Source organism: Erithacus rubecula (genome assembly GCF_903797595.1).
Source record: "Erithacus rubecula genome assembly, chromosome: 3".
Taxonomy (NCBI): Eukaryota; Metazoa; Chordata; class Aves; order Passeriformes; family Muscicapidae; genus Erithacus; species Erithacus rubecula.
Genome location: NC_136689.1, coordinates 102,535,041 through 102,638,329, shown reverse-complemented (window position 1 = coordinate 102,638,329; position 103,289 = coordinate 102,535,041). Strand labels below are relative to the sequence as shown.

Genomic DNA, 103,289 nt, shown 5'->3' with positions numbered 1-103,289 from the left:
TTCACAATTAGAAAAGAGCACCATAAGGGCAGACAACCATAAGACTCACTGCAGCTGTGTACTCCTCATCCATACTAGAGCACTAAATAGACTGAACAGCACTAGAACTACTGAAGTAGCTGTCTCAGGTCGGCATGAGCTGATTAGCCAGCCAAGCAGCTGGATTTGCTGGTCAATGCAGATGTCCATGCTGGCACAGCAGAGCTGCTGGTGGGATCTCAGTTCACACCACAGTGCAGGATTTAGTCAAGACCAGAAATGATTGCAGCAACATAAAGAGTCCAAGGATTGGGAAAGACGCAAAAATTTTAGAGCTGCTCGCTTACTGTGTGCTGGTATTGAATCTTGCTGACAAAAACTGATGTGCAAAAATCTTAAGCTGATGATTTCAAAAGTAGTCTTTGTCTTGGTGTCATTATTTTGAGTTACAAGGCAAAAGAACATAAGACAGCCAAACTGAGAGGTTAGTTTTAAAAATTTTGGCACAAAAGGCTTGCCCAAAGCCTGCACAGGAGGTCACAGGCAGGAACATTCACAATCATGTAAGAGGCAATGATTCAAGACTTTGAAATCGTGTAGAGAGAACTAGAGTAGCAAAGAGGATTTATACCTTTGGCAAAACAGCAATAGAATTTGCTATTCTTGGTAGCCAGGCTTATTACTGTTGTTGTCTGGTTAAAATCAGGCTTCAAAACTTGTAACTAAAACTGCCGAAGATTGCTCCATTTTACATTTTAAGTTGCCCTTTTTTCATACTTTGGATAAAGTAATTTATTTCTAGAAAAACATAAAAAATCTATTTACATTTTTATAATATTTAAGTAACTAAATGTTAATGGAAGCAAATGTTCAAAGAAAGAAGACAATGCAGATACACCCGAAATCAATAACATTACATTAAGGTCTCCATAATTTGCAAAGCTTCAGATAAAAAAGTAAGTTACAATCAGAGAATAAACGTCACGGACCTTCATCAATGATCTTTATACAGGTGATATTGAAAGCAAAAGCATTGACATTGTTGACATACAGCCATATGGGAACTTACAAAAGCTATTGCAGAAGTCTATTTGTCAATGCAATATTTTCTGAGTTACGCAGATGCAGTTGTGTGGCACACCCTGCAGTAATGAGCTCTGGAGCCTGGAAGGTGGCAGGCAAATTTAACAACAGGTTTTTGAGATAGGGGCAGAATCCCATGACAGAGTTCACTGAAGTTACAAACACATTGACCATCTTGTCTCGTGAAATATATTTATCCATTTCCATACACAGCAGGCAAACATACTGCTCTATATTCACATTTATAAATGGGTATTTGTTTGTTTCTTGCTGGTTTTTAAAGCAGATAGAAATTAATGTCGTCTTTGCATAAAAAAAATATAGAGATTTAGATCATGGTCTCTGAAGGAATGTTTTGTCTAATCCAAAAATCTTGCTACTTCTATTAATTATCCATGTATAGGTGTGCTTGAACTGTTCTGGTTTAGGTAAGGTTTTTCTGTGACTTACACAGAATGGTTGGATCAGCTCTTAAATGCATTTAATTTGTTCCTTCAATTCATTTTAGGTAGCCTTCAGATCTGAACAAAACAACATGACTCAGGATATTTGAAATAATCATTGTGGTGAAATATTAGGTGAGAGGAATGCAGCCTGCTGCCCTGCAGATGAATTCTGCCAAGCAGCTAACAAATCCCAACCAGTCCAAGTATCTTGCAATCTTAAATATTCTGCCAAGACTAAAGAATAGGGAAGATGTGTAGCCCTAAAATACAGTATTCTCATGATAGTAACGGGAATTGAGTTTGCAGGGCCTCAGGACTGAGGCTTGCCAGGTTTGCTCTCTTTAAACTTTTCTTGACCTCCCTCAATTTGGTTTTACATGGCTTATCTCTAACAGCAGCTTTTCTAATTGAAATGAGAATTAGTTTGGTTGTAATAAGGAGCTGCAGACCAGTGAAAAAAGAGTCAGAGGTAAAAGCATGTTAGAAAATGTATAAAACGGAATTATGCAGATCCCAGAGGGAAGAAGAAGAAGAAGAAGCCATTAACATGAACATCATAGTCCCTGCATTGGCCAATACCAGATGCTACAGCTCACAATAACATCCCAAACCACCACCACCATCACCAGAATGAAACCACCAACTCTGGGACCTAACAGAGCAGGGGAAAAGTGAGGATAACATCCAGAAAAGGGGTAAAAACTAGGAAGTGTATGTGAGTTTTAACTTTAATTTTATTAATACTGATGCTTTTTTATCTGTATACATTTCTTATTTTTTTTTCTGCTATAATTACATCTGCTTTAGTAATGGTTCTTATATTAGATCATTAAGATTCAGTTATATAATAATGATAAGGATTATAAATTCTGGCTTTTAGATAGGTATATGAGGTGCATATCCTCTTTGCCCATAAGCAAATGTAACAATAGGCAGAGGTCTACATCAAAACACATTGTTTCTACATTCTTTCTGGGATAAACTTTCAAAGGATCACAAAAAAGGAACATACTTTGTATATGTATTTCTGTATTCAACTGTTCTGACAAAGTATGGTACCTAAATATGAAAACAGAAAAGTGACAGGAGACCATGTGCAACTGAAAATAAGTGCAATTTCAGATTTTTCAGGGGTATTAAGAAAAGCACTTTATTTTTTTCCCGTGATACAAAAGATAAATAGAGACCTCAAAAAAAACTTTATTGCTTTCTTCTTCTTTTTTTGTTGTTCATTCAGAGAATTCTTCGGGGTTTTTTGGTCATAAAATTTAATATTTGGGCTGATGAATGTGAAAAGTTTGGCATGTTATTCACAATAGATTGAATAAACACAGGGATTTTCCAGGGGTGAGGTAGGGAGTGTGTACAGATCAGTAATATTTTCCTCTTTCAGTGGACAATCTTCACTGGGCAGCTGGATCAGAGCAAGGATGACTCTCAGCTATGCAATCTGCTGGATTTATTCCATGTTTTTAAGAAGAAATCTGAGTGATCATCCAGGATTGTATGGTCTCAGTAATTAAGGTTCACACCAGGCCATGCATTCTGAGATGAGCTGGTGCTGTTAGCAGCTTTCATCTGCTTGTCTACCATTTGTTTTACTGTATGCACAGATGCACAGATGAACATCGCCTCAGGAAAAAGATCTGCAGAAACCTCTTCACTTGCAGATTTGTAGAATAAGCTATTTGGATCTCAGCACAAGTATTTTCTCTCCATGCACACGCATAATTTTCTCGTGAATGGGATTTATGGGTGCACATCAAAAGAGGAAAATCCCTAAGGGCTCAGTTTAAACCAACAATAGCAAAGAAATTCAGGAATCTCTCACCAGAGCATGCCCTGCTTTGCCTACTTTATATCACGAAGACTTTGAATGAAATCTGTGGCATCCAGGCAAAACAGGACATGAACTGGCTTTCTGGTTGTTCATTTTTAGAGGCTTAAAATTAAGCCCTTAAGAACTTACTGGCTTCCTAATGAGACCACATCAGCCCTGGGACATAGTGTTGGTGACAGCTGGATGCAGGCAAGGTGAAGGAGCGCTCACCCCCACCAAAGGTCTGGGTGGCAGCACCGTGGGTGTACTCACAAGAGTGTCTCTTCACAGGTTTTTCCTGGATATGAGGGGAAGAGGCTGTGAAATGCAAAAGAGGTGCCATGCAGGTGGCACTAGCACCGTGATGAGGCTAGGGCTGGGGTCTGGTGCTTGGGGTTTGCACCATTTCAGTGCTATTCCTGAGCTGCAGAGGCTTGATCTGTAGGTGTAACCAGAGGCTGAGTGGTGTGGGTCCCTCACCCAGCGGGCTGGCTTCTCAGGATGCTGCTGGAGCAGGGACCCATTTTAAATAATACTAATACTAATACTAACTACAACAGTAGAAGAGTAATAATCGGAAGCAACACAAATAACAATAACATAAAATTTCCTGTAATTATATAAAGTACGCTGATACAATTAACATGTGTCCGAATATAATAAATTATATTCGGCTAAGCAATAACAAAATAAAAAATGACAAGAACGATAACAGTAGCGATAATAATGAAAATGACAATGATAATGATGCTAATAATGATAATAAAATACTGAATAAAATTAATGATAATAGTACTAATCGTGATAATAATAATTTTAAAAATTAGATATTATTATTAATAATAATAAAATTATTATTATTGTTATTACTATTATTATTATTAATAATAATAATAATAATACTTCTATAGCAAATACTCCCTCCCCGCCCCAGAAAGCACCTTTAGAGAGCCCTAGCAGCCCGAACCCCCCGAGCAGGAGGTGCTGCGGGAGGCAGGCAGGAGGGAGGGAGGCGGCGGCCCCGCCCCGGCGCGGCCCCGCAGCGGGGCGCGGAGCGGGGAGCGGAGCGGGGAGCGGAGCGGAGCGGGGCGGAGCGCAGCGCTGCGATGTGCACCATGTCGTTCAAGGTGAGCCGGGCGCCTCAAGGGGAGAGGGGCGGAGGGATGCGCGTTTGGGTTCCCGCTTTGCGCTTGTTGGTGCCGGCAGCCCGTGGAGTGCGCTGGCGTATGAGTGCGTTTGGGGATTGATTGGTTTTATTTTTTTAGGAAAAATGAGGGTAGTGTTGAGCGGAAGGAAAGAAAACTGTAAGGTCCTTCCCGAGCTTTGGGGTGCCCCGGGCGAGCTGCGGCAGCTGATGGATGGAGCTGGTGCTTTTACAGCTATTAGCCCCAGAAGGGTGCGTGCCTTGTGTTACATAAACTGCGAGCCTCCGCGGAGATTCCCGCTGGCTCTGGGGTGGCCGGGCTCCGTGCTGTGGGTTTTGGTGCAGTCAGGAGCCTCCTCATCACTTTTACGACCATCTCTGCTGGTTGTGTAATAGTTAGGAGGCAGTCTTTATCCGTGCTCTTCCTTTCGGGCTGTGCTGGCCGCTGAAGCCAGACTGGTTCGTTCCCTTTGCCAGCTGTGATTCCTGTCACTTTTTGTACTTCTTCCATCCAAACTTATGCAAGAGCAGTCATTTCACAAGATTGCCTTAAAGAAGATTTTTAATCTAAGGACAGGATTAATAAAATTATTTGGCAGAGAGAGAAGCAAGCAGCAATTTACTAATGATGTTAACAGATAATATTTGTGATGGATGTACATCTTCTCTGTTATGCACTTTCTGGATGCTGTGCTTGCCCTTCTCTTATTGATCAGCAGCTCAGTGCCAGTCCTTTGCCATATTGCTTGTGTTGCATTTTTTGATTAGATGGATTATTCGCTGTGCTTGCCTCACTCCTGTCAGGGTATCTCCCCCCTGGAATGCTGGTGTTTCAGTGGCACAGTGTCATTGCAGTGGTGGCACAGCAGGTGGTTCCCACCTGCAGTTAAAGCTCTCCTGTGGCAGGCAGCAGAGAACCTTTGCTCCAAGGGCAGCTCAGTCTTAGACTTGGTGGTGAAATCATAAAATGCCTTGAGGTGAAAGGGGCCTTAAAGATCACCATGTTCCAGCTCCCTGCCATAAGCAGGGACACCTTCTACTAAACCAGGTTGCTCAAAGTCCACCTGTTCTCTTGGCAACCTGTTCTGGTGCCTCACCACCTTCACAGTAAAGAATGTCTTCCTAATATCCACTCTAAACCCACCCCATTCCAGTTTAAAGCCATTTTCCTTGTCCTATCACTACACGCCCTTGTAAAAAGTCCCTCTCCATCTCTCTTTCAAGTCTCTTTTAGCCATGGGAAGGCTGCTGTAAGGTCTCCTTGGAGCCCTCTCTTCTTCAGGCTGAACAACCTCAATTCCCTCAGCCTGTCTTCATAGGAGAGGTGCTCTAGCCCTCTGATCATCTTCATGGCCCTCTTCTGGATTTGCTCCAGCATGTCCACATCCTTATGCTGGGGGCCCCAGGCCTGAACGTAGTACTAAACGTGTGGTCTTACCAGAGCAGAATTGAGTGAGAGAATCACTTTCCTCAACCTGCTGGTCTTGCTTCTTTTGATATAGCCCAGGATACTCTTGGCTTTCTGGACTGCAGTCTCTGTGGTCATCCTCTTTTTGGTCCTGCGTTAGTCTCACACCTTGTTTCTTTTATTTCTTAGTTCTTCTGTCCCTTCATTCTGTCATTTTCCCACCTTCATTACTCACAAGCATCTACCCTAACAGCCCATGTTCCTGGTGATGCCAGCTTCTTCTTGCTTTCTTATCCTTCTTTGGCCTCCTTGTTTATTTAACTTGCTCTTCAGGTCTTATTTTCTGTTCTATCCCATCAGGTGCTTTTCTGTGCCCCATTTCTCACACTGTATTCCCTCAAGTACTCCTGTTCAGAGGAGCTCACTGCTTTCCCTTCCCTCTGAAGAATTTCAGACCATACCTCCCTCTCTTCTTTTCTCTCCCTTTTCTGTGACATTTTGTTTGGCATTTTCTCTTTCTCTCAGAAGATCATGAACTTAACTTGGATTCTTACTACCTGTTTGCCACTGGCTGCTCACATTTTCTATGGCACAGTATTTATCTTTCTTTCTCACACCAATATCCTCTCTTCTACCACAATTTGCCTGACTAAACAATATTTATATATTGAACCACCTTTCCTTTTTATCAAGATCCTTCATGCAGGATATCTAATAAAGAACTCAGATCCTAAGCTGCACGAGCCTTTTCCATCATGCTTGATCCTGATTTTCAGTTCTTCTTCTTCTTCTTAAAACTTTTTACTCAGTTCTTCCTTCCCATTAGGACTGGTTTGGAAGCTAAGAAAGAAAAGGGAATTTTCTTCTTTTCTTTTCAGCATAAGGAACAACCCAGTGGGTGAACCAGCATTCTCTTTCTCCTTGATTTTCTTTCTCATTGTCTATTACCCCTTTTTTTTCATCTGCAAGATCCCTGTTTAAGAACTGCACTCTTCATCCTCAGTGGCCACCCACTGTCACCTGCCCTTTCTCTGCAAAGGTAGGGCAGGGAGCAGGAGTTGGTGGTTACAGCATTTAAATTATACTTTCCCCCTCAGTATTCCTAAAATGACACAAATACATTAGCACAATTAATTTTCTCTGTGTCCCTGCAGAGAAACATTTTATATATATATATATTTATAATATATATTTTCTTCAAGGCCAATTTATAATTTTTTTTTTCTTTTTCTAATGTCAATACAGCATTAATATAATGCCAGCTTTTCACCTTTGGGCTCTCATAAAAGCATACAAACAACCAAAATTATTTATCTCTCTCTGGCAGAGCCAGATTTTAAAATAAAACTTTAGAGAACTTGATGAAGTGAAGGAACTTTTATCCTGAAAGTTGCTGATGCTGGCACAAGTGACATAATGAAACAAGCAATTTTTATGAAAGCTATTAGGTAATAATTTTCAAATGTTTATTACTTTCTGCTCCCAGACTGTCAGTGCTGAGGATCAGTTGTTTGCTTTGAGGATGCTTTGGGAGCAGACTAGCTTTATGATAAAAAATACATTAAAATTTTGTCCAATTAATCTCTTGAAATTCAACATTGCCTCTCCCTAAGAAGTATTTGATGAGACAAGACCGAGTTAATAACCAAACCACAGCAGTCACATCCTGCAGTTATAAATCCATTTATTGCTCAAAAATAATTCAATTAATCAGATTATTAACCCCAAAGTGCTGTCTTACATTTTGCCAGTGATGTCAGTATTGCTGATTAAAGTGAAGAGTACAGAGATATAGATCCAGGGATATAAATTGCCACATGGTACACAATGAGTCTGTTCTTGTAAGGTGCCCAGATCATCTTAATGATTTTGCACTTTCATTCACTTTTGCAGCTAAAATAGCTCAGATTTGCATCTGATTTTTTAATCTAGTTATTGGTTGATGGTCTGAGTGTGCTGTATGTTGTACTTTTATATAAGGAGTCCCAAGCAATGCAGGGACACAAGGGGAAATGAAAATGCTTAATAGGAGTCAGTACAAATGGGAAAAAACTTTTTTTATGTCCTTGGTGCACTGAAGAATTCTTCAATTCATTGGGTCTGATCCAAAGTATAAGGACAACTCTGCTGGAGAGCTACTGTAGGGTTTACAGGGGAGAAAACAGAGGTAGGAACTTATGACTCATAAGGCCAAAGACTTTGAACTTCTACTTCCCATCCAGGGTCACACTGGACATTTAGTTCTTTTCTCTTCCCACATGAATTGGTGAAAGCAGGTATGAATATGGATTTCAGTTTCTGTCTACCTGACCAGTGAAAGTGGTGGTATATGATGAACCATAATAAAATTCAGTCTGCCACTGCACCCTTGTAGTGAAAACTGGGATGGATTAAATAAATCTTTCCCTTTTTGGGTGTATTGTCATCTGAACTTTCTAAAACTTTAAGGTATAATTTGGGACAATAAAAGATAAAGAATTTGATTGTCCATTCTGTGAGGTCTAAACATAATTTTTGCAACAGCTTTCCAGTGAATATCATAATAACAAAGCCAATAAGACAATATTCCTAACTTCCAGCTCTATAAATAAATATCTATCTAATAAAGCAGAGCAGAAAGGGCAACATGTGCCTCTGTGTGTTTAGGTCAATTGTTTGCTTTTACATAAAATTTTAGTGGTTCTAAAGGTAAAGATAGGAAGACACTACAGTGTTGCCAGCAAGGAGGGTGTAAACTGCTGTCTCTGCTTTAATCAACATCATCCACAGATTCTCCAGGGAAATGCAATAGCTGTGAAAAGAAGATCAGAATTTAGCTTATTGTGCTTGCTAAAATTTTCAGACTCCTGTCTCTCTGTATGCTGGTACAAGAAATACCACTATCAATTTATAGGAATGACTTATAATTTATTGAATGGTTGGAACACCTCTCATCTGAAACAGCTGCCAATTTTCCAGCCTGTTAATATTAAAAATGCAACCCATGGAAACTGCTCAGTGTGACAGACCTGAGACATGCAGATTCATGATTCTTGTGTCTGCTGGTTTCTGCAAAGTTTATTGTCTTCATGTCAGTGAAGGAAGCAATTTAAACTGTGCTGTATATGTGCATTTTAATTATAGAGCATAAAACTATTGAATCCTGATTCCATGCCACATTACATTTATGCATTGACATTTAGACAAGAAGTGCCTATGTCATTTCTGAAGCTGAATGATTGACTTTTTTATCCACTCTGCACTCTCTTTGGGTTGTCCTGAAGGCAGGGTGTGCTGGACAGCAATGCCTCTGGGTATTTTTGACTCTGCTTTGGTGTGACTATTGGTGAAATGATGCTTTACTCCTCTGAAAGTGGTTTGGGCCCTTATTAAAAAATCAGCAGCATGAACCTGCTCTAGGATAAGTATCATTGCCAGTGTTTCCCTCTCCCCTTCATCCTGGACAGTGCTTAACTGTCAAGGCAGAATATTGGCAGCTGTCTGCATCAATTAGATAAAGAGGGTTGGAGCAAAGTCCATGTATTTTTTCTGTCTTTCCCTATGCTGGAGCAGTCATCATTCACTCCTACTTCACATGTCCACAGTCAGAGGGTGTTAATTCCAGGAGGTAGAACAAGCAGTCTGGGAGAGGCATGAACAATACTTTTCTTGTATTGTAACTTTGAGTGCAGAAAAGGAGAAGACAGAGAGCTAATCTGAAACCCAAGAGGATGCCCTGCAGCAGGACATGTCAGCAGGATGCTTCTGCCTGACTGTGGCCAGCCCCACCACAGGAGCAGGCAATACAGGCATCACTGAGCTTGTTGCTTTCTGTGATGTTTCCCTGTGGATCTGGCCTAGCATCATCATTTCTCATTACAGAACAATCTAAGGGATATAGACTGCCATGGACACAAGGAAGACTCAAAATAACATAAGGAAGTACAGGAAGACTGGTTTCTTTAATTGCAAAGAGAAATGAAATTAGCTTCCTTTCCATGCTCTGGGTTGAAAGAATAGCACACTAAGCTGAAACGTGCCTGGCTTGGATGCAGAATGCATGCCCAATGTATTTTCCAAAGTGATTTATTTCTGCTTTCTTTTTTCTCTTTTTTTTTTCCCCTTCCTTTTCCTTTTTTCCACTAGAAAGAAACACCACTTGCCAATGCTGCATTTTGGGCTGCAAGAAAAGGAAACCTGGCTCTCCTCCAGCTGCTGCTGAACAGTGGGCGAGTAGACGTGGACTGCAAAGACAGCGTATGCACACAATGCACCTACAGCCACAGCACTCACTTTGCATCACTCTCCACAGCCCACCATGCAGAGGGTGTGGTAGAGATCTAACATGAAACATATGAATGTCTTATGGTACATCAGGATGATTTAAAACCTTCTCCTGTCAGTAATCAAGCTTGAAATGTAAGATAAAGTAGTATGATGATTTACATCAGTGGCAAGGGGTTAAGAATTTGCCAGCACTAAAAAATGTGTCTTACACAGTTATTTGTGGTGCTGACATTAAAAACACAGATCCTAGCACCTCGGGCTTCTCTTTGCAAAGAAGAGTCATTGTAGTAATAGATCACAGTGCAGAGTTGGCTCAGTTGAGCCCAAGTGTCAATGATTCTGTCAGCTATCAGAACTTCTCATAATTAGAACTGCTGGCCTTCTAAATTCTTCCTCCTACACCCAATCTCTGGACTGGGAACCCACAGTGCCAGTGAAGGCACAAGATTGCCAAGCAAGACGAGTCCAGACACATGACAGATTTCATGGGAACTTCTTTACTGTGATTGACATTGGTTGAAATTAGTTTTGAGATTAGAAATGTGATGATAACATAGATAATGAGTAGATCTTTCTATTCTGCCTACAACACATGGTGAGATACTTGATTGTGCCAAACAGCAAGGGGAAAAGGAGGTTGAGAAGTTCCAGGTTTCCTCTGTTTGGCATTGGGACTGACTGACACGGAGTCATGCTGGTTTGGCAAGGATAAATGCCACCTCCAGCCCCAAACATGAACTTGCCACAGCTTCTCTCACTTTGAATACCTTCAAAGTGTAAGAGATTTTCTAAGCCCATTGACTTTAACCTATCTTTTCATTTTCATTTCATTTTTGCTCTGTAGGCAAATATTTGTCCTACAGTACTTCTGGAGCTGGTGCTATGACTGTCCTTCTGACAAGGGAGGGAACGTTGTTCAAATGGAGGCTTGTAGTAAACAGGGCAGAGATCAGTGTGAAAAAATAAAGTCACTACTGTTCATTTTTTCTCAAAAGAAGGGTAGTTTTGGACAAGAACTTTCACACTGTGCTGCATTAATAATTGTATTAGACATACACATTTTCTAGGCTAAATTGGTTTTGTACAATTAAGACCACAATTAAGACCTTTTTTGTAATGCCACCCATTCCTTCTTTAAATTGAGCTGCTGTATGTGAATGATTTTGAAGGATGTGTTTTATCCTTATGCATGGGGTTTCTGCATTGTCCATACACTGCATACATATAAATCCTACTTCATTCACTGGAAGTGACCTTATAGTGTACTGAGGGAGTTGAACACAGATTTCTGTACAGAAAGTTCTCTCTTACAATGTGAAGAGTCACTGAGTGAGTTTGCTCTTATTATTTGGATAGGGAATTAATGTTCAAATCAGCCAGCCCCTTCTGACTATGACTCAGAATTCTAAGTGACTCAGCTGAGTCACTCAGCTCCTGTGTCTGAGGTTATTCTTCTGGAAATGATGCAAAGAACTTTGGGATTCTCTGATTTAAAAGAGAAACAAAAGCTGTTTAGAAACAAAACCCATTCTTTTTTAATACTTGTTGCACTTATTTTGGGACAATAAGGTATCATAAGCTCCCTCCAGCCCTTAGGCAGAGATGCTGTCTCATCCAGACAGGCTGATTCATTGCTGTAGGTGTCTGTTGAAGATACTGACTTGTTTTTCCTTACTCCCAGCTTGGCACAACAGCTCTGATGGTAGCATCTTACTATGGCCACATAGATTGTGTACGGGAATTGGTGTTGCAAGGAGCAGATATCAATCTGCAGAGAGAGGTAGGATTCAACAGGGCTTGATTAAGTGACTGTTGATTTGTTACAAATAATGAGAGTGTTGTCTGCTGCTTGTTGCCAATTGTTTCTTTGTCAGTTGCTGTATAGTGTATTTATAACACATATAACAGACTCTGTTCTGAGGACATCAGGGAATGAGATATCTGGAGTTTACAATAGATAATCAGATGCCAGAGGTACATTTATAACTCATCAAACATTTCCAGCACATCTGGTTGGTGAGGCTCAGTTACATCTGTGATGTAACCTCCCAGGCATATGCCATTTATGTATTTGCAGTTTTACTTCTTGGCACAACAATTTACAGATCCCTGGATAGGATAAATAATGAAAACACCTTTACCTTTTGATTTGCAGCCTGGTCATTAAAATAGAGTAGGTGCCATTGCTAGCACAGGGATTATTTTTACTCTGCATGTTTTGGAGTTTCTGCCTTTTAGTCTGAGCCAACTCATCTCTAGCAGTCACAGAGCTTTATCACCCATATCCTTCCCTACATCTCTGCTTGGCATTCAAGGCATGTCTTGCACCATGACATCAGCACAGAAGGGACATCAGCAACTGATTTTCTTGGGAAATTGCCTTTCACTCATACTCCATGCAGACAGTTGTAAGGATTACAGTTGCTTTGGTCTGCGTGTTGGCTGCACAAAAATCAGAATTGCTCTGGGACAGCCACTGGTTTTAAGAGAAGAGCAGTTTAAGGAGGGCATGAATGGTGGCAGGTTGTGCAGGATAGCAGTGTGCTCGTTGCTCCAACAGTACAAACCAATGTTTCTTACTTTCCTTGGTAACCTGGAACCAGAGCATTAATCTCATGCTGACATCTGCAAGTTACTGAGTCAGTGAGTGCCATGTTTGATGGTGTAGGTGTCTTTGCATTTACTGGCCTAAACTTGCTCTAGCCATGATTGTCAGTGTCTTTCAGTGGGGTCCTGTTCTAACAAAACACGTACTTAAATATGTCCCTTTCCTTAGGTAAACATTGCTTGGAAAGAAGCACCAAAAGGAAAAGTTAAGAACAGTTTTATGGAACTGCTCTTGATTACCACTCAGGAAATATTGATTCAACAAGCCAACAAAAAGAAAACACTGAAAGCCTCCAAAACCACTCTGTTGCAGAAAGGAAGCAAAACAGGAAAAGTTTAAACACTAAAGACCAATGGCACTATTCTGCAGCTAAATGCATTTATTCCAACTAGTGCTCTTGTGCTCTGAAGTTGTTGTGAACTTGGGGAAGTGAGAGTCCCATAAATGTGCCCAGGAAAGCGAGCTCTGAAATGGTCTAAATGGGGCCACATAGTATTGTAAAGGCTTTGGGCACTGGAGTGAATTTCACATGTAGCTCCCATTTCTTGTACTTTCTACATAGAGTGAGAGAGCCCAAAGTCAGGGAAGCCTGCATCTTCCTTCCTTCCTTCCTTCCTTCCTTCCTTCCTTCCTTCCTTCCTTCCTTCCTTCCTTCCTTCCTTCCTTCCTTCCTTCCTTCCTTCCTTCCTTCCTTCCTTCCTTCCTTCCTTCCTTCCTTCCTTCCTTCCTTCCTTCCTTCCTTCCCTTCCCTTCCCTTCCCTTCCCTTCCCTTCCCTTCCCTTCCCTTCCCTTCCCTTCCCTTCCCTTCCCTTCCCTTCCCTTCCCTTCCCTTCCCTTCCCTTCCCTTCCCTTCCCTTCCCTTCCCTTCCCTTCCCTTCCCTTCCCTTCCCTTCCCTTCCCTTCCCTTCCCTTCCCTTCCCTTCCCTTCCCTTCCCTTCCCTTCCCTTCCCTTCCCTTCCCTTCCCTTCCCTTCCCTTCCCTTCCCTTCCCTTCCCTTCCCCTTCCCTTCCCTTCCCTTCCCTTCCCTTCCCTTCCCTTCCCTTCCCTTCCCTTCCTTCCCTTCCCTTCCCTTCCCTTCCCTTCCCTTCCCTTCCCTTCCCTTCCCTTCCCTTCCCTTCCCTTCCCTTCCCTTCCCTTCCTTCCCTTCCGACTGAGTTAAGATACCTGGTGTCCTCTAGAGTCTTCAAACTTGTCATGTTTTTTTCAGCTGATATTTAAGTGATTGAACTCAATACTTTTTAATTTGAAGCATCTATACTTCAGTCAAGTGTGTTATGTGTTTGTTATTATTTTAATCCATTTTTCCTTTACAGTCAGGTGCAACTTCTCTGTTCTTTGCTGCACAGCAAGGCCACAACGATGTAGTGAAGTATCTCTTTTCATTTGGAGCCTCCACTGAATTTAAGAATAAAGTAAGATGATGGGTCTATTTTTGCATGCTAATACATTCTGACAGCCAAGGCTGGGGATTTTGTACTCACGTGAAACATGACAGGGCAGTGTTAAGATGATGAAATTTTCTCACATGAACATTTTTTGAGTAATATGAGTAATGCAACACATTGTGAAACATTAACTTTGGACTAGCTTTTCCTACCTAGATAGTGGCAGAAGTTCATCAAGGTCCCTTGATAGTGATATCAGTCTTTCCTCATAAGCCATCCTCCAATACAAGATCAAAGGGTCTTTTTTTTTACATACCAGGTAGGACCCTGATTCGGGTGTTTATGTACTCCAGTTGCATAAAACTTACATTTCATCAGCATTGGGATATCTCTGCATGCCACCATAGGATACATAAGAGCATAATGCCTTCAATCCTCTCTAAATTCCCACTTTCCCATCTAGGACAAGAAGATGAATATGCATCTCAAAGCTTTTATTTCTTTGTTCAGGCAGACCTTTTCCAAAATCTTCTTAGAACAGCCAAAAGCATGGGTGGCAGGGCTTGGGTTCCTCACCCCCGGTGGGGTCAACAGCAGCAAGATCAGCAGTTCATCACCGACAGCAGTGCATTAACCCAGTTTCTTTGCCCAAGGCAGTATTAGCACCTCTGCTTTCAGAAAACAGTGGGGGAAAGCAACATATTTTCATTAAATATACTTGTCCTTGACATGCTGGATACATTTTGCAGCATTCCCTTAATCTGGGGAGAAGGACACTTGCCAATCACTTACCCTAGGATCCCTAGTGGTGTCTTTGGACAAGCAATAGTTCTTTATATCACAGTAATCAATTTCTCAACATATTTTAGTCTGTGATTTGAATTATTCTCTCAATCTCTACTTGCTTTCTGGAGTCCCTGGAAATACAGGCTCTAAAGGAGTTGATGGAACGTCAGAAACCCAGCTGCTCATGCTCCAGGGGCTAAAAATCCTGATGTTTTGTGGCCAGAGTTCACACAATGCCCATAGAGTAGGATTCATACATCCCAGGGAGCTGTGCTTGTGGTGAGCAGCTCTCTGACCACAGCAGCAGTCAGTAATAAAAGCATGAATGAAACTGTGGCTGTTTAACACAACATGCAGAGCAGCTGTGAAAGTTGGCAATGCAGGAGCTTGCAGTGTTAGATTCAACAGCTGTATCTTGAACTCCTGAAAATCTCATGTGGGACAATTAAGGTTGCACATTCAAATAAATGTTGTCTCTCTGACTTTTATTTCAGGGTATGGTGGGGGTTAGCAAGATTCAGAGGGGTCATCTTCCCTTGCATTCAGCTGGCAAGTCAGAGGCTCAGTACCTTGTTCTGTCTAGAGGGACAGATGCATCTTCACTCAATCTTTCCACAGCTTGTGAGATAGGAGTTTGTGAAGAGATCAAGATTTGATCCAGGAGGTGAACAGCAGGCTTGAAATTGTCTGATCCTTCATGATGTGTGCAAAATAAATTGATGTGAAACACCGGGACAGATAAAAGAGAGCAAAGATCTAAATTATAAAATAATATTCCTGTGTTCAGCTGCTCCAAATGGCTTCCATCTTCGGACAAATGCAACTTTGGGTTCCACTGTTGCTCACTTTGAAACTTTAATTCCAGCCTCTTCTCTTGCCCGCCTCTGCTTCTGAACCCAGACCTGCCTTGCCTATGTCCCAAGTATCTTTTAAGCTGTTGGTTGCTCTTCCTCTCCAGGCCACAGATTTCTGCTGTGTTCAGACAAGCTGGTTGAAAGATAACACCAGCTCCCAATGGATGTAACATGGGAAACTGGTGTTTGATGTGCCTGTGACATGATTTTCCAGCAGCACCACCCAGCATGGGCCTGAGCAGAGGCACCAGTCAGGTGTAGTTCATGGACAGCCCACATCTTCCACTGGCTCACTAGTGTGGCTTTGTATCAGTTCTATCTTCTGATTTAATAATGTGGGATTTAATAATGTGTAATTTAATAATTTAATAGCTTGGAATAATTCCATCGTTCTGTTAGCAGGTGACCAAGATGACAGGCTCCTCCATCCCTCCCAAACCCCAGAAACAGTAGAATTGATAAAACTTTTCAGGTCAGGGGCAAGGCATTTTCTCACTAGGACACTCATCTAGGAGCAGCACTGGAGAATATATGGCTGATCCTGTTTTTAAAGGACAGTGCAAAATTATTCCATTTGCAAAGGATATATATATTTATATTATAAGTTATGACATGGATTTGGAATAAGCACACAAATTGAATGTATGCTAAAAAACAGGTACTTTAACTAAGGAAATGCAAAGCCCAATATCTTTTTCATGCACTTATCTGTAAATTGTGATTACAACATTTGTTACTCATATATGAGGATTCTGGAGAACTATCTTAATACAGGCATGCAATTCTTGTTAAGCCTTGCTATGGCAAGTGAAATAAAACTACTCCAAAATAGTGTAATAAAGTAATTAGCAATAAATACTAATGTTCTAAAGAGCATTAATAGTGCTATTGAAGGTTGACTATTGTATAACTATTACATATAATATTAGTGTGCATTGTCCCAGTCTGACATCCATAGAAATATTCAGCATAGGTTGAAACTTTTTTCTTTTATTCTGATAGATGTGATAAGCATGTGAGTTCTTAGAAAACATGGTGGCACATTTTCTGCTCTGTACTGCAGGTTGAGCAGTGTCAGAGGCTGTTTTTCAGCAGGCAGTGACTGCAGAAGATCAGTTCTCCTCCTTTGTGTCATATTAAGTAAGAGATGGTAAAACAATGTATAATTCTAAGCTACTTTCAGGCGATGATAACAGCAGAAAGGGGTAGGCAAATAGAGAGGGAAGTCTACACCTCTTAGTATAGTCTTACCCAGCACTGCTGTTTAAAGTACTTTCCCTGCACATCAGCAGCTGCTGCTATGTGCTGGCAGTGAGGAGCACAGGCTCTGGGGAGAGCAGAAAAATGTTTTTTCAGGGAGAGAATTGCAGAGGTAGCTGAGAAAAGCCCAGCTCCTATCTGAGATGGAAACATTTGCCATGCAGGATTAATAGAAGCTCCATTGTGTCAGGAAAACAGGATATGAGCAAGAAGTGAGCCCAAGGCAATGTGCTGTCTCTAAAGGTTGCTCAGTGGCCTCCTGCCCACTGCAGAAGGGGTGGCAGCCCCAGGAGTGCCTCAGTGCTGGCTCACGTGTCCAGCTCCCACTTGCTGCCCTGCTCAGAGTTTCCAAGAGGCTTGCCAGGACCAAAGATGCTGCTTCAGCTTTTTACTTATCTCAGCTGAAGCCAAAAAGGAAAGGGGTAATCACATGGCTGAAAGGGATGTTAAAACTCTTTCATTTACTTTTTTTCATGCCCCACAACTTATCTGCTTTTCCTGTGGTCTGTAAGACATTGGGGTCTTCAGCTAGAGGTTGCTGGAGTAAAGAATAAGAGAAAACCAGATGGAAGCTCAATAGAGGCAAGAGGGGGAGTGAGTTTTTTCCTACTAAAAAACTGCACTTTTGCAGTTTGACAATTCTTTGATTTAACTAAGTGCTGTCTTATCACATGGTCAGTGGAAAAGTTTCCTGCTGCCAGTTTCCCTTTCTTACAGAAAGATATGCATCTGATTTTTCACAGTGGTACCCCCAACTCAGAGCACGCAGAGAAATCCCAATCTCTTCTCTTGAATGTATTCAGCTTTATATAGCAGCCAGACAGTAGAGCAGCTCTTACAGCTTGTTGTCTTCCTGATCAGGAACCAGATCTTTGAGCCCAGGAATAGTTACCCAGTTCTCTCTGCCACAGTAAATATTTGATCCAGAGTGGACAGATGGAATTGGGGATTATCAATGCTCCTCTTCTAATCCTTGGACTCTGATCAGACTGATCTAGGAAAATTTAGTCACTTTAGTCTGAAAGATCCAAATGGTGTCTTTTGGAATTGTGTTACTCTTAAAAAAAAAAGTATCCATCTAAAACTGTTTGCTGGGTTGAACCAAACACTTGGTCAGGAGCTCCTTTTTGAATTAATTAGATGTGTCTTGAGAGAGTGTTGCCATTCTTAAACCCCAAGCTGTTGCATCTCCCAAGGTGGGATCACACATTGGGATTCCAAGTGTTGAGCTTCAGCTCTGGTGTGCCAACTGCAGTTAGCTTTGCAGGCCTGCCTTTTATTTGGGACCTGTCACTTTGTTCCCTACAGAAATTATAACCAAACAATCTTCTAAAAATAACAGGAATTCGTGGAGAACACAAGAATTGTAGAAGATAAGAGCCAAACCATAAAGCAATAAACAAACTTTTCCCATATGCAGCCAACTGAGCATGTCGATTTACCTTCCATACAGGAAACTTTTAATATTTTTAAGCTTCCTAAAATTTTCCTTTCCTGTCTAGCATAGTTTCTCTTCTTAATTCACTAACCTTTCTTTTTCAATATTGTTCAGGGAAAAAATCTTGAAAAATTTCTCTGGTTTTTTTTTTTCCATTGTTTTGGGGGTTTTGTTGTTGTTGTTGTTGTTGTTGGTTTTGGTTTTTTGTTTTGTTTTGTTTTGTTTATAGCCCTTTGATCTGGTAAATTAGCGCTTGACCAAAGTGGCTTTCACCTGGTTGGGAAGAGGAAACAGGTTTCATGAAGCTATTAGCTTTTCCATTGTCTTTTAAGTGTGTATAAGGTGTTTTTAATCCAAGGACAATTGTTATTGCTTTAGTGTTTTGTTCCAGCAGTGCCCATAAAATTACAGTAGTTTAATTTGGCAGGAAAGTCTAATTTCTCAGAAGAGAAATTTAACTCCACTGACCTGATTACACACTGTATTTACTCAAATAATCCAGAATTAATAGGCAATTCTTAGACTGTCACACAACAGCCTCACATCTCTGGCTTTGCTTACACCCAAGCCTTCTTTTCTTTTCAATGTCATAGGTAGGAGGGGGAATATGAGGGTTTGGGAGCAGCTATAAATAAGACTTGTGGGTTAGTTCAGTCATGTCAGAGCTTGAGTTATCACAAGGTTATCACAGCCATGAAATTGCATCACTGATTAATAAATTTGATTGCCACTTCTCATTATAAAAGATCCATTTGGTCACTCAAGCTGTGACTTATTTCATGGATATCTATGTGGAAAATTTCAGACAACTTTGGAGTTGTTTCAGAGAACAAGTCTAGGCCAAAGCACAGTCTTGTGTCCATTAATAACAGCTCTAGAAACCATTTACCTGAAATACTTTAGATAGCTTATCTTGTGGAGGAGAGGCTTGAGACTGGGAGAAGGCAGGGGAGAGAGAAGACCAGTGGTGGGGACATTTTGGGATGTTCATCATCTTTGTATGATGGCATGGTGCCATCCCAGGCAGAAGGTAAGAACTCCCTCTCCATAGATATTTTTGGTAATGGTCATTTTTGAGTGAGCACAGCACATTGAAAATGGAAAGACCCACGTTTGCTCTCTCAGTTGTTTCAGCTGGTTTGGAGTCAACCACCAGTGGCACTGGGGAGTTTCCCTTCTCATTTGTCTCCCAAGGGAATGTTTCTACAAGCAGGGATTGATGCATGTGCCTAGGTCTCCCTTTAGTGGTGATGTGCAGCAACTCTAACTGCCTGGGACTGATCCTATCTGCATGGATCACTTTTCAAACAGAAGTAATGGCATGATTGGTGGTCATGCCTTTGGTCAGACTCACACTTCCACAGCCAGCTAGCACACTTTAAAATCCTTCCTCTTCAATCAGCTTCAGGGCAACAATCCACCAGTGAGAGGCACAACAAAACAGGGCACAAGGTCCTGGCCAAAGAAGAGCAGATGATCAACAGACTCTGGAGCAGTGGAAAGGTGTGCTGTCCTTGCACCAGTGAAAGAGTTTGGCAGGCATGAGGAATTTGGCTGTAGAAAGAAGAGATGTGGAGGAGCTTGGAGTTGTGAAAGGAACAAAGCTTCTAATGGCAAGGCAGAAGATGAGGAATGAAAAACAAAATTTTCTTAGTTCCTTTCCCTCCCTAAAATCCTCAGCAGAAAAATGTATGTAGTGCCTGAGCCAAGTTGAAAGATTTACATGTCAACACTTGGCATTTAAGTTATGAAAGATTCAGTAGCTACTCATTACAGAACTGCTATGAGCCAAATTCTGAAAAGTCTTAAAATTTGGCTCTTTTTTTAAAACTGTGATGTTCAGCCCAGGACTTGACCTCTCACCTGACTGTACCCATTCTTTGCCTTTTCACAGGATGGAGGCACAGCTCTCCTGGCTGCCTGTCAGTACGGGCATGCAAAAGTAGTGGAAACTCTGCTGAAGCACGGCGCCAACATTCATGATCAACTCTATGTGAGTTACTTGACACACACAATATTGACAATGATGGTGGTGGAACAAATGTGCTGTTGCTTGGACAACAGCAGACACCCTGGCTCCAGCACAGACAGGCATTTGCCAAACGCTGCATTTTTGTAGTACTCTGTTCCTCTAAGATGTGGATTTTGTTAACTGTCTGCTTTTTATGATGCTGAGAGGAGTAGCACAAAATCAGAAAAGATTGTTTGGTTGCCTTTTAGTTCATGATCTGTATGGAGGATATGTACCAAATCTGGAACAGACTTTTGAGTTACCCATGAGCCTGGGAGGGAAGAGCATGTCATGTTCTGCCACAATTTGAAGAAGAGTGAATAGCTCTAGAGCCTCCAAAGTATGTTTGTTTTCTACCAGAAAGAATTGCAAAAATTAAAATATTTAAATTACTTCAGAACATATTTTTTAATATCAGTTAAAATTATGTTGTTTGGTATTTGTGAGTCTCCAGTTCGTCAGTGTGAGCTATTATAAAGTAAGGTTAAAATAGCTGAATTGATGTTGTTTAGTTGACTTTTCACAAAGTTGGATTGAACCAACGAAGCTCTGGATTTAATTTACTCAAACAGAGACACAGATAAGTTGAGCTTTTTGGCATTCAACAGAAATGAGCAGCAGATTTTGCCTCTGCTTCCCACCACTCTTTCCTACCCCAGGGCACTCAAGACTGACAAAGAGGAAGATGTTTCTCTAAGATATATGAGTTTTTTCAGCTGTTTCCTTTGGCTTTGGATCTGCAGGATGCTGTTGCACTCCCAGTTCCTACTGGCTTGCAGGGGAGCTGAGAGCTGGTGACTGCAGAAGTCATAGGAGGATCCCCACCTCAGTGCTGCCTCACCTTCATTTATAAAGAAGGTTGTTCCACCTTTGCTGTCATGCAAATAGGAATTGTCTTCTGGTCTGAGAGCAGTGATTCATCCCTCTGCAGGATAATCCCAGGGGCTGCCACTCAGTTTAAAAATAGCTATGCTGCCACACCTGCAGACTCCCACCCAGAGGTCAAGGCAGTAAAATAACTTCCTTGTTGTCTCTCCTGGAAATGAGCAATATTTGCAATTGGATTTTAAAATGTACTTTTATTGCTCACAGACATTGGTCAAAGCCAGTCAGAAACAGTTGTGTAATAAAATAAGAATATGATCTCTTGAATAAAATGTTGTCTAAGATCTTTTTGTGGGCCACACTGCATTTGTAAAGTGGTACCTGGATGGCAGTTTCACTGGCAGCTAAATGAGAAAGATTTTGAGCATACGTTTGGATACTCCTCCCAAAACCATCAAGATCAATGTTTTAATCTTAAATTGAATCGTGTGAGGGGTCAGAAGAGCAAGAGACAAAAGAATACCCTAACTAAATAATATTTCTTGCAGAAATGTGTTATAGCCTCAAAACAGCATTTTGATTGCAGCATCAATTCTAATCAAACACCTGTAAGTGAATACAAGGTTCTCCATCTTGACTGATCCTGTAATAAAGAGCTTTTTTTAATATTACACAATTTTGTTGACTTTCTAAATTGAAGTGTTCTCTGTCTCTGGAGGCAGCTTGCAAAGGCTCTGGTACTGCCAGGTCTTTTCATTTACTCACACAGTGACCAGAGAAAACAGCTCATCAGAGGGCCTGGGGACAGGCATTAATAGCTCCATCAGACACACCTCTTTTGTTTACCAGGACATTTGTCTTGAAATCCATGTCAAACATCCTAAATTCAGTCCCTGGGGCACTATATTCAGCTCATGCTTCACCAAATCTGTGCTGAGTTTTTCAGTTAGAGCACACTCTGTCTGCAGACACCAGCATTTAGTCCCAACATAGTGATATGCCAACAAGGTCAACAGTAGGCTTTCAATAAAATGTGTCTTGTGATATGCACCTGCCTGAGTTGGCATGAGAGGTGTACATGCACACCTGAGGTGCAGTAAAGGGGTTAATTCCTGTCTCTATTTAAACTAAAAGATTCTTGCCTCCTAGGAAAACTTGTCCTAGCACATCCAGTGCTTAGTGCTGTGGATGTAGGATGGGCAAACACCTGGCCCACCCTCAATAGAGATTTCTACTTATAGTTGGTTAGATGGATTATAACGCTGTTTGAAAATGTTCCATCAAAAACACTTAATGAAATATGACTTTTGATTTTTTTCCCTGTGGAAAGGGTTTCTCTGAAGTAAAATTCTGAGAACATCTGCACATGAAAGACACGTGAATGAAAAATAAAACCCTGTATTTGTTCACAATTTATTCTTCCACAAGCTTTTTGTGGGAAAATTCTGGTTTCTGATATGGCTATGAAGTACTTTTAGATTATTACATTACAGGTGAAGTCTCTTCCACAAGATGTGCCAGAGCAGAAGCATGGTGGTGTCTGGGGTGGCACAGCAGCATGGCACAGGCCTTACTCCTTCAGCCTCGGGGCAGACTTCAGTCTTGAAAAGTACCTGACATGTTTCCACCATGTATCCATGCAGCAGAACACTTCTGCATGAACATATAAAAGCTAAATGAACCTATATTGCTGTACAGGAACTAATTTCTAGTTATGTAGCTTGATGCTTTAATGAACTAGACTCTTAGTATTCCAGACACAGGATTTAATGCTGGATTTGATATATGATGGGAGCCAGTATTGTGCATACTGCATGAAAATGTTGCCACAGTTTATTATGAATTAGACTTTGCATTTTGGTAGTTATTACTTGAGCATGGCTGTATATTTGCTGTTACAAAACATAATGACTAAAGACTGAGAATTCAATTCAGTTTCGTTCATTTCTGTGTGGAAAAATGGCATCACTTCAATGCAGTGTAAGACAGATGTGCTTGTTCTTAGGATGGAGCTTCTGCAATTTTCCTGGCAGCACAAGGAGGATATCTGGATGTCATCCGATTGCTGCTCTCTTCAGGAGCAAAGGTTAATCAGCCACGACAGGTATGATCAGCACTTCACAGCTGGGTTCTAATTTTACAGCTAAGAAAATTAACACTGGAATTTTCTCTAGGCATTAGGTTCCTGTGGACATGTTTCATTGGAAAGCAATTTGTGGTTGTACCAATATTCTGTGTTTTAGTTCAGATTGGCAACATGATTTTGAAGTCAATACCTCAGTCATTTCTGAAAGAATTGAAACTGAAAGCTCTGCTCCAGATCTACACATTACCCCCTATGAATCACTATCCCTGGAGGTTTTTAAAAGATGGGAGAAGTGGCACTTGGGCACATGATGTAGTGGTGGATTTGGCAGTGCTGGGTTCATGGCTGGACTCAGAGGTCTTTTCCAGCCCAAGTGATTCTGTGATTCTAGAGCAGACCAAACCACTGACTGCTCCTTTAAATGGGTTTGGAGTGTATGCATGTTTGGGTCAGGCACCAAACTAAATCAAAATAAAACCCTCCAGCTGCATGGAATGTTGTTGTAGGGGCCTTGCACTACCTCATGCAACTACCAATCTGTTTGTTGCACCACATTACCTTTGAAGGTCTACATAGCCTACAACATTCCTGAGTTCTTTTTAAAATTGTTTGAAAAGCTCTGGAAAATCTGGGAGCTCTAGGAGAAGGCAGAACTAAATTCTGCTTTTTGAAATCTCCGGACCTTCAGATGTGGCTTTGGTGCCAAAGTTTATCTTTGACAAATGCTTTTCTTTTTACTTTTGTTTATTTGTTTGTTTTATTTTGTGTCATTCCTGAAATTCAAGCATGAGTGTTGCCTTCATCTCTGGAAGTTCTTGAGACATGGAAAGCTTTTCTCTCCATTTTCAGCTAGTCAGCCTCGTGGGCCTGATGTTGCAAACACATACAAGCAGTGGCACCTATAAGCATGAAATTAGCCCCTTGCAAGCAGTAGGACTGCTGTTTGATCATTAAATGGGGAGTGTGAGCAAGATTTGTGGCTGGTTCAGAGATCCCTGCTAGGGGGTTAGGGGCTGGATCCACTGTGATGCCTTTTCTTGCATTTTCTCTGAACAAAGGGCTCACCTTTGACAATGCTGTTGCCTCTCCGCTGCTTGTCAAAGCCAAGGTGCAGCTTTAAATGTGCCTCTTCAAATGGAACAATTGTTTGTTATAAAAGTAGTGATTTTAAAATGTAATATTCATGATTTCTGCTTCCATTGGTTGTCTATGATTCCTGGAAAGTACCACCACCCTTCATGAACAGCCAGAAAAATGACAGAAACTCCCCCTGTCTCAGAGTTGAAAGTTTCAGCAGCCACTGCAATACCTCTTAGTAGTTAATGGCTGGTGAGAAGCTAAATTACTCTACTGTAGCACCTGACTGTGTAACTGATCTTCAATAATAATAATAATAATAATAACAATAATAATATTAATAATAATAATAGCAATGTGATTACTTAAGTTTTAGCTTTCATATTTCTAGATTCTCTACTGCATTAGCATATAACTCTGAACTTCTTATAAAGCATCAGCTGGATACTGGAGTTAGGTAAGGGTGCAAGAGGCTTTCTAGGTTTTAAACTATGGGATAGGTAAGCATACGTGGCATATAGAGAGACATGTATGAAAGCTCTCTTGCTTTCCAAATAAAAGTGTTTCTTAATTGTTTAGCTGTTTCTTGGCTCTAAAATCAGTGCCTAAACAGCCAAAGGTGGAGTTGCACAGCTAGCTTTACACACAGCACATAGAAATATCTGGTTAGACATGGAGCTTCTCAGGAATATCTACCTGCTTTGAGAGACCCTTTCCTGTGGTCTACTGAAACCCTGTAGGCAAGGTAGCTGTTCTGGGTCTTCACATTTGAAATTGATGGGATAAGGTCTTGTCCTTGTAATTAGTCATGCATGTCAGCCAGGTGGCTGTGATCACTGACTGCAGCAAGTGAAAAAGCAGCAGGCAAGAGCAAATGAATGTGAAAACCCTAACAACAGTGGACAACGTGGCATGAGACAAGCTCTGCCAGGTATTTTATTATTTCCTTTCAACTGCACCAAAAGCCTGACAAATCATAGCCTGGCAACAGAAACTGATCTATATGTTTCTGCTGCGTGTGTACACTCCGAGCTGTGGTGTAAGGAAAGAGGATTAGTATTTTAAGTTCCTTAACTGAAACAGTTTTCCTGCTGCCCCTAGCTCCACCTCTGAGCACCAGAGCTGTGCTGGCAGCTACCACCTGGATTGATGCATTAACTGCTCCTAGGTTGCTTCCAAAAAAAAAAACAAAAAACACCCCAACAACTTAGAAAAAGATTAAGAAATGTTAAAAGCTGTTAATTAAGTCTAAAGTTTCAATATAGAAGTAGAGACCAAGGTATGCATTAATGCCTTTTAAGTAAGTCAAAATAGGGTTGGGGAGCTTTAGCTCTGGCTGAACCCTGTTGCCATTAAAACTGCATTCTGCTATCTGTAGTTACAATGCAGCTAATTCTTTCTGACACTATTTTTTTAGCTCTCTAATCCAATTTCTACAGCACAATGTTTCATGAGGCATTTTTAAATCTTAGTTGAGGCAAAGACTTGTCTCTGTGTGAATGTTCCTCCTGGCTCCTCTGTTTCATCTCCAGCAGGACAGATTTCTTTGCTTGAGGGTACCTCCGATCCCTGCTAAGATTATGCCTGGATAAGTGCATGGCATTTGTATTCGGGACCACTGTAATCTGAAACATTTCCTTAACAAATGGAACATTTTTACTGTTTAATTAGTCAAGTAATGGTTGGATGGACTTCAGTCTCTTTCTTACTTACAAATGGATTTGTACTTTGTTAGAAGGTGCTGTGTTGGTCATGAGGTATGCAGCTCTAGAAGGGGCAATTTCGCTGCCAGACAACTCTCACTCTCATTTACAAGATGTGTTGCTCTCACTGTGGTAGAAAACTTTTCCAGGCAATGTTATCTCAAGTACAGAGTGCCAGGTGTGAGTTCATCTTCTCCTTCCTCGTGATGTCCAAGTTTTCCTCTCTACCTTGTGAATTTGGTGGCTAAATCCGTGGACCTGCACACGTTTGTCTGCCTTCTGTGTCTCCTATGCTGCTTTAGTGGATACAAGTTCCCCCTCAGTCTGATGTCCCACTTCCAGTCCCATGGGGGTATTTCTGACATTTTGGGTGGTTCTGGCTGTCCATGTGAAGCCCTTCAGCTCAGCTCTCACAAGAACAAATAGTGAAACTTTCTGGAAAGTTTCTACCTTGGCAATGTCCTTTCTCTTGGGTTGCAATTGCCTTCTGCTCTTGCCAAAGTTGAGGAGCTGGGCAGGAATTCTTTTGTCATCTTTTTGTCTAGACAGAGCTGGGGCAATGTCTGAAGCCTGCTACAGGAGATGTTTCTATGCTTCTTCAACTTACAAAACAAAGCTGTAAGATTCTTTGCCAATGCTGTTTTGGCAGTCAGTGTCACAACAGGCTTTATTCTGGCTGGCTAAGCAGATTCAAAACAATCTGAAAATTAATGACTTTTTTCTTAGCACATGATATGCAATTACACATACATGTAAGCCAGTAAATCTTTATAGGGTGCACTTCATCAAGCAAGCAATTTGCTATTGGCAAATTAGGTGTAGTAGTGCCAGTGGACTAATGGGCAGAGCTGTGGAGGAGATGACACTGAGTAGCCTGAGAGTAGGGGCTGTCTGCCCCTCTAAATACATACTGGAAATTTGACAGGTCTTTCACCTCCTACCCTAATCTGGCCTTTTCTACAACAATGAAGTTCAGATTCAAAGCTGCAATATTAAGTTGTTGGTTAATGGGTAAGAGAAAGAGCATTAATAATTTCAGTCAGAGTATATTTGGAACTTATGGCTGCTGGATATAATAAAGTGTTGTCCATATATACTAGCTTGTAAACAAATGTGGAAAAAAGAACACCTTACAAATATATGGGGCATTTAAAATTATTCTAGGAATGTAGTGATCTGCAGTCTGCTGGGTCCCTGGGCAGAGGGACAAGGAAAGGAGAGTATCTTTTGAACTGCATCTTTCCCTGTTCTCACTTTCTTCCTGACTCATGGCCAAGCCCTAATACCTGTTTACACATGAATTCCCATGTGACCTCTTAGTAAAATGTAGTAGCTGCTTTGTATCTTTCACCAACATGAAAATGGATAGAAAGATCATCTACTCCATATAAAAATCATATATATTTGCATAAAACTAAGTGCTAGATGCTGTTTGCTTAAGAGAAAGAAGCTGACCATAGTTAATGTGAGCCCATCATTATCTTCACTATCTTTCTTCTCTTCAGGCTAAGTCCTTCAATACAGCCACTCTTCCTCATAATGCACTTTTGTCCCTATCCTATAGCTGAGGATAATGTCTGACAGCAATACTATTAATGACAATTAATGGTAGCAGTGGTATTATCCAACATTTGCATTTCCTTTTGCTCCTCTTCATTTATACCTGAAAATAGGGGTTGTTCCTACAAACTTCACTGTGAGTGAACAGAAGCTGCTTTGGTTCCTATGCTGAGCTTGTGTTTTCATTGCTTATGTGAATCCAAAATCATGGATTTGCATGGCATTGCTTCATCACTCAGCTTAAATTGTGTAGGCTGCTCTCAGATATTTTCCAAGTTTTACAGGCTTTTTCAATGCATCTATTGCTATTTTCTAGAGCCCTCTGGTGGGGGGAGATTAGAAAAATATGAAGAGTAAGCTTACTGGTAGGGAAAACACTAAAATAAATAAATTGGAGAGGGAAAGCAAAAGTAACATCACATACTCTGTATACAACACAGCTTTTGTCATTTTTGAATCACAAAGGACACTCGTATTAACAGGATATATACCAGAGTGAATTCACTTACTAATTTAAATGAGTTAATTTATAGAGAAATTATGCAAGGGTGGGCAAAGATCATGTTCCTCACCATTTGAGAATGCTGAAGATCTCAAGGTGTGCATTTGTTCCTTCTCAGAATCAGAAAAATGGAATTATTATATCAAAGAAATAAATTTTTGTTTCTTTCAAGGTATTAATTCATTAGTCCATGGAAAACAGAGAAGTGATTCAACAATGGTTTTCTGGGTTGCATGAGTAAGTCATAGGAATCTTCAGCTGGCACTGGAAAGTGAGATTATTTCTTTAATCAAGGTAGAAATATTTTGGCTAATGTAAAAATTTGATTTCTCCTGAAACTTCTCATTAAGCCTGTTTTTGAAGTCTCAGTTTGGTTTGTCTTCCTCTTTCAAGCCAAGCCTTCAGGCTGCAGAGGGTGGTGAGGGGAACTGGCAAACCCTAAAGGCAGAAGCAGGCACCCTGCTTTGTGGGGTCTCACTTCTGTGTTAAAGTCCATACAGGCAAAGCCTTTTTTAAAGGCTCACGAGAATCAGTTTAGCAACACATAACTGCTGGGGTCTCCCTGCAGTCTGGAGAATCAGGCCATTTAGGAAAAAAAAGGAGGAAAAGACATAAAACTAAATTCTACTTGCATCGAGAAATGCTTTTAGTGTTTCAACTCACTTTTGTCTTTGGGAGGGAAATCCATTAGAAAGTTTAGCTTGCTCTGAATGTGCATTTGCTGATGTTTCGTGCTCAATTAATGATTGCATATGACTTTTCCAAAGCAGATTGTTTCATGCTGGATTCCTTGGTAATTCCCTGGTAATTACCTTGTTTTTTAGTGGAGTTTTGAAGATGCAGATTCTGCACAGCTGCAGAATCTGCCTATGCATGCTGAGGTTTGTCTGTATTCACTGTCCCATCTAATCACCTAGAGTTCAAAGTACACAGGATACCTTTAGCTCTTATGTTTCAAACTTCCCTGTGTATTTCAGGCATGGCTGGTGCCTTACTGGGCTTTAATTTCACAGAGCAATGCACATTTCTGGCAAGCTATGCAAGGGAAGGCAGTAAAAGGGGCTCTACTCCACAAACTTAAGCAGTTCTTACTTGATACACCAACCTATCACAGGGGGTCGGACACAGCTTTGGTTTGACTCCCTGTAGGATTTGATTGATTAATTGAAGTCCATCAATTCCAGTAGATATGGGCAGTAAAATATCAGAGGGCAAAGAGCACTGAAGTGAGGCCATCAGCAGTCATGTTTTGTGTGCAGGACGGGACAGCTCCCTTGTGGATCGCCTCACAGATGGGTCACAGCGAAGTGGTGCGAGTGATGCTGCTGCGGGGAGCGGAGCGAGACGCCGCTCGGGATGTGAGTAGCAATTCCTCCTGCTCTGTCTGCAGCTTAATGCCTCGTTTGGGAGGCTGTAAGTATGCCTGGATGGAGGCTGGGTGCCTCCAGAGTCCATCCTGTTTGTCAGGTTGCAAAATCCCACCGCAGGGATTTTCCTCTTCTGACTGGGACAGTTTCCTGGAGGGACCTCCCGGAATAAGGGAATGGAAATGTCCACATAGTTGAGAAACAAAGATGTTATATGGTGTCACTGGTTCATTTCATCCTGAAGTTTTCACTCACCACAGGAACAATCCTCCAGGTACCCTAAAACCAGCAGCACATGCTGTGGAAGTGCCTCCTCAAAGGTGACGAGCAGAGGAGACTCTCCTCTCAGATGTGCAGGGAGAGCTGGAGTTTCCCTTCAGCTTTTTCTTTCCCTCCAGCTTCTATGGCATTTATGGCATTTATGACATTCCTCTTTTTTTTAAAGGATGGTACAACTGCTTTACTGAAAGCTGCCATTAAAGGCTACAACAATGTGATAGAAGAGCTGCTGAAATTCTCTCCCACGCTTGGCCTGCTGAAGGTTGGTAGTGAAACACAGAGATTTTTCAGGCAGAACACAAGAGGACAAAGGGTCTGATGAAAGACCTGGCATGTGTGTACTCTAGTGGAAGATGATAGATGTTTGAGCCAAAAATCAAGACAAAAATGAAATTACTTTTTTTAACCTTAATGCCACTCACAAATCTTTTTAAACAAAACTGTGAATTTAATTCTTGGAATGAGGAAGCACATTATGTCATAAATGAAATTCTGCTTTTTGTCACTTTATTTTATTTCTACTTTAAGTAGATTACTCTTGACTGTACTCTTTTAACATTATATCCAGCCTTCTATTGCATTATTCAGCAAAATAGTGTCCCAAAAGGTCTATTGTGAGCATACTCTCTACTTGATTTTGTTCTCCTCTGAATTCATTAAGTGACTTGAAAAATAACAGCTATTTGAAAGCTGCTTTTTAATGACCTAATTTTATATGTCCATAAATCACATACTTTGGTAGCTTTTGTGCATGCAAATGATTGGCAAACTTAATGTACTTTAAAATGTAGGTGGCATAAACTTAGTTATTAATTTTGAGTATGAAATAGCTTCCACACATATTTGAACTGTCAGTTTGCAACCATAAACAAAAGGCCAGCCATAAAATCCCGCAGCAACTCCCTAACACTGAGGCCATTAATCATCAGAGAGAGAAGATAAAATGCACAGATGGCTTCCATTACTGCTTGTGCTTCTGTTTCACTTGTTAATAACAGATTTTGCCAGGCAGAAACAAGTGCTGTGTTCATGTCACCTCTGATCTATTGACTATGGTGATTATTAAGGGAAATACTGTTGTGGCAAAGTGAATTTGACTCTCATTTTTATTAAAGCATTTAAAATCACCTCCTTCACATCCCACTAGGCTGGCAGCACCCTAAATCAGACCCTATGCCTTTGATAACTTAATGTCTTCCATGTTACTTCTTTCTCGTTTATAAGTCTGTTCTTTGCAAGCATTTGTGTTTCACTGGCTTTTGCTTTTCTTCCCATGCATGGTATAAACACCTCCACTGGCATTTCCTAGAATGGGACCTCTGCTCTCCACGCAGCCGTCCTGAGTGGCAACGTGAGGACAGTGGCACTGCTCCTGGAGGCAGGAGCAGATCCATGCCTGAGGAACAAGGTAAGTCCTGGCATGCCATCCTCCCAGGTGTGTGTGCCAACGAGGTGGGGGCAGCCCATGTTTCTGGGTAGAGTTCTGGGCATTGCTAATACCAAAAAAAACCCCAAACACAAAAAAACCCAAACAAAACAAAAATACCGTCTCAAATTACACACATCTATCCCATATCTTACATAAATCTGTTAATTTTTTTAATTAGTTTTGAATTCTTATGATAACAGCAATTTTTCTATAGAAAACTTGCCATGGTTTTATCCCGTGAAGTGTTTTAACATTACATGTTTGATCATTTCTGTGAATGTGTCTTCTTCTGACATGTTTCTGAACTATTTGCTGCTAGGGTTTGATGTGAGTTTGTTAAGCTGTAAATGAATGGTCTGGCACTGATTTGTGGTTTATGACTAGGTGAGTAAAAGTTTCTAAAACAAGTAATCCAGGACATACCTTGCAAATACTTTGGTCATTTAATGCAAAATCTTGGCTGATAATTTCTGCATCATTCCACTTGATGGCAGCACAGTTAATGCCACTCACACAGTAGTCTCTGTCAATAGACATTTTGGGTTTATACTATAACTTGAAAATGTACAAGATTTTTCTGCTACTGATAATGATCTGCAGCAGCAGCGTGTGCAGTAGAAGAAAGTGTGTGGCTGAAACTTCTCCTACTGTTTTTTTTTTTTTCTGTAAGCAACATGCCATTTGGCATAACAGAGTTATATTTGCAGGACAGAATTACTGATTTTCAGAAGCAGCTTCATCATAAATACTTTGTGTTACCAAAATTGCATTCAATAAATAAAAAAACAATAACAAACTCATGTTCTATTATCAATCGTACAGCATAATATTATTTTATAGCAATTTAAGTCAGCCCTTGGAGTTTTATGGACATTAGTACATAAAGGCCTGACTCATCTCCCCCAAAAAATCAGCAGCTATGCTCTCCTTCACTTCTGTGGCAGGAGCTTAGGGAGCCCAAGGGCATTTAACCTGGACAGTCAGCACAAAATAAGCTGTCACTCAAATTCCCTTCTGGGATTGTTTTGAAGACTTAAGTGAGACTTGAACACTGAAAGATGGTTTCTTAAGATACCTTCAGCAGGGGTGGAGACAGCACTAGAAAAAAACACATCATCATGACCAGTATGATCTTCTGTAGAGTGTAGTGCTTTCAACCATGATTGGGAAATACTCTTTCATTTCTGCTAACCTTAAGGGTTTTTTGTTCCAGGCAAATGAATTGCCAGCAGAACTAACAAAAAATGAACGCATCCTCCGACTCCTCCGTGCAAAGGAAAAGCAAAGGAAAAGCTAATGCAGCCCTATGGCAGATGCAGTTTGACAGAGATGTGCCCTGACCACGAGTAGCAGTAATCCCAGGCTGGAACAGTTTGCAGAACTGATTAGCCTGTCCAGCAGATGCTCCCTGAACGCACCAGGCCTTGCCCCAGGGTGGCCATGGCTGGGCCCTCTGCCCCCTATCGCTGAACATGGACCATGGCCAGAGCAGGGGTGCCCAGGAGCTGCGTTTGCACCGCAGCCCTGCCTGTCCTCCAGGACCCCAGCCATCCCAGCACCGAGGTTTGCTCCCCATGCATCCCAGCACAGGCACCCTGCTGCTTCAGACCCACATCCCCACGCTGGGGATGGCCACATCATGGCCACACACCCATAGCAGAGTGCACAGGGAGCACTCGGCCTCGTTCCAGAAGAACACCCGGACCCTGCAGCTGCTTGGATTCAGCTGGTCATGGAGCAGCCCTGTGATGCCCCTGCCTTCCCTTTGCTGGCAGTGACCATTTCTCTCTACCTCCAAGTGCCACGTGAGACTAGAAGTGAGATGCCACCTGAGCCATCACAACAGCAAAAGTTCTCCTGTCAGCACAGGGGTGAGGTCACATTTTTGCTACTACGTGAAGCTCCATAAAAATGATCAAGAGTATTACAAATTATGCCAAAAGCTACCAACCAAACAAGAAGCAAAGGGATGTCTTCTCAATTGCAGCATCTTGATCTGCCAATCTGTCCAGCAACAGAAACACAATGGAGCAGCTGATTTTGATGCCTGCGCAGCTTATGGGGATCCTTCCCCAACCTTGTGTGCATTTTTGTGGGTAGAGGAGGACTGGTTGCTGACCAAACCAACCATGCCCAAAAGGGCATTTTTTCACAGGTGCAAGTACATCAGAAGCTCAGCTGTCAGGCACAACAAACTGCACAGATGCTACACAAGGGGTATTTGTATGTTCTGCACTCAGATATGTGAGACTATGGTTTAGTACCCACAGCTACTATGCAAAGCACTCATTCCCCAGGTCTGTGGCAGGAGCTAAGAAAGAAGTGCACAGTGTACAGGTGTTTCATCTGTTGGTGAGAGGGTTACACGTAGCCATACCTGAACAGGCCCACTAATTACTGCAGACATGGAAAGTGAAGTCTGAACAGCAGTTCTGGCCTTTGTTGTGGTTAAGACACTTCGACATGCTACTAGTGCCTGTGTGGGGAAGTCAGTGCAAATTGCAGGTTTGTGAGAAGCTATGTTTTAACCATGTTGCTCTAAGACACCCCATTTAAACCCAGTCATTTCTGCAGTATAAACCCTGTATACCATGTCCTGTTAGCCAGAAAAACATTAGAGATTAATTTACAGTGAGTTGAGGTAAAAAGTTAGTTCAGTACATAAATCTAGGCACTTCACCGACTTTCAAACCTTGGCAAATTACTGAAGAATTGCTTTAAAAGTTGAAGACAAGGAAGATTGTAAGGACACAAAATAATTCTTGCTTAAGAAATGTCTGCCTAGGATTCAGCTGAACTGCTGCACTTTTGCTTTGGTGAGTTAAAAGGAAAGCTGTAGGTGAGCTAACACAAATGAATGTAGTTTGTGCATTACAAATTAGCCATATGAATTATCAAATTACAAAGGTATTTTTTTGAGAACAAGTTAGGTAAGAAGTCAGTGTTCTGGTGAAGAGAACAGAACCAGGTGTACCTTTTCTTGCATGCTGGAATTTCTATTCTGCATTAAATAGGAAAGCTTTAAGTTTTCCAACAATGTAATAAGAAAATTTATTTGTTTAGATAATTTATGCTGCTGTATTTTTAAATTAAAATAATGTTGTGCCTAACAGAAACTTGCAGATGAACTGGTACAGAACCAAAGATTAATGCAAGATGCTTAGAGGATGACTGTATTCAGGGTCTGCAAAAGACCAAAAAATACTGAGCACGCAGAAATCTCAAGAGCCTTATTGGGATTTTAAATTGCACAGCATTACAAGGGACTGCACTATAACTTTTTAATAAACAACACTGGAGAGGACAGATTTATTTGGATCCTCCAGTGGGCTGAGGATGAACATATTTTGGAAAACAGTAGAAGAACTCTGGGCAACCTGGCCTCAATTTTGAGCTTTCACCCTAAATTTTCTACAAATCAACAACTGGCAACAACCACACTTTCAAGGTGAAAATCCCTTTAATATAAAAAGGGAGCTGAATAATCATTAGAAGGTCTTCAGTAGCTATGCAACAAATACTCTTAATATCAGACAGGCTGTAGTAATCACACAGTCCTCCTAAAAAATGTGGAAGCATCCATTGTTGGTGAGGGTCTTCTATTTTTTCCTGATAGTAGAGCATATGTGAGAGGACAAGGCAAACCAACAGAGGCCCTGCAACAGCTGAAGTAAGGGACCTGAGACAACAAATGTAGGTAACCCATATCTACAGGTGGCCCTTTCTTTCTGCCAGATGTACTTTCTTGGGAGAGTTGTCTTGTCCCAAAGGGAGCAGTTACTCAGCAAAGAGCTTCTTTAACTATGCCTGTCCATGGGAAGATGCATGTCTGCTCCTCACCACTTAGAGTAGGACTTTCCAAGTCCTGCATCCAGCTGCCTCTGGTCACTACAGTTGGGGATCTCTTGAAACCTGTGAAGAACACCTGGGTCCCTGTGTCACATACAGAGCACCTGCTGACCTGAGAGGATGCAGTTACCAGGTTGGGGGTTTTTTTCGGTTTGTCTTTTTTTGTTGGTTTGTTTTTTGTTTTTTGTTTTTTTAATGATCTTATGCTATAATGAGCTTTTCTTCTGAACAACATTTGAAATGTGGGGCTAGCACAGGTTAAAAGGGAGAGATTTGTTGGTCTCTTCTCTGCTAGTTCTGGCTGATATTACACACAGGCTGTCTGTCATGGAGAACTGGCACTGAAGTCGTTCTCTGCCTGATTCAGGCTGAATTTGAATCGAGCTTCAGCAAAGACACTATTCAACCAAAATGAGACTTCTGGCACGGAAACCTTTTTGGGAGCATTTGTTTCATCTTGGAGCCTTTGGAGAGAGGGATGGTTTCAGTTTTGGGCTCCCTGTAACCCAAAGGTGCTTAATCTGCCTGTATATGGGCTCTAATGTTGCAATACTGTTTATCACCATGCAATTCGATGTTTTCACAAAGAAACCTTAATAATTGTTAGTATTTATGTAGCTGTTGTTATCTTTAAAGTGTTCAGAAATACTGCTGTGGTTTGTTTGTTGTATTAAAACTGAAGCCCATTTTCCCTTGGTGGCTGAAGTGATTCCCATTTGTTCTTTGCATAGTTCTGCTGCCTCTTGAGTAAGGTTTTCCAAGTGCTCCACAGACACTAATATCTTTTTAAGTTCCCAAATGCATCGAGGTAAGCAAGAAAGTAAATTATTTCATTTGCAGACCAGTGAAATACAGCAGCTCTTCATCAGTTCATGTCAACAGAAAAGACTAAATTTAAAAATTTAGATTTAGAAATTATGGGGACTAAACAAGTTTCATAGGTGACAGGATGAAGATAGATATAATAAAAAGATGTGAGATAGAACTGTGACAGAACAACACAACAGATTTTTTTTTAGTTGGTTTTGGGGTTTCTTTTCCCTTTAAAGTGCCAAGTATATCACCATTGTCCACCCAAAAAGAATAAGCTCCACTAGCACATTGATTTCAGATTTGCTTGTCTGCACACTCAGAGAGAGGCTTAGCCTGCTGTCCCCTTTACATTTATGCAGGTGCTATTAGCCTGGTGATTTCCATCAGCTGCAGGTGAGTACAACAGATGTGCAACCAAGTAAAAAGCCACACCAATGAGTAAAGGAAAAATAAAGGGCATTTTTCTTTTATTTCACTAGTATCAAGCCATTGTGTGATAGGGATGAGCACAAGGAAAAGCCTGCAGGGTCTAGAGAGAAGTGACATCCCAGCATAGAGATAATAGTGGTGGAGCCTCAGAGGTTCCAAAATAAATGGAGTTCTTAGTTTAGATTATCACTGGAGTGCAGCGTGCAGGGACATCTATTCAGTAAAAATACAAAAGGCAATATTGTTCCACTAGACTTGCATATGCTCATCCTCTCCTGGAATAAAACCATCTCATATTGATTCACCCACCTTTGTTTAGCTTAGAAAAGCTGAGAGGATTAGAGCATGAGATCAAATAGCTGGAGGTCATATTTAATGCACTTTACAATGATGATTATCTGCCTCAGAGTCAGAGTTAATTACAATAATAATTCACACTTCCTTTTTCAGCCAGTCTTAGTGACTATTGAAAAATCCACCAAAGTTAACAAAATCTGGTGTCTCAGAAATTTCAGAATTGTAATAGAGAAAATGAGGTAGCACAAACCCTAGGCCATTTGTACTTCATTTGATATGAACACTGAACAGACATAAAACACAGCCCTTGTCTGGAAACTTTGAGTCATTGATGTTAAAATGTAAATGTTTGCTATGAGCCTAACCAAAGGTAATATGCAAGGCTCTTTTTCCCAGCAACAGGATATTGTACTTCACACCTGGGACTAAATGGAGTTGTGCCTCCTCACAGCAGCTCTGCTTTTGGCCCCTGGGAATGTCATGAGAGTTTCATACTGTTCTGAATTCCACTATTTTTTTGACCTGACCTTTTATGCATTTGATAAAAGATATATAAATTTATGTAACTCCATGTGAGACTAATGTTCTGAAACAATAATGCTGCTTTACTAAAATAGGTTTTCTCATATAATTCTAACAAAAACATACTACTCAGATAATTTTCTGCATACTTTGACATTTCTTTGCTTTCTTCTGTATTCTACTCCTTTTACAATACCAGAATCAGTTTCCTATTTACACAAAGACCACTTTGTTGTATTCCACTTGATTGATTAGACTGTTATTGTTTTCTAGGTCTTCACAGATGAGATAGCATTCACAAAAAACCCCAAACCTAACCAAACCAACCCAACACAAAACACAAACAAAAAACCCCAACAACCAAAAAAACCCAAACCAAACAAAAAAAAAAAAAACAAAACAAAAAACAAAAAAAAAAACAAAAAAAAAAAAAACCAAAAAAAACAACAAAAAAACCACCACAAAAAAAAAACCCCAAAACCAAATTATCTGGCTTGAGAACAGGAAAACTTAATTTAGCATAACACAACAAGGTGTATTTCAAAAATTCAGACATCACTGAAAAACTCCCCTTTACATTAATATCTATTAGGTCGATCTCTCCAAAGGGAATATTATAAAAAGTATAGGAACCAAAGAAATAAGACAGTACTTTTAATTAGTTATTCAAACATGTTTTGGTGGTTCTGTTGTTATTTCTAGATGTCAAACTGGCCCTTACACTGATTTGACTTATTTCAGCTAAAAAAAGTCAACCTGTTATATATGCTTATTATGGTGTGCAGTGGATTATGTGCATTATAAAAAGAAAAAGTCTACACTGAAGTCCATATTTTTACATACTGTGACTGTGTTTGACATTCCAGGCTTTTTGCCTTATTCTTACAATGTTCTGTTGTGGTGAGCTACATTTTGAGTAGCTCATCACCAAAAATTCCTATGGCCATAACTCAATAAAGCATCTCACTCTCTTCAGAGAATATAAAGGGAAAGTACTGTGACTTGCTCATGGCCTAAATCACTACAAAGGATGATTTCTGGGAGTCAAAAGCTCCTTAATTTTGCACATGAAAGCATATCAAAACAGTATCAAGAGGCTGAAACTAGACAAATTCAAACTTCAAGCTGTGGATTTTCAAGACTGAGGATAATTATTTCAGGAACATATTGTTGAGATGGTTCCTTCATCATTTGAGTTAAAAAAAAACAACAAAACTTTTCATTCTGAAAGATGTGTATCAGCTAAAACATTTTATGTTTGATGCAGGAATTACTGGATGAAATTATATGATATGCAGGAACTAACATCATGTGATCATAATAGTCTCTTTGATCTTAAAATATATGAATCAATACACTTTTTGCTTCACCTCCTCTGTGATTTAGAGAGATGCTAACTGTCATGAGATCAATAACAGGACTGTATGCCTAGCAACTGTGGCAAGATGAAATCTGAGACACATACCTAAGTTGTCTCTAGATAGTCCATTTTGCTCTCACAATGCTGAGAAGGCATTCTAACTGGACTACTGCTTTAATGTCCTGCTTTTAATGTGAAGTCAATTAGTTCAAAACAGGCACCAGAGCTGCTGTGCCTTGCCAGGGAACAAGAATCAGCAGAGACATCTGGAATGTGCTATTGGAGAACATAGCTAAGTGAGGAAGGAACATGGGACACAACTTTTTGCTACAGCAGATGGCTTGGATGCACAGATGGAGCATTACATTAACCTACGGTGCAGACCTGAAACAGTCTGCAGTTTTATGCAGATTGCACAGATATGTTCTTTGTGTGGTATATAATGCACATATATATGCATATATATATATGCACATATAATGCACATATATATGCATACATCCAGCATATGGATATAGGCTCTCATAATCTCCTTGGAAAATTGATACCACAACCTCATGATCTGCTTGCCTGGAATATATTGCATAAGAGGCAGAAGAATTATTTTCCTTTCTGTAGACTCCAAGAACAGTTTCTGCAGGTGGTGCCTTGGCCATGTTACTGCATCAGACCCTTATCACTGGGACAAACTGATACATAACAACAAAATGCCTTTGAATCAAAATCAGTCTGCTCCTCAGGTGAACTGCAGTTCAGAAACCCATCTCCTGTTCCTCCTGACAAATCAGATTTTGGTAGTGCCCTTAGGCACTCCTCTGTGACAGTTCTGCCCATATTCTCCACTTGGACAGCAAATTGTCACCATGTGGCAATGGTGCTATAAGGGTTTAATAAACTGATGGTAATACAAACCATACACAGCTGTTAGTAGGTCAAACTTTGATTTGTCAGCAGATCAGTGCTTATGCACAGTGTCTGGCATAAGGACACACGGCACATATTTACTCACAGCAGTAAGTGCAGAGTGTCTGCAGACTCTGCTGCAATAATAAGCTGCACTTCTACTGTGTTTTCCTTCAACAGCTCAGTGGTTTTGGAGCTCCTGGGCCACATATTGCCATTGGCACCTATTTATAGAAAAGGGAATTGCACTGGGTAGGTTGGGACCTGAGCACTTCATCCAGCAAGTTTGTAGCAAAGCTGCAACAAACATTGAGTTAATTCAATTCAAATCCCAAGCTTTTGCTAGATGCAGTAAATAACTTTACTTGTGTGTATTAAAAAGGAATAAGTTTCAATGACTTCATGATAAATGCAGAGAGGATGTGATTTGCAGAGTACTAGATCTGTTGAAGGTTAAATAAGGACACACTGGCACAAGTTGGTGGAGCAAAATACACTAGGGCAGATAAAAAGATGAAAAAATGATAAACAGACTTGATTACACATCACCTGACACACTACTTGCATATTTAAGTGAGTACTGACAGCATCATACACATTGCCCTCAGCCCCCTCACTCTGATTTGATGCCACATGGTTAATCTGAAGCCAAGAGCATCTGACCAATATAACAGGTACATTGAGTGGTGTATAATAAAAAGCCAAGCAGGCATCCACAGCTGAGGGAGTCAGATAAATGAGAGCTGATAAAAATAATAATATTAATTTATAACACCAAATAGGAAACACCAGGTTCGTTTAGTACTAGCATTATTCTGGTTTAGCTGGAAAAACAGACTTGGAACAAGCTACAGTGGTTTTGTCTGAGTGGGCCTAAAAAAAACCAGAGGTGAAACTTTTCAGTCACCTGTTGCAACTTGTCTGTGCACAGACTGCAAGACATCCCCAGGAGAACATCCTGCTTTCCCATGTGTTCATGCAGGGTGTTGCTCACCATAGCTCCCAGCCCTTGCAAGTGCCTCTGGGTATTATTGCAAAAGAAACAATAAAGGCTTGTTATAAAATATGGAGAATAAACAGCAATAGACACTTTAATTGATTTTGCAGCAAAACAGTCACATACTGTGTTTCCATTGGTAGGCACAAGTAACTCTACAGACAGATTGCCATCTAGAAATTGCAAGACCATTAATTACCACTAGGTGTTAGTTTCTACTGGAAGTGGTAACACAGGTTTCATTTCTGCATTGAATAAAGGGATGGATGCCCAGTAAAGTCTACACCTCTGCAGGCAGAAGTCTTGGTTTTCCTTTAAAGACACAGAACACAACAAAGTTATTTCACATGAATTTTCCAATAGGTAACATTACGCCATTCAGGGTATCCAGTGAGGGAAAGGTCTGATTTGACCCTGATGGACAATTAAAGGACTTGGTCAATGAGCTAGTAGCAGGTTCTTCTTCCAGGTGGGAAAATTGTGTTTTGTATACACTGCTGAGAACCAAAATAAATGTTTCCCATAAACCTTCCAAGTTTGTAACAGTTATGCATAATACTGGGTTTAAAAGGGAACCTTATAAAACATAACTTGATAAATGTCCTGTAGGAGCAGGCAGGAGTGGGAATGTTCTCTTTTGGGCTGTGTGTATCACAAACAAGGCAATGAGCTGTGGTCAGCATGTTGACCTGGGTTAACTATTCAGGGCAACTTTTTCCCTGCCCACAAAGAAGGAGATAACCTTAAGGTGACACAGTCAATGGTGGCAGCTTTGTCATTGATAACACTCACGCAATTGTCCTTAAATGCCCATGAGCTGCCCGGTATAGCTCTGCATTCTCATCCCTCAAATTTGGCACAGAGCCACGACCAAGACCAATGGCTGCAGCAGGACTGAAGGCATACCCTGTTCACCTGGCTGCCAGGGTACAGAGGCCACACAAAAACAGACACTTGTTTGAGTTTCGGCATCTGCCATTACGCAAGATTTCAGTGTTTGTTAATTGGTCTTCATACCTACACCACTTCAGCCTGTGAGTGCAAAAAGGTAGCAGTCTGAGAGATTGCACTGGAGTAGCAGTGTGAATTCTCAGCCATCTAGAGATATTTGCAAGAGAGTCAGATAAATATTGAAATACTACCCCTCTCTCTCTTTGTGCTGTAGGTGGTAGACAAGTGTGACGCTGTGGACTTAATTGTTTTATGGTGAAAGCTGTCCTTGCAGTAGCTTCCCTCTTGCTTGTTCTACAACATTGTACATTAGTTCTCTCTCAGCTCTCATTCTTAAATCACTTATTCACTATGTAATTTATACAGAAAGAAAATACTATTTCCATTCAGTTAGTTTTGCTATCCTTCACTTTTTTTCAGAAGCACTGAAACAAGTTTTTACCTTGCAGCTATGCAAGCTATGCCCACTGAATTCTCTGCTTAAGTGGAGTGCCTGGAAAATGTGGCAACTAGTTCTCCTGCTTCTAAGATCACAGTGAATAGTCCTGAATAAATTTATTATTTATGACATAAAAATTAAAATGCAATATAACTTTAACTACTCTAGCTTTGTTCAGCACTTTCCAAATGCCAAGTCCTGCATTTAGGGTGGAGTGATCCCTCAGAAAAATACAAGCTGGGCAGTGGCTAGATGGAAAACAGCTCGCATGAAAAGAACAGGGTGGTTGGGCAAAATGCTGAACATGAGTCAGCAAGCTGCATCATCAGCAAGAGAGTGGTCAGTAGGTCAAGGGTTAGGGTTCTTTGTCTCTTTGGGACATGTCAGACCACAGCTGAAGTGCTGTGTCCAGATTTAGGCTCCCCAGAACAAACAAGAAAAAAACCCAAAAAATAAAACACAAACAAGCAAACAAAAATTTTAAAAATTAAGAAAAAAAAGGAAACAAACAAACAAAAAAAGATACTAACATGCTATAGCAAAATCTACTTTACTGTCACCCCAACAGCTGGGGCTGCTGGAGCTGTGAGCTGTGTTTGCTCAGCCCCAAGCAGAAAGCTGGCTCTAAGGGACATCTTATTAATCACTGCAGCTACCAAACGGGAGGACGTGGAGAAGGAGGAGTTACACTCTTCTCAGTCAGGCACCATGACAGCATAAGAGGCAACAACCTCCAGATGGAACATGGGAAAATCTCTTTAGATATAGGGACAACATTTTATTCCAAGTGTGATTATTCAGTGGAAGACTTTGTCCAAAGAAACTGTGAGATCTCCGTCTCTGAAGCTATTCATAGCCGGACAATTCCCTGAGCCACCTGCTCTAACCGGGCTCTTCTCTCAGCGGAAAGTCGGATTACACGATCCCCAGAAGGCTGCCGGCCAACACGCTGCCCGTGAGGCTCTGAATCCAGACTAGTCTGCGTTTCCGTCAGCAGATGGCAATACTAGCTAAATTACATGTTTTGCTCCCGCAGAGCAAAGCGCATTACCTGTCTGGGAAAGCAATAGTCGGGGAAGGCAATAAAGAGGTGAGGAAATCAGAGACTACATGCACGGGAATGCCTCACGCCCTGCTTTTACTGTGCCTCCTCCCAGCCAGGTCCCGAACTGATCCCAAACATTCCAAACAAGCAGAGCCCAAGGTAACAGAGCCGAAACACGCAGATAGCTCTGGCAGAGCGAGGCCAGCACTCCCAGCACTGCTGATTGCGACAGCGGCCAGGCCACCCGGTGTCAGCGCGCCGGCAGCGGCACAGCCCCGGGACAGCGGGCATGGCCACGGGACAGCGGGCATGGCCACGGGACAGCGGCACAGCCCCGGGACAGCGGCACAGCCCCGGGACAGCGGGCACGGCCCCGGGACAGCGGGCACGGCCCCGGGACAGCGGCACAGCCCCGGGACAGCGGCACAGCCCCGGGACAGCGCCCTTGGTCGGACACTTGGCTACGAGACCACTCCTCAGAAACCACGCATCAGCGACTTTGAAGCTAAATTAAGGCAAATCAAAAGGTTTTTAAAGCGACTTTTTGATATTTACAAACTACGCGATTAACACTGCCGCGCCCGGACGATGCCGCTGCCCGGCTGCCGGTGCAGCTTGGGCGGCATGGTCCATCCCGGAGGGGCACGGCTCCGCTCCCACACCGGGACCAGCTTCCCCACAGAGCATCACCCCCCGCCGACGGGACAGGCCGTTCTGGGAAGGCGGTACCGGGGCGGTGTCTCTGGGCAGGCCACGCTGGGGAGGCGGTACCGGGGAGGGTGATCCTGGTTCGGCCGAGCAGTGAGGCGGTGCCGGGGGCGGGCCGGTGACCGCGGTTGGCGGCGGCGCTGGGGCTGGCTCGGCCTCTCTTGGGAGGGGCTGGCGGCTCCGCCCGGGCAGGCGAGAGCGGCCCTTGCAGACTGCGCTGGCGCGGCTGGCTCGCCGCCCTCCTCCTGTTTCCATTCGCCGCCGCTCTGAGCTGCTGCCCACTGCGCCCGCCGCTCACCCGCGCTCCAGCCCGCGCCGCCATGGGGACCCCTCAAGGCAGCCCCGGGCGAGGCGGCCTCGGCTTCCTCGTCCTCCTCCTGCTTCTGTCGCCCGTGCGGGTGAGTCGGTGGGGTGGGGAATGCCGGGCCTCCCGGCATGGTGGGGAGAGAGGGAGCGGCGGGTGGGCAGCGGGATCCCGCGGGTGTTGCCTGGGGCGGGGGCAGCCGCGCGGTCCCCGCGCTTCCCGCGGCCGGGGGTGTCCCCGCCGGCCGGGCTGGGTAAGAGCGGCGGTGTCCCGGGTTAGGCCCCTGGGCTCGGGGCGGCGCGAAGCTGAGGCGAGGTGCCGGGGTGTCCTCTCCTCGTCACCGGTGGGGCTCGCTGCCCTTGTTCCGTGCCGCTGGTGCCCGTCGGGACGGGGCTGACAGGCGGTGGCACAGCAGGCCCGCCAGGGAGCACCTGCGAACTTCAGCCTCCGCCCGGACCCCGTCCGCCGCGGTCGCAGCCGGCGGCGGCTGCCCCCGGGATGCCGCGTTCCCGTGGCGTGCCCTGGTTATGCAATGCCCAGTGCATGTGAGTGGCCACGCAGTCACATGCTCGGCAGAGGCTTGCAGATGTCCTCGGTGTCTGGTTCGCTTTGCTTGGGGTGTAACTTGGGCTAGGTGACAGCCCCTTGGAAGCAATGGTCTGTGCGGAGTGAGAGCTGCTGTTTATTCATGTGCAGGTAGTAAGACTATGCATTTCCTTAAAATCGAGGACTAGAGTATGCTGGACTTCCTGGGAGCTTTGGGAAAAAATATGGTAAAACCTTCACTCCTCTCGATCGTGTTTTGTTATGCTGTAGTGCAAGATAGGAGCGGGATACTCCACATTCCTGTGGAGAAACAAGGAGTGTCTTGTAAGCGTTAGTGGTTGGCTTTCTTTCCTTCTCTACCTACGTTGAAAACATGCTTTCTAGGTCAAGTTTTATGATATGGCCATTTTAAACATAGGAGTTTGTAATCTTGCCTGTGTGCTGTTCTCATATCCTCTTCAAAAAAACTTTTAAAAATAGTTTGAACATAAAGCGAGGAATTCATTCTTTGCCACTGGAGAAGGTGATTGTTAGTACTGACTCATGATCTTCAGGTGAGTAAGTAATGATACTTCACAGCTAACCAACGCACCTTTGTGTAATGTTTTCTGGATGGAGATATCGTCTTGGAGCGATGAGGTGTGTCCTAGTCTGGTAAAGAAATGACAGAATGCTTTCCTTATTAGGAGGATACTGACCTACAGAATCTTGTAACAAGTTCCCCTAATATATAGGGAAATCCTTGTCGAGGCTTTGTGGTTCCTCGAAGTAAACATTGCAAAATTAGTCTAATCATGCAGATCTCAGCTGTGTGCTGTAAGTAGGCAAAAGCTGGTTTTATTGGGGATTTTTGCAGTTAACTCCTATTTGCAGCATTTTTTGAAGAGAATCTGGTCCTTCAGTTAGACTGAGCCTATATAGTGTTGATGCTTGCTGAAGAGGAGCATGTAAGCTGTTCTCTCCCTCAAGTATACTGGTGGTGTAATGGTTTTGTGCTTTCAGTTGTGATGTTTGTAATCCGAGGTGGCATATGTCATGTTTTTTTTCTGTTTCAAAGCAGTCGGTGGACTGGAGTGGCACTTCAGCTCACAGTCTTTTCCTTGCATTTGTATTCACAATGAAGTGTTCAGCCTGTATCTCTCACTCTGAAAAGTACAAGATTTCTGCCAGCTATCCATTACTATTTTCTTTTCTTATTAATGTCCAAATGCACTAGGTGGTATTTCTGTGCTTAATGGCCACTATTGTAATTGATTTTTGTATAATTGTACAAAAACACAAGCTCTTAAATCACTGGCTAGTCAAGGCTGGATACAGGTTTCCTATCAGCAGCTGGGATCCCAAGCTGTAGGTTATATTGAGTTTTCTGAAATCCCATGGGAAAGTGTTAATGACAAGTGCTGCTCATGCCAAGTGGTGTGCACTGTGGTGGTGGTGTCCTGACCTTGGACATGAAGTTCTGAAATGTCTGTTTGGAGCAGTTTGTTTGTCAGGGATGGAAAGGTAGCTCCAGAACAAGACAGTAACCACTTAATCTAAATTACTTCCTGGAAAATCAGGAGTGACTTGTTCAACCTTTCTGAATGGAAAGTGAGGAAGCTGCCTTAGAAGGGGAGAGACGAGTGAAGGGACTGACTGGTAGAACTGAATAGTACCTAGCTGGGCAGTAACCAAAACAATCCAGGTGTTGTGCAGTAGCATTATTATTAACCTGCAGGACATCAGAGCTATTTTGGTGCAGATGGACTTAGTTGCAGACAGGTGCTAGCTGGGGGCCCTCCACTTCCTGATCATGCATGCATCCTTGCAGATAACATCAGCTTGTCCCCACGAATACTGAACTGTTACTGTTGTTGCAACTTTCTCTTTCTATTTGACTTTGACTTTACTGTGACATCTGAAATGTGCTTGGATAACTCAAGAACTGTGGCTTGCTTTGCCTGACCAGGAGTGGTAATGATTTTTCCATCTGGAAGGAATGCTGGTGAGCAAGGGAACAGGAGGAGCTTGGCAGATGAGGCACGGCTCTGAACTGGCTGCCTCTGAACTAGTTACTGAAAGAGACCAAGAGTAAGAACTAAACCTGTAAAGTTTCCTTTAGTCCGTGGACCTCTTTCACCTTCAGGAAGGGTTGTGAGGCAATGTGCAACTTCTAGGGCAAATCTTTGAACTTGACCTGGTAACCTGTTGTGTTTCCTTGGAACTTTCAACCTCATTGGCAATAGCAGATATTAAGGGAGTGCAGGAGGAGGAGTGTGGATTGATCTTTTTGCCCTGCAAGATCCCAGATGCATCATCCTTGATGAAGGAAAGGGAAGCAGCTGTATCTGATGCTCTTGCCTTTTCCATACATTAGTAATCCTAGTTTGAAGAATCAAACAGTGTTCACTTGTCATCTGGTATTTGTAAGACCACAAACAGTTGCTGTTTCTGTGTACAGCATGATCATTGTTCTTTGTCTCCTTAACAGCTGTGTATTCATTGGTGGTGGTGGTGGCGGCAAATGCTGCTGGAAACATCAAAAAGTATCAGTTTCTTTCAACCTGCAGTTGAAGAAACTTGGGCTGAATTAAATATGTTTATGAACACTAATTCCATTACAAATGAATGATAATACCTGGGAACCAGAAGACTCTTAACAGAGCTTTTGTAGAATGTCCATGCTAGCTCATGTGCATGTGCAAGTTATTTATAAGGGCTCCCAGAACCTTGGCCTGAGGTGAAATTTATCTTCGAACAGGCTAAGCCTGCCAGAAATAGGAATACAGTTTTCTGAACTCTGAGGATGTGCTGAGGGTTAGTGTTAGTATACTAACAAGATATAGTTTCTAAGATATGCTAGAGGCAGGAAGGAACAGCCTTCATCTAAGGTTATATGTTGCTGTTGCTTTGTGAATTACTTAGGGAAGTCACTTTTTAATATATTAAGTTCTTAGTCATGTGATCTTGAAAACATACAGAAAAAACCCCATGAACTGAGCCCTGTGTTCCTTCTGCTGTATTTCAAGTATTTTGCCTTGTTTAGAAGGCAGTTGGGTTCAGTAACACATTTCTGTTACTTTTGGGGCTAGGCTTTCACCCACTTATGAAACTTGATACTGACCTAAAAGTCTGACTCTGCAAGCAGCAGTTTTAACTATGACTTATTTACAACCACACTTACTCATCCCTATCTCACCCTGCCCTCATAGGAACATTCTTCTGAAAGAATGGCAAGAGCAAAGTGCTTATCTTACTCTATAACTTAATCTAGTTTTTACTAGAGGGTTTTCAGGGCAAAGAGCTGTCAGCCCTGTCTTATCCATGGTAGTGGAATAGTTACTTAGTTACTTGTATCCCTGAATGCTGTCTCACCGTAGGAGACCAACCCTCTCCTGTGTTTTTGGGCTGACTCTATGATAAGCAGGCTATTAACTTGTTAATGTTCAAGAGCTGTGTTGTTCAATTCAGACTGTTGATGTCTAATGATTTGGTGGTTTTTAGGCTTACTGACTTTGTTCAACCACTCTAAATCAAGCGTCCCCAAAGCTTACTGGTTTAGGAAACAAACTCAAGCTTTCATTAGTGAAATCCTGCTAAGTCATGGCATAAATGTAAAATCTTAATTTGTTTTTGAAACTGTATTTTTGGTGTTAATACTGAAACAATATTCAGACTTGCAGTTCTAGGCCTAAATGTCCTTCTAATAGTTTAAAACAGCTGATCTGTTCAGCTTTTCTTAAACAGGCTGAAAGTTTGAGTGGCAAACATTGTTTTTTTCCGTTGTATGTTTTATTATTGTGGAAGTTTAGGAATGTGGTTTTAAATTCTTTATCCAAATTAAAATGTAAACTAATACCAGGCCAAACTTTGTCTTGCTTTATTTTTCTTTTGTGTTTAGCTGGATACCTTTTGGTACGTTACCAAGTGTCATGTGCAAATAATTATTTTGTGTTCTGTCTTGAAAATGATGACAGAAAGCCTTGTAGGTAAATTTATAGACATAAGACAGATTGTATTTTGTTTTGTACTCATGTAGCTATAACCAAGGAATTGCTGCCTTGAAACACAGATAATGTTTTTAAAACTATTGAACTATCAGTTGGACTGACACGGTAGCTGAAATTTACTCAAGTTTTTCTATGCAAGAGGTGCCCTGGTAAGTTTTTTGTAACTGCTAACTGCATTACCAGTTTTCCCACACATTCCACTCTGGAAGAAGCTAAGTCTTTCTCTAAAGAGTAGGTTGATGAAGTGTTTTAAAAAATAAGAAGTGTTCGATAACAAGATGTAATGAAGTGCAGAAAATATTTTTTTAAAAAGGTTGATTACAAACCATTCTAGACTAAACACAGAAGCCAGCCCGATACTGAAGAAATAACTAATCTTTTTCTCATGGACAGTGCAAAGCAGCTCCAAATTCCTTACCCTTTTGCAAGAATAGTGGTGAACCTGTGCTTCCTCTTGAAGAGACAATTCCCTTCTGATGCTGGTACAAACAGTAGAACCATTTTCACTGTTAGTAGGTTATTTGCTGTTGGAAGTGGGGCATATAGGTGTGAGGAAGCAGAGTTGAAGGTGGTGACTTATAAATTTGAATCAAAGTAGTATTAACTTCTTAGATCAACTGGATTCATGAACAAATTTACAATGTAGTTTTGAGAAACAGTCAGCAAGTTATGGAAGTTTGACACTTTGGCTTATGCTGGTGTTAAACATTTGGTGTTTATAAGTGCAGTCTTGTTTTCCAGCTTGTGTCATAGAATATGGTAATACTTATCAGCTGATTGTGGGTCTAACTAGAAGACATGCTGGAATAGACAAATAAAATGGTGATCTAAATGAGTGGCACTTAAACTGCCTTAGACCTGGCTTGCAGTGAGTAACTTTGAGTTGGCCTATGTTGCCCTGGTTAGGTTAAAGAGGAGACAAGTCTTGGGTTGGGTAAATTGGTGATGGTTATTGTCCCTGGTAAATAACCAATTACTGATGCACTTTTTGAAGAACTGTCAGTGTTGTTCAGCATAAAAATGTATGTTATGGAGGCACTGTGTTTCTGGGTAGCTCTTGGGTATTGTCAGGACAGCCTTTCAGGGGCCTCTCTGGTCAGTAAATGATTCTATTCATGGTCAGGCACAAAGCACAGCAGTCTGTCCTTCCAGCAACAACATATGGTGTCTCTAAAATACTAAGTCAAGGTTGTTCAGGAGATCAAAATAGGTCAGTTATCTCTCAAACTGTACTAAGCTGACTCCTCATTAGAGCTGGGAGAAGTGTAGTAAACGTTTGTGCAGTATGCTTTCTGCTTGCAGCCCAGGTAGTAAGAAAGTTTTGGAGCTGTATTAAAGCTTCTTTCTGCTGTAAATAACTTGCATTATTATTGCAAGTTATTATTTATTATTGCATTAAATGTTTGAATTTTCAGAATAAACATTCTGGCTTAGTATCTCAGATGTCTGTGCAGTACCACTGAACAAAAATAAAATGCTTTCAAGGTGCTGCTGTCCTTTTTCAATTTCTTTTATGCATATAATAAAGAAGAAACTTCTGAAATTTCAGTAGTTCCTTAAATTAAAACATCTTTAAAATTAGGCACTTTTCTTAGCACTATAATCCTATTTAAGTGTTCCATGCTTAGGCTTGAAAGTGGTGATGGAGGGCATTCTTCGAGATTGTGACAGGATATGTATAGCAAGTAGGGAGCTATGAAGTTCTGTTTCAGAATCCTCATTGCTGTTTCCTCAATCTGTCACGGTAATGAGTTTTCAGGAAGGATCAAAAGGTAGCAGGAGGAAGTGAAATTGCACATAAGCAATGAGTTTCTTTCCCTGTGCAATAACTCGTGCTCTAATGTGACAGTTTAACCCACTAATTATTTTGTTGTCCTGCATGAACAAATTATTTTCTAAATCACCTTATACTTAAAGATGCTTTTCAGGTATTGATGTAGGTTTTTCTTAAGTAACTCTCACACTTGATATCAACTATAGGCAGTGCACTTCTTGTGTCTGTAATGGTCAAGGGAGGGTGGGAAGTTGAGCTGAAGATCAGTGGTGCTGTGCACCATGTCAAAAACACCTACTTTTGTTAATGGGTGCTTTATGTAGTACACATTGATGTTTTAATTAGCAGGAAGTTATCTAATCTGGACTTCAAGTGGCTTTTGGAGTAGTAGTGCATAAATTCTACAATAGCTGAGGTATTTAGCAAGTATTCTTTGCAGTTAATCACTTATTTTGTTGATTAGGTACTTCCACAAATGTGTGTCTGGTATGGAGAATGTGGAGTTGCTTCTGGAGACAAGAGGTACAACTGTGCTTATGATGGGCCACCAATAGCACTACCAGAAGATGGCTATGACTTAATGCAGGTGAGCTTCTCTTGGATGTTTGCTGTTAAAAAAATAGTTCTCTGACACTAGAATTCTATATTGGGTTCTATTGAACCTGTTCTATGACCTCTCATCCTAACCTGATAAGAAAGTAGACAGATTATCTCTGATTTCTCAGGTCCAACTGGTTAAGGTAATTTACCTTAATTTCTTTTCAGAGATACAAGAAGTCTCCAAAATGTGTTTAGAGGTTGTCACAGACAAAACCTTAAATATGGGATTTGCTCACTTTCTTGCATATTTGCCTTGCTGGTTTTACTACTCTACACTTAAATTGCTTTTTTGAAGACTCTCCCAAAATATGTGTTCTACACTTATATCCTTCTGATCTCTAAAGGACAAGACTAAACTATTTTCCTTCAGATGATCATTCCTGATAAAGGAAGGTGCTAAATGATACTTGTTCAATTTGAGCAAATTTGGACAAAATTAGCTGTGCCTGGTGTGAGACTGTTTTTCCTTACTTGGACTTCAGCTGCCAAAGTCAATGAAATCACTGTGAAAATAGTTTATATATTCACACACAACATAGGATATTGCCAGATTTGCCTTCTGGTGTCTAATAGTTCAAGGCTTTAAAGAGGGAAGTTAAACAGTGGTGACAGGAGTAATTTCATTAAATATGTAGCTGAGCTAACTACTGTTGTGTGTTATTTCTGAAGACTTAATGCACAGTTCTTGTATGTTGCTATCAATGATACTTGTGTTAAATGCATTTGTCTCTTCTGTAAACTGAACATGAAGTAGCTCTTCCAGGTAATCACTGATTTTATGGTTAGTGGCTTGCCTTCTGAGACTTTAAAATCTGACACTATCCAGAAGGAGTACTAGAGGATAAGCTGCAGGAATACTTTCAACTTGGATAAACGTGTTGCCCTCTTACCAGTAGGCTCTCAAATGCAATTATCATTCTATATATAGACCCCGATGAGTAAAGATCATCTGAAAAGCTTTTCAACAGGAAGTGCTGCCTTGAATAAAAGAAGTGAAAAAAGTGATTCTTCTCTCCAGTCTCTAAACGAAAATCTTGTTTGCTGGACTGTTTTTCTCCTATGTGTCTCCCACAGCAACAGCTACTGTATTCTGAAATATGCTGATGCAGAGCCCATGATTATAATGAGTTCTGAAGTCTTAAACATATTTTTTCTTCCTTTCCTCTTGATCTCAATGTTGTTTTGTGTTTTTGGTTTTTTATTTTGTTTTGTTTTGGTTTTTTGTTTGTTTTTTTTTTTTTTTTTTTCATTTGTGTGGTTTGTTTTTTTTTTTTTAAGGAACTCTGTCCAGGTTTATTCTTTGGCAATGTTACCACTTGCTGTGATGTTCATCAGCTTCAGACTTTGAAAAATAACTTGCAGCTGCCTCTGCAGTTTCTCTCCAGGTACGCTAACAAGTGGCAAAGCAACTAGTTTTGTAACAGAATAACAAAGCACTAGTCTTCAAGTAGACTGTAGAAAAAGTGGTAATTTCATATTGGAGCAAACTGCTAGGGTGACTTTCTCTTCCATAGCAGCAGGCTGTAATGTCATGAAACAGCTACTTGCAGTCTGGATTGACTTAATAAACATCCCCTTAGCTTGTCTCAAGCTACTTTATCTAATGAAACTTTCAGAAGAGGGTGACACAAAGTAGCATTTCGTCTTGCTCTAAGACATTAAGAAGTCAAAGAAGTCTTCCTGCTACCAGCAGTTAAGTTTTTATTCAAATTCTAGTAAAATTGTTTGAATATGCTATTTGAGGCAGGCAATTTTATTAGTAATTTATGGTGCATAAAGTTGTTGACGAACAGCAATTGCTGTATTGCTAATTAAAGTCTTGCAGACTTTAGATATTTTGTTCTGTCACTCTGAGCAGAATGTTTATATTTGCAAGGCATATCTGACTTGACCTACATAGCACCTTTATCTCTTAATTGATTGCTGTTCATTGGCTTTCTTACCCAGATGTCCTTCATGTTTTTACAACTTGATAAACCTCTTCTGTGAACTGACTTGTAGTCCAAATCAGTCTGACTTTTTGAATGTTACAAGCACCATACCTTATTATGATCCCGTTTTAAAAGAGAACAAAAGTAGCATTACAGAGCTGCAGTACTTTATTGGAGATCGATTTGCAAATGGTGAGTAAACAGTGTGTTAATTTACCTTGGCTTTTGTGTTTCTTCAGAAAGAATTTGGGGGGGGGAGCATCTCTTTAACTATGTTTTTGAAGTTTGAGTCCTCACATAGGTAACAGTTGGTCCCCCTTAAAATTTATGGAATATTTAAGTTCTGCTTGGCCAGGGTACATTACACTGACACTGTTAAATAAGTGTTTTAAAGGTTCAGCTGAGGATGAATGTCTATACAAACTGTAAATAGGTGATAACTATGATGACTTTAACTTCAGAAAAATTAAGTTGTTGCCAAGTATTGAATGTCCAAAGCCTACCTGGTGCTAAAACAGTTGGGCAAGCATGATAATGAGGTTTGTACATAATGTACTACGATGGTTCTCTAAGAGGTGCTCAGTCTTGAAATGGACTGTCTAGTCCTTTGGCAAAATCAGGTGTTTTTATATAACAATACATTTGGATTGTATTTTGATTTTGTAGCAAACTTAAAGTATTAATTCAGTCTTTTTATGCTTTTTGCAGTAACCTTTAATAAAATGAAGACACTTGAAAGTCACATTCTGCCTACAAGTTGAAAGTACCTTTAATACTTTTCATAGCTTTCCCTGAAAATAATGTTAGGTAATGTTTCCTGTCAAGCAGAAAAGTAGGTTCTAGTATAATGCAGATTTGGGTGGCTTTCTCAGAGCAAGGTAGCTGTAACAAAGCATTGCAACCTTGAATACTATGAACACAACTGAAAGCATTAGTTCACTATGCTAAGATGTTTTTATTTGAAAACTGTATGTTCCTGGAACATGAGGAGTCTAATAGTGGAAATACTTGTAATGCTTACTCAAATTATAACATTGGTTTAATGACTCTTCCCAGCAATGTACAATGCCTGCAAAGATGTGGAGGCTCCATCGAGCAATGTTAAAGCACTGGGGTTGCTGTGTGGGAAGGATGTCAAGGACTGCAATGCAACCAACTGGATTGAGTACATGTTTAGTAAAGACAATGGACAAACTCCTTTCAGCATAATTCCAATCTTTTCAGGTAAGAAACTGAATAGTCCTTGCCTTTGATGCTCCTGTCAAAGGCTGGGTGCTATGGATAGAACACTGATTTTTAAGCAACTGCCTAGCAATGAAAGTCTGCAGTCAGAGGCTTTCAAAGCAATGTGAGATTAACTTACTTTTTTTTTTAATTTCTGCTTGGAAACCATACTTTGTACTTTATTCTTACACAGCTTCTTACTATAGAAATCTTTAAAACTCAATGATGGACTGAGCCTAGGCAACTGGCTACTTGTATTCCTTGGGAAATGGGCAGTACCTTCATCCTTGAAAATTTCTTTAACAGGAAATTGTTGCACGTTTCACAATCTAAATAGATAAGGGGGATGACAAATCATTGCTGGGGATGATAGAAGTATGTGCTTATTGTATTTACAGACTGAAGTGTTATAGACATGACCTGTCATTTACTTAGTAGACAACTAAATAGTTGGTACCTGCTGTGGAAAAGGCAGTGGATTGTTCATCTGTAAGAGCAGGAAATGCTGCTCTGCATAGGCATTGTGGGCTTTTATGTAAAGGGTTCACTCACTTAACTGGGAAGGTCTGAATAGTAAACTCGCTCTGCAACTTGTGATTTGTCATAGATGTTCCTGTGCATGGAATGAACCCTATGAATAATGCTACCAAAGGCTGTAATGAGTCCATGGATGATTCAACAGGACCATGCAGCTGTCAGGACTGTTCAATTGTTTGTGGTCCAAAACCTCAACCCCCTCCATTGCCACCTCCTTGGCTGTTGTTTGGTTTGGATGCTGTGTATGTCATCATGTGGATCTCATATATGGGCTTTCTACTCATATTTTTTGCACTGGTTTTTGGAGTCTGGTGTTACAGGTAAAGTATTCAAAATGCTGAGCTCTGCAAGTCACTTGTTTATCCCTGAGAATTTCTTTGCCCTGGTCAGATGCTTATGTCTTGGCTGCTTCAGCCAGCCAAAAGTCATGTTCTGTAGCAGATACCACATATACCTACAGAAACTGTTCTAACAGCTAAAACCAGCTGGTAGAAAGTGATTGCAGAAGTTGGTTTAGTTGATGCATAACATTTCCTGCAACAGAATCACATACACTATTCTTCGACTTTCATAACTAAGTATGCAGAAGTCTGGGAAAACACACATTCATAACAAAACAGTCAGTGCCCTATTGTAAATTAAGTAATGAATACTTTTTCCTAGTCTACTGTTTTGAAAAAAAAACTAAATGAAGGGTGAGCTTCCAGTCATTATAGTGTATCACCTTTGATAACCTGGCTGGAGCACCTCTCCTATGAAGACAGGCTGAGAGAGTTAGGGTTGTTTGGCCTGGAGAAGAAAAGACTCTTGGGATTCCTTACAGCAACTTCCAAGTACCTGAAGGGGGTCTGCAAGAGATGGAGAGGGACTTTTTACACGGGTGTGTAGTGACAGGATGAGGGGCAGTGGTCTTAAGCTGAGGGAGAGTAGCTGTGAATTACATATTAAAAATAAATTCTGTACTATAAGGGTGTTGAATCAGTGGAAGAGGTTGCCCAGAGGGGTTGTGCCCAGTTCCTGGAGGTGTTCAAGGCCAGACTCAATGAGATTCCAAGTAAACTCATCTAGTGTAAGGTGACCCTGCTCATAGCAGGGGAATTGGAATTAAGATCTTTAAGGTTTGCTTCCAACCCAAACCACTCTGATTCTGTGGTTGTTCAGTTATGACCAGAAAACTGAAATTGAATAAGAATTAAGTCTGCTTGGAAAAGGACAATGGGAATGAAAATTTGATATGTTCAGCAGCCTTACTTTAGTGGGCAACATGAAATTGTGTGTTTGAGATGCTGGTTCATATTTCTAATTTAAAATTTCTTGCTGATATCAATTTAGAGAAATTCTCTATGTTGTTAGTGCTAGCAATCTTCTAAACATGCATAAAGAATCTGTGCTTGATGTAAGCTGTAAGAGTTTATTAAAATAGCTGACATGGCTGTATGTTGTTCCAAAGAATCACAAAGCTGGAGGCTGTTGTACAATCAGTACAGATGCCTTTGTGGACAAGCAGGGTAACACAGCTTCTTGCCTTGCAGGCGGCGTCACTTTGTCTCGGAGTACACCCCGATTGACAGCAATGTAGCCTTTTCTGCAAATTCTCACCGTGACAATGGTATGTCTTGGATAAAAGTAATAGGTTTATTACGAACTCGAGTGCATCCCTTTCCTGTGGATGGAGTTTTAGCTTTATTAGGCTAAAGGTCCATTCTTAGAGGGCCTTCAGCCTTTTGGCCAGCATCTCTCTTTAAAGTAGTACTTACCCCTATTTTGCTGGATGCTGAAAGCCCTGGATACACACTTCATGGATCTAATTAGGCTTCAAAGAAGTTCTGCAGGGCTTTACTATTGGGGTGTAGGGAGGGCAACATGATGCTAAAATCAGTTTAATAATGTTTTGACTTATCCATGTATCCATTTAAAACATGAAAGGAAAGAACTGTAGTTTAATTTGTGTACCAGCTGAGGTAGTTTGTTTTATTGCTTATATATCCTTTAACTGCTTCTTCTTTTATTTGCTACACTTGCTGCTGTCAAAGATAACTTTACATTACAAGGGGCAATGTAGGTATAAGCTGTTTTCTGCCCCTTGGCCTCACTCAGGGATTGGTCTCAGGATCTGAGTGTCAGTCGTAGTAGCTTCTGCTGCTTCCTACAAACAGAGCTAGAATAAAATGTCATCTTTCTGGGTGGGCACCAAGAAAATGCTACTTAACTGACTTGTCAAACATTTACTGTTTACTTCTTGCTCTTGCAGGAAACATTACCTGTGGTGAAAGGCTTGGTGAAAGGTTTGAGAATGGCCTGAGGATGACATTCACCTCGTGGGGGGCTTTCTGCGTCAGAAATCCACGCCCTGTTATCCTCTTCTCTGTGGTCTTCATTGCAATGTGCTGCTCAGGCTTTGTATATATTAAAGCAACTACAAATCCTGTAGATCTCTGGTCAGCCCCAAGCAGCCAAGCCCGCAAGGAGAAGGAATACTTTGACACACACTTTGGGCCTTTCTTCCGTACTGAACAGATCATTATTCAAGCACCGAAGAGTAGCCCAGAGACCTACTCACCTTACCCATCAGGAGAAGATGTACCTTTTGGACCTCCTCTTACTAAAGATATTCTCCATCAGGTAATTGGACTTCCAAGAGCAAAGACCTAAGCATGCTTAACAGGTATAACCACATGGAATTGGCTTCCACGTGCAGTGTTATGTATCAATCAAATCAGTCACTAGATATTCATATTAAAAATCATAGCCTTATTATGAAAGCTTTTTGCTGAAGACCTTCCTGTTAGAGAGACACTTGCAGACTAAGTACCAGTTCATGGTATGAACACAGAAATAATATTTTTGTAATGTGCTTCTATTGACATATGCCTCTGTCTCTGGAAACTTGCAAGAATATAGCATGCATTTAAGTCCTGTCTGCAAGACAAATGCTTTCTTGTGCTGCTCTTAAACTATCATTTGTTTTCTTTAAAGGTACTGGATTTGCAGGATGCTATTGTCAACATAACTGCTTCTTATGACAATGAGACTGTAATGCTGAAGGACATTTGCCTGGCTCCTCTTGCTCCCTACAACAACAACTGCACTATCCTGAGCGTGCTCAATTACTTTCAGAACAGCCATTCTGTTCTGGATCACACTGTTGGGGATGAGTTCTTTGTCTATGCTGATTACCACACTCACTTCTTATACTGTGTTCGGTGAGCAGTACAATTGCATGTTTTCTAATCAAGTTGCCAGTTCATCTTGGCGTGGTGTGGGTGCTGGCTCTGATTTACCATAAACATGTTTTTAAATGTTTCTGAAGAGCTCTGAACAGAAGACCAGTATCTAAGCTTTCTCTTTAGTTTATAGTTCAGTTACTTAGAAGATACTCTTTGTATTAAAGGCTATAAGGCAGACACCTTTAAAGCAGTATTTAAATTCAAAGCAAATGTATCACAAGGGCAGTGTACCACTAGCAGGCTTGTCTTGTTTGTCTTGTATTTCAGTTATAACACAACAGCTTCTTACTGTTTTGTGCTGTGCCTCAGCTGTCAAGCAGAAGCTAACAATTATTGCTGGTGGTCTCTTTAGGGCTCCAGCATCACTGAATGACACAAGCTTGCTTCACGATCCCTGCTTAGGAACATTTGGTGGACCTGTATTTCCGTGGCTGGTGTTGGGAGGATACGATGGTGAGTGGAAAAACAGTATTGCAATGTGAGAGTACATACTTGTGTGCTGCTGTTGGTGCTAAAGGTGCATTCTCATTTAACATAAGTGTTTAAATGCAGTCCAGAGAAACTGGAGTTTTGTTAAACTTTCAGTGAGGGTTTTCAGTAGAATGGTGCTTGGATTGGAGGCAGACTAGTCTCGAAGTGCAAAATGCAAGCAATCTCTAGTTGGAACATACTTGTCAACAGGACAAATGTTCATCTGCTTTGGGCCTGGTAAAAGATAAAGACATGAAGTAGCTCAAGTTGACATGCTGAGATGTATGTGTATTTTGCTTTAAGTTAGAATAAAGTTTTGTCATTCATCTGACAAAGCAATTAAGAGTAGATTAACATGTTCACAAAGGAAATTCTTTTATAATTACTCTGAAGCCAGGATTTTGTTCAAGCAATTTGTCTAATTAAACATATCTTGGTAGTGTATTTGTTCTGAACATATCTAAAATAGTGTTTAAAGGCAAGTTCTTTATTAGATTGTACGGGATTTGTATTTGCTCTGAGTAAAATCTAAGTAGGCAGGACGTACAGTGTTTAGGAAGCCACATTTCTCATTAGATGGAAAGTCATAAGCAGTGATTATATAGTAGCTCTTTGTCTAACCATGGTGTGATTTATTGTTGTGGTGTCATGAGCAAGTTAAAGAATGAATAATTACTCTGGAATGCAATCTGTAGTGCTTATCAGGTTTGGTTTTTACTTCAGTAGTGTATTTGAGAACTCAGTGGTGTTCAGTGGAGTTGCAGGAATAGGATTGCTTTGGACAATGCTAATTTTAAATTTATTTTTATCTGCTCTACTAGAATGTAAGTTACATTTTCTTAATGCTAAACTTTTTATTTCTTCTATAGATGATAACTATAATAATGCTACAGCCCTTGTTATTACTTTTCCTGTCAACAACTACTACAATGATTCAAAAAAGCTGATGAGAGCCTTGGCATGGGAAAAAGAGTAAGTGGTCTTCCTGTGTTCTGAAGTGCATGCATGACTTAAAGCAGGTTTAAATGTTGACAAACAAGAAGCACCAGCACTGTACTGACAGTTTTTCAGTATGACTACAGGGATGTTTTGAGAGGCAGAAAAGCTGGTTAGAAACAGACTGTGTTCATCATGAGACCTTCACTTTGACTAGCACACTTAATTTGCTTTGAGACCTAGGTTCTAGTCCTCTTAGTGACCATCTAACCCAGTAGCACTTGCCAATAGGTAACTTCAGAAAGGATTTATTTTATTGTGGCTAGAATTACATAGGTAGACTCTTTAATTTACTGGACCATTAACCATGGGTGGAAAGGTCAAGCCTGATGCTGTAGTTCTTTACCTTTAATTTTTAATAATTGTCATTCAGATGAACATTGAAGGCTTTCATCCCCTTTACTAGCTTCATGAGCTAGCTTACACAGGCCAGCTGCTCTGGCTGGCAGTTCAGACAAAAACTACTGTACTAGAAATAAAAATAAAAAATAAAAGCATGACAAGCAGCTGCCACAAGCACCTCTCAAGTCGGGGAACTGAAACAAGGGCTAATAAGTTGTTCCAGTAGTGTAAGCAAGCTGGAGTCATCTTTCATGTGTGTATTCCTTTGTATAGCTTTGAGGAAAATTGTGCTTAGAGCTTGAAATAGCTCATGCAAGGTACCTATTTGTCTTCAAACACTGGAGAGACCATGAAAAGTATATCAGTGTAGTGTATTTCTAGTTCTTAAAATAGAGTTCTAGGTATATGTAGCCAGTACACCTCTCTTAAAACTGAGAAAGGTCCCCATAAACTGTGTGGCCACAGGGTACTCTTGTACCACACAGATGATGTAAATTTGCCATCAACTGACTTTTAAACATTTCTAGTGGAAGAAGTTTTATCCTTTGAAAGTGTGATCGACCTCTTGGCTTTGTTTTTTAGATTTATTAACTTTCTGAAGAACTATAATAATTCAAACTTAACAATATCATTTTCTGCTGAACGGAGTATTGAAGACGAGATCAACCGTGAAAGCAACAGTGATGTCAGCGTTGTGTTGATAAGCTATATTGTGATGTTTGTCTACATCTCAATAGCTTTGGGACATATCCAGAGCTTTAGAAGACTGCTGGTATGTGTGTAGTTTTCACTGCTATAGAGATGAAGCTAGAGCTTGCTGGTAGCTCTAAGTGATTTAACTATTTTTGCATAATGCTGATGTTCAATTTTTTATTAGATTGTTGAATCCTCCTTGCGCAGGAGTTAGAGGGAGCATTGCTCTTGTACTAGACAATTCATGTGTGTTTCATAGTCTCAGCTAAGTTCTTTCACTTGATGCTCAGTTACCATCAGCTTTAAGACTTGTAGCTTCAAGGTTGATTTCAGGGTTTTTTTGAAGATCCAGATAAGTTTTGTACTACATAGACTAAATGTTAGAGTATGGCTTTTGGCTTTGCAATAATCTGTTCTGTGGGATGATGCTTGTTTGGTTGACGTTCAGTGCAACTTTTTTTAGGTGGATTCGAAGATCTCTCTGGGCATTGCAGGCATCCTGATTGTACTGAGCTCAGTAGCATGTTCTATAGGCATTTTCAGCTACTTTGGAATCCCACTGACACTGATTGTGATAGAAGTAATTCCTTTCTTGGTGCTGGCTATTGGAGTGGACAACATCTTCATTATGGTTCAGACACTTCAGGTATTTATTCTTTCATACAGACTGTTATCAAAGAGCCTGTCATTTTTGAGGGCTGTAAGCTTGCAGCAGGAAGTTTTCTGCATTCCTGTTCTCAGCTCAATGTGAGCAGCTCTGGATTCTGACAAGATATCTAATGAAACAGATTCAAAAATCTGTGTAAGTTCTACCTTTCACAAAAAAACCCCAGCCCAGTTGATGTCTGCATTTTTATTACTGCTGCTTGATATCAAAATAATTGTAGAAGTCAACTGGTATTTTGATCACTTGTAACTTTAGCATATTGTAAGCAGTAGTCATGATCTATACTACATGCTTAAGACTAAGCTAAGGACTTCTTACACTAAGTCTTAATGGGTAATCAACTTTTTAATTTGACAGGTTCAATAAAGCTGGCACTGCCTCTGTCAAATGTGTAGTTTTATCTTGAGTACTGAACTTAGTACTGTATTTTAAATTTGGAACAAGACAAGTAATATTCAGGCTGCTCTTGTTTTAGAGAGTCTCAACAGTTTTTTATCTAACTCTTGTTAATGCAGTGGAAACAACAAAAGATGGTTTAGGATATTTTTAAAGTTTGGGGTTTTTAAAGCCATATGAAATAGCTTTATAAATTGCATGATTCCTAACAATAACAACTTATTGCCTTAAAACAGAGAGATGAACGCATTCAGGGTGAAACTCTGGATAAACAGATTGGCAGAGTCTTGGGAGATGTGGCACCCAGTATGTTTCTCTCATCCTTTTCGGAGACTGTGGCATTCTTTCTTGGTAAGACTCCTTTAATATTTGAAAATAGGGGTCTTATAACTTCATATTCTAAGAATAAATGTAATACTAAAATACAAAAGCAAAGTAAGAATTTGTAGAGGCAGTTTAGCTTAGTTTACTATCAGATTAAACTTCTGATGGGGATAGGTATTGGAGTACTTTAAGTCTGGCATAGTTAACAAGATAGTTCTGAATCTGTCAAACTTTTCAGCCGGAAAGATTGGAGGTTTTTACTGACCTGCAGTGACTGACAAATCTAAATTTGACCTTAGGAATAGATTAAATATCAGGGTGTATGAACTCCTATATTGCATTTAGTCATCTTGCAAATGTTCCTTGGTTGGAATAAGGCCCTTAGACAGATTTATGTTTGCGGCTCACTTTACAGTGTTTTAGAGGTAAATCTTTTTTACCCTACAATTATAATTTGGCCTTGTTTCATAATGGCTTTGCTTACCTGCAGTGTAATTTGTTGTTGGATCAACTTGTATTAGAATGGCTTAATATTGAAGGAAGATGTTGCCTGACAGCACTCCTTAACTGCCCTGTTACACAGTCTGCACCTAAATTTGCAGTTGAGAAATGGCTTAGAACTAGTCACTCCTTTTTACAGCCTCAGTGCTGTTAAACAGATCAAAGACTGCAGCTGAAGCCAGGCTTGTATGGGCTGTTTCCTTTGCTCTGGAAAGAAAGGCTCCTTGTCCTGCTGTAAGGCTCCCAATTAAACTGGATGTTTGTCTAGAAGATGCTGGTGCATTTCTAGAAGGGAGCTCTCCTAACAAACGGGGTCGCTTCCTCCAGGGACACTGTCTACGATGCCAGCGGTTCGCACGTTCTCCCTGTTTGCTGGAATGGCTGTGCTCATAGACTTTATTCTTCAAGTCACTTGCTTCGTGAGTCTCCTGGGCTTGGATATTAAGCGTCAAGAGGTGAGTACAAGTGCACCTGTAACTGCAGTGTAATGGGGATGATGACATCTGCAGAACTGCTCTAACTCTGGCATTTAATCAATTTTCAGAGTAATAGACTGGATATTCTGTGTTGCATCAAAAGCAGTGAAGAAATGAGTGGAGTCCAGCGTTCTGAGAACATGTTATTTCTGTTCTTCAAAAATCTGTTTTCTCCATATCTGCTTAAGGATTGGATGAGACCAATAGTAGTACGTATAATCTATTTCAAGTAAGCAGTCTCCTAGACTTGAGCAAAAGAGCAGTGAGCCTGAAGACCTAAATAGGGAAGAAAAATCTTCAGTACAGTGAAACAAATTAAGCTTCTAGTATTTTTCTTCTCAGAAGAAGAATAGAAATAAAATTTTGTAATTGTAGGAGTATTTCAATAAGTAGAGGCTTGATCATGGATTGTCCAAAGCCCAGATTTAACAGTTGCATTGCAGACAATCTAATTACTTTAGCCCATGTAAAAAAGTCAGTGTGTGTTGGGTTCTACACTGCATTAATCCAGTGTTGTTGCTGAAACAGTGACTCAGTTTAAGGTTACCATGCTTACTTACAGAAGGTGTTTATCACTTTCACTGCTGATGTCTAAGAATAAATTTCCATATAGTTACAAAGGGACCTCTGAGTAGCTATGTTTTACTACTACTGTTGTAGTAAGCCTGACTAAACAAGACTAAACTAAACTAGAGCCTCTTTGCATGGCTCCTATTAGCTTAACAAATGAGTCCTGTTGCCTGTTGTTTCTGTACAGTTCTCACTTCCATGGATTTGCTTTTTTTGCAGATAGCAGTGTTTGTGGGTATCCTGTCATTCAGTGCAGCAGTTATGCACAATGTAGAGATTGGACTAGATCAGTCTCTCTCAATGCCAGATGTAAGTCTTATGGTTGTGTCACTGTTCAGCAGTTTGTGGCTGAATGGAAACCTTGATACCTTGTTGTGCTACCTCAACATTCCATAATGGTAACTCAAACTTTCCTTTGAAGGACTCTTACGTAATTGATTACTTCAGCCACATCAGCAAGTACCTGCATGCAGGTCCCCCTGTCTACTTTGTCCTGGAAGAAGGACACAACTACACCTCTTTGGAAGGGCAGAACATGGTGTGTGGTGGAATGGGATGTAATAATGATTCACTTGTCCAGCAAATCTTCAATGCTGCGGAAATTGGTAGCTAGTAAGTCTTTCATGCTTTCAAGTCTTTCATGTCTCTGCATAGTAGCATGGAAGAGATGTAGCTGAGCAGTGTGTCCTCCTCGTTTAGCTCAGGCTCAGCTGCTGGTCATAAACTGACATTCTATTTTATGTGCTTTATATTGTGGATTTAGAAGTGAGGGGGTTGAAAGCAGCTGTGACAGACTTTTAGAGTGAGGATAAAACCTGTCTGGACTGATGGGATACTTTGATGTATTTGGGTTTGGAAAAGGGGCTTGATCCTTCAAGCAATCTTGGAATGTAGTAAGAAAAACTTGTGGAAACCTCTCAGCAGGGTTATGATGTTCTGGAAAATGGCTGCATGCTCAGCTTCTAAACCTGGTGAATTAACTAGGCTAGCCTAGGGAGGCTAAGCAGGAATTTTATCTACAGTTAACAACTCAAGTAAGTTTTTTCCCAGTTCCTTCCACTGTAACTGTTCCTTGCACTTCCTAACTGAAGGAGGGGCTTTGCTTGAAAACTGAGGCAGCTGGATGTGGAATAGGATGGGGAACAGTGGGCAGGAGAATAGAAAGCTGGGCTTGGCAGTAGAACAGGATGCTGTGAAAACACTCCTGCTCTTTTCTAGCTGCAGTGGTCTTAGCTACCTGAGCATTATGGCCCTTGGATGGGGTACTGGAGCATGGGACTATATGAAGAGCTGAGTAGATTTGACATGAATGAGTTGACATGGCATGAGTTGGCACTGGAGAGATCAAGTGATATATTTTGGAATTAAACATAAAATTACTGATGATGGATATGTTGTGTTATTTTTATTAGCACAAGGATAGGCTATGCCCCATCATCCTGGATTGATGACTACTTTGACTGGGTGAAGCCACAGTCATCCTGTTGCAGAGTGTACAATACCACTGGACAGTTCTGCAATGCTTCAGGTATTGGCATCCATCTTGTTGCTAGTGGATTAGCTTGGTTTAGAAGTTTCACAGCCAAAACATTTTCTCGTGGTACGAGTCAAGTGAATTCCTTTTCTTACTGTAAGTAGGAACCTCTTGAGTTGTCCTCTTAATTTATTTGAACTGCTGTTTGAGTGAGCTTAAATATTCTGCTGGAATGCTGCACACTGAAAACAGCCTACCTAGACAGCCAATGTAACTTGCTGTAAAAATTCTGTTCCTTCTATTGGTTTTCTTAGAACACACAAACTTAGTGTTCAGGTCTCTGCTTTTAAGGAGCTCTGCTTTTGTTCAGGTCCTTCAGCTGAGTGTAGTTCTCATTGGATCTAATGGAGATAAATGCACAAGTGAGAGTTCTCTGACAGCCCTTGCTTTAGTCACAATAAATCAAATTAAGGACTACAAATCTTATATGGAATTTCCAGATGGATTTATCAGTAAAAATGCTTTTTATGAAATTGCACCCTATAGCAATGCAAGTCAGAAGTTACTGGTGTTAAGAAAAAGAGTACTTGATCCTGTAGATGACCTTCTTCCTGTATTTCTTCAGTCAGTGATCCATCCTGCACCCGTTGTCGACCCCTGACTCCAGAAGGCAAGCAGAGACCACAGGGTGAAGACTTCATGGCCTTTTTGCCAATGTTCCTGTCAGACAACCCTAATCCTAAATGTGGAAAAGGGTAAGAGCCTTATTCTATAGACCCTGCTTAGACCAATGTGTCAAAGATATTTGCTCTGGATTTCGTCTTCAGGTTTGATATCTAATGTCCTCCTAAAAGCCATACAAACATTGACATCTCACCAGTTCTGTACTATTTTCTGGAAAAACCAAACACATCATCAACTAAATGAAACAGCAGCTTTCCCCTGTACAAAGAGAGACGATGTCTGTGGTCAGTCTGTTCTAGAATATTCTGTGCAATCTTGAAATGTATTGTGCTCTGAAGCTTTTATAGTTTTGGAAACTGCTGGAAACAACTACCAGCTGTTAGCCCTCTAAAGGGCACCTCCAAGAGAGCTGAAGAGGGACTTTGTACAAGGGGATGTAGTGGTTAACAAGGAGGCATGGTTTTAAAATGAGAGAGTAGGTTTAGATTAGATGTTAGGAAGAAATATTTTACTCTGAGGGCCGTGAGGCACTGAAACAAATGGCCCAGAAAAGCTGTGCCCCATCCCTGGAAGTGTTCAAGGCCAGGTGTGATGTGAGCAATTGTAGTCTAGTGGAAAGTGTTCCTGCGCATGGCAGAGGTGGAACTAGAGGATCTTTATGCTCCCTTCCAACTCAAACCATTCTATGATTCCATAAGATGATATGTTATTAAAGCTAATAAATTTGAATGGTGCTGACATCTGACATGTACCTGTTTTTATAGAGGACACGCTGCATATTACTCTGCTGTCAACTTTATAAACAACAAAACTGAGGTTGGAGCCACTTACTTTATGACTTACCATACTGTACTGAAAACATCATCTGATTTTATTGATGCTATGAGGAAAGCTCGGATTATAGCAGACAATATTACTGAAACCATGGGCATCAAAGAGAAGAACTACCGAGTGTTTCCATACAGGTATGGTTAGATCTTTCTTGCCTTGGTGGCAAATACTTGGAATAATGCAGAAAAGGTACTGGCTAATAACATTAGAAACCTGAGTTTTGTCTAACAGAAGGTAATGCAGACTTGTGGATTTCTAGTAAAACTAGGAAGATAAAATTTATATCCATAGCACTGGTCTCTTTCGACTGTCATTGATAACTAACTTAAATCCTTAATTACAAAGGTAGATCTGACTCAGCTTTGGGCCATTTCCTAGCTTTCATAGTAGGGTTTAATAGTTCAAACATAAGCAGATATGTTGACGTGGGTGGTTGCAAGCTGTGATGTGAATGTATTGACTTCAAATAAGTTATTTAAATGTAAAGCAAATGCAGCAGCAATGTCAAGTATAGGACACTCTAAAATTGAGTTAGACTTGACATTTGTACATCTGCAATACTGATCTCTGCATCAAAGAATTCTACCTGTACTTATGGTCCATCTGCATTAGCTCTTGCAGATATCACAATGGATCTGAGCATCTACCTTCTGGTATTTACTGTAGCTGCTTATATTGAAATATGGGAATTACACTGATTTCAAGACCATGATCTCATTTGTTTGACTTGTCAGGGAGGAATTAACTCCTACAGAATGCTGGCTGTTACATGACATTCCACTGATACAAGGAAGCCAGGTTCTGTTGGTGACTTCTGTCAGGGGCAGCTACTTTATCCTTAGCACAAAAGCTAATCTAATATTAGCATATGAAAGGGACGATGGCTGATGGCAACATCTCTTTTTTCTACAGTGTGTTTTATGTCTTCTATGAACAATACTTGACAATTGTGCACGATGCTATCTTTAACCTCTGCATCTCTTTGGGATCAATATTTCTGGTGACAACTGTGCTTCTTGGTTTTGAAGTATGGGCTGCTGTTGTGGTTTCAATAACTATTGCTATGATAATCGTCAACATGTTTGGAGTGATGTGGCTCTGGGGCATCAGCTTGAATGCAGTTTCATTAGTAAATCTTGTCATGGTAAGTCAACAAGGCCTCTCTTTGCTTCTGTTTCCAAGCTTTGAACAGTTCTGTGTGCTACATATATACTTGTGATACTCAGCAATATTCTACTAAACTTTGGCAGGCCTTTGAACAGTAGTGGAACTATCTTAACACATCTAGAAAAAGAGAAAACAAGTTCATTCTGATAACTAGTCCCCATACTAGTAAGATACAGCAATTGAACTGAAGTTATACTGCATCTGGTGGAGGTTACTCTTGTTTTACAGCAACAGCTGCATTGCTGCTCCACATCAGCACAGGTGGCTCATGCTGAAGGGGAGAATGCATAGGTTTGTCTTAAGGCTTCTGGTGTATTTATGTTCAACAGAGTAGATCTGGGATGTGCTAGCACAAGTATTTTTCCTGCATAAATGGATGAAATAATTTGGGCAGAAGGAGCCTTGGTAAAGCATTCCAGAGCTAGGTCCAGCAAGCAGCTGTTGGTTGCTTGGGCATACTGTCTTCTCTAGAGGTTTGTGGATCTGAGGATTAGTGTAGACTTGGCCAACGTTACAGTTAGTAGATAGAATTGCTTGAACATACAACTAAGATTAGCCAAGTGTTCAGTTAGTTGTAAATGACTGATCAGCTGAATTGTCATGGTATCAAATCAGGATGTATATTCACTGTTATTCTAAAGCAATGTTATTGCAGCTAATAGTTGTAAACTGATTCTAATGTTCAGTGTTTACTGCATGCACTGCATCAAAGCTAGCTTGCTTCAGCCTCAGGAAACCTGACCTCTCCAACAATCTCATGTTCCACTTCCTGTTTGTCTGTTACTAGACTGGTTGTAAAACACCATACAGTGCCCGCAACAGCCTCTGGGAAGCAACATTAAGCTTGTAACTTCCCATGGTACTTTACCCCTGGGGACTGGTGACAGCTGCTAGGAATGTTTCTAGTCCATCCAGAATTCTGAGTAGAGACCTTGCCATCAAAGTGCTGATCTAACTGATGTTTTCACATGTTTCCTTTCACTCTCCAGAGCTGTGGTATCGCTGTGGAATTCTGCAGTCATGTGACAAGGGCGTTCACCATCAGTACCAAGGGCAGTAGAGTGCAGCGTGCAGAAGAAGCTCTGTCTCACATGGGCAGCTCAGTGAGTACCTGCTGGATGGGGAGGGGAAAACAAGTGGCCAAGTGACAGCCTTACTATTTTAAAAAATGTTATAGGTGACAGTCTTAAGTCATGAAGATTTCCTTGCTTTTCGTTTTGGAATGCTTAAAGCTCTTAAGGTCAACATAGGCTTCTTCTAGTAATAGGGGTGATGAAGACTCATTTTTAATCTGATGTTACTACTACCTAATAATAGAGGAGAGCTAAATGTTTTAGCTGAACTAGTAGTTTGGATAAACCTCAAATTGTCCCATTAAAACTCAGGTGTTTCTCTTCCAGATAGTCAGAGGTGACGAGGAAAGGTGGTTGTGAATATGGGATGCAGTTGGAGTTTGTAGAGAACAAGCAGGTCTCAGTGTTTAGGCAGTACTGTCGTGTCTCTTAAAGACTAAGTGACTTGTATGGGGTTGGAATTGATAGTTCTTGTGATATGTGTACCACACCCAGGTAAAGAACTTCACTGGAATGTGTTAAATTAAGTAATGATTTTCACTTGTATCTGCCTGAAGCAAAAATTAATTAGGTGGCTGCACAGATCAGAGTGGATTTTTAATTGTACTGAGCCTCTCCTGTGGGACCAAAAAGATGAATTCTTCTCCTAAGTGCATCTTGATTTGGTTCTATACTGGTAGGGCATGAGGTATACTGCATATAGGAGCCTTAGATTACACAAATGCTAAATACTGGAAGGGAACTGATTACCTAAACCCCTGCTTATAACTTAAACACTTTTTTTATTGACAGGTTTTCAGTGGTATCACGCTGACCAAATTTGGAGGAATTGTAGTATTGGCTTTTTCCAAATCTCAAATCTTCAAGATATTCTACTTCAGGATGTATCTAGCTATGGTTGTGCTGGGAGCAACACATGGACTGATATTTCTTCCAGTTCTGCTTAGTTACATAGGTAAGATGTGACAGTCTACTCTATACCACACTTCAAACAAAAGTAGCTGTTTGTGGGCTTTCCATGACATGGAAAGGTTTGCAGAGATGAAAAGCAGCACTTGAATGTGCCTCTCTCATCCAAGTGATGCATCCTTTGGAAAGCAAAGGCTGACCAGTGGCACTGCAGGCTCACTCTTGTGGGCTTGCTGAACTGAAGCAAGCATAGCCTGGCCCATGGTTACACTGTTCTGTGCTTTGTGAAGGTGGCTGCTGGGCCCCTGTGGCCCCAGAAAGCAGCATGATTAGCATGTTCCAGCTGTGGCCAGGGTGATGGGTGGAAGCAACCAACTTCCTGTTGAGTCACTGTTCCTGCATTTGCAAAAACAATCTTGCCTTGCAGAGAGGATGGTCTAAGCACTGTCTTCTTGAATTTGAAAATGCATGTGTACAGTATAGTCCCTAGTGGTAGACTTAAACTGAGCCTTATTTAATGGCCTTAAGACCAATGGGGATTTATCTGTCTTTGTTGGGGCTGACAGCTATTAACAGCTGAGAAGAAGCATGTTTCTGAACGTTAAGCTGGCTCTAGACAGTAAGATCATGCATGCTTCCTGATGACTGATAGCTGAAATGTGGAGCCTTTGGATAACTGTGTTCTCTCTCTCAGGCCCATCAGTAAATAAAGCTAAAACTCGTGCTGCACAAGAGAGGACCAGAGGTACAGAACGGGAGAGACTCCTCTACTTCTAGTTTTTAACAGTGTTCAGTGGACTGCCTGAACTGTGGCTTAGGCACAGCTCCTAAGAACTGAAGTGCAGCAATGTTCTATGACTATCACACTGTAACCACCACAGACTTGACTCCTGCACAGATTCAACTAGAAGATACCAGCTGCAGCTTTAAACTCAGGAAATGCTAAGTGTGGCTCAAGTAACAGTATTACTAAAACTAGATGTGTTAATAAGATTACTAAAACACTTCTGTTTTCAAGAGGTTGCATCTTTTTCCTCCAAAAACCTAAACCAGCTGTAGTAAGAGTTGAATAGCATTTTGTCAATGGAATTGAGGTGATGTGTATGAGAATGGACTGCTAAACCACTGACACTAATTTTAAATGCAGGTCAATGCAATTTTTGTCTCTATTTTTAGGGGGAAGCCATCACAAGTTGTAATATTTTTAGTACTATTTGCCAAAATGTCTTGTATATACTTTATTATAAAATAGCAATTTTGTAGTTCAAAAATCTACTTAAATGCAATAAATTAAGTTTATACATTTCAGTGGAAGAGTCTTTCAGAATGTTGTGGGTTTCATGAGAGCTTGTTCTCCAAAAACTTGTTTGAAGAAGGTGACGTGTTCTTCACAGTGCTCACCTAAGGGAGACAAAATAAAAGTTCATGTTCACTTTACAAGTCAGAAACCAAGAACCAAGATTGTGTAGTTTCACTTAATTTCATTTATTAGTATTAATTATTTTCTTTAATGTGTTTGAATACCAAAGTTGAACAAACAGAAGACATTGAAATACTGAGGCATTTCCAGTCCTGTGACTGGTTTCCTCAAGGTGAAGCAAATGTTTGATCTAGTTCATGTATCTAACCAGCTTCACAGCTATGAGAGCTCTTCACTGTCAAGACAGAAGAGTATGGGATGGGATTCTGTGCCTACAGAATGTCTGGTGATAATGAACGTGTTGCTGGTGCAGTTTGTCTTGGCTTTTAAAGGAAGAACTGTAGCATAAAACAGGCCTTAGGTTTTTTTTAATTCATGGAAATAGACAATTGAACTCAAAGGCTTCCCAACTTGGTTGCTGACTTCAGGAGAAAGCAGTAATTGGAGATAATGGCTCTGCTAAGCTAAGCAGTGAGAGCAACTGCAAGTCAAACAGGTTCATCTGCAAGTTTAGCTCAGCCTCTTTACTCCTGGGTACAGCAGACAAAGGAGTAAGACAATCTAATTTGGAACTGTGCTTAAAGGTGAGTATAAAATATAGGCCAAAATGTGCCAAGAGTTTTATCACCTAATACAGACTCAACTGGATTGGAAGTGAAAGAAGTCTTAGCCGTGTTTCCACAACTGTGTATCTTGGTCAAGCTACTTACTGCTTACCTGGAGTGAAGCTGGGGTTTCCTCGTAACCGCTGGTTTCTCTGCTCAAAGAACCGGAATATGGTGTAGAAAAGCATCTCATCCTCTGCTTGTTTCGCCGCATCGAGGAATTTGCGGGCTGAAATGCTGTCGTGTCCCCCAATACCCCTGATGAATCTCAAGGCAGCCAAAACTTGGTGTTTGGATAACAGAACTTCCACTATTTCATCATTTGCTGTGGAAAGTCTCTGTGAAGTCAATCATAGCTGTAAGACAATGCCTCTAATGCATGCAAATGATTGATGCTAGTTAATGACATCAAGCCTGGTCAGGAAAGCTGTTTGACCAGTCTAACCCACATGTGACAGGGAGTTACTGGAGTCAGAAATGCTTACTTTTAACATGTCCAGCGAGAGCTGATGTGCAGGAGGGTAAATGCTTTCCAGGGACAGCAGCAGACAAGCCTAGGGCAAAAGTAGAAATACCCTTAAAATTCTGAAGAGTTCCCATCTCCCTCACCAGCTTATTGGAGCTACTTGTCTTACATACCAAGGGCTTTGAGTCACTGAGCACATGGTACTGCAGAAACTGATGGAGCATGTAGAACAAGTTGTGTTGAACAAGGGTTTTGATGACCAGCTCATACAAGTAATGCTGTGAATGTAGGAAGAAGACAATCAAAGGTATGTCTCTGTATATTTTTCCAATCTAGAAGTCAAGATTGTGTAGAACTTACACATGTGACCAAGACTGGACTAAAACTGCATGTAATTTCATGGAGTGGGGCATAAGTGATTTACCTGAACTGCAATCTGGAACTGGTTGAGAGAGCGAATGTATTCCATCAAGACAGCTATAGTGAACTTGTGAGGAGCTTCCTGGACAAAGAAGAAAGTGTGAGGTAGAACTTGCATAGCTTCCCCGTTAACCCCATAAGAATAGGCATCAAAATACCCTAATCCTGACAAAACTTCTGCTGCCAATTTCAAGCCATCAACTTAGCTGGCTGATCTGAGACTGCTGCCAAATTAGCCCTTAGCCCTTAAAATCAACTTACCTTCTTCTCTGTAAAAACAGATAAAACGTGTGTGTACATATCAGACTGATCAATAACTGCTTGAGTGCGGACAGGACGTTTTAGGAGTGGATTACTTCTACTCAGGCCTGTTTCTACCACCTAGGAGAAAAAAAAAGTCTTTTTAAAAGAAAACAGTTCCAAGTCAGTCTCAGTTGTACAAAATGTTTCCTGTTTCAAATGCATAAACTTGTTGTGTTAACAAGGAAATTCATATCTGTGGTCATATTATGTTAGAGGCATCCTGTTCAGTGGGGTTTTCATATTAAATTTAAAACTGCTTTTTAAAAGTTATATAAATACAGCTGCTTTTATATACCCTAAAGCCAGGAGATGAATCTAACTTCACTGACACAGGCCCTCAGGCTTAAAAGAGTTTTGAGTATGTGACTGTACTCTGAGTTAGTGCTTGAATTTGGTACTTTAACAGAAGTGGCTGAGATCTATCAGGACAGCCTGTTATGATATAGTATGCAGTGAAATCAGTGCTCTGAAAACCAAGGTAGTAGTTATCGATTCAGAGTTGCTTTTTCAGCTTCTACCTTCTCTCTGCTTTCAAGCACCTGGGTGTGTTAACTCATCACTCTGGAGCTAAGCTATGCAGCACCTGCCACACAAGTGTCAAGTGGGGGTCTTAATTGTTTTCCACTTAATCCATTTTACTTGTGAGCCTGGGCAGTCAGGCCGTTTTGGGGCAAGCTCAAATTCCCTAAGTAGAAAGGAGCATCCCTTTACCTTAATGCCACCTGAAAAGCAAACAGCATTGTTTTGTCTCTGTAAGCTGCTATAGCTAACATGGTTTACCATCGTATAGCTTTGCTCAGCTTCCAAGTACTTCTTATATTCATGATTCAATTTGTCAAAAACAGTTGCAATCACAGACAGCGATCCTCTTTCTGGCTCACTGAGCACTGAAAGATAAAAATAAAGAACTATGAGGAGAAATAACCAGGCACCTGAATTGTTGCCTTTTTCAAAAGGTGGTCTCTATTCTCTACCTAATTTTTAAGAAACACTTTCAATCATGTCAGGTGTATTTGAATTGGAGGGAAAGTTGAATTTTTAATGCAGTTAAATTCCTTCAGAATAGTGACTGAGGTTAGTTGAGGCAAATGATATCCTAAGGACCAAGGCAGCTTCAGAGGTAATCTCAAATCTAAGAACAGCTAAGCTAACTTGGGTGAGTATTTATGAATAAGAGGTATTGTACTTTCAAGATACAGAAAACACACTCGAACTTACTTTGAGAGCATACAGACAGGATAACCATTTTGCATTCTTTTCTTTGGAGAAGGAAATCCATTAGTTTTCCTTTATCTAGCAAGAGGTTAACTACAGGTTCAAGTTTCACCTGAAGACTCCAGAGGTAACCTTGATTTGAAAGAGTAAAGAAAGTGAATTGCCTCGTACAGTACAGCCTAGACATACCAAACCTTTTCCACTCTTAAACTAAAACACATGGAAATTGTTTATTTGTCTTTCTAAGCCTACATTTTAGAACAGCATTACCCTTGAAAAGTTGTAGCAGAGATACTTAATCCTATTATCACTATCAAGAGCAATCAACTCAGCAGATGTACCTAATAAGTCACTCTCAGTTTTAAGCTGCTTTGTGCACTGAAACTGTAAACTACCCATCCTGATGCTGAATACTGTAGAGTCCAAGAGCTCACCACTTACCTTCACTTGCACTGATGATAATATCAGGTTGAAAGACAATCCACGAAGAAGAATCTAAATGTTAAGGTTTTAACATCTATATTAAGATTGATGCTAAACTGTTTCTTCTGAATTTACAGTACTGTAGAGAAGCAGATCCCATTAACATACTTTCATTTACTGTCACTTCTGAGGTTTTGAAACAGATTCTTGGAATGCTACCTTCAATTTTATGGTGTACCTATTCAATAATTTATACACATCTCAAATAATCAGGAAATGTGGTATTATACTAGACATCAGTATTTACAACTCTATGAAAGCAGCATGAGGCTATTATGAAACATATTATTATTTGGAAGTATATGTGCATAATCAGCTAAAATTGCTCTGTTAAGGAGTCAAGGTAACAAATGTTACCTTTCTTCCCTGTTTGATACATAGACTGAGGTTCTTACTTTTTGAGAGGATTTAAAGGATACAGAGTTTACACGGAACAGGAGCCTGACTTGTCACAGAAGCTGGGCCTGCAGGAAAAAAATAACATCAGGTGAGGTATAGTAGTACTCTGGCAGCTCTCCTATACCAAGTATTTTATACCAAAAAGGTAAGTATGGATTGTAACACTGTAGCATGCAGTCAAAAAGAAAGATCCATTTGTGTAGCCAGATCTACAAAGAAAATCTGACACTAAGATGGCAAACAAATCCTTCAAAACTTGATTTTCACCCAAGTGAAATAATGTATGCAGAAATATTCCAGGTCTAGTACTGTAATTCTAAATACGCAGCCTCCATTTGCTTTACTTAAACGTACACTCTTTAAAAGGAAGAATGGTTTTTCAGTTCTGATCCTAACCTTTGTTTAATACAAATCTCCATCTGCAGATTTATCACACTTGCTATCAGATGTTAGAGCTTTTAATGTGCAATCTTCTTGTATAGAAGCCTCTTTCTCTTCTACAAAGAGAACCTCACTGCTCTCTCACCTGCTAGTGAAACTATGCTCAGGCTATTTCTATATTCCCAGCTTGGGGGTAACTGCAAAACAGAAAGGCAATTCATGAAGAATCTAAGTTTTTAAGTCCTAACACTGATTGTAGCATTACTTCTAAACTGGTCCCAAACTTGATTCTGAGCTTGTATTGTCTTTCAGCCTCTAACTTCCTAAATCACATGGTCCTGACAAAAGCCACAAAACCATAAAATGCTTTTGAGCACCCACAAGCTTTGAGAGCCATGGCCAAAAAATTCCCCAAACCCAACACTCTTCAAGTGCAAAAGCAAAGTACTACAGGAAGTATGCAGCTTAAACAGCAACTCTTCTGTAGTTGGCACACATTTGGAACACCAACTTCTGCTCAATTGCTTCTTACCTGCTTCCTTCCTCACCCTCTCAAATATGTATAACTGAAGTGTTAGTAACCAGCTTCCTAAACCCTGAAGCACTCCTGCATGTGAGCTGTTGCATTTAAGTACCCTTGCTAAGTGTTAGGTTATTCATTATATAGTGGTTCTACCTGCTACAGGTATTTGATAGGGTTGTATTGATCGAGGTGGAAGTACAAACTGATGGATGGTTGTGGACCCATCAAATTCTCCTTTTAGCTTGATGTCAAAGATAACTGAAGTCTGCAATTAAAAAGAGGAAGTTAGTATTGATGAATGTGAATCACCATCCATTTATAAGCATTCAGTCTGCTTTCCAAGTTGTATTCTCTGTTAGAATCATAGAATGGTTTGGGTTGGAAGGGATGTACTGGGGTTGATAACATTTTTCACTGATCAGGCTGCTCAAGGCCCCATCCAACTTGGCTTTGAACTCTTAGTGATGGGACATTTTGTTCCAGGGTCTCACCACCCTCACTGTAAAAAGCTGCACCCCATCTAAATCTATCTGCTTTTGGTCTAAAACCACTGCCCCTAGAACTGTCACTACATGCCCTAAAAAAAAGTCTGAGTCTTTCTTGCACAACATGTGACTTTGACACTGCTTAGTTAAGGATAATAGAAACTCTGAGGAAAGTCATCTATCTTCCTCTGATATCCTTATACTTCTACCAGTCTTGTTCAACTCAAGTCACTAACACTTCTACCAGGGAAAGCAGCTTTGCTTTCAGTGCCAGTGAAACTTCAATTACTGGTGTCTCCCAGAGGCAGTGTGAGAAATGTTTTCTGGGTTTCTACAGTCATAATTACAGCTTGACCAAAACACTGGGGAGGAAGTGCTCTGGGTTAAATGCTAATGTGTAGAATTAACATGAAATACAACTGAAACATCAACTAATCCTCCTAAGAAGAGAACTGCCCCAGTTCTTGAAGTTGTCCAAGAAAAGATAATTCTAGAAGTCCAAGCCTTTTCCCAAGTTAAGAGCGAAGTACCACTTTAGCTTAACCACTGACCAAGCCTTGCTGCTGGGACTACCAGATGCTCAAGAAGGTTTTTGTTCATACACGTTTTTAGAGAGCCAGGTCTTCTGACTAAAGGAGTGTAAGTTTGTGTCACGGAAACATTATCATTCAAATGTTTGTGATATGAGAAGTTTCTCAGGATTAATAATTTAGTGTCCAATTTAACTCTACCTCTTTGTATAATGCCTTAAAAGCCTACACAGTGCAGCATCAATGCAACATAAGAAACTGACAACAAGCAGAAACAGTGTAAGAGAAAGGCAGGCATTACCAGCAGCCCTGAATATATGTTAGTAGCCCATCAAGATAAAAGGATAAATTTGAATCTCTTACAGTGTTATGGTTTTGTTCCTGCAAATACTCTGGCTTTTGGCCAAGCTAAGCCCAAGGAAAAATAATTTCTAAATTAAATTGTTAGGTTACTAAAAGCTGCCCATAACTTCTCAAAGTTACAGCACAACACAATATAAATAAATCAGACCTCAGTATCCTGATGATGTACTACCACCAAGTTATCCACTACATTCAGCGCAAACTTCCCAGTTCTGTTCAGCTTTAAAATATGTGTCTTCTTACAGGAACCCTCTCTATGGAAACAAAGAGAAATGAGAACTGGTCAACAAGCCTGTTTACACTATAAAAGATGTCTTTTTGTCCTGGTTTTGCTGGGAATCAGTTTATTTTCTCCCTAGGAACTGCTACAGTGCTGTATTTTGGATTTAGTATGAGAATAACACTGATAAGGCACTGATGTTTTAGTTGTTGCTAAACAGTGCTTACCCTAAGTCAAGGACTTTTTTGTTTCCCATGCTCTGCCAGCTAGCAGGTGTTCAAGAAGCTGGGAGGGAGCAGGGCCAGGACAGCAGACCTGGGCAAATGAACTGGCCAAAGGAATATTCCATACCCTAGGACATTATGCTTGATGTATAAAGTAGGGGAAGTTGGCCAGGAGGCACAGACCAGTGCTTGGCACAGGCCAGGTAGTGAGCAATTGTTACTGCATCACTCACTTCTCATGGATTTTATTCCCTCCTCCACGTGCTTTTCGTTACTACTATTAGTTTTTACTTTATTTCATTTATTAAACTACTCTTTTTTCAACCTATGAGTTTTACCTTTTTCTGATTCCCCTGCCCCTCCCACCAGGGGTCTGGGGGAGCAGCTGGTGGTACTTAGTTGCCAACTGGGGTTAAACCACAACACTGACACAGATGTAAACTGCAACTAACATTCTTCATTCTGCTCTTACCTGGGTAAGTGATAGAGCACTACTTCTGCTCCTGTACTGTTGGAAGTCCTTGAGTGATGCCTCAAATAGAGAACATAAAGCTGCCCATATCTAACAAGACAACAGGATTAAAGCATTATTTTCAATTAAGAGCTCTACCAGTCTCTTAGAGTCAAACATTTTATCCTAAGAGATGAGATTACCTAAGTCAGGTATTCATTTAATTAAAAGTGAAAGATTAAACAGTTCTTGATAAATCACAATGTATGGCCTATACTCATGCAAGTTAGGCATCTGTGAATGATTCCTCTACCAAAATATCAAATAAAAATTGAAGCATTATCCAAACTTCTGTGGTAATCCAGAACAATTTCACGTAAGACTTCTCCATTTGCTTTCCCTTTCCACCTTGTCCCAAGAGGGCTGTTTAGATGCTTTTTCAAGGCAGTAACTGAAGTGCTTTAAAGCAATAGCACTGCTAAAACAAGAAACAAGTGCAACCATTGCAATGTCTTTGTCTTCCAGCATTCCCAACCTGCCCCACCTTCCAAGAAAGACCTGAAGCATGAGATACGTACATTGTAGCCATAGCAATATCTCTTTCAGAAAGGCTGAGCTTGGATGACTTGGGTGCTGCAGGTAACTCGATTTCAAATTTTGATAGTTTTGACATGGTCCCACTCTGTTAAACAGCAACACAAGAACTGTCACGACCGGAACCAGAAAGGGACGAGCGGCCTTTGCCCAAACGCTGTATCACCAGCGCCCCCACGCGGCGAAGGGAGGTCACGGTCCAAAAAAAAAGGGGTTGTGCCCATTTTCCTAAAAAATCCCCTCAGTGATTTTTAATACACACTTTCGCACTTCAGAAGCTTTATCGTCTTGATTTTATGACTTCAGCTACAAAAATGTTTACATTTTAATTTGTATGCAAATCCCCTGTACAATGGGTCTGGAGATCTCAAACAGCAGTTCTCCTATTTTCTCTCTTCCAGGGAACTGTATGCTCCAACTCCTAAATAACTGCTTCCTGGGAAGGAGAAAATATCACTACTTCCTACCAGTCAGTCTCCTTTAGTTCCTGCGCCGTACTTACAGCATATCCCTTCTCCTGCCCAAGGTTTCTGCTCTTCTCTTCCTCTTTTCTATGGAATTTATATTAAGACAAGTTTTCAGAATTTCCAAAGCTTCTACTGAAATTCACTTCCTATTCTTACTGATTCATCCTTGAGTGTGAAGTGTGAATACTACAGAACTATTTCCTTCACTAGTCTGTTTTCAAGTATTATTACCTGCTGAACACAAGATAAAAATTATTTAGCTTCAAGCTAAAACTTGACACAAAATGTGAAGGAGGGGGAACCATAACCTAAGTTGTTAAAAAGAAAACTGTAAAGCCTAGTAGGTTCCTCCCAGCCACCTAAGGGAACATCATTTTAGGATGCAGTACAGACCCTACACAAGATTAACACAAACTGAGAAACCCATGTGACTAAGACTTTTTAATCTCTTCCCTTAAATTGCCACAGAAATCTTCCTAATCCATTGACAGGAGCAAGAGAAATGCTGTAGCTCTTTTCCTCATTGTCCAGCCTTGTCTGGACACACATCTTTCCAAAGAGCATGTAAGAAACAGTAAATTACCAAATTTTAAGCCATTACCTAGGAGCTACCTTATAGATTTGCTTATTGTCATATGAGGACGTGAACACATGCACCTCTTGGAAGAAAATTAAGCAACAGAATATTTGGATGAAGAAGCAGTTTAGGAAAAAATGAAAATGACAAGTTTGGAACATGTCCCTTTACCTTGAAATAGAATGGCTGCAGGACATTGCCAAGGACAGTGGTTGAAAGAAGGATAACAGAGCTCTCTGGACAATACATGTACCAATTGACATTAATACTCTGATTCTTCAGAAGCTTTAAACTTCGTTTCTCTGGCAGTACCTGGTAACACAAAATATTAGCATTCTATTACCACCATGATTCCTACAGCATAAACAGTAATGCACAGGAGCAAGGAATGTTAAGCAAGAAACAGTAAAGACATTTACCCTGCTAGAATTAAAAATCAGAAACCTGACAATTATAGCCGAGGCCCCACTTTAGTGGAGCTAAGGAAATAATATACATCAAATCCTAATGATGTGTGCTGTGTTTTTCCACTCATCCAGATCTGGTATAAGTTCCGTGCATAGTGGAGAAAATACCTAGCTTGATACAACTAGTGAAGTTTTGTTAAAAAGTTGTTCTTACAATATTCTTGCTGCCTTCACTCCCCAGCTTCCTTATCTTTTATATTTTGAGAAGTAAGTATATAAATAAATTCATTTCAAGGGCTTAAATATCTCTTCTGTAAAAAGACACTTATTTGATTTAGTCCTTTTACCTGCAGGGTTGATATTCATTATCCTTTCAGGTGTTAAATATGTATTTTCACCCACAATCAGCAAGAAATAATGCTGCTTTCTCAGTTACTTTCTTTAGTACTAGTAATTACTAACAGTAATTATGAAAAACATTGTGTCTTAGTTCCAGGACTGAAACTATTGGGAAGTGCACAACTTTTTTTTCTAGGAAGTGTTTCAATATCCCTCATCATGAAGGTTAGAAAGGGTCATTTTTGCATCAGACATTTTTAAAAAACACATGCAAAGGAAATTACACATTACACAGAGGAACCCAATGAGGTCACCACAGGAGAAAGCTGCAAGTTGCAGAAGGGTACTAGGTAGTCAATTATTAGCTCTTTGCCACCTTTTAAGCATTTACACATCTTCCTCAATGCAGATTTGTTTTGCATAAAGGGGATTTCACATTTGATTTAAATACTTATTTCCATACAAGCCAAGAGCATCTCTTATTCTAGAATTCCCAAGACTTAGTTGACTACTCCTTTATACAAGGTCTTAAAACCTGTAAATGATAAATTTGCCCTGCTCTAAATATGTATTCTTCTATAAAAAATGTTTGAATTGCAGTCTGCAAACCAAATGGCAGAAATTGCTTTTTTTGCAGTACACTTTCTCAGTTACAGAGACAAGAAAAAAATTCAAATATGCTGTTATAAATTTACATTTTCAAATCTCTAAGCATGTCCTACAGGAATTATTTGTATTACCTGGTAGAATTCAATTCCTTGATCTGTGATGAAGACAATTTCTGTAGAACTGGTCCAGCAGAATCCTAGAATATTGGCATTCTTTGTCTTTTAACAAACAAGCAAACAAACACTCTTTTACTTGGAAAAATTAACTTTTCAGATAAGCTAATATTACTAAGTGAAGAACATGAGACCAAAGGCAATTTTGGTATCCAGTCTCTGGAGTTAATATTTTTGGCCAAGCAGACACCCAGCATATATCAGTTGCTTTTATAAAGCATTCCCAAACTACATATGAACACAATTTCTGCATGACCTGGATTTTTGGCAGCATGTAAGATTTACAAGTTTATTATACAATCAAATTTTATTTTCACCCTAGATAAAACTAAGTTCCTCTGCTTCAAACTATACTGCCAATTCAACCAGTTCCTGACATGAAAAGCAGGAAGAGATGTTGAGAGAAACTAAAACTAAGTGGAAAAATTTGCCATGACTTCACACAGAATCTACTACTACACTCAGAACTTTCAGTACCATAATGGTTTTGCTAGAATGATTTACTTAAACTCATAGTCCTAAATAATGAAGCAGACAATGTTTGAGCTTTAAAGACTACAGGGATAAAAGGATCTGTGCAAATCAGATGTATAAAAACTTACTTTAGTATTCTACTACCCAAAAATGTAATCTGTTTTAGTTAAAAGTTGGAAAATACCAAACAATGACAATGATACTTGTTTCTGGTAAATAATCATTAAAAATTAGAAGGATTATTAAAAAATAGCAAACATAATATAAAAATTAGTAATAGCTTACTATTACTGTTTAGTGACATTAGGAAAGAATGTCCACATTAACATTTCTGGCACTAATATAATCACTGTTCACTGTTTCTGAATCATAAGCATTTTGCCTCTTCTCTTTACCAAACTTTGACATTTGTTGCCCCCACAGCATTTCTGCTCCCTCTAGGAGACAATTGCATTCACAAGACAGGGAAGTTTTTTCTGGTATTGTTAACCCTTGCTTGTTTACTCAATTTCAATAGACAGTAGTGCCTACATATCTCATTTCCTTGATGCTAGTGTTTTGAAAGTCACCAGCCACACTAACACCAGAGTTTCACTTAAGGATATAAGCTTGGGACATTTAACTCACCTTACATTCCTGTGTATATTCCAGCTGAGGGCTATCTGGAATAAAATTCAAAAAATCCTGCAAAAACACCCATTAAGTGTATTAGCAATTATAAAGCACAGACAAGATACATACATAGATACCAAAGAATAGATATTAGTTTATTTAATTGTTTAGAATGCAATATATATATAGAAGAAAAACTTATGCTCCACCTCACCTCTGCCAGAATTTGTTCCCTTTACACTTTTTCTTTACATGATGATACTACCAAGACAACAATGCTGCCCGACCAGCCTCTCAGGATGATGGAGGAATTTTCACTACAGCTGTTGTTAGCCAAAACACTACTCGAACATTTGTCTCAAAGGATTTTACTCTGGAAGTAGAGGATTTCCAGTTCCAGCTCCCTAGGTACAGGGTATAGGTTTCTTACCACACTCTTCAAAGTTCTCTGCACAGCCAGGATCTTGTTCCCCAAGGAAAATTTGATGCACTTCACCTCTCCTTTGTCCTCCATCCTATACAGAAAGAAACAGAAGTTATGGAAATATAATCTAAAATAGTTTCTTAAAGAATATACCCTAAAAAAAGACAATGACAGAGAAAAAAATGTGTAATGCAAATGCTTTTGAATATAGATTATTACTCTTGCCTGATTAATATATTCAAAACCCAGACTGACAGAAAATGGCAGCTCACTCTTCAGAAGTCCTGAACACATCCATCACAGAATCATGGATAAGGTCACACAAATTAGCACCTGAAATCACTGCTCTGAAATGCTCAGCCCTGCTGGTTTGTGATGTGGAACTGGAAGACTCGTGAACTATCCAAACCTGCATCCTCAGTTCTGTGACACCAGCATCCTGCAATCTGCTCCATTACTTCCAGAACTCCTGCTAGCTGACACAAGCCTCCTTGCTTTCCCACTAGGACACAGCCTCTAGAAGAACTTCTGACATTAAAAGGAGAGTGAGGCTGATTTCACACCAGCAAATTAAATTAAAAAGTATTCTTACCAAACATGCATCAGCACAATTGGCAAGAATAAGGGATATAGTTCCTCCAGCATATGTTATTAAGTCAGGCCAAAGAGAGAGACAAATACAAAAATAGTGGAGAAGTTTACTAAGTATTTTCAGCTCCTTCAGGATTGACAAGTGTAATCAAATTAAAAAAGTAAAATAAACCCAGCAACCTTCAGGACAAGTCCTATGCAATATCCAAGAGAACACAATAAACACATCTTGATTACAAATTTCTTCATCCATATTTGGATTGATATGAAATAAAGGAATATATCCTTACATATGCACAGCAGAGTACAAAGAGCCTTAAAAGAGACATATATAAAATAGTTTACTGTTGTCAAATTCTGCAAAAATGTTTCTACAAGAAATAGAAAACACAGAAGAATCCAATTCAGATGAAATAAGGAACAGAATGCTGAGAAACCTCCATCTAGGTTTGGACACTGTGCTTGAATCACAGACATCACTTGCTAAACTGTATCTTTGGATAAGTCACTGCTGCTGTAGGAATCACTCTCATATGTACAGCACCTTTTCATAAAAGACTGTTGTTTAAAAAAGAAGCCACAGCTAATTACTTTTTTTCCCCCAGGAGACCATAGGGAAGGAAAAGCATACCTTCTTAATTGTGAGATTATATCTAAGAACAAAGCAAAATATGATCACAACTACTTGTAACTTTTATGACTGAATTACAGTGGATCAGGTCTAAGCACCATATAATTTGAAGATTGCATCATTCTATCCCAAGATAAAGGTCTCTTACCTGAAGGAAATGGGATTTCTATCCTCCAAACCTTTAACAACAACTCCTGTAGCTCCACCAGACCGAACAGCAAAAACCTACAAAAAAAGTTTTGAACATATATTTAACTCTGTTTTAAAGTCATAACCTTCACCTTCTTCCTCTTCTATATGCCACGCCTTTTAATTCTTTTTACTTGACACAATTTTTGTTATTCTGCAGATCTGCCAGTTCACACTAAGATGATACAAAATTCAAAGTTTACTTAGTCAGATTGCATGGTAAGCAACAGTCTTGTAGGCATATCCTGAACTAGTTAAATCAGAAAAAATCTTTATAAGCCTTTATCTTGGTTTTGTTTCTTTTATATTTTCCTTAGTCATGTACTAGTAAAAGTATCTAAGACATCAGGCCACTGTTTAAAACAAAAATGAACTCATCTTGGGGATTGGGAAGAGATGTAACTCAATTACCCAGAAGCTTGATCCTGTCAGAACCTGTTATTAAATAGGAACAGTTTAAGAGTAACCTGTAGACTTTCATGTACCTAAGGAGCTGCAGCCAACATGCCCTAGCAACTGAGAATTCCTTTAGCCAAACTTCACATATAAGTGTACAAAACCTGCTAGAGATATGACACTTATTGAGCTGGAATAAGATAACAAAAAAAAAAAAAAAGAGTAATGCTGTTACAAACTTTACCTAGCTTGAATAAATAAAGTCAGGCAAATGCCTTATTGGTACTGGTACATGCAGAAGCACTAGGCACACAGATCAGGGCTCAGGGTGACAGGGACAATGCTCTGTAATATCAGCCATGCTGCCAGTCTGCTATGCTCAGGCAGGAGATACAAATGTCAATTTGCAAGCAAATCTACAGCCTTACTAGAATGATAAATACTTAGTTAAACTATTTTTAGTATTATGGAGATAGAAAATGAAGGCAACACTCTCTTAATCTCTGCAAGATGAGAAGATTGCACAGACTGGTGTCTCACATGGAAAACTGTCATTGAAATTCTGGTTACATATGATTCAGAGATACACACTGGGAATCAAATTATTTTAGATAACAAGAAAACACAGAGAAATAAATTTACACTGGAAAATGTGAATCTTTCAAGTGAGCTCTCAACAACCAGTTTCTATGTAGTTACATCACATCTGCACCATGATAAAGTGTCTTCTGACAGGGTATTTCAACTGAGCCTCAAAGATAATGGCATATAAGAAGAAATATTTGGAGAGTAGCCCAGTGGAAAAAGACCTGGAGGTTCTGGATGGCAGCAGCCGAACAAAAGCCAGCGTGTGTCCTGGTGGCCAAGAAACCAATCACACCCTGGCCTGTATCACCAACAGTGTCACCAGCAGGACCAGGGCAGGGATTGTCCCTTGTACTCGGCACTGGTGAGGCCACACCTCAAGTGCTGTGTTCAGTTCTGGGCCCTCAGCTCAGGAAGGACATTGAGGGGCTGGAGCAGAAAAAGGCAACAGAGCTGGGGAAGGGTCTGGAGCAAAAGCCCTATAGGAAGGGCTAGGGGAGCTGGGTTTGTTTAGCCTGGAGAAAAGGAGGCTCAGGGGTGACCTTATTGCTCCTCTGAAAGAAGGCTGTAGCCAGGTGAGGGTTGGCCTCTTCTCCTGGCAACCAGTGATAGAACCAGAAGACATTACCTTAAACTGTGCCAGGGGAGGTTTATGTTAGGCATAAGGAAGAATTTCCTCCCTGAAAGAGTGATTAGACACTGCAATAGACTGCCCAGGGAGCTGGTGGAGTTACCATGCCTGCAGGTGTTTTAAGCAAAGACAGGACGTGACAGCCAGTGCCACGGTCTGGTTGACAAGAAGGAGTCTGGTGAAAGACTGGACTCAATGATCTCAGAGAGCTTTTCCAACCTAAATGATCCTGTAATCATTCTGAACAGAGTGCAACAGCAAGAAACACACCCCAGAAATACTGCTCCCTCTCCAAACATGCCACTGATCATGTCCACACATGGGGTAAAGTATGCCAGCTACACGGGGAAGAAAGCTTGAAGGTTCTGACTGCAGGAATGCCGAGGTCAAAGAACAGCTACAGGAATTAGACAGTGGAATGTATCCACACCTGTGTAAGCCTCACGACAGCCTGGGGATCTTTTAGCTACACTGAGCTGAACTCTCAGGAGCCCATACAGAAATTAAGGAGAACCTGCTTAAAAGCACTAAAGCCAAGAAATGGCCACTTGGGTCTGTGCCACAAGGAAAGCTGTAATTACTTCCTTTTTTTTTTTTTTTTTTTTTAATTAATAGAATGAATTTAAGGAATTGAAAGAGGTGTGAAAAAGTCATGGAAATGAAGCTAACAGCAAAGTGACAAAGTTTGCCAGTCGTGGGGACACTCGGAAAAGAAAGGAAAAGTGATGACCCGGATGAATTCCAGAAAGACCTTACAGCAGTGAGAGTAAGGCAGGTGAAATCCAACCTAATAAATCCGTGAAGGAAAATAAAAAAGGAAAATCTACCGCCTGTAGCACGATGACAGCTCCTGAAGGGGAACACCCGGGCTCATGCCCGGCAGCCGAGGGACGGGAGGAAAGCCAAGGCGGGCAGGGAACCAGGGCACGCCGGCCGGCAGCAGCGGGCCGGGCTGACCCGCACCCCGGCCCCGCAGCCCCGGCCCGCGGCAGGGCCCCGCCGCCCCCACCTGCTTGTTGGCCTCGTCGAAGAACACGCAGTTCACGGGGTTCGCCTTCTCGAAGTGCACGGGCCGCGCGCACAGCGCCAGGTAGCAGCCGCCGCCCTCCGCGCCGCCCCGCGCTCGCCCCTCGCCTTCTTCCCCCGCCGCTCCCGCCGCCGCTCCCGGCGCCCCGTCCTCGGGCGGCCCCGGCGGCTCGCGGCTGATGGCGGCGGCCATGGCCCAGCCCCGCTCCCGCCGCCGCTTCCTGTTTACACTCCCCCGCGCGTGACGCGGCGCGCGCCCGCCTTAAAGGCGCAGCGGCCCCGGAGCGGGGATGGGCCCGGGCGCTCTCAGCAGCGGCAGCGAGCTTAACCAGCGAGAACGGAGACCCGGGAGGCTGCAGAGCCTGCTCCGGGAAAGGAGTCAGTGCTGGCGAGGCGGAAAAAAAAAGAACGAGCAAAGAGTTGTGAGGGGCCACATTGCAAATATTTAGGAGCGTACGCAGTAGAAGGAAGGAAATAAAGGAACTAAGGTGTCAGGGTAAGCTCTGACTCTGACCAGCGTCGCTCTAGCAGGGAGGATTTATTCTGCTTTTAGAAGCAAAGCTACTGTGCTTCAGAATGGTTAGACAAGCAGAAACAATGTGGAGGCCGCAGCAGCAGGACGGGGCTTTTGGCCCAGCCTTCTATGGTGACTCTAAAACCAACCAACCGACCAAAAACAAACCCAAAACTTTTATGTGGGGGAAAAAGGGGAAACAACTGCTTCCGAGACCTGCCTTTATTTGTCCACAATTACTGCATCGTCGGTGTTGCTATTGATCCTGCTCCTTGGCAGAAAACTGCTTTTTAATGGCTTCTTGTAAAATAGTTCAGAAAAAATATTAACAAAGCATTATTGAAGTCAAAGTCTGGCTTGGTCCTCAGCCTTGATGCTGAGCATATATTTTAGTTTGGACAACAAAACAGCAATGGGATTTTTTTTTTTTTTTTTTTTTTTTTTTTTGTTGATGCACTGGCTAATGCCTTACTCACTAGCTGTATGCCCTATATTATGATCTAGAAATTGTGTGAGAATATCAATTATGTATTTGCTTATTGGTTTAGAAAGGAAAATTTAAAGGGGGGGAAGAAAGACTTAGATCATAACAATTTAAAAAAATTCAAATGGTAGCAGTTTAGTATGGGAGACATAGAAATTTAAGTATCAGATACTAACACCGTATCATGCAAACTGTTGGATGCCTTGTGACCCAGTGAGTCCACCTGCACTAATTTCACATCAAACTAGAGATACTGAAGTCACAACTAAGAATTACAACAAGCTGCTTGTTTTGCAGAACCCTCCTGCACCATCAAATAATTCTGTTAACTGCATATTCAAGTATATCCACATTTATATATAAATTACCTCAAAGTTTATAATTTTTTATAAAGCAACAAAATTTATTGCTTGGTAGCCAGAAGTTCAGTTAATCCAGGGCGAAATTTAAGAAATTCTACTGACATTTACCCTTCTCCTACTTCTCTAAAAAACAGCATGGACTTCCTACAATTGCAATCGAAACTGAGGTATCTTTGAGGGGAAATCAGCAGATGAGTAAATAAAATACACAACTTGAAACTCATCTGATAGAAATAAATCTTAATTTCAAAACTAAGATTCTGTTTGTCCAATCATAATCCTTGAACGTTTTATTTCAAAGGAGTCCAGGAAAATGCTGCTTTTAGCAAATTCTTGTTTTTAACTATTTGAAAACATGGCCAGGTGTTGTAAAATCTAAAAGCAAATTCCTGAGCCAGTTTTACTGCAGGAAGTGAGAATGTTTTAATATATAAAATATATTGCATAGTATATAATATATTTGGGCCCAGTAGCTTTAAATTAGACTTAGGGAAAATGGATTCATTTATTTGGGGCTTGTTTGAGAAGAAATTAAAAATTACAGTAACAACTGAGGTTTTTGGTCTAAGCAGAGATATATAAGCAGGAACCATTTCAAAGAGTAATTCAAAAAATACCCTCCCCTTACTTCTTGGTTTTTCCGCCTTCTTCCTCTTAATTTGCTTAATGCAAATAGCTGTAGCAATCAGAATCTACAACAACCTTTTAAGGCATGAGCAACTGTTCTGAGATTTTTCTACTTCTAGGAAATGTTAAGAATATTAAAACTAGTTGTAAGCCAAGAATAGGATGATCCTGGCTTTTAAAAAATGCCTTTTCCTCTGAAGATCTGGGTATCTTTGACAACAGCAGCTTGTAGTCCTCCTGAAGAGGTTAGCACTTCCCTTGCAGTACCTCGTCTGTTCTTTTCCTTATACCATTATTTTGGGAAACTGTTTCACTGAGAAATTCAGAACAGACTTAAGTATCTGAAATATAACAGTTCCTTTATTGCAAAAGTAAGGGACAAATGCAAGATACTTATCTGATTTAGAAAAAGGAAGAGGATCCTTCCTTTTCCTAGGAATAAAACTGGCAAAACCAAGTGTTGGGATGAAACTGGCAAAACCAAGGTTGTTTGCTGTTCACATAGTACCCACCCAAACAGTCATTTTTATATTGTTGTAAGGAATTAGTGTAGTCCTACCCTAAGACTGCTCTAGTGAAGCACCAATAATCAATGCAGGCCTCTGTGATGCAAAGAACCATGCAAGAATACCACCACAAGATCTTGATTTTTTACTTTACCACCAGTTTTCCAAGAAAAAGATTAAAAAATCACTTTCACAGCACACTGTGAGAAGGTCACATGTAGCATCACTATATTCTGCTTGATAAAGAGTAGCATCAGAAACTAGAAACCAGAAATCAGTTAAAAAGAAGTTGATTAAAATTCCTTAATTCCAAACTATCCCACCACATCAATTCATCTTTATATGTGTTTTTTGGAGAGAAACATCAGTAGATTTTTATATTTGTTGGGGAAAATAAAAAAGACCGACATTAAGAATGAACAGACTGTGGAAACCAGGATCAGTCATCATTATTTCTAAACAAAATTTTTTTTTTTTTTCTTACAGATGCAAAAGGAATACTCAGATTTGTCTATGATTATCTTTAGGGCAAGAGCATTTGATGCTCCCAACCAATATTCTAGGTAGAGATAGGATTATTACGGTTTTATTTTTGGCTTGCACCAAGTTCTTGGAACCATTTGTGTACTAAGAGTGAAGCTACCTGAACTGACTCTTTTATCATTGACTCAAGATTTCCTGGCATGGCACCAAGAAAGCCTCTGCTGGTTGGATTTAAATCTGTTTCCCATGTAATACCCAACAGTATTTACAGAGACAATTGGAGCCACATTCCCTGTACTTCAAATGAAAAAGTCCAGACTTTTACATTTATAAATATATTACTTTGCTAAATGAACATTTTCATATGATTGCAGTGCACAGTTTGCCTCTTCATTTTGCCCTTGGTGGAGATGGATGAACGACATTGTGTCCATACACAATGTTTAATTAGTTTTTCAAGTTGCATTAGGGAAAAAAAGAGAGGGGGACTTTTCTAATATGCTTTCCCACTAAATACTTGGGACAATATAGATGATTTTTAGGTTGGTTTTTTTTTTTAGACTAAAAGACATGTAAGCTCTGAATCATGCAAAATATGACCATCTGAGCTACATTAGTCTAATGTAACTGGGAAATCTGTTCAAAGGGCTAGTGACAGTCCATTCTCACAGTGCCAGCCTGATGTGTGGGACAAGTTTAAAAAAAAAAGCAAACCACTGAGGCATCACCATATGCTTGCTGTGTTTTCCATAGTGGTATTCCCAGCCAACCACTCTCTTGACATTGGCAGTTGACACTTATCACTGCACCAACATAGTCAGAAGCAGTAAATCTATGTTTTGTCTCATCAGCAGCTATAAACTCAGTGCTATTCATCATATATAGGTGGGTCTCCATCACTGGAAAATGTGGACAGTTTCTTTCCATGATTCTGCACGTGGTCTTCATTTATCTTCTCCAAAGCTTCAATCTAGAGAGCCAAAAATAAAACCATGCTGAAGTCATAAAACTATGCCAGCAGCAGAACACTTCTACACAGCATTAAAAAGCAGCTTTTGAGGTCAGAGCAGGTGTGTAAAACGTTGCTGTTTCAAAGTTTCAGACACATGTAACCGCTGGAATACAGCCAGGTACACCTTAAATCATCCGTTCTCAACAAGTTACTGAAATGCACTCCTTTACAGTTTGAAGCTAGTTAACTAAAATGCACCATTTGCAGGGAGGACTGGATGATTTCTTAAGACTTCAGCTGTATTCCTCAAAGTACAGAAGTGTGCCTTTCTCCAATGACACAGAGACTGGAACTGTAACACTCTGTTCCCTTTATCTCTTTCTTACTTTGACCACCTGCCCCAGGAGTCACCTGATTTCCAGCTCCCACCTACTCCATGCTGAACTAGCACAAACCTGTGATGTCATTAGTAATTAGGAAGAGTAGAATTGCCACATTGCCCTGACTTTAATTAGAAAATATGGAACATTTGACAACTTGTTTTTAAAAATCTAGTATCAGGACACGGGCCTTGAGGAGTTACAGCCAAAGGTTGAAAATTAAAAGCCAACAGTGGCCAAAGATTCCTAAGTAAATATTTACATTAGTATGATTTTAAACTTCAAAATTAAAAATGTCAAAACTTTAAATTCAGATAAATTAATAACTAAACCATGAATAATAATAAGCAGTAGAATAATAATTATTTTTAACTCAACTTTCCTTTTGCTGTACAAACTTTAATGTATGTAAGGCAAGACAACAGCTTTTAAATTAAAACAGATCACTAGATTTAGATTAATGCTGAAATGAAGGAACTATATTCAACATCTATTTAAGTCTTTTCTGCTTGGGCGCAGGGGGATCAGGAAAGGGGGTAGAGAGGTCTGTCAGTCTGAGTTTCTGTAAAGTACAGTACCTGTACTAGGTTGAAATACTCAAGGTTTTTAAAAAAAAAATGCAGAATGACTGCTGAAATTTTACTCACACCAATCACACAAACTACATATGGAAAGTTAAGGTATTATAATAGCTAATGAAATAAAAACTGTTAGACAGAGAAAGCTATACCTCTGCTTGGAAGTCTACTTCATTGTCAGCTGTAATATTTAAACCTGAGACAGCGTTGAAGAGTTCACGCTCATTAAGTGCTTCTGCCACGCCTCCTTTCTGGAAAAACTAGTCAATATAAAGAGCACACATTAAACACTTTTCTACAGAGAACAAAATATTCCTTTGACTTTCTCCAGTTACTACATTTACCCAAGATTACTTTTTTCTTTTTGTTGATCCACAGATAAACGTAACTGAAAGAAGTTTTTAAGTTCTAGTGGTATAATTTTATTTTTTCGCACTTTTTTCACATTCAGAGAAGGACACTATCAGCATGGAAAATGTGCAAGAGTAATCTTCTAAATATCTAAGATATCTTGTATCTTAGAAAACATGCAGCATAACAGAAGATTGTCAGACAACAAGGACCTACCTGTGAGACATTCCTACAGTCTCTGAACAAAAACTCAAGTCCATGAGGATGGGTTGGCTCCACAGACTGACTGACATCAATGAGCCAGACCTGTAGTCACAGAGAAATAGAAATTCACTTTGTATTAGTATTTCGCAGTAGATGAAACCTTTTTCCCCCAAATTAAGAACAAACTCACCTTCCCATCATGCCAAAGCATGTTGTATTCACTCAGATCTGCATGGACCAGGTTGCACTCCCTATACAACTGCTGCATCATCTGCAAGGAGCCAAATTAATGAAGGAAGTATCCTATACTCCAAATAAATATTGCTAGCATGACTATAAAAAAAAAGCCAAAACAACCTCACCTTTCCCTAATCACCCACATAATTTACATTACTTTTTATCCAAGTCTTCTATACACTTCTATCCAGGGAATTGCAGTTTTGGCAAACTGCCAGCAAACTAAGCATTTATCACTGAGCTTAGCTTTGGCAAAGTCAGAAGAGCTACTCTGGTAAACTCAACTAAGCTCTGCCAAGCAGTCCAAGTGCAGGAGACAGATAAGCATGTTCTCTAAATACATGTAATTTTCATTCCTATCACACAGGAAGAAGTCTGTAGAGACTGAATCCTAACCAAAGTACACAAATTCACTTAAAACACAGTTGTGTTGCTCACTTGTCTCATTCATTTGAGACCTAGACCACTCCTGTTACTAAGTGGGGCTGGTTGCTTAGCTGGGTTTTTCTAATATCTATAATGTAATAGCTAGTGGACAGTTAGCAGGTGTCTGAACCAAGCAGATAACAGGAAATTAAAGCATCCACCATGCAACATTCTCATTATTCTCCAGTTTCTAGGTTTGCTGGAAAGGGGGAGGGTGATCCACTGGAGAGTGCTTAAGCTTTGTAAATTAAGTGTCTGGTAAGCCCAGAAAGACTTCAGAGAATTTTCTAAACCACATATTCCTTCTATAAAAGGAGGATTACTTGCTCACAATTCCTCTGCTGCTAAGCATGTTTGTCATCAAATTCCAGTATGTTTTCCACTTGGATTAAAATTAAATTTAATTCTATTTTTTCAGTGCATAATTTCTTATTGATTCTAAGTCACACATTAAACAGCAGCAAAATAAGACTTTGGACTTTGTATCTTGAAAATTATGTAAGCATCCTGAAAAGTAAGTAAGTGCTTGTTTGTCCTTACAGTTATTCTCTTAAAAGAAAATACAGCCCAGAATTGGAGGAGAAATCAGCATCATCTTACATTAAGAACCTGATAGTAGGCTTTTTTCATATCTTCACTACTAAGTGTTACATCCTTTAGTTTAGGAGCTGGGACTTGATCCTGGCCAATGAAAGACATAACCAAAACATGTTTCTTAAGGATAACCACTTGAGGGCAAGGAATTCCTGCATTTTGCATTCTGTGGATAAGAAAATAGATACTGATTAAGAAAAACAGAAAAAAAGTTTCAAAAGTCCCCAAAGTTCCAGTTCCCACTATCATATTTGCAATCTGAGAGCTCTGTGAGAAACTTGATCCAGAGCAAAGTGTTTGAGAGAACTAAAAACTAAATAATTGTCTATATTGCACAGTATTTTACAAAGGAAAAATCAGATTCTGAAGTTATAAGTGAATCTAAAAATGCCCACTGAATACTAATCACTTTTAAAACTAGAACCAGTTAACTTTGTGAGCCTGTAAATTCTCTTGCAAAATCACTGAAGATACTGACAGCTTATTAAACTGTTTTTTTACAGACCCTTATTCAATCTGTGCCAGGTTGTATATTATTTTGGCCTCAAAGTCAAATACCCAGACATTGAGTATCTTCCTTAAACAGAGAACAGGAAACTGACAGGCATTTGGCAGCTACACTACCTTTTGCTTTCTTTACCTTGTTAAGTTATGCATCTCTTTCTCAGCCCACATACGAATGATTTTTCGTGGATTCAATTTACTGAAGCGATCTTTAAATCTGTAGTCATCCTTTATGTACTTGTCACGGTTCTTGAATTCATTAAGAGTTGTTTTAAACACTTTGATGGCACATTCTGGAGGAATAACTTTATCATCTTCAGTTGCACTGTTCATTGAAGAAGACAAATATATATAACAAAGTTCACTATTCACATACTCAAGTGCAGGAGTTTGAGTTTTTATACATTGCAACATATAACAATTTTTCATATAAGAGAGGATCTAATTTTCTATCACGTTTAGAAGCCAATTTAAGCTTATAATAATTATATGATTAAACTTATATATGAATGTTTGGGTTTTGGCATTTTGATTATAAAATAGGCTACCACTCCCAATTTGTTAAGGCACATCTTTTCTCCCCTACTCCAACTTTCTCTCTTGACATCTCTAAATACATTATCTGTATTTGAGTTTTATTAGTTCTTTCTCAAACATAACTGGTTTAAAGTCAGTTAAACACAATCCAGTCACCACAATGCACTCTAATCCTTCCATATTGGAAAGGTTCAAGAAGTGAGCAGCATCCCAACACTACTCTCAGGATAACCTGAAAGTAACAAACAGCACCTCCACTGAGCTGCAAATATAGAGCTGGCAACAGAGCAATCTCTATGGAAAGACAACCTTCAGGTAGCCCAAGATCCTCACAACAGCTCTGTGGTCTGGGACAGGTCAGTGGAAAGAGTTTCTCAAAAATCTCAAGATTTCTTTTTTATAAAAGGAGTACATATTTTTTTCTACAGAAAGGCATGGTGGGTTTGTTCCCACTCAGTAAGAGCCTCCAAGAAGGAAAGTGGGGATTTTTTTACTTATGGTTGGTATCATTTGGTTTTCAGATTTTATTATTATCTGCACATACACAAATACAGCCTTTAAATGTCAGAAATAAAAAAGGTGCAGATGCTTAAGTATTTTTATGTTTCCTGCTTTTTAAATCATCTCTTCTACTTAAAGTTATCATCAGTAACACAATATACTCACTTTCCTCCATAGGCATGAAAAACAACAGATTCTTTTCCTGTACTGATGCAGCCTGTGATGGTCTCCAGCATCCCAGAATTGACCATCTTGTACAGAAGTAAACGTGTTTTAGGATCCACTGCTTTCTCCTACAAGAGATTAATAGAATGAATATGCAAGACATGAATACTCAATTCAATAAAGCAATTCTTTGCTTTACCATGAGTTTAGAATATTTATATACCACAAGAATTCAACTAAGTGGAAAGAATAATGTATTAATAAAATTTGCCTCAACTGACAGAGGGGAGAAAAAAAAAGCCAAACCAAAATAAACATCTGAAGCAAAGCAAATCTGCTTCAGGATTGATTTAATACTCTTAGTTTTCCATCAGCTATGCAGCACATAGAGTAGTTTACTAATTGCACAGTATATACTGAGGCTAAACAGCACTTTCTACGGTGTTTTCAAGAAGACTTTACAAATCATGAATCACAATATCCCAAGTATTATATTTCTTTGATATAAATAACAATAAAGCAAAGCAAAACACACAAATTTGAAGAAGTCTACATCAGGAATTACCAGAGGCCCTACTCCAAACTCACTTATACAGTCTATCAAGTAAATTTCTAAATTATTAGGTCAGTTGGTCACCTCATCTTCCTGAAACTTGTTATGAAGACAGATATTTGGAGCCATATGGTTCAACTGCAGAGGATTAGTCCTCTGGGTGTTTCTATAAATAACTTCCAGGCAGTTTATTAATTGTAGCTGATTAAGAGACAAGTTTAGGAGGACAAAGACAAAAAAAAACAGTAGCTGTTTGCTCTTACTTTGACATGGTTCTCACAGTAATGCAGCTCAAACAAAGAGCCTTTTTCTAGTAGCAGCTGGCTGATATAATTTCCTTCAGCAATGTTAACATCATGTTGCTTAGCTGTTTTGCTAAAACTGGAATGTTGCAAGAAGTTACCCAGCTATTACACAAGATAAGGAGTAGAGAGACTTTATTAAAAACATACAGCAGTGGAATGCTCCTTCTTCTCGTGGAGCCTTGCACTTCGACGTTCCTCAGAGTATGCATGCTGTTTTAAGGCATTGAAGACTTGATTTGACAGCTTTAAGTCCATCCCAATTCCATCCCCAACTTGGAATTCAGGTGCAAACTACAAGCAGAAATTTAAGCATTGTTACTAGCAGATGCCAAAAGTTGGCACAAACAAAAATTTTCCATTCTGCTTTAGAAAAACTCAGGATAGATTTGGACCTATGCGAAACCCACTTTGTGCAATGTTATCACTGTGTTAAAAAACACCACACTGCTTTAAACTCAGAACTCAAAGTTCTGTTCAAATTGATAGGAGATTACCTAACATCCTGCAAAAGTAGCACTTGCAGCATTTCCTTATTTACAGAAGTTGCACCAGCTACCTTAAAGAATATGAAAGTTATGTACTACAGATAAAAAAGCTGAAAAGCTGTAAGTCAAACAATTGACTGAAAATAAGTTACTTGGCTTATCAGACAAAATTAATTAGAAGAAACATTGCACAACATCTGTGATTTTCAAAAATAGCTTTCGTGTTTTATTTGCTTGTTTGCCAAACTTGCTGATAGTTTTGTTTTGCCAAAACAGTTCTGTGCAAATTCTTGAATTGCTCAATAACAAACTATTATTAAACAGAAAACTCACAAAACTAAAAATGCCAATGTGAATAACCAATAAAGCAAAGACTGCGCTGCTTTCACCCAACAGGGGGAAAAAAAAAAAAGTCAGCACCCTATCCAGCAGCAATGGTGGACAAGCATTAGCTCTTTGGCTGAATTGCAGCACTCCAGTTTTACACACAAAATAAATTCCCCTAAGTTTTCACTTACATTTTCCATACGAGCAGTGTTTTTTCTTCCACATACCACTTCATCATGTTTTGTAGTAATGTCTTTTCCTTTTCCAATGAAACCCCTTCTTGGTGTAGTAGTAGGTTTATCTGCCAGCAGTGAGAAAAATAAACTGAACTTTAGATGTAAACAAACATAACCAATGCTCATAGATGTCCCACAATATCCACAAAAAGACATAATTTTATTTATAAAACAGAATAAATTACTTAATTTACAGTCTTCTCTTATGCTAAGCATGACAGCTTCTTTGGCTATGTTACAACTTACTTCTCTGTCTTCTCTGGGGTGTCAGACACATTTCTGGCATGCTACGACAGGAGTATTCAATATCATGTGCAGATGATATGTAATCATACCATCCAAATGTAGATGACAGATAAGCACATCCCACAATACTTCCCATGTAGACTGGTTCTTTTGCCAGATTCAGCCACTGAAGCCAATACATTGGCAGTGAAAATCCTGAAGTGAAAAGCCCACCCAACCTCCTGCTGACACCTCCCATTGAGATGACCTGATTTTAAATGTAGCTGGTGTCTCTCCTTACATTAAAACAAGCCCTAATTTAACTCTGTCATATTCTCAGGTCTATTGGCTGAAGAAATTGTATTGTTTAAAGCTGTCACATACCTGCTCTGTATGGATCATGACGGGTATCCTGCCAATCAACCTCGTCCTCTGAGCTGTCACTGTCATAGGGATGCACCTTCCGATAATTTTCAAAGGATATGGAGACTTGAGAAACAAACCAAATAAGCATGTCTGTGATTATCAGGGATTTGCTACTTCCTCACAGCTAATTTAAGCCAATTTAAGTTAAGCACCAAGAATAGCTCAAAGCAAAAATATTCCTTCTGATGAAGGTACCTTTGCTATCTCCATTGATCTTCTTCTCTTCACGCCGGAGCTGCGCATCATATTCCCTGTCAAATTCCATTTGCAGCATCTGAGCTAGCATTAGATCACTTGAAGTGTCAATATTTTCTCCTGTAATAAATGGTCCTTCAGCAGCACTACATAAGATGAAAACAGGAATTTTTTACAAAATTACACATAGCAATCTAAGCAGAAACATTGTTTTATACCACTTTCCCACTCTATACAGCAGACTTCACACAGAGCTGCACAGAAAGGAATGGATCTCAGCTGTCTGACTCCTCTCCTAGCCAACACTAAATATTAATAGATCATGACTTAATTTCTCTTTGCCACTCATTTACAGTGCAAATTTTACTTAAACTTTTGCTTGTTTACCATTCTGCAAGAAGCATTAAGTGCTATTTTTAAGATGTCCTTCAGGAAAAAAAAAAAAAAGAAGGCATACAGGTGCATGCATGTGTATACTTATTTATATGTTTAAAACATCCCAAAGAGTGTTGCTTTGGTCTGCTTCACAGGAAAGATAGTCATATTTGTACAATTTTAGAACTAGTAAGCTCCTGGCCTTTGTTTAGAGCTTTCAAGTAGTGGGAAGATACAGGTAATATACCTGATAGTTCTCAAAATAGCATTTTAAACTGCTGACAAGAGTGCCTAAAAGGATAGGAAAAAAAAACATTTCTGACATTTTTCTAAATATAGCTTACAGACTATGTTAACACCACCAGAAAATGCCAAGAAAACATCAATAAGGAAGGAAGAGCAACAGAGAAGAAAATCCAAGGAAGAGTTTTAGCTGGGGAAGCCATCTTTACTGAAGAAGATCTGAAGAACAGAGTTAGAGGCAACAGGCAAATCATTTACTATATTGCTGTGCTCTGAGCTCATGGTAAGAAAATGCACAAGAGAGAGAAGATGGCATCACAACTATGGAGATCACTAATCCACGACTTAAACTTACGCAACCACTTCAGGAAAAGCAGCATTTTCTTCTTCCAGCTGCAATTCTTTTGCCAGCTGTTCACTCATTACATCAGCAAGAGAACATGATATTGATGTTGTGCTAGGGGCTCCCCACGGACACTGTAAATAAACATTTTATTCAAGTCAGCAAGATCTGGGCAGTGGCAACGCAATAATCAGGATAAATTGGTGCCTCAAAAATAAGCTCATGTAATCTTGTAAGGGCTCTTCTACAGATACTTGGGGAACTACTCAAAAAGTAATTTCATAAACTCAATAGGGAGAACTGGGGTTGAAAAACTGTCAATAGTCGCTTACTAATGAAGGGAAAAAAGTCAGTTTGTCAGTGTCGGTACCCTCGGGAGACAGGGGCAATCCCTTCCTAGGATTGCATACAAGCAGACACACAACCTGCGCAGAACTTCCTTTGGAACAGCCCAACAGCGATGGCTTACGCACAGCTTCCTGCCCCGCTTCAGAGCCCTCAAAGGTCAGCCTGCCTAAACCAAGCCCTCAACACCGCAGAGACACGCACGCCTGGCTCGGGCGGGCCGGGCTGGGGAGCGGCGAATCCAGGCGAGCTGGGACTCGCTGCCTGCCGCCGGGAATCCGAGCTCACCCGGCTCCAGCGCCCTCGCAGGGACGCGACTCGGCGATCGTGCTGTCACAACAGCTCTCGCCACCAAGGCCATAATTGCCGGTAGCAGCAAACCACGCTCGGGTCGCCCTGCCGAGTGACCCTGGCGGTGCTGGCAGCGCCCTCCCCACGGCCTCGGTCCTTCTCCTCCTGCTCCCCGAGCCCGAAGCGGCGGCCGCGGCCCTTGGTGCCGGCACAGCGCTCACCTTGCTCTGCCAGGCGGGGCCCGGCCCGGCGTCGGGCGCGGCGGCGGCGACTCCCACCGAGTCCATCGGGCACGCAGGGGCGGGCGGCAGCAGTGGCAGCAGTGGCAGCGGGGTCTCTCCGCGGGGCAGCAACGCTCCGACTGCGAAACCTTCCGGGTCCTGCCCGGTTCTCCGCGGCCGTCAGGCGGCCCATTGGCCGGGGCCGAGCCGCCTTTCCGGTGATGTCAGCGGGGCGGCTGCGGCGCGGGCGGAGCCTGCCGGGGAACCCAGCCCGGCCGAAGGGAGAAGTTGAATAGCTGACGTCTGTTTTTATCTCGGGGAGTAACCTGGGGAACGCTGGGAGGGAAAAACAACCCCAGCAAATCAAACAGTAAGCCAGCGGTGAAACAAATGGATGAAATGGAGTCCAGAGAAGGGCAACGGCGCTGGGGAAGGGTCTGGAGCACAAGTGTGATGAGGAGCGGCTGAGGGTGTTTATCCTGGAGAAAAGGAGGCTCAGGGGTGACCTTATCGCTCTGGAACCACCTGAGGGGAGGCTGTGGCCAGCTGGGGCTCGGCCTCTTCTCCCAGACAACAAGCAACAGGACCAGAGGACACGGCCTTAAGCTGTGCCGAGGGAGGTTTAGATTGGACATTAGAAGAATTTCTTCCCAGAAAGGGTAATTACACAGACACTAGAATAGTCTGCCCAGGGAGGTGATGGAGTCATCGTTCTTGGAGGTGTTTAAGGAAAGACTAGATGTGGCCCTCAACGCCGTGATCTAGTCGACTTGGTGTTTGGTCACAGATTGGACTCAATAATCTCAGAGACCTTTTCCAACCTAATTGATTCTGTGGTTCTGCGAAATGAAATAGTTGGCATTTGTTTTTATTTCAGGAGGTAGCTGAGAGAACAGGAAAAAAATACAAGAAATTAACTAAACAATAGGTAAACAAATTAACTTGATCTTGAAAGTCACTGTAGATGCAAGTTTAAATACTTTGTGTGTGACCTGCTGCCTTTTACATCTCAATTTTATATGTAATGTTTATCTGGAAAATAGTATTGTGACTAAAATGCCTTATTTCTAGGACAGCAGCAACATCAAAGTGTTTTGCTAGAACACATTAGGTGTACTTGGGCAAGTTTCCTGAAAGGAAGGAAGCAATGCCTAGAAATCTCCTGTGGCCTGGCTCATCCTCAGCTGTTGAAGGTATCTGTCTGCAGTCAGACAAATGCATGTCACAGTCTGTGTTGATAATCTGAAAACCAGCCTAGGGAAGCCGAGTGTCTGCACAGGCAGAAGTAGTAAGGGATTCTGTATCCTCTGTGGCATCCCCCAGCCTGCTTGGAGTAAGTTGCCTGTTTTACATCAAGCAAAGCCCATACTGCCAGGCAGGCCCAGTAAAGGCCATTCATATCAATTCTCAGCCGTGCAAGAATCAGCCTCATCGGCCAAAGTTCCTCTTATTTGTCCTTAGCAACCTGCAATGATGTAATACATTACAATCTCCTAAGACACTGTTCCAGAGTTCATTACCCCAGAAAGTTCCCAACTAAAAACCAAACCATTTGGAAGAGGGTAGGGCCCTGAATTTGTAACACACAGCCTGCAGGTATGACACAGGCTTATGCCACGAAGGCACTGTAGGATCATAGAATCCTTTAGGTTGTAAAAGACATTTAAGATCCTCAGGTTCAATGGTTACCACAGCACTGCCAAGTACTGACGAGAGTGGCTTTGTCTGGTGATGCAGTACCAGCATGTTTCTTGTTCTCTCTGCACTTGGCCCTGGTGAAAAGAGATTATTTCTTTCCCTTTGCAGCTGCCTTTTGGGGTATGAAGATTACTGCCTTGCTCCTTTCTCCCTTTGTCTAAAATTAAGTTTAATATATGAGCAGAATATCAAAGCCATGTCCTGCTGCCCTGGGAAAAATCATTATTCTTGCACAGCTGTACAAGCACTGATTAAGAAAATGGGTTTTGGTAATTTTGATTCAGAAAGACATGTACAGTGACTAAATATTCCTATGTCTTCCTATTAAATTTTTTTATTTTCAAAAATAAGTCTTCTATATTAGTCTCTTAAATATTTCCTGATTAGGCCTTGATCCCATGACCTCTTATCTGAAGGGTTCAAGCTTTGAACTGAATTGTGTTAAGAAGAAATGTTCTGTGAAATGATGCATAAACAAAATCATTTGTGACACATTCATACCTCCCAATAAAAATAGTCAAAAATCTAGATAGAGCAGAAACTTCCCTTCATATTATCAAAATAATTCTAAAGCTGCATAGTAATTGCTTTGTATGTAATTCAAGTTAGTCCTGATAAACAACATTAGCAGTTTACATCTTCATTCTTAATCCCTCACTATAAGTGGCCTACAGGAATTCAAACCTGCCTCTGTATTTGGCTGTAAGAAAATATATCATCTTTTCCCAAGTCACCCACTTGTACTAAGAAATGCTCCAAAAAGCTCAGAGATATCACTGTAGTATTTTGCATCAAATTGATACTCCACTGTAATAAAAAGTCAAAAGTACTCCTACTGCATGTTTATGTTAGTCTTTGTAGGTATCCATAAACTTTACTTACTCTTTTAAAGATTTACATGCTGAATTTGTGGCACAATGCAAAGTGTGCCTTTGTTTGCCAAATACACATTTGACATTTGTATGCAAACAGGTGCTCTGCAAAGTGGAAATGCTGCATCACTTGCCCTACCATCTCTAACACATCCATTACAGTGGCTCATCAGTGATCTCTGTGAGCCTGCATGGACCAAACATTTCAGCACTGGAAATTGATGTCTGTGTTGGACCACCACCTTACAAAACAGATAGGATCACATCTGAAGCACCTAAATATTTGAATATGTCTTGGTGCAAGTCAGCTGTTCAGCTGTTCCACTCTGTTGACCTTGTCTTTTGAGGCTAAACAAAGCAGGTTAGACAGGCTCATTTTATGGCCTGGATTTGACCACTTAGTGCCTCCCTCCCTCCCTAGTTTAAGCTATGCTCATAGATAAGGTTCCTTATTTATGCTGCTCTGCTCTGTCCTCTAAAAAGAGTGTACGTGTACAGAGAGTGCCCTGTACTTTGTGTTACCTGAGCAAAGTCAAGGTAAGGACTGCAAAGATAGGGCCTTGCTAATACCAGGACTGGCAAAAGCAAGGCTTACCTAGGCTATAATGAAAGATCACCCAGTAACCATGACCTAACAGGGTGTGTCTTTCACTGCTTCTCACCTGCCTGGGATATTTATAGTTCACATGTCACCAGTGAATCATAGGATCCTGGAACAGTTGGTTGGAAGGGGCTTTTAAAGTGAGTCATCTAGTCCAGCCCCCTGCAATAAGCAGAGACTTCTTGTCATGGGTGGGAGTGGGAGCTTCAGACAAAGTTTTTTAGAGAAGCCTTTCCATTGAGCCATGAGGTGCAGAAAGGACCCCCTTGCTTTCTAAATTCCTTCTCAGAGAGGAACCAAGGTGCAGCTGGATCCAATCTTAGCCTCAGACTGTCAGCGGTTTAAGAAATTATAAAAGTGTGATTGAACCTTTGTACAATTTTGTCCTGTAGGATAAATGGTGGCAAACCAGATCTATTTCTATAAAATGAATGATTCATTATGATAAATTATTAGACAAAAAGATCTTAATCAGAATTATTTACTACACACTACAGAAGATCAAACTAGTAGGATAGGATGGTACAGTGCACTCTATCAAGGCAGCTATATTAGAGCAATTCTGTTAAAACTAGCAGAAACAAATAGTTATTAAA

At 40.5% G+C, this 103,289-nt stretch overlaps 4 protein-coding genes and 1 long non-coding RNA gene across 7 annotated transcripts; 2 read left to right on the top strand and 3 right to left on the bottom strand.

Annotated features, from left to right (window-relative positions):
* Window positions 1-4,422: 4,422 nt before the first annotated feature.
* ANKRD29 (ankyrin repeat domain 29) lies at window positions 4,423-32,728 on the top strand. Of its 2 annotated transcripts, XM_079300790.1 has the most exons (10): window positions 4,423-4,454; window positions 10,005-10,115; window positions 11,827-11,925; window positions 14,067-14,165; window positions 20,371-20,469; window positions 23,318-23,416; window positions 29,500-29,598; window positions 30,053-30,148; window positions 31,196-31,294; window positions 32,529-32,728. In XM_079300790.1, exons 1-10 carry the CDS (start codon window positions 4,434-4,436, stop codon window positions 32,610-32,612), a joined length of 906 nt encoding a protein of 301 aa, XP_079156916.1. In that variant the 5' UTR covers window positions 4,423-4,433; the 3' UTR covers window positions 32,613-32,728. The 2 variants fall into 2 exon arrangements, with proteins under 2 accessions (XP_079156916.1, XP_079156917.1); XM_079300791.1 differs by lacking the exon at window positions 14,067-14,165.
* Window positions 31,283-42,327, bottom strand: LOC306799576. The gene is made up of 3 exons (XR_013773636.1): window positions 40,612-42,327; window positions 40,396-40,509; window positions 31,283-31,379 (listed from the first exon to the last, which is right to left on the bottom strand). It is a non-coding gene; the product is annotated as an uncharacterized lncRNA (long non-coding RNA).
* A 1,318-nt stretch (window positions 42,328-43,645) lies between these two features.
* On the top strand, window positions 43,646-70,642 carry NPC1 (NPC intracellular cholesterol transporter 1). The gene is made up of 25 exons (XM_079300779.1): window positions 43,646-44,026; window positions 50,705-50,827; window positions 52,120-52,226; window positions 52,789-52,964; window positions 53,829-53,996; window positions 54,604-54,853; window positions 56,066-56,142; window positions 56,785-57,155; window positions 57,510-57,736; window positions 58,113-58,213; window positions 59,101-59,203; window positions 60,152-60,341; window positions 60,726-60,908; window positions 61,562-61,676; window positions 62,478-62,605; window positions 62,695-62,835; window positions 63,416-63,505; window positions 63,618-63,808; window positions 64,609-64,724; window positions 65,296-65,425; window positions 66,119-66,319; window positions 67,098-67,329; window positions 68,342-68,455; window positions 69,218-69,380; window positions 70,029-70,642. Exons 1-25 carry the CDS (start codon window positions 43,949-43,951, stop codon window positions 70,109-70,111), a joined length of 3,858 nt encoding a protein of 1,285 aa, XP_079156905.1. The 5' UTR covers window positions 43,646-43,948; the 3' UTR covers window positions 70,112-70,642.
* RMC1 (regulator of MON1-CCZ1) lies at window positions 70,558-86,794 on the bottom strand. Of its 2 annotated transcripts, none has more exons than XM_079300786.1 (20): window positions 86,531-86,794; window positions 83,869-83,945; window positions 82,505-82,589; window positions 82,090-82,146; window positions 80,947-81,033; window positions 79,632-79,772; window positions 78,401-78,504; window positions 77,844-77,933; window positions 77,076-77,181; window positions 75,703-75,814; window positions 74,666-74,710; window positions 74,205-74,258; window positions 73,767-73,895; window positions 73,329-73,435; window positions 72,507-72,626; window positions 72,250-72,327; window positions 71,999-72,103; window positions 71,845-71,913; window positions 71,472-71,697; window positions 70,558-70,735 (listed from the first exon to the last, which is right to left on the bottom strand). In XM_079300786.1, exons 1-20 carry the CDS (start codon window positions 86,738-86,740, stop codon window positions 70,656-70,658), a joined length of 2,082 nt encoding a protein of 693 aa, XP_079156912.1. In that variant the 5' UTR covers window positions 86,741-86,794; the 3' UTR covers window positions 70,558-70,655. The 2 variants fall into 2 exon arrangements, with proteins under 2 accessions (XP_079156912.1, XP_079156913.1); XM_079300787.1 differs by having other exon boundaries at window positions 82,505-83,216; window positions 83,279-83,945; window positions 86,531-86,751.
* Window positions 86,795-89,166: 2,372 nt separating this feature from the next.
* RIOK3 (RIO kinase 3) lies at window positions 89,167-99,730 on the bottom strand. Its single transcript, XM_079302093.1, is given in 15 exon segments — window positions 89,167-90,493; window positions 91,586-91,693; window positions 92,001-92,090; window positions 92,179-92,259; window positions 93,252-93,411; window positions 93,886-94,074; window positions 94,953-95,080; window positions 95,958-96,101; window positions 96,814-96,923; window positions 97,468-97,572; window positions 97,705-97,850; window positions 98,678-98,799; window positions 99,523-99,590; window positions 99,593-99,695; window positions 99,698-99,730. Coding segments are annotated over 15 exon segments (1,674 nt in total). The 5' UTR covers window positions 99,716-99,730; the 3' UTR covers window positions 89,167-90,391.
* Between the last annotated feature and the right edge of the window lie 3,559 nt (window positions 99,731-103,289).

Excerpts from the sequence above, each read along its gene's own strand:
- ANKRD29 (XM_079300790.1), top strand. The coding sequence starts at position 4,434 with ATGTGCACCATGTCGTTCAAG. Across the intron at positions 4,455-10,004 it reads TGTGCACCATGTCGTTCAAG|AAAGAAACACCACTTGCCAA; the intron begins GTGAGCCGGGCG and ends TTTTTCCACTAG. Across the intron at positions 11,926-14,066 it reads ATATCAATCTGCAGAGAGAG|TCAGGTGCAACTTCTCTGTT; the intron begins GTAGGATTCAAC and ends TTTCCTTTACAG.
- NPC1 (XM_079300779.1), top strand. The coding sequence starts at position 43,949 with ATGGGGACCCCTCAAGGCAGCCCCGGGCGAGGCGGCCTCGGCTTCCTC. Across the intron at positions 63,506-63,617 it reads AGTCTCTCTCAATGCCAGAT|GACTCTTACGTAATTGATTA; the intron begins GTAAGTCTTATG and ends TTTCCTTTGAAG. Across the intron at positions 65,426-66,118 it reads AATCCTAAATGTGGAAAAGG|AGGACACGCTGCATATTACT; the intron begins GTAAGAGCCTTA and ends CTGTTTTTATAG.
- RMC1 (XM_079300786.1), bottom strand. The coding sequence starts at position 86,740 with ATGGCCGCCGCCATCAGCCGCGAGCCGCCGGGGCCGCCCGAGGACGGG. Across the intron at positions 74,259-74,665 it reads TCCTGTTCCGTGTAAACTCT|ATTCTTCTTCGTGGATTGTC; the intron begins GTATCCTTTAAA and ends CTTAACATTTAG. Across the intron at positions 72,328-72,506 it reads CTGTTTTTACAGAGAAGAAG|GAAGCTCCTCACAAGTTCAC; the intron begins GTAAGTTGATTT and ends TTCTTTGTCCAG.